Raw genomic sequence first — 110409 nt, 5'->3', positions numbered from 1 at the left:
AGGCTCCTCCGCTAGGAGCATGCTTCTTCCTCTCCCACTCCCCCTGCTTGTGTTCCCTCTCTCACTGGCTGTCTCTGTCAAATAAATCTTCAAAAAAAAAAAAAAAAAAAGAAGAGAAAAATCAGGGATAGAGGAGGAGGTGTAAGGTAATGTAAAGGATCTGGGGCAGCTGGGTGGCTCAGTCGGTTAAGCATCTTCCTTCAGCTCAGGTCATGATCCCATGGTCCTGGGGTGGAGCCCCACATAGGGCCCCCTGCTCAGTGGGGAGCCTGTTGTTCCCCCTGCTTGTGCCTATTTTTTTTTCTCTCTCTCTCAAATGAGTAACACCAAAAAAAAAAAAAAAAAAAAAAAGTAAAGGATCAAAATTTTTCTTTGGGCTGGAGATAGGGGAGATTTTTTAAAACAATTTTTATTATGTTAATCACCATACAGAACATCATTAGTTTTTGATGTAGTGTTCCGTGATTCATTGTTTGCGTATAACACCCACTGCTCCATGCAATACATGCCCTCCTTAATATCCATCGCTGGCCTATCCCAATCCCCCACCCCCCTCCCCTCTGAAACCCTCAGTTTGTTTCCCAGAGTCCATGGTCTCTCGTGGTTCATTCCCCCTTCTGTTTACCCCCCCTTCATTCTTCCCTGCCTTCTCCTACCGATCTCCCTGCTATTCCTTATGTTCCATAAATGAGTGAAACCATATGATAATTGTCTTTCTCTGCTTGACTTATTTCACTTAGCATAATCTCCTCCAGTCCCGTGCATGTTGCTGCAAATGTTGGGTAATCATTCTTTCTGATGGCTGAGTAATATTCCATTGTATATATGGACCACATCTTCTTTATCCATTCATCCGTTGAAGGGCATCTCAGCTGATAGGGGAGATTTTTACTATTAATTTCTTTCTACAGTTTATATATAGAGAGAGACCCTAAAGCTTGCCTAAAGGCCTATTAGTATGTCTTTCAGGAGTCTGAATACCTGCTCCTTGTTCTCTACAGCACTGACTGCAGAAATGTACTTGGTTTAAGCTCAGCCTGGGGAAGCTGAGAGCAAGAGCTGAGAAGTTTGTTCAGGCCAAATTGTAGGGGCTTATCTACCCTAGTAATCATACTGTGCATTTGAAACTTTGATTTATATGCACTGCTCTACCAGCCTCCTTTATATCAGTCTGGGTTTGAAAGGCAACAGCTGAGCTGGGAGGACCGATGTGATGCTTCTTCAGTTGTGACTTTTCCCAATTACATACCCTAATGGGGAGGATGTGGATACTAACACCTCTATCTCAGAGGATGACCTTGTGGCTTTCTCTGTGTTGACATCCTTCCTACAACTTTGAGATAGTAAACCTTGCTTAATTTACTCAAGAGGTGTCTGATTAAATGAAGAAGTAACCACTGACATTGGTCAAAATGGTGGTTCCAGACCTCAACAGATGAAACGAGCTTAAATCTACCATTACCATGCTATTTACTTTTTTTTTTTTTGGTAAGATTTTATTTATTTATTTGACAGACAGCGAGAGAGGGGACACAAGCAGGGGGAGTGGGAGAGGAAGAAGCAAGCTCCCAGTGGAGGAGCCGGATGTGGGTATCCATACCAGAACTCTGGGATCACGCCCTGAGCCAAAGGCAGACGCTCAACAACTGAGCCACCAAGGCGCCTCCATGTTATTTATTTTAATAAGTAACATAGAAACAAAAGACAAAATACAAAAGCAAAGCTTTCTATAAATAAATTGTGGCTTGAAAGCAGTGGTCTGTTTCTCCCCCCACAAAAAACCTACTAAGTATTTGTGCAATGTTGTTGGTAGGAAACAAAGCACACCCAGGGTAGTTCAGTATTCCTCCACACCTAGTTTAGGGTCACTGTGAAGCACTGTTGCAGAAACTTGCGAATATACTTATCGAAATCAAGAGAATAGAATGCCTTTCTCAGAAATCTCACTACTTTACCCAGAACCCACAGCTAAGGTCAAAATTGCTAACACGAAATTGCAACTCCTATGTGTGCAAGTTTCTCTCCTTGTTAAATTACACTATGCTTACGGGAAGGACCCCATTTCATACTTTTTTTTACGCCACTCGCAAAGTAGAGAATAGGGACCGCTGAAGGCAACGTTTGAACAACACAGGTATTAACAATGAATTTAGGAAGGCAGGTAGTATGTACAATGGTTATCGTGGGCTTTGGTTACAGATCTGTGTTCTAATTCCTAGTGGTCACTTTGTAGCTATGAGTCCTTGGTTAAATAATTTTCTTGTAGGATAATTTTTTTAAAAAGATTTTATTTATTTGAGAGAGAGTACGAGCGGGGGGAGGGGCAGAGGGAGAGGGAGAAGCGGACTCCCCACTGAGTAGGGAGCCAGACGGGGTTGGGAGGGGGGAGGGCGGATCCTAGGACCCTGGGATCCTGACTTGAGCCGAAGGCAGACCCTTAACTGACTCAGCTACCCAGGTGCCCCTCCTTTACGAGAATTTTTAAATCCATTCAAGGACTAAGGATATGTCAGGTACACAGGGGATCCACTGTGAACGAAGTAGGCAGCATTCCTGTCCAAGAAAAGGTTTTTCAACAGTCCAGAAGACAGAAAAGAAATTTGAAAAACCGTGGAAGATCTTATCTATAAAATAAAAATCGTATCTACTTCCCGGCAGATTAAATGAGATAAAGCGATTACTTAGTTCAATGGCTAGCATAATTAACAATAAGACTAGAGATGGTTTAGCAAAGCAAAGCCAAGTAAAGTTTGGGTTTCACTTCCTTATCACGTGAATCGCTCCTCTTACACGGGTGGGTTCCCCAGGCTTTTCCACTTCAGGGCCTAACAGGTGTCTACTTGTATGTGTGAGGGACGAGCCCTGGCTACGGAGGACTCGAAGCCAAGAGCAGCTAGTACCCGCCAGGATAGAGGTGGGAGGATGCCGTCTCTAGCCCCCAGCTACTCATTTTACCTCCTGGATCCAGGGCGCTAGCGCCAGCCGCCGCTGTCAGGCCGGATCTCCCATTGGCTAGTCTCCTTAGGAAACACACGCCTTTTCCCGCCTCCTCACGCAGCTAGTCCAATGCAAGCTTCCCCGTTCCGCTCCGCCCCGCCCCCACAACACCGCCTACCTGATGGATTCGCGCCATTGGTGGATCTCTGCGGCCGTGATGGCGGCGGTGCGCGTGCGCGCTCGCTCCGGGGCGCTCTTCCCTAGTGGAGCGAGCGGGCCGTACTGTAGCAGGCCGACTGTGCTCCGCCCGGGTGAAAGGGCGGCGGCGGCGCTGGGCGGGGCCGAGTTCCACCTCCTGCTGCCGGGCTGTGGTGGGTCCTGAGAGCAGCTCAGGCGGGGCGGGGCCGGCCGAGTGGAGTCCGCGCGCACCCGCTCTGAGCTGCCCGCTCCGGCGGCTGCGCTGCTCGCCTCCCGCGACGTCGCGCCGGGGTCTCCAAGCATGACCGAGCTGAGACAGAGGGCGGTCCGCGAGCCAGACGCGCCGCCCGAGGACAAGGTAGCGGCGGCGTCGGGGTAGGCGCGGCCGGGCAGCGGCGCCCCCCGGAGGTCCGCGAGGGCCGCGCGCAGAGGGGTCGTCTCGCTCTCTGACCCTTTGTCGCGGCCGACGGCGGCCCCGGGCAGCGCCGAGGGTCTTTGGGTGGGGGCCCCGGCGGAGCGCGCATGAGGGGGCCGTAGGTTGGAACCCCGGCTCTGGGGTCTGGTTGGGGGTGGCATCTCCCGGGAGCAGGAAGGAGCGCGCTGGAGGTTGCGCGGGGCCACCTGCCTCGCAGGGTTGGTTGGGGTCCCCTTCCAGTCTCCTACCTCCCCGACGCCTTCCTGGTGGGGAGACATCGGGACCCCGCAAAGCCTTTTTTGGCAGGAGACTCATCTGAGCCAGTCTAAGGCTCTCTGCTCCCCTTTAAAAGGTTATTTGGGCGAGGAGGCGGCTATCAAGACAAGGCCATGGGATTTGCCTCTTAGGAGATTTAAATTCTTGAAAGTGAAATCTATTGGCTTTAAATTAAAAAAAAAATTACACGTCGTCAGTAGGTGTTGGAAGGTATACTCCCAGTATAGGTTTCCTGCTTCAAGTGTGGGCACTGATGGGGTAGAGCAGGAGGGTAAAAAAGAGGCCATCTTGGCGGGGACGCAGCTGGTTGGGGGGTGAGCGATGAGAGGGGTAGACACTTTTCACTGAAGTGAAAGATTTGTGTAGGGGAGTTGAGGGAGGTGGAGAGTGGTTGGTTCTGTGGACGTTGAATGACAGCGTAAGGGCTGGGACTTGGCGGTAGTATTTCAAGCTTCAGGAGCAGAGTATTCGGTAAATGCATCTGGCAATGATGTGTAGAATGGACTGAGGGAGCCTGGGCCAGGATGGAAGACAATGGTTAACTTGGGGGTTGCCAACGGGTGCCTTGCACATATTTTCTTTGGTTCACATGCTATTTTAAAAACTGGAAGGTTTCTCCTCTAACAGTCTGAATTTCAGGCCTGTGTGGATAACTGGAAGATCTGCCATCATAGTCCCACCTGATAAACATGGGGCTGGAGCTGAGGAACAGCTGTTGCCACCAATCCCTGTTGTCCTACACCAGGCCTACAGCCCCCACTTATGTGTGTAGCCTGCAGGTTTTGATAACTGGAGGAAAGGGACTTTAGGGAAACACCAGGAAGGAAGCAAGCACAAAATCTGGGGACAGGGTGTCAACAGAGCAGTTATTCTAGGAGGCATGTTTGGGGTGAAAGATAATAGGGTGTTAAACACGTTTTTTCTTACTGCTATTGACAGTGGATCATTCAAGAAGAACTCTTCATATTTTTAAAATAAATTTTGGGGAAAATTTCGGGTTTCAGCGCATGTTTAGGAGTCACTTGCGGAGAAACGGTACTTTGAAATCTCTTACCTTCCTGTGAAATATCCTGGTTGGGCCTGAAAGAACTCTGCCCTGTCCTGCATATACTAGCTGATGAATATTTAGTTGTTTAGAGGTTGTGTAACCCTGCTCAAGATTTAATATTAATGGACTTTGTGGCCTAAAAGGTGTGAAGAAAGGGAGACAAAAGAAGGCACGATAGCCAGTGGGCGATATTTTTTGAAAAGCTATTTGTAATAGTTAGACATACTTACTGGTGAAAACAAACACATACACACACCCCCGCCGTGGGATTGTGAGGTGAAAGTTTTTACCCTCCCTGCTCAATTCCTTGGATCCATCTCCCAGAGAAAAAGTGCCAGTTGAGTCTTAATTACTTTCTCATTCCATGTTTTAGGTAGGGAGAACATGAGGAGCTGTCCAGCTAAAGGTACCTTAAATTTTTAACTGCACTTGAAGCACTTACAGTGACAGAATGCCTGGGGTGGTGAGCTCCACTAAGTGCTTGTTCCCTAAAACAGAGCAGCTACTGCATTCGGTTAAAAACTGATTGATGTAGTCCATTAGTCCAGAACGAGGCACTCAGCTCCTCCCCTGCCCCGTCACTGAGTATTTCTGAACAACCACGTGTGGTATTTTTAATAATAAAGATACATTTTAAGAACTGTGAAATGCTTTATGTACCTTTGATGAATTATAGAATCTTTAAAAATATTTATTCTGTTTCATAGTTTGAAAAACCTATTTCCATGATTCTGTCTTTGCTGATATTCTTGTGTTAAAACTTAAGAAAATTAGAATAAAACAAGGCTCTCTCTTTAAAGAAATAAGAAAGAGAACTTTCTTATTTCATAAAAGAATTCAGAAAATAATATCAGGTCAGTTCATTACAAGAACTGGAACAAATTTGAAAGATTCTTTTAACTCTTCCATTTGCTTAATGGTTGTGGCAAAATTGTTTTGTAAATAAGCAGACAATCATTAGTTTCAAAATAATCTGGAGAATGTGTTTATTAGGAGTCAGAAGGTATTTTGTTATATTTAGCATCCTCGAATGGAATTTTCAAAGCCAATTGCTAATAAAGGAAATGTTTTCCTCTGGGAACCGTGCTTATAATTTTAAAGTCCCAAAGCACAGTATTGTTGCCAAATTTAAGAAAGTTGGAATTTAAACTTTGAGAGTGATCCTCTTTCCGCCCAACCATGTTTTTCCAAAGGAGGTTAGGAAAGAAAAGGATGAAACATGGGCCAAAAGATTGGCATCTTAAAATTTATGTTTGGGTTGGCATTTCAGGAGACTTTGTTTTGGAGGTTAGAGTGAAGGCTCTGCTGTATTTAGGTGCAGGAGTGCTACTTAAATTAGAGCTTTACTTGTTTCAAGGCTTCCTTTGTAGATGGATGAAGCCAGCATGGGGAGGAAATAGTGACGTCATTTAGAAAGGGGAGTTTAAATTTTAACTGAAGACGGTCGTTAGGAGCAGGGACTGTGCCACTTACCAGCTGTGTAACTTTGAGCAGGGCGCTTGTAAAAGCCTCTGTTTGTCCATCCCTAAAATGGAGGTGATAAAGTAGCATGTGCCTCAGAGGATGTTCCTGTGGATGAAATGAATATTTGTGTTACATAGGTGGGGCAGGAATTGTCACACTGTGATAGTGTATTGGCTAAGGTTGTTTCTGGCTGAAACATAGTTTTATAGAAAAAAATAATATTCTCCTTCCACTCTTGTAAGATGATTAAATCATCAAGTTGTGAGTGTTTGGAGTAGTTTTTCCCTATTCATCACTTTTTAAGGAAAGGGTTAGAGACAGGGCTTGGCCTTCTGTGACCTATCTTTTCAATTCATTTTCTTGCTGAATTTTTCGGTGCTCAGAATCACAGGCAGGCTTTAGCTGTAGAAGCAGCATTGCTGTATGCAATTATCTGCTCTTCACTGCACCACCTATAATATATTTTAGGACAGTGGTGAGTAATTAAAAGTGTTTTTCTGATATTTAAGAGTGAATTACGAAAATAATGAAATCTTAAGAGCTATAAAACTACAGATGTAGGAGAAATGCTCTGTTTCAACTTCTTTTTTTAATTGAGAAATACTTTGGATATTGAAAAATCAGTAAACCTTGACTATGTTTTTTTTTTTTTTAAAGATTTTATTTATTTATTTGACAGAGAAACAGGCAGCGAGAGAGGGAACACAAGCAGGGGGGAGTGGGAGAGGAAGAAGCAGGCTCCTAGCGGAGGAGCCTGATGTGGGGCTCGATCCCAGAACGCCGGGATCACGCCCTGAGCTGAAGGCAGATGCTTAACGACTGCGCCACGCAGGCGCCCCTGACTGTTTTTTTGTTTAATTTTTATTTTATTTATTTTTGAGAGAGCAAGTGCATGAATGGGGGGGAGGGGTAGAGGGAGAAGCAGGCTCCCTGCTGAGCAGGGAGCCTGATGTAGGACTTGGTCCCAGCACCCTGGGATCATGACTTGAGCTGAAGCAGACGCTTAACCAACTGAGCCATCCAGACACCTTTTTTTTTTTAATTTTTATTTTATTTTATTTTTTTGATGTAAAGTTCAATGATTCATTAGTTGCGTATAACACCCAGTGCACCATGCAATATGTGTCCTCCTTACTACCCATCACCAGCCTATCCCATTCCCCCACCCCCCTCCCCTCTGAAGCCCTCAGTTTGTTTCTCAGAGTCCATAGTCTCTCATGCTTCATTCCCCCTTCTGATTATCCCCCCTTTCTTTATCCCTTTCTTCTCCTACCGATCTAGACACCCATCCAGACACCCTTGACTATGGTTCTTAAACAGGGAGAGAAGGTACAAGATTTGTCACATAACCCACCATTTTAAATTTCTTATTTATGTTGATCACAGTGTTTAAGTTTAAAAACTCAATTAGCTCCCATTTTGTGACTACTTAAAATTAGGTTTTTTTTTAAATTAGTTTTTTTCAAAAGCTAATTTTGGGGGTGCCTTGCTGGCTCAATTGGCAGAGCATACAACTCTTGATCTCAGCGTTGTAAGTTTGAGCCCCACGTTGTGTGTAGAGATTACTTAATTTTTTTTTTTTAAAGAGCTGATTTTGTTTGAAATGTTTTGTGTTTGCACACATTTGTGATATTTCATTATGAGAATTTATATCTTTTAAAAATGTTAAATTGTTCTCATTTTCTAGAACTAGAAAAATCTTAGAGGTCATTATTTGATAGAAGAAGATACCATATCCCAGAGAGTTTACTTGTTCAAGGTCACACAGCTTGTTAGAGGCAGAATGGGTCATAGTATGAAGGTTTTCTTATTTCTGTTTTTTTCTCATTATGTTGCATAATGCTGCCAGCAAGGGTACAGAATTAATTTACAGATTTTAAAAACATGCCCGAATAGCACCTATTTTTCTTATGTGGCTATAAAAATCAGAAAAATAAAAAATGAATCTTTCAAAATATATGTGTGTGTGTGTGTGTGTGTGTGTGTGTGTGTGTATATGTATATGCAAATTCTCAGTAAATGTGGAGATTCTGAGGGAAAAAAAATTGGCAGGAAAAGTTGATTAGGTCCAGTTTTCCCAGTTACTGGTGGTTTATATGTTTTGGAGTCATCCCTGGGAGCAGCCATTCGGGTATCTTTGAAAGGAACTCCCACTGTGGTGTGGGCTCCTCACACGGAGCTGCATATGAGGCTGCTTTCCGGATGATGACTTTTAGTATCAGAACTGTTTGTTCCAGCAATAATCAGTCACTCCGTATTCAACAGACCTTCTCCTTAGAACATTCACTGAATCCCGTGTCTGCTGTATACAGTCTCTGTTAGCTCCGAGGGAGGGCTGGTGTCTGTGTTCATGAAGAAAATGTTCAGGATTTTTGGCTCTAAATCTCCAAGTATTTCATTATTTCTCCATTGATATGAAGAAGTATAACTGAATGCACAAAAAGGAATCTTGTAACTAATTTCACAGTTGCAAAAGGATGCAAATAATCGTCCTTTAAACTGTTTGAAAGAATGTGAATGTCAATACAGTACCCCCCTCCCCCGCCCTTATCTGCAGGGGATATGTTCCAAGACTCCAGTGGATGCCTGCAACTGCACATTGTACCGAATCCTGTATCTACTGTGTTTTTGGCTATACATACGTACCTATGATAAAGCTTAATTTGCACATTAGCTCAGTGAGAGACCAAAATAGAGTACTTACAACCATATACTATAATAAAAGCTACGTGAATGTGTTCTTTCTCTCGGAATATTGTTCTGTACTCGCCCTTCTTGGCTGATGTGAGATGATGAAATGCCTATGTGATGAGATGAAGTGAGGTCAATGACGTAGGCACTGTGACTTAGAGGTTGGCTACTGTTGACCCTCTGACGATACCTCAGGAGGATCACCTGCTTCCAGACCCCTGTTGACTGCCAGTAACTGGGGCCTGGGAAGCCAAAACTGCAGTAAGGGGACTACTGTGTTTCTGATTTATGTGCTCTTCCATCTGCTCTAGGATCTACCCAGGTAGAGCAGATTGAACTCGTTGGTGTTTCCAGTAGGCTTGCAGAGTAACTCTCCTGCACACGTTTCATGTTCCCTGTGTCGTGATAGCCTCCCTGACTTTCGTGATCCGTGCTGGAGGCTGTTGGGTGTGAGACAGCACAGCCTTTCATGTGCTATACTGCCCTCTTGTTTGTGAAAGAGACATAGAGACCCTGACTCTTGATTAGTATTTTCGCCAGGGACGGCTTGGAAAAATACGAATTTGTTCCTGGCATTGGGCAGAGTTCTTGCCTTCCAAGCCTTGTGGCATGGTGTTGTGGTGCCAGCGATGGTAGGCTAGTTCCATTAGGCAGCTCACCCTGCCAGTTCCCAATCTTTGTTCTCATGCTGTTTGCCCCAACAATGGGGACAGCAGAACGCCCACAAAGTTGAGCGACCTTTTCAAGAAAGTTAAACTTTATTGTGTCATTTTGGCTGGGCAGTGCAGGGTTCAGAATTTGAAAGGTGCAAAGGGTGCCCTGTGAATTGCACCTTCCCTCCTCCCCCGTGCTCCGCAGAAGCAGCCTCTTGAGCCAAGTTGCAGTGCTCATGAGTGCCTGCTATTGGTGCAGAACCTGATATGTCCTTCCGAAGTCACATGTCCTTTTGTTACCTTTTGACAGCAAGTCCTTTGTATTAGGGTCACTGCAGGGCTAGGCTGGGGCTTCTCTGTAAAGACTCTGCTATGTTTTTGAAAGAGCTGTTGAGACATGGGATTTACTGGCAATACTCCCTCTCCTGGGTCCCTGGTGTTGAGAGGATTTCTGTCATTGACCCCAGATTCCTCAGTGGGCGATTCTCAGAGCCTCCTCTCCATAATCTGTGTCCTGCTAGTCCTGGTGGTTTCAGTGATATCCAGGACATTCCTTGGTGATATCCCTCAGTCAGTGACTATCTCAAATCTGACTTCTCTTGTTCTAGACATTGACCCTCTTTGTCTCCTCTGCAAGTAGAATCAGATCTCTTAAGTTGCTCTAGGTTAAGTCCACTGGTCTCTGTGTCTTCTCCCTCACCCCTTCCAGGTCATGGGTTCTAACCAGGTGTTACCTGGATTCCTTACTTATTGCTCTTGCATATTTCACATAGTTCAGCACTATTGAGAACCCTTCTAATTGAGCTCCATCCCTTCAGGATTTTGTACTCAGTCACTTCTAGTCCATCTGTCCTTTCTATCCTCTAACAGCTTTGAAACTACCCTATAAATTATAGGGGAAAAAAGAAGAAATTCTGGCTATAGGAGACTATAAAGTCTTCTCTCTTACCCAGTCGCTCCTCTTGCTTGGCCCCTGTGATATCAATCTTGGCTCTTGCTGTTTCCATCTCCTGAATTGTGCTCTTTGTCACCTCTCTCCCTACCTCTACCTATTTAAATCTTATTTTCTCAAAATCTATTTTAGCTCTTCTCCATGTCATTACTTCATCAGGCATATAGTTATTGTAGAAACCACAGAAATGTGTACCTATGAGAATGAAATCCACCTACCATCCCATCATGCAGAGAAGCAACCATTGTTCAAATGCATGTGGTTGCACATGGCTGTAATAGTAGTTACCATGTATGATCTGATAGCTTGCCTTTTTATGCTGTCAGAAGTATTTTCCCACATTGTTAAGTTTCGTTAAATTCTTTATAAGCAGTATTTCAAACTTTTTCTTATTATGAAAGAAACAGATGAAAATAAAAGATATTCATTGTAGGGGCACCAAAAAGAAAAAGAAATCACCTTAAGCCTGCCATTGAGAGAGAACCACTGTTGTTGCTGTTTTGGTGCGTAGCCTTTCTTTTTATATGCACTGCACGTTCCTGTACGATGTATACTACTGTTTTAGAACTCATTTTTTTTTTAACTAAAGAATATACCCTAAACACTGTTCAAGTCTGTAAACATTTAACCAGCATCATTTTTAATGTCTATATGTCATTTCATTGTGTTTCTCCACCTTACCTTATTGAACCAATCAGGCTTTTAAGTTACTTAAATTTTTTGCTATTATAAACAAGCTGCAGGAAATACCCTTGTTGAAATAAAACAAAACACAAAAAACCCTTTCTGCACATGCATATCCTTAGATAAGTTCTATGTTTAGAACTGCTGATTTAAAAAGGGATGTACATTGTCTAAGCTTTTGATACAATTAATATATTTCCTTCCTGCAGTAAATTTGTAGCCACCCTAACTTCATGAGAGTGTCTATCTTTGTGGTCTCTCCTCCCCGACAAAGACATACTGAGTATTCACTTGTTTCCTGATCTTAGAAGAGGTATTATAGCCTAGTGGTTACAAGCACAGACTTCTAGGTGGACTGCTTGGTTTATAACCTGGCTCCCCCAATAATTTGCCTCAGTTTTCTCCTCTGAATAATGGAGCTTAGAATGAGGTTGTTCTGAGGCATTATCATGCTTTTCCCAAAGGAACTGTACCTTAGAGTAACCAAATAGTTGATTAGAAGTTTCTCTTTATAGAATAAATGGAAAAAGAGTGATAGAATATTACTATATTCAGCTCCCCCACTGAATTGATAGAATGAGACCATAACCATCAATGCTGCTACCATCAGACAACCAGATATTGTGTATCTCCTGATGGAAGTACAAATTAGAGGAGGAATCTTGTCCAAAAGTCATATCTGAGCCTGATCAATACTTTAGTTCTAAGTCCTAGTTTACAGGAAATTCAAGGGACAGGAGAGCACATTGAAAAACACCACTGGACAAATGACGTGGTTACTTTAGAAAATACATGGCAAGGAGACATCTTGCCCCATTTTAAGAGAAAGGGGGAGCAATAGATATGATAAAACCTACACATTAAAAGACTTAAGGCATATTAATGATTTTTGGACCTCATTTGGGTCCTGATTGAATCAAACTGCAATGAAAAGAAAAAAAATTGAAAATTTTGGGTGAATTTGAATATTGGAAATTTAATATAAAGGAATTGTTAATTTTTATAAGTGTGATAATGGTATAGTGATATTTAAAAGCCCCTAATTAGAAAAAAAAACACTATAAAAGAAACAGTTGGTAAATAGAGCTACATTAAAATTAAGAACTAAATGAAAAGGAAGTCTACAGATGAAAAGGAGGTCTACAGACGAAAAGGAGGTCTACAGATGAGAAGATATAAAAAATATATTTGACACAAGACTCATATCCAGAATCTATGAAAAGAATTCCTACAAAATGAATATATAAAAAGACAACTCAGTTAAATGGGCTCCTCAGGTGGTCAATAAATATATGAAAATGTGCCCAACATCTTTAGTTTTTAGGGAAGTGCAAATTAAAACCCACAGTGAGATTCCACTGCACACCCATCAGCACGGCTAAGATTAAGAGGACTGAAAATACTAAGGGATGCAAGTATGTGGAGTTCATATACTGTTTGTGGGAGTATAAACTGGTACAACCACTCTGGAAAACTGTTTGGCAAATATTTACTGAAGCCTATGTATAGGGTCATCTGGGTGTCTCAGTCAGTTGGGTGTCTAACTCTTGGTTTCAGTTCAGGTCATGATCTCAGGGGCGTGAGATTGAGCCCCGTGTTAGGCTGGGTTCCATGCTAAGCTTGGAGTCTGCTTGAGATTCTTTCTCTCTCCGTCTGCTCTTCTCCACCCCACTCATGTGCGTGCTCTCTCTCTCTCTCAAATAAATAAAATCTTAAAAACATAAAACGTACATATACACAAAATCTTTTTTTTTTTTTTAAGATTTTATTTATTTATTTGACAGAGAGGGAGACACAGCCAGCGAGAGAGGGAACACAAGCAGGGGGAGTGGGAGAGGAAGAAGCAGGCTCCCAGCGAGGAGCCTGATGCGGGGCTCGATCCCAGAACGCCAGGATCACGCCCTGAGCTGAAGGCAGATGCTTAACCACTGAGCCACCCAGGCGCCCCATATACACAAATTCTGTGAACATACATAGATGATTACCTGATAGAAATCTGTACATAATGTTCATAATGTTCACTAAAAGACAAGTTTTAGAATATTGAAAGCAGTGTTCTCTGCAGTAGCCCCAACCTGCAAACAACCCAAATTGTGAACAAAGCTGCCCTGAACATGGGTGTACAAATATTTGTTGGGATCTCTGCTTTCAGTTATTTTGGGTGTAGACCCCAAAGTGGAATTGCTGGATCATATGGTAGTTCTGTGTTTAGTTTCTTGCAGAAATGCCACAATTGTGTATTCTTGTATTTTGGCAATTTCTATTTTAATATCTAATAATGGCAAGTATTGATCAACATACCTTAGATAGACAACTATTAAGGTCCTCAGTAATTAAGAGTGTAAAGAGGGGGATGCCTGGGTGGCTCAGCCGGTTAAGCATCTGCCGTTGGCTCAGGTCATGATCCCAGGGTCCTGGGATCGAGCCCGCATTGGGCTCCCTGCTCATTAGGGAGCCTGCTTCTCCCTTTCCTTCTCCCTGCTGCTCTGCCTGCTTGTGCGTGCGCGCTGTCTCTCTGTCAAATAAATAAATAAAATCTTTTTTTAAAAAAGTGTAAAGAAGTCTTGAGATTAAAAAAAAAGGCAAGAACTGCAGCTTTAATGAACTGTATTACTCGCCAAGGAAGAGAAGGGTTGAAGCAGTCTTTGCTAATGGGGGTGGATGAGGTGGGTGATACTCTCCTTTGCTCTGCAGTCTCCCAGTTTGGAGGATACCTTATACAGTCACCCTAATGATGGGATCCATTATCAGGTGGATCGTCAGACTGGGTAACCCAGTCACCTTTGCTTGGTGTTGTAGGAGAGCTTCCTGAACTGACAAGTTTTCATCTTCTTATAGACCATGCTTTAGAATGAAAAAACTACAGAATACGGCTTTATTACACCCCTGGTTGTTACATTTAACATCTCTTTGTATGGTATTCATAAGACATCAGGCCGTTTTTTTTTTCTTCTAAAAGAAGGCCTCTTATCATATATTCACAAAACATATGTTGCCAATGTGACTGCTCTCAAAATACCAGTAATTTTGAAGACCATACATTCCTTTTGAATTTTGACTAATGATTTGAAATCTGTCTAATGATTCTGACTTCCTTCCCCTGTTACTTGGAATATAACTAAAAAATTTCCCCATGTATTTTTTTGTTAAAAATGTCAAATGGGGGTGTCTGGGTGGTTCAGTCAGTTAAGTGTCTGACTCTTGGTTTTGGCTCAGGTCGTAATCGCAGGGTTGTGGGGTCCAGCCCCGTGTTGGGCTCCATGCTCAGTGGGGAGTCTCTTTGAGATTCTTCCTCTCCTTCTGCCCCTGCCCGCTGGCTCCCCCATGTTGTCTTTAACTCGCTCTCCCTAAAAATAAATAAGTCTGTAAAAAAAAAGGTCAAATGGATTTTTGAGACACAAATGTTTGTTTCCTGTATAAACGTTGACTGAAGACATCACGTTGAGGATCATGTGCATTGTACGCAGTTCGCATATTAACCATCTGTGCGTGTCTTCCCAGGAAAATGCTAACGGGGGAGGGCTTGCAGGGTGTGTTTGCTTGATGCAGCCTTTTCTTCTGGTCTGCAGAACACATCACTTCCTCCCAAGGCAGGCGGCACCAAGCCCATTCAGTTGCTAGTCCTTGGATGCAGCCTAGAGTTCTGTATCACAGTTTGATGTCCAGTAGTTTCACTGGGTCTGGCTACCATGCACTAAAGGTTGTCTTCCATCCCTCTCCCCTTCAAGGACAATTGTGGAAGAGGGTCAGAATGAAGGGGGCAGGATAACCCAAATAAGCGTTCCCATTTGGACAAGGAAAGAATGAGCGGCAATGTCTTGGCTCACCTTGCTCCTGACTGGGAATTTGTCTGAGACCCCTGTGTGCTTAGATGGGGCCTGTTGCTTGATAGGCTTCACTTTAGGTTGAACAGATGGGGAGCCAAAGCTCCTAAATCTGATCCACCGTCCCATATGTCAGATCTCAGCCCACAACTTCTCCAAGGTAGCACAGGGCAGAGGGCTTCTACTTTCTCTGGAGCCTTTCTGAAGTATATCCTCTTGGCTACACTTTCTGTTTCATTTCCTCCATCTTAGTCCTTCAGTCTGCTTTGTTATCCAGAAATTTGTTGAAATCTCATGTATGTGGTTGGTCCCTGTCCCTTACTATCTCTGCCTAAAAGGGCATGGTTTTATTCCTCACTGTGCTTATCGACATTCATTCAGTGGGATATTGAGGTCGAAAGGCCTGCGCTCTGTCTGCTTTCATCAACAGGAAGTTTTCAGTTTTGAGAGAATGAGCTGATCTTACATTAGAAGGAGCCTGTTGCAACACTTTTGTTGTTCTATGTTTGGGGTGAAGGATAAACATGGTTCCTCTTGATTGATGGCACCTGTGAATTCTGGGCTTCTGCTCTTGACATTAAGAAGGGCAAGAGCTGACAAGTGATCATGGGAAATGCCTGTGTTTGATTGGAGTTGGCTGATGGAGGAGAGGACACTGGGTAGGAGACCAGGGAAGAGAAGGAGAGGATGGTGTGCTACCAGATCCTGAAAGAACAAGTTTTTGAGAAGAAAGAAAAGCTGTGTCAAGTACCATGGAGAGGTCAAGTAGAATGAGGTGCAGACAAGGTTTTAACCTTGCCAACATTTCCCACAATGGTTCAAAAATCCTTTCATGGAAGATGGTATCCCAGAAGGTGATAGGACCTAAGTTTTTCTGAACAGTAAACCTTTATACATTTCCATTTTATGGATTTTGCTAAGTTCTTGTGAGATTTTATTTATTTGACAGAGAGCGCTTGAGTACAAGCAGGGGGAGCGGCAGGCAGAGGGAGAAGCAGGCTCATCTGGGACTCGATCCCAGGACCCCGGGGATCATGACCTGAGCCGATGGCAGACAACTTAACTGAGCCACCCAGGCGCCCCAGTCTTATGATATTTTTAAGCCTCCGTTACCTTATGAAATAGCTAGTACTGTGTGTGTTTATAACCTGTTTCTTTAAACATTACAAAGTCTCAGGCTTCTGTACCAAAAAGTAGTTGCTGTCCTGTTAAGCTGCAAGTGACTGAAAACCACAAATAATAGTGGCTTAAACAAGATAGAAATATAAATACACTTCTTCCTCACATGTCAAGGATTCAGGTTCCTTCTCTTGACTGTTCCACTATCCTGAGTGTATGACTTCCACCCCTAGCACAGGATGGCCGCTGGAATTCCAGCCATCATGTCCATATTTCAGAAAACAAGAAGAAGGGAAGAAGAGAGAAAAGGCCTCTTCCTTTCCTGTAAGGACTCTTACTAGAAAATGCACTGTTTTTGCATCTACCCCATTGGTCAGAACTCTGTCACATGTCCTTGCTTGGCTGCAAGGGAAGCTGGGAAATGCCCTGTCTAGGTGGCCATGTGCTTGACTAAGCCTTGGGGTTCCTATTATAATGGAAGAAAAGGAGAATAGAGGTTGGGACAAACAGAGAACTTTGAGCACTTCCAAAGGCCTGAAGATGCCTGTGAAAAATTGTCAGGCATTCTACAAAGCAGTGCAGAAGCAAAGCTGTGGGAAGACAAGGACAGAGAGTAAAAGTGTCCAACTGTGGTGGCCAAGGGTCTCTTGTGGTGGTAGGCAGCCGGGTCACTGACATCCAGATAAGGAGAAAAGGGACTGTTTTGCAGGTGTGAGGGTGGGAAAGAAGGGCAGGGGTCAAGTACAGGTAGCTGCCTGTGGCTTAGAGGGAGAACCCTCAAGGCACAGGCCTTGGGGATCTGTTGGTGAGTGGTCCATAAATATCTGGCAAATGAAGGAATAATATCTAGAAAACTCCCTGCATCTCAGTAGATCCCAAGACCCTGAGATCATGACCTGAGCCAAAACCAAGAGTCGGACGCTTAACTTACTGAGCCACCCAGGCACCCTCCCTTCCTTAAAGTCATCCTTACTCCCAACATGAGGCTTAAACTCACAACCCCGAGATCAGGAGTTGCATGCTCTACTGACTGAGCCAGCCTGACACCCCTAAAAATCTTAATTCTTATGAAATTGTATGGAAATGACCTGTTAAAGACAACCAGCAATGGTGCTGCTTTAACTAGATGACTTCAGATAAAAATGATCACACATGCAGTCTCTTTCCACTGTTGCAATAGAAATGTACATTCCCTAGATGTTGGACCAGTCACTTGCTGGCGGGGTTGCAGGTCCTAGCAGGGCTCTCCTGCTGCCTGGAGGGCCTAACAAGGATGCCATGGTTAGGTTCTCAGTGTGATGTGGCACTTCTTTTTGGAGAAATGAATCAGTTACTGATTAATTCAGTCTTCAAAATAATAATAGTCTTCTAAATAAGAGGTCATTGGTGGAAAAATAATCAGTTGAGAAATGGTCCCATTATGTCACATATGGAAGTAGGCTCAGGGGGACTGAACAGCCAGCCCTCATTCTGATTGCCTTTAGCCAGTTTTTCCAGGGGCTTCCCTCTGAAGGCATAAATCATAAATCTTCTGTATTCCCTTCAACTGTAGGTGGATAGTGTCCCATCCTACTTTTTGAGTATGAGGGTAGTTTGTAGAAGCCCAAAGACCTCCTTCACTGGCTACGTTAAATAGACTCTCCCACTGCAGTCCGGTCTGTGCTGTCTTGAGGCTGATGTCTGTCACCCCCTATAGTTTTGGGACAGCCAGGGCCACATGGGCTTTGTTTTTTCACAGGATGTCAGCCAGACTCTCAGTTTTCTCTTGAACAGTTGCCATTTCTATCTTCTATCTGCTTCACAGAATTCTCTGTACAGAGAATTTTCAATTTTCACATAGTGGTCTGTTGAAAACACGCTACCGAGAGTAGCTATTTTGAGCACTTTGAAAAAGAACCATTTCTTCCAGAGATATCAGCTTTTCCTAGAGGCTTTTTATCAGAAAAGTGACATCTCATCGTTCTAGAGGGTCCGGCTTGAGTCCTAGGAGCTGTGGTTAGACATCCTCTTTCCTAGACTCTGGAAGAATTATCTGGATTACAGGGTTTGGTGTTCTAACATACAACCCTTACATTTCTCATTGGTCTTAAAATATCCAAAATACGAGCTCTCTGTCTTCTGTGCACTGGGAGCAGCTCTCCTGCCTCAGCCCCTCATCCCCTGAAAATGTATGTCTGTGCGAAGTTTCTCTCCACCCCCTTGCTGGGCGGAGCACCTCTCAGCTGTTGAGCCGGATCAATGTCTACAGCGGTGCTAAAAGCAGCTGAGACGCTGACAGATGAGAGCCTCAGTAGCTTGGCAGCCCTGTGTCCCCTGACCTCACTTATTCCCAGCTGCAGCTGAACCAGAGCCATTTCAAGCGACATCGGCACAGTAGCCAAGTTCATTGGGGCTGGGGCTGCCATGGTAGGGTTGGCTGGCTCTGGGGCTAGAATTGGGACTCTTGAGGAATTTCATCATCAGTCATGTCAGGAACCTGTCTCTGAAGCAACAACTCTCCTACACCATTCTGGGCTCTGCCCTCTCAGAGGCCGTGGGGGCTCTTTTGCCTGATGGTGGCCTTTCTTTCCTCTTCACAATGTGAAGACACTATGTGTCCATCTTTCTCCCGTGTCTCACCTGCCTTGTATGTTCCTTTTCTTATACCTCCCCAGGCAGCGTGGGGCAAGTGGTTGGCTCAGGGTTTGACAGAGGGAAGACAAATAAATACTGTATTAGTAAGAGAAAAGAAAATCTAAAATATAAGAATGAGCCATGAAGTTGAAAAACCAAAGACTTTGAGTATCCAGGGGATCAAAAAGGGGATGGAAAACCAGGATGGTTTGAGATTTTTCAGGGCCCCTTTTTTTCCAGGGAATTTGGCCCAGGATTTCCATCTTCATTCATCACAAATGTCTCTTGGCTTTGACAAGTTCGGTATAGATAATGTGGCTGGGGAAGCTGACCTCAGGGGCTGCTTGTTTTGGTTACTTTGAAGAATCTCATGTCGCTTCTTATGGTTATCCATGTGGGACTAGGGCTTGCTCATCATTCTGACTTACTTAGCACTGCTTGGGGAGGGGGCAGAGGAGGGGCTTGTGGAGTGGCGACATTTGAGCTGAGGGAGCAGGAATGTGTCTGGAAAGATGGACCAAGAATAAGTCAGGGGTCCCAGTGGGAAGGCCTGAGAGCCAGGCCAGAAAGTTTAGGGGGAAGCCAGTAAAGGTGTCAGCACGGAGGAGTTGAGCGGCTTAGATATATCCATTTGGTACTTTTTAAAAGTATGGAAACAATACTTGTTTGGTGGAAAATGTGGAGGTGTTGGGAAATTATTTAAAAATTTAAATTACCTTTAATTTTACTACCTAGAATATAGCTGCTGTTAACATTTTTCTTTTTTTTTAAGATTTTATTTATTTATTCGACAAAGATAGAGACAGCCAGCGAGAGAGGGAACACAAGCAGGGGGAGTGGGAGAGGAAGAAGCAGGCTCATAGCGGAAGAGCCTGATGTGGGGCTCGATCCCATAACGCCGGGATCACGCCCTGAGCCGAAGGCAGACGCTTAACTGCTGTGCCACCCAGGCGCCCCTGCTGTTAACATTTTTATTGGGCCCTGCTAATCTTTTTTTCTGTGGCCGCTTGGTGCTTTTCCCTATCTTTGTTAAGTAGATCATATAAGTTGTTTCTTATAAGGGCATGATGGACATCCTCATGTAAATGCAGTATTTCTCTAGATACTCTCTTGGATATATTTCTCACCAAGGAATGACCAGATCAGAGGAGATGTGAACCATTTAAAGGTTCTTAATACATATTTCCAAATTGCCTTTCAGAAAGATGGTACTAATTTACATTTGCTTGAGTGCTCTATGAGTATACTGGTTTTCTCCAAGCCTGGTCCACTGTGAATGTTCTTTTTATCTATTCAGTCTGATGTGAGAAAATGGCTTCTATGGCCATTTTACTTTTGATGTCATTGATTATTAGTGAGGTTAAGTAAGTATACAGGTCATTTGTATTTGGCAAATTGTCTCTTGCTGACTTTTTCCTATTGGCATGGCCACATTTTATTGATTTGTAAGAGGTTTTTTGTTTTGTTTTTGTTTTTTTTAAAATAGTGAAGGAAGCTGAAAGATCTGATTTTTCACATAGACTTGCTACCTAGCGGGTGTTTGAGGGCCAGGGAGCGCTGTTCAGCAGGGCTGTGATATTACACATCCCGATCACGCATTGACCAGCTGGTGACTTGTATGTATATATATCTAGAGGCCGGCTTCCTGGATTATCAGAAGTATTGGCTCCTCTTTTACACGGATGAGCAAAAAGGCTAGAACTTCAAGTCAGAATTTGAACCCAGGTAGGCTGAATCTGAGTTCCATGCTCTTTGCTTTAGCCATTCTGCCCTTTCTGGCCTCCTGGTCTCCCTAGTCTTTTCCTTCCGTGGCTCGGCCAAAGAGCCCCTAACACAGGAGGATCTGTGAGCATCTCAGGGTTAGCCAACAGGACCGTGGGGGTGGGAGAGCACTTGCCTCACTCTGCACCTGTTTTGGAGAGAGGAGGTGGGCTAGTGGCCCCAGAGTTCTTTGGGTCCTGCATGCTGGAAGCAGGGGCCTCTCTGCACGGGCCCTGGAAGCTGCACCAATGTGAGGCCTTTGTGCATGGAGGCCTTACCCCCTGATGCTCACTTGAGCCCCAGCTTCTCCGTGGAACCCTCTCTGCTCCCGTACCCCATTTCTTCATCTTCCTTCTTTTTCCAGTCTTCTGTGGAAATTGACTGTTCAAGTTCTGGTTAGGTGCTGTCTCATCAGCAAATAAAGTCTCTGGAGTTGGGCTCCTTGTCTTAGAGTTCTGTAGCTCCCACGAGATTCAGTAAAGGATGCATGTTGATTTGTCATGATGGTTTCTGGCAGGGAGGCAAAACTGACTGTCGCTGGGAGAAGAAAGCTTGAAGGCACAGCCCTCCTGCGACTTGGTCATAAGCTCCTGGTTACTGTCAGACTTGGCTGTCCCTAGCACATATGGTTGTCAGAAGGTGGAGTGGTGCTAAGTCAGCTGTGAAGATTAGCAGCTGGCTGGGCAGTGAGAATGAGGCCTCTGGTTTCAGGAGGAATTTGTAGAGCTTAGTGACCAGAGTTGGAGAGCAAAAAGAAAATATTGGCATGTCAGTATTTATTTCTAGTACTGAAGTACCACATTATGTTAACATGATGTGTACCCCTTTCAGAAGTAGCCTGACTTCTGGCACCATATTTTATTTTATTTTTTGCTAGTGGTGATCCACTGAACTGATTTTAAGACCCGGTAGGTTTCAATCCACAGCTTGAAAAACACCAATACCCCTGAGATAGGAATTGTTTCTGTCTCTTAGATGAAAAAGCTAAGGCCCGGAAGGTGACACGATGTCTCCTAAGATCACACAGCTAGTACTGGTTCCCTCTTCCCCATTCTTCTGGGGTACTCATCTCCTTGAGATAGACTTGCTTCTTTGGAAAGTCGGTTGCATCCTTCTTCTTCTTCTTCTCCTCCTCCTCCTCCTCCTCCTTCTTCTTCTTCTTCTTCTTCTTTTTTGTCTAGTTTACCACTCCCTCTTACTCGTGTTTACGGGATTGATGTTCATTATTAATGTAGCTTTAGTGAATTCCAGTATTACAGTTCTTAAGTACCGAGAATGTTTTTGAGATTATGAATAGTATACATTTGCTCATTGTTTGGGAAGTTTTGTGATTTGGAGGCTTTCATGGCATTCTTCCTCTGTGTCCCCCAATAGAATGAAACTCTACAGGTACATAGATGGCATGCAGGTGTGACAGATGGATCGGACTAGGTGTAAACAGCTCCCCACTGTCACTGGCAGCAAAGCATGCTGACTCGAATTTCCTTCTCTGTGTGTAGAAGCCTATGGATAGATTTCTTCTCACCCGATGTCTCCTCAGGCTGCAGAATACCTACCTTCAGGGCCTAAGTATTCTGTCGGTCCTGTTAATCTCAAGCCTTTCTGGATGAGAGCTTATTGCTCACATCCAGGACCTCTTGGAATAAATGGCTCTGGAACAGCAGGGACTGATGTTTAACAGGGCATGCTTAGAAGCGCTTGATTGGGCACTGAGTCTGAGGACCCTCTCGGACTGCAAATTGCTCACTGGCTGTATCCATTCTTAGGTCAGGCCTGGTTCTAAGAGCCTGGGCCACCTGAGTTCCCCGTCCTTGATAGAGTTATCTGGGAGAGAGGCAGCTTGGAAACACTCTGAAGACAGGTCTGCAGATAGCCAGTGGCCTGAGAATGAGGGAGGAGGATCCTCTGGGATTCAGACTTGAGCACTGAAGCACTAAGTCTATGCTGTCGGGGCAGACAGCATCTTCATTCATTAGCGCCTGAGTCCTGCCCAGGCAGAGCAATAGAGATTCCAGGCTTTGAAAACAAGATAGCAGGCCCCAGATGGAGTCACTTATGCTAAGCTTTACATCACCAAACTGAAACTTAATTAGTTTCGGCTCTCCCAGAAATGGAATCTTTCAGAAGTCATCTGACAGCACCAGTTAGGTAATCTGCCTGATAGACCCCTATCATCCCCTAGAGGAAAATGACCTCACAGTAACCAGTCTGCTTTGGCCTACCATAACTTCCTTATTCCTACTCACTTCTGCCTATAAAAGCCTTTTATTTTGCACAGCTCCTCAGAGCGCCTTTCTGTCTGCTAGATGGGATGGTGTCCTATTCATGAATCATTGAATAAAGCCAATAAAATCTTTAAAATTTACTCAGCTAAATTTTGTTTTTTAACAAAGGAAACCTGGGATGATGTTGTTAAATAAGCGTCCTCATTGCAGAGGTGCATCATAATCTTTGCGTAGAAGATTTGCAACCCCGAACATCTATAAGCCATTTTTTTTTAATTGATGAAGTAGGTACATTTTGGTTATCTAGAAGTTTCACTGTGGATTAGTGGATTTTTCCTTAATACCGAGAACTGAGGTGTTAGAGTTTATTCTATTCACTAAACCTCAACTTCTCAGCTGAGATGGTGTTGGATGGGGACAACAGCCAGCCTGTCCACAGTGCGAAGACTGGAGTGGCCCCTATAGCTGTGGTTATTACGAAGATGGTGAGTAATTTTTTGGTTGATGTATCTGTCTGTCTTTGCATGGAGTGACAACCAATTTGGCAGTGGCTTAGCTTCTGGAAGCCCAAGCTGCAGGAAGCAGGTATTTCCCTTTTGCAAGATTGCTGGACAGAAAAGCAGTCAGCAGCTGCTGGAGATTATCTTCTCATTCTACTACCCATCTTTATTCTGGATGTTTGATGTCTCATCCTTACAACGTTCTTAAGAATTTCTCATTCCTTCCACTTAACGGAATTTGCAAATCTGGGTGCATGCTGTGAGCTGGTGCCACTTTGTGCAGAGTGGCTGGCTATGTGAGAAATCATGCTTGCCCTTCTACAGACTTGGGAGTGGAGAACTCCTTAGTTGTTCCTTAACCTGTCACCTTCTCTCTCTTCCTCCCTTTGTGAAGAACTCTGTACTGGGGACCTCGTATATATCAGTCAATGTTGTAGGCCTTGAGGATATAGCAGTGAATAACCAAAGTGCCTTTGACGTATACTTTGTGTTCCAGTGGGGGAAATAAATGTGTAATAATTTCAGATGGTAGTGATGTTATGAAGAACAAAGCAGGTATTTTTTTCTTTTTTTAAGATTTTATTTGTCTGTTTGTCAGAGAGAGAGATCGAGAGAGAGAGAGAGAGCACACAAGCAGGGGGAGCGGTAAGCAGAGGCAGAAGGAGAAGCAGACTCCCCACTGAGCAAGGAGCCAGATGTAGGACTCGATCCCAGGACCCTGGGATCATGTCCTGAGCTGAAGGCAGTTGCTTAACCGACTGAGCCACCCAGGCATCCCCAGCAGGTATTTTTTAATATGTGGGTAGCATTTTGAAGTGTTAGTGTTAGAAAGGCCCTTCCACTAATGAGTCTGATTGGCTCAAAGGACAGATGTGTTCTTACTCTTTCTGGAGCATTTTCCATTACTCAAGGGACATGTGCAGAGACGCATACCTTTTGTAGGGCAGAACTGAGCCATTTAGGGCTCTGAAAGGTTTTACTCTATTATTCCTGGCAACATTAGTTTTTGTCTGCAAATACAGCTCGTGGCTACTCTGGGTTTTATGGGTGCCCCTGGCAGTCTCCCTCAGCAGCCTCCCTGGCCCCAGTCATTTAACCCTTGGGAAAGGCTGAAAATGCAGCCCTTTTAGTCATCAGTCGGATTGGTATAGCTGTAGCTCTGGGATGGTCTTCCCCACACGAACGCTGACACACCATTATTCTAGGCTTTGTAGATAAAGGTTGATGAGTTTGATTAAAATTTAATGAATTTGGGGGCACCTGGGTGGCTCAGTCAGTTAAGTGTCTGACTCTTGATTTCAGCTCCGGTCATGATCTTGGGGTTGTGAGGTTGAGCCCCACCCGGTTGGGTTCCGCACTGGGTGTAGAGCCTGCTTAAGATTCTCTTTCCCTCCCTCTGCCCTTCCCCACTACTCCTGCATGCGCACTCACTCTCTCTCTCTCAAAAAACAAAAAACAAAAAACAAAACAAAAACATTAAAATTCAATGAGTTTTAAAAAGACATTTAGCTTTTACCAGATTCAAGGCAAGGAGCATTCAAGATAAAGATGAATAATGCAGTCCTCACTTTGAATGAGCTCAAAATCAAATCAGATTATGGAAAGTTCCCTCTTAACATAAGTACAAATGGGCAACAAATGGTGTGAGAGAGGTATAAGTAACATCCTGTGGGATCTTTATTTGTAGAACATAAAGCTGGTGGGAAGGATAGTCTGTTACCTGGGGCTGTTCTAACAAACTACCAGGAACTAGGTGGTTTGAAACAACAGAAATTTATTCTCTCACTTCTGGAGGCTGGAAGGCTGAAATGAAAGTGTTGGCAGGCCTGCATTCCTTTCAGAGTCTCTAGGGGAGAATCCATGCCTCGCCTCTTCCCGGCTTATGGTGACTATTGGCATTCCTTGGCTTTTGGCCACATCTCTGTCTATGCTATCTTCACATTGCCTCTCCTCTGTGTGTCCAGTTTTTCTCTGCCTCCCTCTTATAAGGATACAAGTGATTGAATTTAGGGACCAACTGAATAATCCGGATACGCCTCCTTTCAGGACCCTTAATTCAAACACATTGCCATATGAGGGAATATTTACTCTTTTGCCATGTAAGGTAATATTCACAGATTCCTACGTCAACTTATTTTGAGGGAGGAGCCGATTTTTACTCCTGTCTGCCACAGATGAGAATCAGGAAAGATCTTCCTTGAGTCTTGCTGGCTTCTAAGATGGGACTTGAAGGATACTCAGGGAGGAGAAAAGGCAAGGGGCAAAGGGGGAGAAGAAGGGAGGGTGGGATGTAAGCGGGGCTAACGGGTAGTTAGTTGTACTTGGAGCATGTAGTGTGTGCAGGGTGTGAAGGGCCTGGAATGGAGGTAGTTTGTCTTTAATTCACTAGGCAAAAATGAGTGCAGAATGGGTGTGATCAGAGCTGTACTTTATGAAGATTAATCTGGGAGTGTGTGCAGAATAAATTAGAGAAGGGAGGAATTGGTGGAGAACCAATTGGGAGGCCAGTGTAGTAGAGAAAGGTTGACATGCAGACGTCAACAAGGGTACCAGCAGTGGGAATGGGAGTAAGGAAAGACCCTGTAGTAAGAGGATCGCACAGTTTGAGAACTGATGAAGGGTTCGTGTGTGTGTGTGTGTGTGTGTGTGTGTGTGTTAACAATTGAACTAAGTAAATTTTAAAAGGATCTAATTGGCTTTTATTAAATGATCCATGAATTGGGCAGCATCCCATCTAGCAAGGAGAGAGGAGCTCTGAGGAGTTGTACAGAATGGAAGGTTTTTTGGGGGGCAGAGGGTGCAAGAAAGTTACTAGCAAAAGGCTTGTTCCAGGCTAGGGGAGAGAACCTGGCGGTCTTCTCATGCAGATTACCTTATCTTCCTTGGGGGGATAGAGAGGGTCCATGTGGCAGCCCTGCCAGCACTGATCAAAAATTCCTGACCAGCCAGTTAAGACTACATCTCTGGGGGGAGGTTGAAACTGCAATTAGATTTGGTGTTAAGCTTCGCTTTGGGAAGTTGGTGTAAGTGATGCCATTTGGGGCCTGTGGTTTTCAACAGGGGGTTGGAGACAGTGGTGAAGATCAGTATTCCCCATGGAGTGCGCCTCAGGTAAATTAAGGTCTTGAAGGAAAGCAGAAGGAAGAGCTTGTGTGCGTTGGAAAGGAGGTGATAAATTTGGACCTATCGAGTTTGAGGTGCTGGTTGGACACTGAAGTGTCTTATTGGCAGGTTGAAATGTAGTGCTGTAGCTTGGGAGAGAGGACATAGCTAGTGTTATGGAGGATGAGTCCATAGAAGAGACGCTGATGGATGGCAGTGGATCACTCACTGAGGATCTGTGTACAAACACAACCCGCATTTAGGAAGTGTGGAGAAGAAGAACAGAAAAGATGTGACTGGAAAGGAAAAAAACTAAGACTGTTTTAGTTATAAACACAGGAAGCTGCTCAAATTTTATGAAAAAGGAATTTAGTGGCTCATGTAACTTAAAGACCAAGGGAATTCCAGCTTCAGGCCTAATTTAATCTAGAGGCTCAAAAAAAAAATCTAGGGGCTCGAATGTCACCAAGCCTTGGTCACTCGCTTTCACATTGCTTTTGTTTTCAGGCTTCACATAGTTTTAAGATTTTCCAGCAGGTGAAAGTCCCATGGACAAGATCATGCCTTCTTCCTGGGGGCTCCAGAAGTACAGAGAATTGCTGTGATAAGTTTGTGTGTCCAGTGGAAACATACAAACCATGACCCAAATGTATTTATCAATATTATCAAAACATATTGGTTCTTGAATGCTATCTCATTCTGTCAGTAGACTAATGGCTTAAGGCATGTAGAGTTGTAAGTAATGGGGATTTTAGAATTTCTGGTAGGTCTGGATTGTTATGTTGTCCAAACCAGTGTTCTCTTTGTATTGAGCCAACAATGATTAGATTTCCTATTGGTTTTCCCTCTCTGGGGCCAATTATTGGGTATCTCTGGTCAGTTTTTCCAAATTATCATTTGGGAGAACATCCTTTTGGAACATGACAGAAGTTAGGCTGTTGGTTTCCTTGAGAATGGTGTTTTTGGCAGAAATTTCAGCAAGGTGTTCAATTTGGCCTCCAGGGAGTTGAGTCTGGGATGCCTAGAAACCTTAATAGTAGCCAGAGCAGCCAACGAAAGTATATCATCTAATACATTTTGGACATAGGAGCCATATTTAATTTTGTCCCCATTGGAGATAGGGACACCTGGTTGTTTCCGTAACATTCCAAATCATGAGTTACCCCAAAGGCATAGCAGCTATCAGTATAAATATTTACTGTTTCACCCTGGGCTAAGCTCAAGTAAGGGTTTATAAAACTCTGTCTTTTGGGCGGAAAGAGCTAAAGGTAAAGGTGCTGCCTCAGTGACTTCAAAAGGAGTCACGCTAGCATACCCAGCATGATATTTACCATTTCATCCTATAAATAAGAATAGTCAGCAAACCATGAAAAATTTGCATTGGTTATAGGAGTTTCCTGTAAATTTCATTGGGAGCCAAAAGGTAATCTGTCAGCATTAAGCAGTCATGAGGAGTTTTGTCTGGATGCAGAAGTAGTCCTTGTTTCCAGATCAGATGCCCTAAGTATGGAACCTGAGTTTGAGCAAACTGTGGGGGGGGGGGGATATTATGTATATATGATCTATATAAATATATATTTTTATATATGGGGAGAGAGGGAGACTTTAAGTCCCTTTAAGGCCAAAAGTGTTTTTTATTTTTTAAAGATTTTTAAGTAATCTCTACACCCAGTATAGGGCTCCAACTCACAGCCCCGAAATCAAGAGTCATATGCTCTACCCACTGAGCCAGTCAGGTGCCCCTTAAGGCCAAAGTTTTAACAGGTGAATGCTGTCTCCTGTGAAGAGGTTTGAGAAAGGGAGCAGAGAAGCAGATCATATACATATTGTAACCAACTAGAGCCTGCAGAAAACTATATCCTCCAAATCAGCTTTTAAGGTTTATAAAGAGTTAAGAAGGACGGCCTGTGTAACCTGGGGCATTACTGTCCTGGTTTATTATTGTTCTTCCCAAGTGAAAGCAAGAAGACCCTGACTGTCCTTATGAACTGGAGTAGTGAAAGTGCGCTATATACAACAATTATAGTGAAGCAAGATTTGCTTTCAGTGGGGACAGACGTCAGTGTATGGGGACAACACGGCGCCCAGGGATAATGTTATTTATTGCTCCGAGGTCCTGGACTAACCTCCATCCTTGGCCACTGGGTCTTCTCACAGGTAAAATAGGGCTCCCAGGGACTAGTGCAGGGGATGATAAGGCCCTGAGTCCTGTGGTCTCTTATTATGGGCTTGATGCCTTAAAGGGCTTCTTTATTTGGGGACATGTTGTGAGGGATCTGTTTGAATCTTGATGGGAGGCGTGCTGTGAATTCTACCAATATCAGTTGAGGAATCTGCCCATAAAGAGGGCGGTAGCTGACTTGATGGGGACAAATGAGCAGTGTCCCCAGACTCCCCTATCGTGCCATGAGAGATGGAACAAATAAAAGATGTTGAAGGGTCATTTAATCCACCTGGTTGGCAATTTTGATTCTAGAATTATTTCCATCTTTTGGGAGACATTCTGGCACGATACTTTTCTAAGAAATCTTGGCCGTTATGAATGGGACAGAGTGGACAGAGTGGACAGAGAGAGACACAGCAAGAGAGGGAACACCAGCAGGGGGAGTGGGAGAGGGAGAAGCATTGTGATGACTGGGATCCCATATCTTAGAGGTTTTTCTCTAGAGCAAGGAGAAAAATTCCTAAAAGCACAGTTTCAACAGGAAGAGACTGGTTCCAGAAGGAATCAGGCCGAAGGCCAGAACAGTTCCAATGGGAAGTCTGACTCTGAAAAGTAGTCAGACTGAAGCCCAAACGAGTACTCTCATAAGAAACAAGGCCTTAAGATAGATTTCAAATAAAGCCTGGAGAGCTTGGACACAAAGTGGAGCTTGACATCCAGGAAAAAACTTACCTTCGCACTCCAGGGTTAGCGAGAAAGCAGTGAGCCCATTTGGCTCTGTGGGTACCAGCACCTGTTTGCCCACCAGGCTTGGTGTTTTGGGGGATCTTTCCTGGATCCCACTTCTTATCACAAGTAATGTTAACATTAAAAGTAAAAGTCATTTTACTGGCAAAAATGGTTTTGCTTGGGAATAACAGAGAGTTGCAATCTGAGACAAGAAAGCTACTGGCCAAACCATAGGCAGTTCACAGAACAAAGAAGAATGGTCTTTTATAGAGGAGAATGGGGGAAGGTGGCAAGGCTGTTACAAACAAAAAGTCCATGGGAGTAAACTGGGAGTTTGAAGTATAGTGAGTGGCTTTTCATTGACTGAGTTGGGACTGTCTCTTGGCTTGGCTGTTGCTGGGGAAGAAAAAGAACCTTTCTTCCTCCTGCTGAGATAGTAAAGTAGTTGTGACTTGACCTACTGACTTGAAAGGTAGTCTCTTCCTGTTGGGTCTGCACTTGACTTCCCCTGCTGGCCTCCTGACTTCATTGTGAACAAGGTGTCCTTTCATTAATTTTCACAAACTGATGCACATTTTAGAAAGATCATTGGCTGTGAGGAGAGGGAGGGTGGAAGGAGCAATTAGGAATCCATTGTAGATGAGAGATGATGGGGCTGGGATGAGCCTAATCACTGCTGAGATAAAAAGGATAGATTTGAGATATATTTTGGCTGCGGAATCAACAGACTTGGATTTGCAAATAATGTGCACATTTAGTTGCAAATAATCATGAAATTCATTGGCTTAAACCATTCTCTGTCCTCGCTTCTCTGTGCCTTTCAGGTGTTGGTCATCCTCAGGCTCTCATGGAGGTGCAAGCCAGTGCCGGTAGCACCTGATTTCCTTTTCCCTCAGGCTAGTGAGGAAGAGAGAGCTCAAGTGTCTCTCCCCGTGGCCGTCTTACCAGATTCTAGAGCTGTATTTCGATTGTACCATCTTAGGCCAAGTGCCTACTCTAAAACAGTCATGGCTTCAGCTGGGTATAAAAATGCCTCTTCAGGAACCTGTCACTGTGAAAAAGGGGATGGAGTTAAAATAATCAGTTTGCATAGGCTACTCTGTGTGCCATCTAGGAATGGATTTTTGGACGGAGCCACCTGCAGTGTCCTGTACCTGGGGGAAGATGAGGAGAGAGGAATTAAGCATCACTCCCAAGTTTCTGGCTTATACAGGATACAGATTGTAGCGTCAAACTTGTCAGCAGGATGAGGCCTCAGGATCACCAGTTTCGTGGGCAGCATGTGTAGTTCTATTTAGATTGTTATGTTTGAGATGCCTATGAGAACTTTCTGGCAGAGATGTCATTAAACAGTAGCTGCGTCTGGCACTGGAGGAGAGATTGAGGTTGGTGGAATTGGTAATTAAAACCAAGGGGTTGGATGATAATACTTAGGGAGAGAGTGTAGGGGGTCTAGAATCTGACCGGAACTGGCCCAACATTTAGAGGTCATGGAGAGGGAAAATAGCACAGAGACTGAGACAGAATAGTCAGTCAGGAAGAATGAGAACCTAGAAAGTATGTATCGTGGAAGCTAAGAGAGGAATGTTTCAAGGAGGAAATGGTCAACCAGATCTAATATTGCCAAGAGGTACAAGATGAAGACTGGAAAGTCCATCCAGTTAGCACTGAGGCTGTTTTATTTACCTCATGGGTTAGAAATTTCACATTTGTTTTAGTTCCCAGAGCCTGAGGCATCACACTGAGGCCATGTTGGTCTTTCTGTGCTGAGGTAGTGGGTATCTCAAAGTCACATGCAGTTCAACAGACCAGGCAGCTGCCCTCTCCCCCCACTTTTTTTCACCTCCTAACCTTTTTATTAAAGGAACTTTTCAAGCACAAAAGAGAATAGTTTAATCAATTTCCTCACACCCATTGTGTGGTAAGGGCACGATAAACACTCTTTCCTTTTAATTACTGATTTGCAAAAGATAATCTGGTGTCCTAGCAACCTTCAAAGATGGGCAGTGATCATCATGAACTCACAGATTTTTATATACTTGAGTTTAAATCACATTTAGGGGCGCCTGGGTGGCACAGCGGTTAAGTGTCTGCCTTCACGCTCAGGGCGTGATCCCAGCGTTATGGGATCGAGCCCCACATCAGGCTCCTCTGCTATGAGCCTGCTTCTTCCTCTCCCACTCCCCCTGCTTGTGTTCCCTCTCTCGCTGGCTGTCTCTGTCACATAAATAAATAAAAATCTTAAAAAAAAAAATCACATTTAGTCTTTATTTTAACACTCAAATTATTCCATCTTTGGTGATCAGAAGTCTTTTATTTCTTAAATGGCTTTCTCGTTTTCCTATTTCATCTTTTCCCAGGCATCCTTAATGATTTATCAAAAAAGCCATTTTACATTGTTGCTTTCATAATTTTATCTATAGCCAATACAACAATTTTGGGATTGAGAACACCGTTAGATTTTTTTCCCAATGGAGAAATATTGGAATCTATTTGATTGGCACATATTTCCATGACTATTTGTTATGAATCAGGAATACCAAAAAAATGACAATATTCTAATACTATAAAACAGCTCAGGGTGTTTGCCCACTTACAGGGGCAGGGAAGGTTGGGGCACAAGACACTGGGGACATCAGCTCTCATGTCCACTTACCTTGTCACCTTTGTAGTAAGCACTCTTGGAGATGGGGGACACTGAAGCAGGTACTGGATGGCAATTTATGATTTAGGGGCTCCTCGGATACGGAACTCAGCAGCTGGTCCTGGTTCCACTTTCTGGCAGAGATCTAAGGAGCACACTTGAGCCCACTTTTGGGATTGCAAATGTATCTTTCTTTCTCATCTTACTAGATTTGGGGGTAATATTTGATAAATTCTCTCTGAAAGAGTCTTTTTCTAATAAAGAAGAAATTTAAAAAAAAATTGCTTTCTCCCTCAAGAAGGCTGAAGACTCGTTTTTCCTTAAATGTTAAATAAAGATCCGTGACTAGGGAACTGAAAGTAAGAGGACCTATCAGACTCCAGCAGGGCTTCTAGTATTTTGTGCTCTGACTCTATAAGACCATGGGAAAACAAGTGATCTCGTCAGGACAGAACCTTGAGCAGAGCCTCCTGGGAGACAGAGGCCATTTTTCCACCTTTGGTCGTCTCTGACCTGAATGAAATAACATCTTGTGATGATGGGTACTAGATTAGAGTTGTATGCTTGTTCTTTTAGTAAACAGGTGCATTTATTCCAGAGAGAGGTTTAGTGGGGAAGATGGGAGAGAGTGTTCGGAGAAAGAATTCTTGTTCATTCTCTGTCATCCAAACTCTTGGTTTAACATATGAGCTTGGCATTGTTGAGGAGGTTGGAACCCAGTTCTGTGGTGTGTGGATTTGAGAGCCTTGCATTCAGGCAGGCTTCCTCTTCTGTTACTGAACTGTTCTCAGAAACACCTCTGTTACAAATCCTGGGCTTTTTGAATCCCCCATAGCACTTAGGTTCCGTTTGGCCACAAATGACTGAAAACCCAGAATAACAGTGGCTTACCAAGATAGCAGTGCTCTTTCTCATGGAATAAGCAGTGTAGGCCCTTCTACTGTGTTTGACCTGCTGCACAGTTGTCCTCCATAGCTGTTTTGTCCTCATTGTCAACGCCTTCCATCTTGTTGCTTAGTCATTCGTAAGAGGTGGATTTCACCTCATAATCGGTTGCCGGAGCTCCAGCTAGCGAGTCTGCATTCTAGTCAGCATGAAGGAAGCATGGTAGGATTACACACAACATCTCTGCTAATCATTCATTGGCCAGAATTGGAAAACGTAGTCTTGGTTCTAAGCCCAGCTAAAAATCAGGGCTTCTGTGACAATGTCTAAGAAAGAAGAGAAGACGGACAGTGGGACCATGGGCTACAACCCTGTGATGCCTCTTGTAGTACTTGTTTTGTTTTGTTTTAAAGACTATGGACTCTGGGAAACAAACTGAGGGCTTCAGAGGGGAGGGGGGTGGGGGATTGGGATAGGCCCGGGATGGGTATTAAGGAGGGCACATATGGCATGGAGCACTGGGTGTTACATGCAAACAATGATTCATGGAACACTACATCAAAAACTAAGGACGTACTGTATGGTGACATAACATAACAAAAATTATTATTAAAAAAATAAAAAATAAAAAAATAAAGGTTTATTTGGGGCACTTGGGTGGCTCAGTTAAGCATCTGCCTTCAGCTCAGGTCTTGATCCCAGGGTTCTGGAATCAGCCTTAGGTCGGGCTCCCTGCTCATCAGGGGAGTCTGCTTCTCCCTTGCCCTCTGCCCCTCCCCTCACTGGTGCTCTTTCTCTCACTCACTCTCTCTCTTAAATAAATAAATAAAATCTTAAAAAAAATAAAGATTTACTTATTTGAGAGAGAGCACCTGGGCACTTGGGCACATGCACACTACTGGGGGGAGGGACAGAGAGAGAGAATCTTCAAGCAGATGCCCCGCTGAGCATGGAGCCCTACACGTGGCTCGGATCCCACAACCCTGAGATCACGACCCCAGCCAAAATCAAGAGTCAGACACTCAATTGACTGAGCCACCCAGCCGTCCCCCTCATATGTAGTACTTGTTAAGAGCACAGAAAATGAGTTGCTGAGTCACCCAGCTCTCTGCCAATTCAGCAAACCCTGGATCCTCTCTGAATGATTGGCTGTGGCACCTTAAGCAGATGTGGTAAGACCTACTTAACTTCTTCTCCGTTGTGGGCCCCATGCCCACAACAGCCCCATTGGGTGTACTGTGCTGAGGAAGTCAACAGCAGGAGACCATGCAGTGTGGTGTGTGCTCTTGAGAAATGTTAGGGGGGCCACTGGAGCACAGGGAGTTGGGAAAGGCTTGGAGAGAAAGAGATCTTTTTTTTTTTTTTTTTTAAAGATTTTATTCATTTGACAGAGAGACAGTGAGAGAGGGAACACAAGCAGGAGCAGAGGGAGAGGGAGAAGAAGCAGCCTTCCCGCTAAGCAGGGAGCCCGATATAGGGCTCGATCCCAGGCCCCTGGGATCATGACCTGAGCCGAAGGCAGATGCCTAACGACTGAGCCACCCAGGCACCCCGAGAAGGGGATCTCTTAGCCAAGATTCGAAGGGTAAATTAAAATTGACCAGTAAGAAGAGAGATGGGTGTCCGTAGAACTGATTTGCAAAGACTGTTCTAGGTAGGAACAAACAAAAGTCCTAAAGGTGAGAAAGGGCAGCCTGTCCTAGGAGCTGACTGTACTTCAGAGTGGCTGTGAGGAATGAAGCTGGATGGGTAAATAAGACCCTGATCTCAAAGTGGCTGGTACACCGTTTAAAGAAGTGTAGACCTATTCTGTAGTTGTCTATCCTTTAGATTACCAGTGGAAAATTGCCTCCGTTTAGCCTGGGGTGCTCCAGAAAGATTTCAGGACAGGGAGTGACATGATCAGATTTTCTTTCTGGAAAGGTCCCTCTTGGTGCAGTCTAAACAGTAGAGGGGAAGTAGGAGTGGACTTGAGACTGGAGGTGAGGTGGCCAGTTGGGCTGCTGCAGGTTCCCGGAGCAGAGATGGTGTTGGCTTGAATTAAGGGAGTTCCAGAGGTGACAGGAAGGAGTGGATGGAGTGGAAAGCTTTTTTGGAGCTTTTAATAGACTGCGGGATAGATAGTTTTAGGGGCTGAGGGAGGAGGCACCAAGGATGATGGTCACATTTCTCACTTGAGAATTCAGGGGAAAGCACATAATTTGGTTTTGGACACATGGAGGATTTTAGGTGTCTGAGGGACGTCTTAGGGGAGACATCTAGCACATTTGGATGAAGGGGTCTGAAGCCCAAGGAGAGACAGGTGGAGGCATCAGAGTGCATGAGATTACTTGGGGAGAGTGGGTAGTAAAGAGCAAGAGCCTCACAAGAGAGCCTGCGGAATCCCCAAATTAAGAGGCAGGAAGAGGAAGCTGCCAAGGAGAAGGCTAGCTAAAGAAGGCCCGGCCATAGAGGCCTCTGGGAACGATGTGCTGCCTGGAAGCGAAGGAAGGGTGTGTCTTTTGCATTGCCTGTGTGGAGGGAGGAGCGGAGGACAGAGAATGCTGTGGATTTAGTGATTAGGCCATTGGTGAGGGGAGAGTGGTCCAGCAGAGTGGCTGGCCAGGCAGGTGGCTCGCTGTGGTTGAGGAATGATGCAGTCAGAGGGGGACGGGGTGTCCACAGCTCTTGCCAAAGATCACCTGTGAAGTAAGGAAGAAAGTGCATTGGGTGGATGAGCTGTCAAAAGCTTTTTATTGTTGAGCCTGCTTACCTGGTTATAAGTCAGGGCCTGTGATGAGGGGGAGGGGAGCACCCAAGAGGGAGGGAGAAAGATCAATGGTGTGAGGTCTTAGAGAAGGTGATAGCAAAGGGGATGGTGCACGCTTGGGCATGTATATCCCCGTGCAGCTGTCCTGAGAATGACTGTCCTTCTGAGGGAGCCCTGTCTGGGCCTGTGGCCATCAGTGGTATGTTCTCTGCAAAAGCGTCTGTAGCCCCCTTGTAATAGTGTTGTCTGGAGGTGAACTGGTTCATAGCCAGAGTCAGGTTTTTAAAAGCTGAGTCTCCCATGCATGCATCTTTTCATGTCCTTCCTCTGGAGCCCTTTGGTGTGGCGTGCAGTCCCCTGTGGAGGTACTCCAGGTAAAGCAGTCCATCTGGAGTAGCTGAACACATTTTCTGTAGGTCATATTGATATGATGCTTTTAGAGGACAGGGTATGGCTGTATTGGGGGATGATTGTGAACTTTCAGAGTAGGACTCCTTTCTTACTTGATCTTTTGTTTAGACAAGTGAACTTGTCAAATGGGATTAACATAAGAAAAAGCTAGAAATATTTGCTATTCCTAACACTACATACACACACACACACACCACTACTTCGCTAGTAAGAGGGACATGTAGGTCCCTGATACTCTTATTAAGAATAAACCTGTTTCTGGCAATTTCTCTCCTGGGGAGTGTGTCTGTAAGTGGGGGAGTGGATTTAAGAAGATGGCAAGCCCAATATTTAGCAGAAAGGTTAGGCTCAGCCTGATGACTTTCTTCCAGGATAAGGTTTGTGATTTGGATCTAAAGCTTCACAAAATATCGTTTGTGTGAATTATGGAGTCATGGAGTAAATGAAACTTACAAATTTGAATGCGTTGCCAGTGGAAAGGACAGAGTTGTTGGAAGGAGAACCAGCCAGTGCCCTGAGCACTACCTTTTAATGAAATTTCCCTGAAAATGAAAAAGAGAAGAAAGAGCCTAGTGGATGGTACCACCTATTTTCTTTCCCTAGTTTTTTGCCCCTCATGGGCAAATGTCAACAGAATATTCATGTTTTCTTTAGCAAGGTACAAAACTGAGTTGGCATCTGGTAAAGAAATGGGGGTGGGGTGGGGTGAGTAGCCTCTGCCCGGAGTCTGATGGATACAATGCCAAGGGCTCCTGTGTAGCCTGGCCAGCCACACTTTGTTTGGTGAAGCTCTGACCACCAACCATGTGTGGGTGTCACTGTGGAGTCTTGAGAAACAACAAGGTCAGAGGGTATACCCCAACACCAACTGATGACCAAAAGGGAGCCTCAAAAAGATGCTGCCTCTTAAGCTTTTGTAAGCCCAAGGCAGTCCTTCAGGAAACACTGGGAATTAGGAAGGAGCGGGAAGAGGTAGGGTTTTCTATCCAGAGAATAACAGTGAAAATGAGTTCCATGAGTGCGGGTCCCTCCCCAGGCCAGGAAAAGCCAGGCCTCAACCACAGGGAGCTTCCCTTCCCACCCTGCTGTTCCCCCAGCCCTCCTGCACTGCCTTCTCTTGCTTCCATTGAAGGAAGGCTTCTGTGCTGTGCTGTTTTGAGCCTCAGGTCAGGGCTGGGGTTGGCTTCTGGGCAGTCATGGGGATAGAGGGGCCCTGGAAGGCTGGTAGGGGAAGCCTTTCTGAGCAAGAGTTTCTCCAAAAACGTCAACATGTCTTAGCTGAGCCCTTGGTACCCAGGACATTCCCTCTGTTCATCATCAGTCAGATTTTCTGCTTTCCTTTCAGGGTCTAAGTGAACCAGGAGGGCCTAGGAGGGAGCTTTTTTCTTTCCTTTTGAAATTTCTTTTGTTTCCTGTTTACACCAGCAGCACAGCCCCTTGGGGAATGGCTAAGGGACTGTGGAGGATGGCTGTTGATTGAGATAGAATCTCAGAGATAGGCTATGCACCACTTAGCCTCTGATCTGGGCCTTTGGGTTGAAAAGGGAGGGCTGCCTGGGAGCTGGGCTGAGACCATTTAAAGCAGCAAAGCAGCTGTTCCCTGCTGCCCTCCCAGTAGGGAGGGGTCCGGAGTGGGACTGGACTAGTCTGGTCCCGCTGTGAGGGCCACTGGGGAGGCAGGGGCGTGGGTCCTGGCATGCGAGCTGGAAATCACAGTGGATTCTGTCATTCTCTCAATGCAGTCTGATGTTTTGGTCTGTGGTAGGCCAAGTAGAATTCTCATTAGCTCACTAGGGCAACAGGTCTTTGGGTGCCTGCTCTGTTCCAGGCATTGCTCAGCACAGTAGGAAACAAGGAGCCCATGGCCACTGAGACACCGCCAAGTCTGATGCGGATGTGATGAGCCACGTGCCCCAGCTTGCACGGACTTACTGAGTCATACACGTGTACTGGAAGGCCCATTATAAAGCATGCACAGGAAAGAAAATACAAAGGAGATAAATAGCAGTTAGTTGTAATATTTCTTCCTACACTTCAGTGGATGGTGTCGCACACACCCCGCTTCAGAGAGCACTAGCGTGTGCTGCTGCCTTTGTGTGTCAGGCCTCCCCGTTCCACAGTAGTTTTGGGAAGCGGATCATTTTTGAGTTGGGAGGCTGCCTGTTGGATGAATGGAAGGCATGAAAGAGGAAGCAGGTCAGGCCGATGCTGAGCTCACATAATTGGGGAGCACACGGGCCCCAGGAGGGCCTGATGGCCACCATTCTTCCTGCTCTGCCCTCCTTCGGAAGGGTGCCCAGGTTGCCCGGGGTGGGGGTTTAAGGTTCTTGTGCTGTCCTGTGTGCCAGGGTCAGGATATTGAGGGGTGGGGGTGGCGGTGTTGCTCTTCAGCCCCTTTATAATTTTCACAGACTTTCATTGGTGTGGCATTTGATCATTTCAACAGCCGTCCAAGATAAGGGATCCTTTCTGCACTGGGAGCACCAGAGATCCGAGGCCCACGGGGAGTGTAGTGAGCATCAGAGCTGGGCCCCGGGCCCTGCTCTCCCTGACTGGCCGCTGCCTCCTCCTGCAGCAGGTCATCCTCTACATCTGCCAGTCTTGCCTGGAGGAGCAAACCAGTGTACCTCTCAGCACCCCTGACTCTTGGTCTGGCATGTGTCACTTTTCTTCTGGGCAAGAACTTGGGCTCCAGGTCCCTGGCTCCTCGGCATCCCTGCCCACGAGGGAAGCTGTCACTAGCATTTGGCTTCTTTTACTCAGACGTAAGCAGCTGAAAAGGAAGTCCTAGCGTTTCAAACGAAAGGCCTTTTCCCATGGGGTGGAAAGGAGTCAGAATACCGTAAGCCTCCAAGTTCTCTTCACTTCCTGTTCCCTGGGCCTGTTCTCTTGTGACATCTACACCTAGGAGTTGGAGAGGGACTGGGGGTCAGGAGCCCAGCGAGCTGGCTGTCTTGCCTGCTCCCCGTCCATGTTTTCTGGGCTCTGCCCCTGCCTCTTGCACAGGGATTTGCCCTTCCTCCTTGTTGGGTCCTACTGCAGCTTGTGAGGGAGTGGCTGTCCAGGTAGGGTGGGTGCTGGTCTCCTCAGAGGGTGCCTCCAGGTAAGGGCTCTGGGATGTGTATTCAGTGACCTGGGGTTACTTGCTTAAGAGGCAGGTGAAACCTAGAAAGTTAATCTCTTTCAAGGCTTGTTCCTTTAGGGTGTTTACTTCATTTCTTAGTTGTTCATCTCAAGCTCTGACATCTTGGTAATAATAGTTATAGGTTTTGTTGTTGTTGTTCTTGTTTAAGATTTGAGAGAGAAAGAGAGGCAGAGGGAGAGGAAGAGGGAGAAAAGCTGACTCCCCATTGAGTGTGGAGCCCAACACAGGGTTCGATTCCAGGACCTCGAGATCATGACCTGAGCCGAAATCAAGAGTTGGCCGCTTATCTGACTGCGCCACCCAAGCACCCCTTAGCATCTACAACTCTAGATAGTTCTCTCTCTCTCGTGCTACTTTCTGCCTCAGGATACCTCTCTTCCCCTCATCCCTTCTAGCGAGGAAGGACAGGAGTCAGATAGGGTGATACTGCAGGACACAGTGCTGGGGTAACGCTCATAAAAGGATGTGGAAGGTCCAGAGAGACTCAGCACTGAGCTGGAGCTCTCTGCCCCTCCCCTGCAGGCGCTCTGCCTGGGCTCCTTCCTGCCCTTCCTCGCCTAGGGAAACCAGCAGCCTTTGTGAGTCTCCTTGACAACAGGATGGATAAGTTAAAAATAACCTTGTGCTGGGGCATGCTTGTGTGCGTGCGTGTGCGTGTGTGCACATGTGCTTGTGGCTGGGTACATGCCCTCTCCCCTGCTGGGCTCCAGCTCAGTCCCTGTGGCTTCCGGATGCTCCTGGTGAGCATCCGTGGGAGGCCTTGGCGGGGCCCAGGTGCTCACATGCTGAAGCTCCTGGGGTTAGGGGTCAGATCTAGATGACCCTGCAGCGTCGTTACTTCATACTGCTGATGGTTGCCGCTGGGCTGTGGGTGTTAATGTTGACATGAAGAATGGAATGCTTTTCCAAATGCCCTGGTCTTCATTCACTCTAACTGGAGAGCGATCATCCCAGAGGCACTGCTGTGTTTCACAACCTGTCAGGGTGCTGGAACAGGACATCTCTTCAGGGAAGGAGGACTGTTTCTGGGCCCGTTTTATAAGTGGAGGACTCTACAGTACAGAGGTACTTGCGTAACTTGTCCACAGCCCCCTGGCTGAGCTGTGGCAATATAAGGAGCAGTGACCCTGTCATCAGAAGCTAAGGCTCTTGCCTCACATCCTACTCCTGAGGTCATCTGAATAGGTCCTTTACCAGAGCCAGCTGCCTCTTATTAGCAGTCTTGCACTAGTCAAACTCTGTTTTGTGATGTTATCACAACCGTAAGTTAGAGAGAGCTATTTCCCTGAGGGCAGGGGCTGGGTAGCTCTTTACCACACCTGAAATTAATTCCTGGCTTCCTCTCTCCATCATTTTTCCATCCATTAGTAAGTATTTTGCTCTGTACCAGGCATGGGGAGGTTTTTATCAAGGGAATAAAAAGGTGTGGTCCTTCTTTTTCGGGAACACCAGAGAATTAGAAAAATCTCCCCGTCAGTCTGCATTGTGGCCAGTGCCCAGAGGGAGAGGGTCAGGAGAAGGAATGACTGGGAGAGGGGTGGGGTTAGAGAAGCCTGGGAGAACGTATGAGTGACACAGTGTACTTAGGGCTGGAATGTATGAGAGGCTCCCACAAATCCAAAGGCAGGCAGCAAACTCGGTAGAAGAATGGTCAGTGAGCTGGTAGACACTTGACAAAAGAAGATATCCAAACAACCAATAAACATGAAATGGTGCTCGATTTCATATACTGCTTAGGGAAATTCAAATTATTCAACTTAAAGAAATGTGACTGTGTTTTGTGTTCGCGCACATAGGTAACGAAATCTTTGACGGTGTGGTGAAACGTCTTTTTGCCATTTCTAGTTTACTTCATTCTGAATTTCTTACCGAAAAGTAAAATGGGGTCCCCGGCCTGAGCTCCACACTCCTGGGTTCAAGGCTGAGGCCCTGCACGCCCCCACTTCAGGTCTGCCCGCTCTGCGTGCGCTGGCCAATGGGGAGCCTGGGAGCCTGGGTGCCCCGCGGCTCCTTGCAGGCTAAGGTGCCACTCATCGGGAAGGTGGCGTCGCTCCGAGGCACAGTGGTCTGGAGCTACACCCAGATGAATGTGCTGCAGCAGCTTCTCTTGCCAGTAGTTCAGGCATCGAGAGAATGCCGGGGACAAAGACATCCTGAATTCTCCCCAGTGCCTCTGACCCAGGGGCGGGTTCGATCCCACCTTCGTCCTTTTTGAGAAGTGCAAGGTGAAGGGTGCTCAGGTGCACCTCCTTTTTACCTTCTTGCTCTGCCTGCCCCCAGTGACTATGCCACTGCGCTCATGACCGATCCCAAGTTCATCACCTGGTCTCCAGTTCGCCGCATGCCTGGAACTTGCTGGCGGGCCCAGACAGTGTGCCCGTGCGCAGTCTAGCCCCCGTGCAGTCTAGCCCCCGTTTTCCAGCCATCGACATCCGGCCTGACTTCGAAGCCCTGCTGTCCCAGGGGCCCAGCTGTGCTAGGGTGCCCCTCCTCTCTCTGCTGCCTGGCAGTCACAGCGCTGCCCTCTGCGGATTTCATCCATGAGGTGTTTCCTCGAAATCTACACGGAGGAGCGCCTGAGGTCCAGGAAAATCCCCTGAGATGGGCGCTTCTTGTCTACCCCAGCCCCACCCCTTCTCCAAACCAGGGCTCCTCCCTAATAAAGTGTCAGGTGTCAGAAAACCAGTGGATTCCAAGATGCTCAAGTAAAAGGAAACCTAGTGGTATGAACATCACGAAGTCAGAAGACCTGAATTAATAGGAGATTTGGGGCCCACCATTGAACTTCTCAGAGCCTCTGTCTCTTCATTTGTACATAGAGATCTTCCTTTATCCTTTCCCTTCCTTGCAGAACTTCTCTGAGGTTCACAATAGGTATGGGAAACATTCTTACGGCTGTTGAGAGCTCTGCAAATACAAAGCAGTACTATTCAACTCTAATTAGCAACTCTAATTAGCAACTCTAATTCAAAGTGATTTGATTTGTCTTCCATCTCTTCCCAACAGCAGTGGTTCTAAATTCCTGTAAGAGATAAATGCTCTAAGTAGTAAGGTCCCTAGTTTTCAGAGCAGCCTGCCCTGGTATTTTGGATAGAGGGCCTGTTGCTGGCATGACTCTGGTCCCCTCGTAGGGGCTGGCAAGCAGGGTGAATTTTTTCTGACATGGCCGGAGCCTGGATGGCAATTCTGTGAGTGATATCGCAGGGTCTGCTGGTGCCCGGGGCTGCGTGGCAGGGAAATGACTGGCACACCGGTCTTGGTGAAGCCTTGACTCTAGTAAGCAGTACTGTGTGGCTCCCACACTGCCTGGGCTGGCCTCCTCATGGGCTGCTCTTGTGGAGTCTGGAAGTAACACTGTGGACTCTGGGAAGTCCAGTGGGGGGCAACAGCCTGCACACCCAGCTTTTCTCTGAGAGCCTGGCCAGAGCCACAGGCCGCTCTGGGGGCACTGAGAGTCCACAACATGTTGTGGCAGAGCAGGGACTTTGCTGCATGATTTAGGTGTTGGTGGAGAGGGGTTTTTGGAGGTGGATGTGACTTTCTGGCTGCCAGCAGCCAAACCCTTTGAGGCACTAAGCCTGGCAGCAAGGGCTGGGTCAGGAATGAGGTCTTGATGAAATTTAGGCTTGCCTCCCCTTTTGCTTTGGATACAGAAGAGCCCCTTTCTCCCTCCTCTGGGACATTGTCCCCTCCTCTGCCCCCGGGAAGACAAGGGGATCGAGCAGATTGTGGCTGTTCCTCATTCCCCCGTGGTACAGATGCAGGCCTCGCTTCCAGCAGAGAGTTGGCCATCTTGGCACATGTCAGAACAGTGTCGGGATCGCTGTGAGTCCCATCTGCTCTGTCACCTGACTGTACTAGGTCCTCAAGCCTTGTTGCAGGTCTTTTCCCACAGATCTCTTATGACAGGCATGTACTTCTTATTTTTGACCCTTTCCTCATCTGTTTTTGTGCCATGTAGGAATCGGAGTCAGAAGCAAAGGTAGATGGAGAGACTGCATCGGACAGTGAGAGCCGAGCGGAAACTGCTCCTCTATCAGCCTCCGCAGATGATACCCCAGAGGTCCTCAACAGGGCCCTTTCCAACTTGTCTTCAAGGTAACCTGGCTTCATGGTACAGATGCTTGCAGGGGCCTTGCTCCAGGTCCAAGTGCCATGGAAGACCCCGAGTCCTCAGACAGCCTGTGGTCCTGTGGCATGAGCCCATCACTATTACAGTGTACAGGGTGGGCCTGCCCAGCGGCAGTGGCCACAGTCGTCCTGCTTCTGCTCAGGGCTCCACTGAATGTCATCTAGTGCTTAATGGCAACTCTGAGCACAGCCTAGAAGGATCTGGCCCTTGAAGGGTGCTGTCGGCTGGGCTGAGAGGTACAGTAGTCCGAGGACGAGGGGAGTCTGGACACAGGGGTGGTGGTGGGCAGGTTGCCGACGCAGCATGTGAAGGAGTTTGTGACTGATAGACAAGCTGCTTTGCACACAGGAGCCCAAGTTTTCAGGTCAAAGTTTGGTTTTCCCTCTCGCACACACATCCATTGTGGACATTCCTTAAATTCTCCCAGAAGAATTGAGAAATCTCAACTTGGGTGAATGCAGGGTTAAAATATTAGTCCCTTGAGGGGCGCCTGGGTAGCGCAGTCGTTAACGCGTCTGCCTTCGGCTCAGGGCGTGATCCCGGCGTTCCGGGATCGAGCCCCACATCGGGCTCCTCCGCTGGGAGCCTGCTTCTTCCTCTCTCACTCCCCCTGCTGTGTTCCCTCTCTCGCTGGCTGTCTCTCTGTCACATAAATAAATAAAATCTTTTAAAAAAAAAAAAAATTAGTCCCTTGAGACTCTGGTCCTTCAACACTGGCTATGTGTGCAGATTAAAAACGCAAACTTTAAGACCCTAGAACATTATCTGAAGGTGTTTCTCTGTGTGTCTCGCACACATGTCTCTTTGAAAGGTGGTATTGTGTAGTGGTGAAGGGCGTGGGTTCTGGAGCCAGACTCCCAGGATTCAAATCTCAGTTTGACCACATCACAGCTGTGTGATTTATGCATTCATTTCCTCATCTGTGAAGGTTGGTAGTGTTGAGGCTTAAATGCATTAATATATGCAGAGTCCTTGTAAAAATGCCAGATGCATCTTTGTGATTGTTATTATCGTTGGTTAATGTTGTTCTCACCATAAAGATGCAGGGGCAGAATGATACAGGATTCTGCTGCCGGAAAAATGTGCTTTGTTTTTTCTTTGAATAGAGAGCCATAGAAGCCATCCAAGTAGATACAGAAGTAGGCACCACATTTCCCTCAGGACTTTTGCCTGATTCCTTTGTTAAGATATAAACTGGGTGGGGGCGCCTGGGTGGCTCAGTTGGTTAGGGGACTGCCTTCGGCTCAGGTCATAATCCCAGAGTCCTGGGATGGAGTCCTGGGCTCCCTGCTCAGTGGGGGGCCTGCTTCTCCCTCTCCCTCTCCTTCTGTCATTCCCCCTGCTTATGCTCGCTTGCTCTCTGTCAAATAAATAAATAAAATCTTAAAAAAAAAAAAAAAAGGATATAAGCTGGGTGTATTTTTTTGTAGGCTTGGCACGTCTGCTGAGTTTGGTGTGGGTGAGGTGATGGCTATGGCCCTGCTTCTGCCCGTATGTGGCTAGTACCTCCGTCAAGGTGAAGGAGATGCTTCTGGAAGGGATTGACCTCTCCTCCTAGGAGAGGCCTAGGAAAGAGCCATCCCCCTTGGGTTTGTGTTTGCTTCTTTCTGGGCTCCTAACATGTTTTCTTCTCCCCCTCTTCTCGTAGATGGAAGAACTGGTGGGTGAGAGGCATCCTGACTTTGGCCATGATTGCATTTTTCTTCATCATCATTTACCTGGGACCAATGGTTTTAATGATCATTGTAAGTGCCATTTGCATGCTGTTTCAGTTTTGCCTTCAGTTTTTCCCACAGGATCCATCATTTTAAGTGTAGGGCTTTGGGTTGGTTCTGGGAATCAGTGGGAGTCCTGGCTCCTCAGACCACATCTGCCTTAGAATATCTGTGACTTTTCCCTTTCCAGGAGCCAGCTGAAGGGGTGTTGGCACTGGCCTGTTGTGTGTGGTTAAAGATATCTCTTCATTTTAAAAGTTGATATTATTTCAGCTGTTTGATTAGCCTGTGACCCCAGCCACGACTCTGTGTGACTCTCTGTTTTGTTTCTTGTTTCCCTGGGGCCTCACTGTGGGGCTTAGGACTTTGATTTAAAAAATCCCAGTCCTCAGCACTGCTCCCTTAGTCTTCCTGCTGTCATGGCCAGGGTCAGATGACTAGCGGCTGACTGCTGAGCAAAGCAGTTGGGGCTTTTCAGGTATTTCTATTCAAAGTCAAAAGGGGAAGAGATTGATTGAGTCCAGGGAGGTACAACAATAAAAAGTCAATTGAAGCTTCAGGGGTGCATATTTCTTGGATCTACTCTGTGTGACAGAAAGGACTGCACTGCCAAGGGGGTGCGGAGTGAGTGAGAAAGGAGGAGGAGAGCAGAGTCACTGTAGGACCGACATTCTTTAAATATGATAGTTTTTTTTTCGAGGCCCATGACCCTTGCGTGGGTTTCTGTTTCCGAAGATGGTAAGAACTGGGGAATTAGCAAGTACTCTGATTCTTTTGTGTCTTGCAGGTGATGTGTGTTCAGATTAAGTGTTTCCATGAGATTATCACTATTGGCTACAACGTCTACCACTCCTATGACCTGCCCTGGTTCAGAACCCTCAGCTGGTAAGCCCTCTAGCCCCACAGGGGCCCTTACTGGATTTGGGTGAAAAGTGTTCCATGGTAGATATTTACAGTCATGGTGGGAAGGGGGGTAGTGATGGCCACTGACTCAGACAACACCTTTAAGACCCACGTATTTTATGTGGCTGGCCTGTGAGGCATGTTTAGTAGTTGCCTGGGGTCTGGAATCTCCCACACTGACTGCATCTGTGAGCACGTTAGCCTTGGTATTTGGATTCATCAGACTTTGCACAGTGGCCCCCACTTCTAGACCAACATATTTTTTATGCTCTGTTATCCCAGCATCCCATGAGAGTCATCTGTAGGTTGTCAGTGCTGGTGTTGCTGTCTCTGGACCTTGGTTTCCTCGTCCTTGAGACAGATGGTTGAGACCCAGTCAGTTGGCTTTGGAGCCCTCGTTCCTCAGATGGAGGCACCTTAGGGGGCCAGAGTGGGCAGGAGTGAGCCTGAATGCAGAGGATCTGGACTCGTCAGAGAAGCTCTGTTCCCTCTGTCCTGGGAAAGGGCTCAGCTGCCTTCAGGCAGAAACAAAATCAAAACCTGTAGCACAGGTGATGTCTGAGATCCCTTCCTGATTGGAAACTCTGCTTTACTGGCCGCACTGTGCTCCGGGGACACATGAGCAGAGCTCTGCGTGGTGCCAAGAGGACTTGGGGCAAATGTGGGCCCTTCTCACCTTCTGTGCTGGGACTCAGGGATGGTTCCATGACTTAGCAGCCTGAGAGGGGTGTTTCAGGCCCCAGCAACTTGGTCATGGCCGAGGGAGCCGACGTGCTCACACTCAGGCTGGACACAGCCTTCCCGGAGATGCTTCCCCACCAGCCAGCCATACAAGCTGCCTCGTGGTCTACACATGGGCCTGTGCTTGCTCGCAGGATTAAAGTGTAGGTCTGTCTTGTGGCTGTTCTGTAGCTGGCAAGCAGTATCTTAAATTTTGTTAGCACGCTCAGGATGTCTGATCTTTGATTGTGGTCACTGACCAAAGGGAATGTTTTTCATGTAACAGAAAACAAATCCAATATGAGAGTTCTTGAACTTCCACAATTAAAAAAAAAAAGAAGAAGAAGAAAGAAAATGGAAGAGAGAAGCTCTCATTCTCTTTCCTCCCTCAGGATCCTGGTTGAGTATCGGGAGTAGGCCTGCTTGCTCCCACACTCCGAAGCACCACTAAGGCTGCAAAGGTCCATGAGCCCTGGCTTCTCCCTTCCCAGAGCTCCAGTGCAGGAGGCAGGTTATCAACAAATGAAGACTTAATGCTGGTGGAAGGTTTATGTGTCAGAGGCAGACTTCGGAGAGGGAGATACTCTGAGACTGAGCGTGATTAATTGCTTAGTGAAATGACCCAGTGTTACATGCTATAGGAATAAGCACGGGGGAGAGGCAGATACCATGTTAGGTTGTGCAAGGTTTTATGAAGACAATGGTATTTGAGCAACGAGTGACAAAATGGGTAAGCGAAGAGGATGTCCCAGGCTGGGGGAGACAGGAGCGAAGCAGTTGGTGACAAAGCCAGAGAAAACCACTCAGTAGGTGTGCGGGGTTCCTGGAAGAGAGGAAATAGGATGGGGAGGAAGGATGAGCCACGCTCTGGAAGGTCATCTTACAGTTGGAATGTTCTTAGATTAGGCGTGGTAACTTTACAAAAGGAGCAAAAACTGAGTCCCAAGTTTGTGATAAACGGAGCGTGAGTGAAAGCTGTCACAGATTTCCAGATAAACTTCTCAGCCACAGGGCCCCCAGTGAGCAGGGAACCGTGGTTGGCTTGTTCCTAGCAAGCCGCCGCGGGGGGGCATGGGGTCAGGTGGGCGCTGCTCTGATCCTCAGAGCTTCCTGACCGCCTCACTGTTAAGGAGAGGCCGCATGTGCCCCCCATGGCAGTGACCTGTCTTTATTTACAGGTACTTTCTACTGTGTGTAAATTACTTCTTCTATGGTGAGACAGTGACGGATTACTTCTTCACTCTGGTTCAGAGAGAGGAGCCTTTGCGGATTCTCAGTAAATACCACCGGTTCATTTCCTTCACTCTCTATCTAATAGGTAGGCATTCAGCAGTTCACCACTTCTTGTGTTTGTCTTGTTTTGTATGTCTGCTGAGTAGAAGTTGGGGAACTTCTTGGTGAATGCACAGTTTTGATGATGGTAAGTCTGACTGTTCAGGGCAGCAGAGCTGAGGGCTCTGCCTTTAATGTGGGTCATAGCAGCTCTTGACTAAGAGATGGGCGCAAGGGTCTTGCCGTGAGGACTGCAGTCTGTGCCACCTGTCCTTGTGTCCCAGCCTCCGTGGGAGGACAGCACAGCACGGTCCAGTCCTGACTCTCTTGTTGGCAGAGATTCTGTGGTGTGATCAAAATACAAACCACCCAGGAACTTGGTATAAAAACCAGCAGCTATCTTTAGGGAAGTCACCTGAGGGGCCGTATGAGGGACAGTGCAGTGTGGTGGAAATTTTACCCACCTGGGTTTAAAAGGACTCTGTGACTTCAGAGGAGCTGGGTGCGTAATCTTTGGGTCTCTTTTGTAATCTGGAGCTAAAACAGCAGAGGTACTGTGAGGATTTAATCAGATACATTAAAAGTTGACAAACAGTAAGGGGCTATATCAGTCCAAACTCAGTCCTACCTGAGTGTTAAGTGTTAATGCTAGTGTTTTTCATAGTTGCCCTCGAAGCCAGTTTGAGGCACAGGAGAAGTTTGTTCTGACCTAGATTTCAGTCTGACCTATTTTTGATCAGCTTGATAGCAATACTTGGCTCTGTGAATGACATCTGGCCATTAAAATAGAAAATCCACTGCCAAGGGGTCTGTTGCTGTGGAGCATAGTCAGAGTGTGTGCCTCGGACCCTGAGAGTAGCCCCCCACAGAGTGAGGCCAGGGGTCTGGAATAGCCACATGCTGTCTTCTGGGCAGGGCTGTGTTTGAGGGGCCCAGCCACTCCTGTGGGTAAAAGTCTCTTTCCTTCATGGTGGATGGGGGGGCCTGCAGGTTTTTATTTTTATTTTTATTTTGCCATTATGTGGGTCAATGTGAGAGATGCAAGGTAGATTCCCCCCCTTAGCCAAACCTGTAATTTAGGACAGGGGTCAGCAAACTTTTCCTTAAAGGTCTAGATAATCTTTTCGGCTTTGGAGGCCATAGGCTCTTTGTTGCAGCTCTTCTGTTCTTCCCTTGAGCATGAAAGAACCCCAGATAACATGTAAACAAACAGACATGGCTGTGTTTCAATAAAACTTTATTTGTAAAAACAGGTGGTTGGCCTGACCTTTGTTGGTCGAACCCTGCTCTAGGATCAAATTGTTCCTGTCTGGTGAACAGAGTTCTAAATTGAGTGCCTTCCTTTGATTGTCTTGAAGGAGTCCATTTTTGCTTCTGACTCTTACTGGAATAACTAGGTTTGTTCCCCTGGGCTTTGGAATTGTGCACTGCTTAACTGCTGTAAGGAAATTGGCCAAAAGACCATTTTAACACATCTAAAGGAAACGATTAGCACAAAAATAGTGCAGAGTGTGATTCGTTTTGCCCTTTGTCCTCCTCAAACTAGGATTCTGCATGTTTGTACTGAGTCTGGTCAAGAAGCATTATCGACTGCAGTTCTATATGGTAAGCGAGATGTATGTGTGTGCGTCACAATTCTTGGCTAGTTCTGCAGAAACTCAACAGGCCTCTGTGCTTCCTGTGACAAACCAAAACGCTGGCATGCAGTCTGTTTTGTGTGCACAGAAGCTAGAGCACGAAGGGGTGTCCGCATTTAAGGTAGGCGGCTCTGCATCCACCTCGACCCAATCGCTGTTACTTAATTTACACCCAGGCGACCTCTCCACTGGGACCTGCAGGTGGCTTCCAAGTAAGGCTCACGGTGAAGCTTCAGGTGACGCCCACAGATATCCTACCTGCTACATCAGTCCCTCAACTTGAAAACAACCCCTCACTGAGTGTCCCAAGCACTCAACATTTTTAAAAACGATTTTATTTATTTACTTGAGAGAGAGAGAGAGAGAGAGAACAGAGGAAGAAGGAGAAGCAGACTCCCCACTGAACAGGGAGCCCGACGTGGGGCTCAATCCCAGGACCCTTGAAATCACGACCTGAGCCAAAGGCAGGCGCTTAACCGACTGAGCCACCCAGGCGCCCCAGCACTCAATTAACATTTATGGAGAAAATGAGATGTACCCAGGCCTTCAGAGCATAGAAGTACTTGCTCACTAATGGGCCCTGTGGGCCCTACTTTTGCTGGTAATTACAGCTGGAGGCAAAGTTAATCCCAAATGCCTGTTCTGTACTTTTTTACTTCCAATAAGACAGATACAGAAGCAGATGTCTTTTCTACCTGTTTTGTTTTTGTGTTTTAACAATTTTCTATTTGTTATTGGCTGTTATTTGAAGTTCCTTTCAAGGTAATAGGTAGGTCGAATGTATTCTTGATCTCTTTTGCAGTTTGGCTGGACCCATGTAACATTACTGATTGTTGTAACTCAGTCACATCTCGTCATCCACAACCTGTTCGAGGGAATGATCTGGTGAGTGAAGCGAGATTTCCCGAGTGAGGGAGATTTCCCTTTTATTTGGTGGGTTTTCTCGTGTCAGGTAGACCGAGAACTCCTGCTTCCCTTCTAAGCCGGAAGCTCTTACCTTGAGCTACGTCAGAACCCCCGCAGGGCCGGTTGCAGCACAGATCGCTGGGCCTCACTCATGAGTTTCTGCCTCAGTAGATTCATAATGAGAATTTGAATTTCTAGTACATTCCCAGACGATGCTGCTGCTGCTGGTCAGGACCTCTGCTTTGAGAACCAAAGTTCTAGACTAACAAGTCCGTGGATAAAGACAGTGCAACTATATAGCAACAGGTTTGAAGAACTAAAGGAAAATGTCATGATCTGATAAAACATGAACTACCAACAATCATGAAGAAGGAAACTTGAGAAGATCCCTAACTGTGGAAGAACTTGGAAAATTGCCTAGGAATCCACACCTGGGAAAGAACAACCAGTGATAATAGCAGAGTTTGATCTCCTCCTTCATACTAAAGCTAACAAGCTTAGGGAAGTAGAAAGAAGAATGTTAAACTGATTTCTTTAATGATTACAGATAAACCATTGTAAATAAATTATTAGCAGAGAGAATCCGGCAATGTGTCGAAAGAATCATGTACTCATTACTTAGTAGATTTTATTCCAGAAATGCAGTGGTTTCAGTAGGAAATCTGTCAGCATTTAGGAAGTCAGCAGGCCGACTGAGGAAGCTGGATGATCTTGGTGAAAGGTGAAGGCATATCCTGGTTTATATTAAGAGGTGCTGAAGTGTTGTGTTTAAGACCCCAGACTGTGCCTCTGTGTCCAGATTTCTGACTGAGGGTATAATAATACCCACTTCCTGAGGAATAAATTAGTAAATACACATAAAGTGCTTAGAACAGAGACTAGCTCATGTAAATGTTGGCCTTGGGCATTATTATGTTTAAAACAATGATAATAACGGTCTGGGGAGGCCCACAATCTTTCCCTTTCTTTCAGTTTTTGTTAGGTAATTCTAAGAAATGGCGCATGGTAGGTCCTTCATCTTTAGGACCAAACATGCCATTTGGTTCTACAGTGAATCGTATTAAAATCTCTGGTTATTGGTTTTCATGCTCAACCTACAGGAATTGTAGGTGTAGAAAATAGGAAGAGCAGAGAATATATGCTAGAAGCCTTGACCAAGTAAATAATGTTGGCCGACGGGAGGATACAGATGCCCCCTTAACAAACAGAAAATCTTGCCTCTAGTTGATGGGCCAGGAAGTCAGAGATTTATGCATAGTGTGTTAAATACAGAACTTTAAATAGAGGACATTTTTAAAAGGTAATGGTCAGAGAGTAGAGAGCGAGGAGAGCAGAAGGATACAAGTGTGGAAATGGCCTCCTTTTTCATGGTGGGGATCAGCAGGCAGGGCATGGGGGGTCAAGAAGATAGCTAGCTGTGTGGGTTGTGGTTCTGCGCTCAGCCTAAACCTAGGGAGAGAGAGTGCTCGCGAGAGCTAGTCGTAAACCATTCACCAAAAAAGGAGGTAAATTATGAACTAGACATGAAGTCAGGAATGAGTAAAAGTAGTTATTTTGGGGGAATGGAGATAGGGAGGGGGAAACAAGGAAAACTTTCTCTTCCTTACAGTTCAAATTTGTATTACCACGTGCATATGTTACTTTATAACAAAAAAAAAGAAAAAATGGCATTTCATAGAACACCACCTTCGTTTATTGAGGAGCAATTCAGTAAACATTTGAATGTCTGCTGTGTGCCAGGTACTAGGTATGGCTTGTCTGGTATTTTATTTCTTTCTAGCTTATTCCTTCGTGAATAACAAGTACTTACGGGTTATTTTGGTATGGAATTGATGAATGGCATTCTTTTGTAGACATCTGAGGAGAGCTGATTTTTACTTGGCTTATTCCCTAGGTTCATTGTCCCCATCTCTTGTGTGATCTGTAATGACATTATGGCCTATATGTTTGGTTTCTTCTTTGGTCGGACCCCACTCATTAAGGTAAATGGGTCACCCTAACATGAAATAGCACTGTGAGGGAAGGGTGGTACTTTCTCTACAAGTAGATCAGCTTGGGACAGAAGAAATCTAGCTTGTGTGAATGTCTTCATGTCATCCCAGAGAAAGTCTGGCAATAACTTAGTTTTAAGAGAAAAGCCAAAGGAAGACAACTATTCATAGAGAAAAAAAGAGCTAACAGAGAAAATATCTTTATAGACGATATAGGCACATTTTTGGGGCTTTGATCTGAATTTGAGTGTTTTCATTTAATTAGTATACTATTTTATAATATAATTAAACTATTTGAATGACTAATTGGAACAGAAAGGAAACTGAGGGGTTATCAGGCCAGGAACAAACAGACCAAGTATGGGGTTGTTTTAGAAGGGGAGGAGGCTAACAGAATGAGGTGGTGTTTTTTTTTGTTTTTTTTTTTTAATAGTAGGAAGGTTTTAAACAAGTAATCATTGTTCCCAAAGCCAGATGTCAAAATGCCCTTTGTTAAGAATTTGCTCTCCATCCATAGCTGTCCCCGAAGAAGACCTGGGAAGGCTTCATTGGGGGCTTCTTTGCTACTGTGGTGTTCGGTCTTCTGGTAGGTGGTGGTTCCCTGCTGGGTGGGGGAGTGGACAGAGACCTCACACCCCCCTTCAAAGCTCGTCCAGGGCTAGAGAGCTTGTTTCCCGAGGCCCAGGACTCTGTCTCACTGAATGGTAACCTTGCCCCCTGAGGGGCATGCGCATGGCATGCTCCATAACTGGCCCGGGTGGAGTCAGCTGTCCTTGATCTGCCGGTTTTCAAACAGGGTCTTGGCAGCTGAGGAGCAGGGCCCCTGTGCACCTGCACGCCCCACGTGCCGAGGCATGGCAGCGCTCAGCAGTAGCGTTCTTGACCGTGCATTTGGTATTTCAAGGTGGAGTGACTGGCAGCTGCGAGTAGGAGGTGAGGGGAGCTATGCCACTCTGGCCGAGATTCTTTCCCACATGTGCCCTGCGGGAGGAGGAAGATCTTCCTGCCCTTTCTGGAGCATTCCTTGCTTCTGACCATTAGGCCAGCCTCTCTCCTTTATCCGTGGTGCCAGCCATCCTCCAGTACTGATTCCCTTTCTTCACTGCTCTTCCACCGTCTTTCTCTGGGCTTGCTATCTCTCACTGTACCACTCCCTGACAAGTTGCCTCTAGTCCAAATTAAATTAAGAGGTCCTGAGAAAAAGGCACCATAGCTCCCCTAAATGGGGAGAATCTTCTTGTAGTTCTTTGACCAAATTCCTTCAGGTCTTTCCTGGATTTTGACCTGGGCGTTTGGGCAACTATGTGTAAAGCCTCAGTGGGCCATGAATCTCTTTTAAAATCCTTTTCCAAGTTCAGGCAAATACTCATGTCTGATTTAGCGCACAACTTGCAGTTAGCAGGGTGCTAGGCACTGGGAGGGACACAGCCAAACCCTGTGTGTGCCGCCCGGGCAGGATGGCTGGGCCTTGTCTCTTCTGCCTGACTCTGCTCTTCATCCTCAGCTGTCCTATGTGATGTCCGGGTACAGATGCTTTGTCTGCCCCGTGGAGTACAACAATGACACCAACAGCTTCACTGTGGACTGTGAGCCCTCGGACCTCTTTCGTCTGCAGGAGTACAACATTCCTGAGGTGATCCAGTCAGTCATTGGCGTGGTATGTGCCACTCACGTTGGGCAAGCTATCCCTGGCTAGGTAGTGACTACAGAGTCCACCGCCGCCACTCCTTCAGAAAACCCTAGCTTCCTCCCTCCACAATGCGCAGGCCCCAGGATAGAGGACACTTGTTCAAGTCAGGCAAGGGTGAGAGCAGAAGGAGACCTTTCATCTCACTTCACGTCGTTTAGATCGGTGGTTCTCAAACTGTGCTCTGGGGTTCCTTGGGGAACCCTGACGTCCTTTCAGGGGGCCTGTGAGGTCACAGTTACTTTCATAATAATACAATGACATTATTTGCCTTTTTTTACTTTGTCGACATTTGCTGTGAATGATGCAAAAGCAGTGGTGGGTGGGCTCGCTGATGCTGTAGCACGCGTGTGCGCAGTGGCCGCAAACTGGGACTGAGTCGTGGGATTCTTCATGCCACGCGCTTGCAGCAAGAACCAGCCAGCTCCTCGTAAGAGTGTCTTCGGTGAAACCGTAGCATGATTCATTTTGTTAAATCCTGACCCTCGAATACGTATCTGTCTATACTCGTATGCCCAAATGGAAAGTATGCCTAGAATGTTTCTGCTAAATATGGAAGTCCAGTGCTTACCTAAAGGAAAGTGGTGTGCACCTGTTTGAGTTATGAGCTGAACTAGCTGCTTTTTTATAGGGACATACCTTTTACTTGAAAAGAACTGACAAACTGTAGTTTTTCAGCCTTGTGTATTTGACAAACATTTTTCTTGAAAATGAACGAAGTGAACCTGTCACTTCAAGGAAGACACCTGACAGTGATTGTTACAGGTGATAGAATTTGGCTTCCAAGTGAAAATTAGTATTTTGGAAAGCGTCTACCTGCCGTCGGAGCTTGACAGCTTCCTAATACTTCAAAGCTTTGCGGATGAGAGCTGTGGTGATATTTGTGTGTGATGTTTTTATAGTGATTTTAACATATGATGTTTTGACATTGTGTATAGTAAACTGTGTCTGTACTTGTAAGATTTATATAACTTCGTGAACTGTCATTTTCTAAATGGCCAGTGCATGGTGTTACAACTGTCAGGTGTGGGTCAAAGATCCATTCAAAGTGCAAGATAGACCAACAGATTTTAATGTTAAGAGTACAAAAAGTTCATTTGTAGGATCTCAAGTTGCACACTGCACCAAATTTTTAAGAAGCTACCGCTTGTTAAGTTCTGATGTAGTATCAGAGAAAAATACCCATAATTATCTGAAAAAGAGAGTGCTAAAAAACTCATCCTTTTTTCAGCCACTTAATTTGTGTAAGGCTGGATTTTCTTCACATACTTCAACTAAAACGTCATATTGCAACAGACTGAATGCATGATACTGAATGTGCTCTATTAAGCTGAGCGTTAGAGATTTACAAACAATCCAGTTTTCTTACTAATTTTGTTTTTGGAGGGAAAATAGAGTTCATTGCATAAAGAGTTATTTATGTTACCAGGCATCTTGACTGATTGCATTTATTCTTCTCAGACAACAGTCTGGATGTACCCCTTCCAGATTCACAGCATCGCCCTCTCCACGTTTGCCTCACTCATCGGCCCCTTTGGAGGGTTCTTTGCAAGTGGATTCAAACGAGCCTTTAAAATCAAAGTAGGAAAACCCTCTTTTCTGTTCCTCTCATTGTCTTCCAGCCTGGTCTCCTCCTGTCCCGCCCCGTCAACCACCACCTCCTTCAAAATACCAAGCTTTAAATATCAAGCTATAAACCCTGACTATTAATAATGTGTGCTCTTCTTCACCCATGGGGGGATTTAAGCTGGTTAACTTAAAGTTTGTTTCCGGGGCACCTGGGTGGCTCAGTTGGTTCGGCATCCAACTCTTGATTTCAGCTTGGGTCATGATCACAGGGTCCTGAGATCAAGCCCCGAGTCAGTCTTGGCACTGGGCATGAAGCCTGCTTGATTCCCTCTCTCTCTGCTCCTCCTCGGAGCCACCGGCCCCCCATCCCACTCTCAGGCGCGCTCTCTTTGTCTCTAAAAAACAACAACAATAACAACATTGTTTCAGAGAAAATTCCGTATCGTTGACCCTTGAACAATGCGGGGATTAGAGGCACTGATCCCTCCCCACTGCCCCCGTCCTCCCATGTAGTAGAAAATTCACATATAACTGTTGATCGGAAGAATCACTGTTAACAGTTGATTAACACATACTTTGTATGTTATATGTATTATAGGCTGTATTCTTAAAATACAGTAAGCTAGAGGGAAAAAAATGTGATTAAGAAAATTAGAACGAAGAGAAAATACATTTACATCAGTGTACTGTATTTACTGAAAAAAATTCGCGTAGAGGTGGACCCGTGTAGTTCAAACCCCTGTTGTTCAAGGGTCAACTGTAATTGGATTTGCAGTTTATTTGTTCGTGTATCTTGCACCTTTCTTCAAAAGAAACATTTTATCATAAGATTGTGTCCTATTATACCCTCAGCATTTGAACCAATACTTCTTACTTTCTGCTGCCCTTAGCTTCTCAGGACAGTAGCTGGGCACTGAGGTGGGACTGTAGGACAGGGTTTGGGGTCGCCCTAGCCCAGGCTCACCAGTCCTGCCCCTGCCTCTAACAGGACTTTGCCAACACCATTCCTGGCCACGGAGGCATCATGGATCGCTTTGACTGCCAGTACCTGATGGCCACCTTTGTCAACGTGTACATTGCCAGTTTTATCAGGTATAGTGCCTTTCCATCTAAACCAAGTTGGTGAAATTTTGAATGTGGTCAAATTCTAGAAGGTTAGCTACAAATCACTGGGAGTGAAAAGCATCCCAAACGTGAATGCGGTTTGCAGTTGCTACTCTGTCTGGATTCTCTGAGGGTCACCCTGCCCTCCACGAGTAGGAACTCCAGAGGGAACAGCAGCCGTTTGGATAATCAGGCCCTAGAAGCTGCTGGACCCCCTCTCAGCGCTGCTTGCTCACATTCTCTTCCAGGGGCCCCAACCCAAGCAAGCTGATTCAGCAGTTCCTGACCTTGCGTCCAGATCAACAGCTGCACATCTTCAACACACTCAGATCTCACCTGGCAGACAAGGGGATGCTGACCGCCGCCACGGAGGATGAGTAGGGGCCCCGGGGCCGGGACAGCAGGAGCAAGCGGAGCGAGGGGCCGGGCTCCAAGGCAAAGCCCCACTGGTGTGACTCAGTCAATGACACGGCTTCAACTCACTTTTTTTTTTTTTTGTCGGTAGAGTGTTTTTTATTTGTGGGTTTTCAAAGCACTCTGTATATACAGTCTTCGTGCTTATGATTTGGGTCGTGGGTAAACTACAGCTTTGAGTTGGAAAGAAGTCATGAGGGTCAGACCATTTGGGTTTTTTAAACAAAAGTTTTAACTTGGAAGACAGTGTTGCCCAGCGGGGTGCGTCTGCTTGGTGCTGCTTGCTCCCAAGCCAGAGCTTCTGTTGGTGGGCTCAATCAGAGAGTGGATGTTCGTCCGTGGCTGACCAGTTCAGGGGCCGCCCTGGCCTGTCTTTGTGGCTGCCCCCCAGTGGGGAAGAGGTGCACAGCTTGGATGTCTTTGCTACTGGAGAGCTTTCACCTGGGCTTCTCGGGAATCCCTGCCCTGGAGCGATGGGACAGTTGCCTTCGTAGGCTGGAGCGACAAAGGCTGATTGATTAGATAAGCATTCTACCCGCAGAGTCCTGTGGAGCGTGAGCTCTGCTTTGTAATATGGGTTCACCTTACTTCATCACAGACTGAAAGAAGTCTTCGATATTTTTTTTCAGGAAGCACGAGTAATTATTTATAATAGTCGGAAACAATACACTGTAATATTTCAAGTGTATGCAGTAGAATGTTCTGTCACGAGCCCTTTCCCACAGGTTGTCGGCCCAAGTGGCTCCTCTCGGGCAGTCCAGCTAACTGTGTCTTTTCAGGGACGATACCGTTCACGTTTGTGCTGTAGACTTGTTGCTGCTGAATCCTTCCTGGGGGCTCTCCTGTTGGGCAGGGAGCAGGGGGCTTCCTGTTCACGCACCGTTTGCCTGACCGACCACCCTTGTAGCTGCTGTGTTGTGTATATACTAGTTGTAAGGCAAGTGTGTATCTGTGTGTGTGTTTTAAAAATCACTTACTTCTTATAGTGATTTCAATTGTACCATGACTTCTTCACTGAAACCACAAAATCCTGCTTACAGCTCTGGAAACCTAACCCGATTAGAGGTGTGACTATTCTGAAGAGTACATGCACATTTTTTTAATATGTATATATAATGTGACCCGTTTTAACGTAGTTTGTATTTTATTGAGGGACCTTTTTTTCTTTTAAACTGTGATTTTTTTTTTCCCCTTGCTTGATGATAGGAGTGAGGTTGAATTCGGAGAGACAAGTTCTTTGTCAGGACAACAAGCCAGGGAGGGTAAGAGAGAGAGCTTGGTGCCCAGATGCGTTCGGTTATTCTGTGCCATGGTGGTTCTCCTTGCCAAATGGGGGTGTGGTGACTTGCTTCAGCACCTTGGTCTGCTATTGGTTCATTCTGTTTCTGTTTAAATCAGCCATCCTGCTTCCCTGAAAGCTCACAGGCAGCTCGGCGCTCGACGTCGCAGCTCACGGTGACTGCGTGGCTCTCCCCACGTGGTCAGCACGGAAGCAGCTTTCCCCCTCGGAGCTTCTACTTCCGTTCCAGCACGTGGCTTTTCTGGCTCAGGGCTGAGGGCCCCTTAAAAACAAAATGTGTTTTTGCGTGGGATTTCCATTCTGGTCGTGTGACCCTGGTCAGGACACATCCCTCTCTGGGTCCTCGTTTTCTGAGAACTCTTCTAATTCCAGTATTCCGTGATTCTGACTGAGCATGTTCACGTCACCAGAGGCTACCTGTGGGTATCGAGTCGTGTCCTGGGCACCCGAACAGCAAAAGCTTTCAGGCCGTTTCTAAATGCTTGTCCTCGAGATGAGTCAGTACCTCACCAACAAGTCTTAAACAGCGGAGGTCATTAGCAGCAAATCTAGTTTTCACATTGGAGAACGGACTTGGTTCCTGAGACCAGACACAGAAGGGGTTGTCTCTGTCACCTTATTGTGGCCATATGGCAGGGCCTTGGTGGCTGGGACCCAGCAGCCCTTGAATAGGGCAGCCTTTGGGCATCAGCGTGCCTGGCACAATCCTTTGTGGAAGGAAGCGGTCGCTGGGGCTTCTGGGCTCCTGGGAGACTGAAGCTGGATGCTCACGAGAGCTCTTAGCAAGAAGCCCAGAGGGTCAGCTTGGGTTTGATCTTCTATTTTTCCCACATGCTTTCTGGTCAAGGAGGAGGATTTCGTAGCCTGGTAGCCGGGAAAGCAAAGCCACTGCGTGTCTCTGTCTACATACAGTGTTTTTCTTTCTCCCATGTATTGAGATATTTCACCGTACAGACAAGATGCAAGAGACTATTTTAGCATACCCCTGTGCAGATCTTCACGAGTGGCATGGCTTGCTTCAGATCCATTTTTTTGTGTGTGAGAAATAAAACGTGACTGAAACTGTATGCTCTCCTTTGTTGTGACTTCCGTTTCTCCCTTCCACACGTGGTTCTCTGTTTTTCCCACTTGTTTTTGCATCATAAATATCGTGCAGTCCTGATTTAGAGACTTTTGGTTTCTGCTCTGAAGCTGCTACTTTCTCACTGCGGCCTTCGGAGGCCCTCAGGCAGGAGTCCCGGGCCCCTCACCGGTGAGGACGCCCAGGGCCGGGGCAGCGAGCGCGCTTCCTCAGGGCCACGCGGCAGAGGCAAGCCTCACTCCAGCTCGCGCTCTGCTCACCAGGACAGGGATCATCCCCAGCCCCGCTGGCTTTTGTGGAAGTGGCGTTACGTGTGCCGGGAATTCTGCAGCAGCTGGTTGTCAGGCCAAGGAGGCCCGACCTGTGCAGCAGGTTGGAGCTTACAGAGGGAGCTGATGAGCAGGGCCTCACGGAAGCCAGGGAGCGTCTGGGGGGTGGCTGGGCCTCAGCACCCTCCCTGGTGAGCCCTACTGGTGACTGCTCACGGGACACCTGAGTCTCTTCCCCTTTCGAGCGCTTGCCACTACCTGACGGCCCTCAGCATTGAGAAAGTGCACATGTATGTTTTGCTTCAGAGAGCGAAGCGCCCTAAGGCAGCGTGGGTCTTGTTTGTGTTTATTATTTTTTGCCTGTTTTATATTCTGATCATATTAGTAGCTAAGTAGTAGTATATTTAAAATATATTTACTCTTAGTGTTTTCTGTATTCTGTATTTCCAATTCTATAATGTATGTCCGAAGTTAGCATCTCTTTCACTTTTAGAAGGGGTGAAATGTAACATTTCAGCTTACACAGGTGGACTTTGGAGCCATTTTCATGGTATTTATTTTTTTTCCCACTGGGCTTTTTCTCCTGTGACTTGACTTATATTTTTGGAATCTTCCTGCATACTCTATTTTAAAGGAGATTAAACAAACCCTGATGGGAGTCTAAGCTAGTTGCTGAGTTGGCTGGAGGCTAATCCGAGCGGGTCTTTGAGTTCAGGTCTTCAGAGTGTCCATACGTCCCAAGCAGGCTCGGAGGCACCCCTGACGTTGACGGAGGTGGGCAGGGGAGGATGTGAATGACTCGGGGCAAGGTGCGTCACTGCTCAGAAAACTCAGCAATGGCCTTGCTCTGTAAGGCGCCTGCCCTAGGTCAATTTCTAAGCAAGTAGCTGTCATTACTCTGCCGGTTGTGATCCATCATTGCTGGAACCTCTTCCTATGTCCATAATATCTTCGGCACTGTCGCGGTCTTTCAGAGTAACTCGTGCTACCTTCCTTTCCCGTTGTGATGAGTAGCAGGTGGACTGGGGAGGGGGTGGTTTCACTTGGACCCAGGGTTCCTGTTCCTGTTCTTAGGGAGGGGGGAAGGGCTACGAGGAGGATGTCCAGGTGGCTGTCTAGACATCACAAGACGGTAAACCGTGGGCAGACTCACTGTGCTTGTCTGCAGCAGGGGCTCTGAAGGAGCAGCTGGAACAAACCAACAGCTTCCTACAGAGAGGGGCTAATTCTTGGGCAGTCTCATTATTCTGTCCTTGTCTTGGTCAAAACGAACTCTTTCCCTTGATCAGTCTCCACACGGTTGCCCAGTTTCCAGTTTTTGAAGACATTTGCCACTCCCACTGCCTGACTTGGTTTCCCTTGTTGGGTGAGGACCTGATGGCCTGATCCGCAGAGGGTGCTGCTGTTTGGACTGAGTGACGATGAGTGAAAGGTCTCTTCTAGGCCCACCTCCTCTTGGCCCTGGACTCTGCTCACCCACATCCTTGCAGAAGGCGGCCCTCTTCTCAGTGAGGAATGGAGTTCCAGCTGCTGACTGCTCGTACCACCGGACAGTAGCCCTGTCTTTCCATGCCTCCTGGCTCTGCCCTGCCACCCTCCCCCTTTCAGGCCGACCAGCAGTGACTTTACTTACCTGGGCTCTCAGCTGGGTAGTGTCTCCTGACTGAGACTTTCACCTGTTTGTATGTGCACTGTTTTCAAGGGCGGAGAGATCGCAGCTGGGAGGGCGGTCTGGGAGGTGTACTTTGAGGTTTGGAGAACATGCGGGTGATTTATGAGCCTAGGGGGCAGACTCTGTGGCATCTAGGATCTTATGGCCAGTGGGTTTCAAATCTATTGGCCGTTTGAAGACCCTGTCCCATCTCTTCCCCCTCTCCACCAAATGCCTATCTGCTGAGGTTCCTTTCTATTCCTGAGCCAATAAGATACCAGTAGTGTGTTTATGAATAATAACTGCAATAATAGTCATAGTGCTTACTATGTGCCAGGGACAGTGCTAAGGGTTTACATACATTATCCCTTCTAATCCAGAAAACAACCTTTGACTGGCATTATTATCCCCATTTTATAGATAAGGAAACTGAGGCACCATGTCAGGCTGATCTCAGTGGTTAAGAAGAAAGACTTCGGGCTCAAAGAGCCGTAGGTTTGGGCCGGTTGCTAGATGTAACGCCAGCCTGGTGGGTCTGAGAGTAGCTCCCTCGCAGGCTTGTTGTGAGGGTTCTGTGGGATAGCGCCTGTAAACGTTTAGCACAGTGCCTGGCGCATAGTAAGCGCTCCATAAACGGTAGTTATTTTTGTCAGACTCCGCGAGTAATTTGAACCCAAGTTGGTGTGATGCCAGAGACTGGGTTCTTAGTCACCACACTGTCACCTGCCCTGCACGCAGCCTGGGTGTTCACAGTCCAGAAGATTTTGAGAGAAGCGATCCAACCTTAACACCCACCTACAGCATCGGGGTGCGTCATACTTCTCCTTCCTTTTGTCGGGCTGGCCTTCTAAATGGACAGGAAGATGGTCAGAAATTCTTCACTCTTAGTTGGAATGGTTTCCTTGAGGTCTTGCCTCGTTCCTGTTGCTCCTGGTCTGGGCTTTCCTTGGAGAAGGAGGCCCTTGCCTCTTGCCTGAGGGTGCCTCCACTCCATGGGAAGGGAGGGCTTGTGACTCACTCTGGGCCCCATTTTCCTCTGCCTGAGGACTGTGCCCTTTGCACACAGCTCAGGGGCCTGCAGCCGTTCCCTGTGTAGGTGGGCCTTTCCGTGGGGGAAACAGAAGCCTGTGTGGCAGATTGTAGTACTGACAGAAAGCCTGCAGGCTCTGCTCACACCCTCACAACACAGTCAGGGGCCTTGTGTTTCGTGCTTTCTTAAAAGTATTAATGGACTAGAAGCAGGTGACCTCTTGAGGATAGATGGTGCGGGGTGTTCTGTTGGAGTCTGGGTTAGCTAGAATCGAGGTGAGTTTAAAGGATCAAATGGGTGTATGATGAATGAAGGGAGAACAGGCACTGGATTGTGTGAAAAATCTTTCACTTAGTTTTCCAAATGGAGATGGAGATTTGGGGAGGGCATGGGTGTGAGGTGGAGGGCTCTTTGCTTTGGAGGAATCTTGTTGATAGAGAATCCACGAAATTCTCAAGCCAAGAGAATAATAATAACAGAACTCCCGATTGACCATGGACAGTTTCCCGGGTGTTGTTGGGGAATGAAGACCAGACTCACAGTCCCATTGTATTTAAAGAATGGTTTCTCCCCTTCAGTTAAATAACGAAGTACTGACTATGACAGAAATCAGGAGGAGGTCATGGAAGTGTTCAGTGAGCAGCTGCTGTGACAGGCTGATCCTAGGCTTGCCCTCGCCCTTCTGGACCCACGTTTGCCAGGCCTGGCACTTCTTCCCTTACTCTTGTGTCTGATGGACCCAGCCTGCTTTCGGTCTTTAGTGAGGTGGGCTCTCAACTGGGGACAAGGGCCCTCCGGTCATCGGGCTGCCGATGCCCTGTGTTGGTCTCCCAGGCATTGGGCAGGGCCTGGCTCCTTGCAGCCTTTACCTACATGTAGCCCTCAAGGGGTTTAGGTGGGCTCAGCCACCTGGCGATTCTGTTCCAAGTGGAATTGTGTCTGTGATATCATCCCTATCGCTGTTTTTGTCCTCGGCTCCTGGAACATGTCTGGTTCTCCCCTCCATTCCGTTCATGGCCTGGGCTTGCTGCCTGGGTGCCTAGAAACACCAGAACAGGAAGGGAGTTAAGAATATTTTCTAGTGGGTGGAATGTTTATACATGTCCTTCTAAGAGTGTCCTTAGCGTGCTGCTTCGTTTTCATACACAGAGCATTGTGTTGCTACCTTATGCCCCACTGGCTGGGTGTCTGGGAACTGGCTAGAAAGAGAAAGAGCTGAGCAGACATCAGGGCCAATGAAACCAAAGGACTTGGAGCCGAGAGAATGAGTCAGGACGGGACGGAGAGATGTGTTGTTTCCAGCCAGAGAACCGCCGGGGAGTCGTGGGGGCAAAGGAGAGGCCAGGAGTCCCGCAGCTGAGGACAGACGGACAGAGGCCAGCCCTGTGTTCTGTGGGTGCGGGGACCAGAAACAGGGCTCAGAAGCCTATCCAGAAAGATTCAAAACTCATGGATTATGGCCTATCTTCTGGGGCTGATGCTGATACCACATTTTAATTTTTATTGATGTTTAATACTTTCCAAAAGAGGAGGGGAAAACCAAAGTGGGCGAGGTAAGAGGCCCCTCTGTGGGAGCCCTGGGAGTTCTGTGTGGTTGGGTGAGTTGATCGCAGCTGTGGACCTGCTCAAGTCTGTGCTCTGAGGATCTGTTAAACGGAAAAGCTCCCCCACACAGACGTGGCCTCCCCGCCCCATTGGGGAGTGCCAGGAAGTCACCTGGAGCCCATCACTGCCTCTGTCTGCCACCCAGAGATTAGCCTGGATGTGCCCTGCCCCCCAAGGTCAGTTTCTCCGCCCCTCCCCTTGTGTGGTGCCATTCGGAAATCTCCCACGGATAAGCCGGGTACTGACCTTTGGTTTCCGGCCCTCAGACATGGGTGACCTTGGAGCAGCTCTTGGGTGTGTGTGGAGCCCACCGGACAGTCCCTAGGGCCTCCCCAGACAACTGTGTGTCCATGCGCTGCTGCTGTGCCCTTTAGCTGATGTGGGGGTTCACGGAGGCCACCTGTATTAGCCACAGCTGACCCTTCTCTGTGCGCTGTCTGATCTGTGTTGAACAGTACATGTAGATCCTTTCTCCGTGTAGTTCCAGAACATCATATATTGTACATTGGGAAATATTTACCTTATTTATATACCTGAATGTTCCTGTTACACAAATAAACATCTGCTAAATTCTGTATTGTTTGTGGTTTCTGCTGGGGGAGGGGTGCCTTTTGAAGGCCATGGGTGCATTCGGACTTGGCTAGAGATGGGGGGGTTGTGTGGAACCAGCGTCCTTTCCCAGAATGCTGCCAACCACTGCCTGCTTCTAGAGACACTGTGCCCTTGGCCTTCATGACCTGCTCTCTTGGCTTTCCTCCTGCTTCCCTAACTCTTCCTCCTCTGAGGAAGTACCTTTTTTTTTTTTTAAGATTTTATTTTTATTTATTCGACAGAGATAGAGACAGCCAGCAAGAGAGGGAACACAAGCAGGGGGAGTGGGAGAGGAAGAAGCAGGCTCATAGTGGAGGAGCCTGATGTGGGGCTCGATCCCAGAACGCAGGGATCATGCCCTGAGCCGAAGGCAGACGCTTAACCGCTGTACCACCCAGGCGCCCCGATGAAGTACCTTTTTGAGTACCTTCTCTGAGTATCTTCTTTCACGCGTCCGTCCCTCAGACCGTGACACTCTGCCCGAGGCTCCCCCCCGCCCCCCACTGAACTCTGTCCTATGTTCTGACCCACTCCCAGGGCTCCGATGACCACACTCACCCACACGATTCCCAAGTCCACATCCCTAACCTGCGTGGGCTGTGAGGTCTCTTCCTGTGGACTTTGCATGACCAAACCCAGACCCGGGCCCTTAACCCACACATGCCCCAGTCCAGTGTTCTGTTCCAGAGTTCTGTTCCGCGGCCAGTAGCTAGGAGCAATCTCATCAGTAAACACAGCCTGCCCGTTCTGCCTTCATCCTGCCTGCCTGCCAGCTCTCCGCAGCCTGGCTAGCCCCGCCAACCCAACCCTTCCACTCCAGCTGGGGCAAGCTTTCTCTGCTGGGGGTCTTCCTGAGGCCTGAGGGCCAAGTCGAGGCTTGTTCGTGAGTTCCCCAGTCCGTACCCTCTGACCCCACACCCGGGCCCTGTTCTCTCACAGCCGTGCTCCGTGCATGTCCCTGCTTTGTCCCAGGCACTCTCACCTCCTTGCCTCGGTGCCGTTTCCTCTGTCAGATTTCTCTTCCCCTCTCCCCCGGCTTCCCCCACCTGCCTAACTCCTGCTCACCTTACTGTCCCACCCCAAGACTCTGCCTTCCCAGCAAGACTGTGGGTCTAGCAGGAGGGTAGAGGACACCCTGTCTGCAGTCCTGGGATCCAGAGGGCCAGCCCCACCTGGGCTAGCATCTTGGGCCAGTGGGACCTTGAGTGTTTGCCTTTTGCAAGGGACCCTAAGGCAGGGGACTTCTGGAATGAATTGCTTCCCAATAGTCAAGGTGCAAAAAACGCTGCATATATTTCTCTTAATCCAACAAAATCTCCAAGCCATTGGTTTCCAAGGTTAATGAGAAACCCAACATTGGTGGTTTTCCCTGGCTGCCTGCCCCCCTGTTGTTGTACTGGGAGTTACAGGCTCGTGTGGTGCTGGAGAAATGGTGGGGGCCCCTGTCTCCTGTCCTTGTGCTGAAGGCTTTTGTCGTCCCAGCCTGTGAGGTCCATGTGCTCACTCTGCAGAGGCCCCAGTAGGTGGCATCAGAGCCCACCTCCTGTGGGCACCCCTGCAGTCACTGCTTCTGGCGTTCTTCCGCCCCAGAGCCCCTGTGCTCGGGTCTGGATGATCTCCACGCATTCAGCACATGCTCCTGGAGTGTCTGCTCTGTGCTTGGCTCGATGGACGCGGAGAAGGCGGCAACCAAGTCCCTGTGCTCATGGAGTTCATTGTAGGAGAGCATGGCAGACACGTGAAAAAGGTAGTATGTTAGTTAGCTGGAGAAAACGTAGCCAGGAGAGGGGAATGCCGGTTGGGAGCGATTGTTTTAAATAGGGTGATTGGGGAAGACCTTGCTACCAAGGTGATATTTGGGCAACTGGACACGCCGAAGGGCGTGGGGAGGGTGTTTGGGCAGGTGCACAGCAAAACGCAACATGTCCTCAAGGAGCTGCAGTGATTGGTGGAGTAGGGTGGAAGGGGAGGGGCGGTGGTAGGAAATGAGGTCCCAGAGAAAGGGGGTTATCATGCAGGGCAAGGCCATTGGTTTTTACTTTGTGCGAGAGGAGAGCTGTTGGAGAGTTTGGAGCCAAGGAGTGACTTGATCTGATGTTTGTTTTCAAAGTCACCCCTCTAAAATCTTTCTTCGCACAGCAGCTGAGTGACTTTGACCTCATTTCCTACATCATCAGTATTTGCTGAAGGATTCTCCGTGGCATGGGAGAGGAGTGAAGGATGGCTATGGCGCTGTTGGCCCAGGCAACTGGAAGAATGGTGTCACCATTTCTTTGGGCTGAAGAGGGCTGAGGGAGAACAGAATTGGGGTGGGGCGTAGAGCAGAGAGGGAAGATCAGGAGTTTGGTTATGGACCCTCGGTCTGATGTGCCTGTGAAATATCCATGTGGGATGTCCAGTCCAGGGGAGTGGCCAGGATGTGGATGTTATCCTGCACCAGGAGACTGGATGAGACCATTGATGGGGAAGAGTTCAGGTCCAAAGCCAAGCCCTCTGTTCATTGTTCTGGAGTTAGGGATCTGCTTCTTTTCAGGTAGGGCCCTTGCCTTCATCCCTTCAATGAGATGGTCTCCTTTCTCAGGGAGTCTCAGACAGTCCAGCTCTTGGGCCAGGACAAAGGTGTGGATGGGGTTTGTCTTCAGGTGGCCCCACTCCCACCTGACAGCAGAAGCGGCCTGGGGAAGGGGGCCGGAATTTTAGAGGCTTGGGTGCCCTTTTCTCGAGAAGGAGGGATGCCATGAACTTTTTGCTCTCTTGGGGGAAGGCGGCAGAGGGAAACAAAGCAAGAGTGACTTCTGTACTCGGATATTCAGCGGACAGGCTGTTGGGGTAGAAAGCCCCAGGGGACGGACTGATGGCCTGACCGTGACATCATTACAAGCCATTACCTCCCCATAAAAGACATTGCTAGTTCCAAAATCAATCAAAGCCCAGGCTGTCAAATGGAATAAAATCATGTCGCCATCCCCTTACTGCCTCTTCTCAATTTTAACAAGAAAGCTCAGCACGTTTTCAGGGTCAAATGTACGTCCATCTGAGACTACGTTCGGGGTTAATTCTGATTTCTGTTTGAGGTGATTGAAGCTGTTATTCCTAGAGCAAAGATGGGCCCTCTGATCTTGGTCCTGTGGTCCTGATTTCTCTGAGATTCGAAGAGCCTCGGAGGTAGTGCTTTCTAAGCCAGTGATTCCCGAGCTTGGCTGTACGTTAGATCACCTGAGGAACTTGGAAAAGAATCTCAGTGTCCCGGCAGCAGCTCAGACCGATGACCTCAGAATCCGGGTGTTTAAAAGAAATTCCCTGGGTGATTCCAGTGTGCGGCCAAGGTTGAGAGCCAGTGGTTGAAACTCCCTCCTGTGAGTATGTCCCCTCTCAGACACCCCCTCTCCCCCCGCAGGTGGTCAGCACCCTCTTGGGGGAGCATGTCCAGTGGAGAGCCCCAGGGCACCCTGAGGTGGGCCTTCTGGATTAATCACTGGAATGGTGTTGCACACCGCGGCCACAGTGTAGAAGGACGTGCCTCCCAGCACCTCCACCCAGAGCTCGTTCTGTCTTCTTGCGTCTCAGAGACTGGGTCTGCTTCTATTTTGCTTCACAAATACCCGTAGTATTTGCTGTGTGCCCCCAGGTAGCTCCCGTCCTTGCCCCCCAGCCTTGCCTTCCCAAGCTCCCCATCTCCTGCCCTTCTTTCTTCCGTATGAGAAATGCCTTCTGCCCCTTCAACTGCTGGCCAGTGTCTGGAGGCCCACAGGCTTATCCTTTCTGAGGGTCCCCTCTCGTTGCCTGCACTTGTCAATATGTGTGTGCATTGGTGGGCGACACATGGGGTCCAATGGGAACTGAAGGCCTCGAGTAGCTACCGGCCAAGAGGTAGCTTCTTCCTCCCCTCATAAGGGGCCCGTACTCCGTACCTGCCTAGTGGTTCTGATGATCGTCATGGAGAGGAGCCCGGGAGGGAGCCCTGGGGATCGTACGTTTGTGGTCTCCTACGGACCCCATCAGTTGCCAGATACCGTCTCAGGAGAGCTGTGGTTGGTGGCTTCCTGGAGGTACAGTTATTTAACTTTTTATTTGAAATGATTTCAACGTACAAAAAAGAATAGTGTAAAGAATTCCCTTCATACTTCATTCAAATTCCACAAATGTTAACATTTTACCAATTTAATTATTCCCTCTCTCTCTACACACACACACATTTGCAAATTGTTTGAAATTATAGACATGCTGCCCCTTTACTGTTATGTAACCTTATTCAAATTTCACCAAGTGTCCCAATAATGTTCTTCGTAGCAATATAATACATATAGTTTTGACTGATGCAATTTGCCATTGTCAGTGCCTCTGCCAGTGGCTTTGAGAATGAGAAATACCATTCCTGACCCCCCATTCCCCTCCCCCCACCCCACCACTGCCACCACTTCCTGGTCAGGTGGAATCACTGGGAGGTGTAGGTAACCCATGGTGCCCAGCTCAGCGGGGCAGTGCTGTCATGGGTCCAGCAGAGGGCAGCAGTGGGTCACAAGTGAGGCACAGGGCTTTGATGTAAGACACCTCTGGGTGGAATCCTGGTCCAGTGGCCACCAGCTTTGTGACTTGAAGGAAACGCTCAACCACTCAGCTTCCTCCTCTACAAAATGGAGATAGCTGAGCAAATCTGCAAGCACTTGTCCAGCACCTAGCCCCTACTACTCACCCATCAGAAACTTATTTGTGATGCTACCGCCTTGGTCTTAGCGTGAGTTTCTGGGGGATGCAGGGGAAGGAGCTGGCACCCGGACTCCAGCAAGGGCAGGAGCAGGGCCCGACACCGAGGCTGGTGCACAGAGCAGGCAGGAGGGTCTCGGGAAGGATGGCAGGGGGAACTGAAGTGATCACAGCAGCTGAATTACTGACCGTGGGCACCCCAAGGTCAGTTAGATCTGAAATTCTCCCTGGGGTGCTGGCTGAGCATATCAGGGCATCGCGTCGATTTCACGTGGTGCTGCAACCCCTCTCCAGGGGGGCCTTCACAAATGCACGAAGGAGGCATGGCTGGTCTTCTCCACTGTGGCTGGGAGGGTGACTGACTTTGTCTCCTGACTCCACCATTTCCTGGTGTGACCTGATGTGACTTAGGGGTTTCAGGCAAGTTCTTTAACCTTTCTGTGCTTGTTTCCTCATCTATGAAATGGGGGTAATGAGAGCCCCTGCCCCACGGTATTGTTGTGAGGGTGACATGAGACCTTCGACTAGCTTCTGGCACACAGTGCATTTTCATGAACATTAGCTATTATCATTTCAGGGTTTCCCTCCCTCTCTCTCTTCCTGATCTGTGTGCTTGGCCTTTTAGTATCACCCTGGAGATGGCCCCATGGGGGTGAAGGAGTTAGTGGGGTGGGGTTGGCCCTCCCGAGCTTGAACCTATCTGTTGTCCATAGCAGCTGCTAGCACTGAATTCCCCGTAGCTGCCAGTCAGCCTTGTGGGATTTTAAGCTGACCAAGGGCTCCCCACCTGCCCATTAGCTATTGCTGCAAACGTACCAGAGAGCAAGGGAGCTATAAAAAACAACGGGGCCAGAGCAAGAAGAAGAGGCTACCAAAGATGGGACACTCTGGACATCAATAAGAATAATAGGTGCGGTTGATTGAAACCTATCAATTATGTTTAAATACGTGACTTCAGGAGGGTACTTACACTCAGGGGATCACCACTGAAGATTCTCGTCAAGGAGATCTATTTCCAGAGCTTGTAAACCAAGGGGCAGAATCAAGCATTGATCCTGCCTTTTCTAACTAAACTGTACCAATGGAATCAGATACCTGCTGCATGTCGGTGAACCAGTTAGCAATCTAGGTCCTCATTTTGAAATTGGTAACTAAAGTGAAAGAATTAAAAGCAAGGAAATAGTGCAGTGGGGAAAGGACAGTCTTTCCCATCCTGTGGACCGGGTGCCACTGTTTCCTGCTTAGCACAGGACAGAGGTGGCTATGAGAGGGGGAGAGACCCGAGGAAGTGGGCACATAACTGGGTAAAGGGTGTGAGGGAGGTTTCGGAGGAGAAACACCGAGACATCTCCCGCTTCCCCTCTCCTCACGTGGCAGATCGGAACTTCTCGTAGTGAAGTCGCGCTCCTCTGGGAGCTGAGAGCACCAGCCAGGGCTGACTGCTTGGGCGCGTTTGTTCCTGTTATCTCTGTTGTGACAGCCTCTCTCTTTCTGGCATTCGGTGGGCGGCAGCATAATTAGCTTTGCAGAAATAACAGTGCTGCTTATTCTGCCCACTGAGTGCGATTGATTGGACTGTCGTTTCGTAAGTTCAATTCCTCTGTGAAAACGGCTCCCCGTCTACACTGGAGCCTGAAGAGCCAGAAGGGCTGAGGGGAGAACCAACGTGGCCAGCCCTTTAAGCAGCTGCTTTAGCTTGGGCTTCTCCAGGAGCAGACCCCGAGATGGGGCGGTTACTGGGAAGTGCGTTCTGGGCAAACCTGCAGCGGTGTGGGAAGCGGACAGCGGAGGGCGGATTAACGACCAGGTCCTGCCAGGGGGGCGGCTGGGGCTCGATCCCGCTGCAGGAACTCACCAGATGGCAAACAGCACCTTCCTCAGAGCTGGCACCACCAAGAGGGGAGGAAGTTCCTCCAACCTGCTTTGCCACTGGTTGAGGACAGCTTCTCGGGCCATCGAACCCTCCAGCACACCGTACCTCCTGCACAGTGCGCTAAGAACATTTCCGCAGCCGGAGGAAGCTCGCAGGCCATGAGTTGCCAGGTCTTGCATAGGAAGCCATTGCATGCTGGGAAAGGCGAGGGCCCAGGGGATAGGGATGGGACCCTGGTGTCCTCCGCTACAACAGCTTTCAGGGAAGACCTGAGCTGCTGGACCTCGGGCCGTGGCTCAGACAGCAGTCAAGACAGTCTTTCCAGGCATGACCCAAAGGGTGCCATTGTTGCCTGTGGCAGCTTCGTGGTTTGGGATCCTCACAACCGATTATAAGCAATAGCAAAATAATTTCCATGACAGTTCCATCTCAAAATATCTCACTCATTTTTGATATTTCATTCAACTCTTTTGTTCTTTAAAATAGCAGCTTGGATGGAGCCCTTGCAACTCTTGCAGAAAGTACGGGCTGGGTGTGGCAGATCTTTTCCAGGAATTCATGCATGCAATATCGAGATAATTCGCTGGCTTTAATTTATTGATACCTGACTCCCGTGGGCTGGGTCTCCCGGATACTTGAGAGCAGACCACATGTCGCACAAGGATGCTGGGGGATGGGGGTCGAAAGGCAGAACAGCTACACTCACCTAGTCTCCACCATCCACAAGGAGTTGCTTCCAGTCTGGACACATCTGGACACCAGGAATCTACAACCTGTCTGGAGGATGTATCTCTTTCTAATTTGTCCCAAGTTACCATATGAGTTAGTGGAAGCACTATATAGGAGAAGTGAGTTTAGAAAAGAATGATTTATATCCACAGTATGTCATTAAGTCAACTGTTGGGCATCACGAAGGCACTGTCCTGGTTGGTGTTCAGTGTGGACCTGAAGATGGGTCCTAACTGGTCCTGGGAGCTGCCATGTTTCTTCCCACATCAGTCCAAACGACCCTGATTCTTCTGAGGACACTTAACCACTAACTTGAGAAGGAATGGAAAGGAGTGGAAAGTCACACCAGCTGTCTTTAAGAACACCTGTTACTTCAAAACAATAATAATAACAAATACCAAATAACCACCCACCCCCACTTTACAAAGAAGGGCAAGAGAGACACAGGAGCCTACCAGTGTGGGCCTCTGAGAATCCACAGTCTTAACCAGCTTCAGGAGGGGTGTGGAAGTCACAAGTCCATGCTGACGTCAGAGTCCCCTGCAATTGAAGATCCAGTGACAAGGGTGAGTTCGTTGCCTTACATAATGTAACGGGAAAGTTGCAGTCTGAACTCCCACTTTGGGCAAAGTATGGAATGGACCTTCCATGGGGAAACTAGTGAAAGTTCAGAAAGGGTCTTTGCCATGAGGAAAGGAACGAGGAGGAAGGCGGGAGGCACTAGCCGAATGAATGGACAGCACCCCTCACCTCTCTGAGCCCACAGCTCACACAGGCAGGGTCCACATCTGCCTCTCTTCTAGCCATGTAGGTTTTTACGGCCTGGGCAGCTACGACATCACTTCTGGCACAAATGCATATTTTACTTATACTTTCTCTTAAAAATGTTGTACTTTGCATCCATTCTCTTCTTGCCCCTTGCTATAACCTTGGAATGAGCCACCCTCCTAACTGATCTCCCTTTCTCTGTCTCTTTCTTCACTCTAGTATCAAAGCAGCTGCTAGAGTGACCCAGTCCACTCAGATCCTGTCCCTCCTCTGCCCAGAACCCTACACGAGCTTTCTTCTCACCCAGTAAAAGCCAGAGTCCTTACAATGCCTGTGTGATCTGGCTTCATTTCCTCCTTGTGTCCCCTGTAGTTACTCTCTACCAGTCATACTGGAATAGCATGCCCCGCCTCAGGGCCTTTGCACTTGCCGTTTCCTCTGTCAGATTGCCCTTACCCCAGATGTCCACATGGCTCCTTCAGATCTTTATGCCAATGTCTCCTCCTTACTGGGCTTCATCAGGCCACCCGTCTAGCAGCACACACACCTACACCCCAGATCACCCCTGTCCTCTTGCCTAATTTATTTTTTTTCCATAGTGCTTGTCACAACCTAACATACTACATATTTTACTTAGTTGTTTATTATCTCTCTCTCCCTCTCGAGGATGAGATTCCTGAGGGCAAAGATTTTGCCTGCTTTGTTCACTGTCCTGTCCTAATCTCCTGGAACAGTGCTGGGCCATAGGCAGTGCCCTGCAAAAGAGATGGGATGTGAACAATGGGAACCTAGTGGTGTTCATTCTGAGAACTTAGCAGCAGCCATCCCAACTGGCCCCTGGGATCACTGCCCTCCTGGATTCCCAGGTGTGTGAAAGGTTAGATGTTTTGGCCTCTCCTTCCTAATCCCATTTCTATCTGGCTGTATGGACTAGAGATGCCATGAAATCCTCTGGGGTATGGTTTCCTATAAAATAATGGGTTTGAACTGGACAATCGTGGGGCTCCTAAATCCTAAATTTAGTCTCCTAATTCTTAGACTTTTTTTTTTTTTCCATTTCTACCTTCATGGGGCCAACCTTCAACAAAGCGTACTATCAGGGTAATTCATGATTCCTTCTGGTGAGTCCCAGTCTTGGCTGCCTACAGTAGACCCCACCAGTGACCGGCCCAACTCTTGGCACTCACCATTCCAGGACACACTGACTGCGTTCCACTGCGAGCCCCTGCACCTTTCTGCATAAGGCTTTTGTTTCCACTTGAGGAGGCTGGAAGTTCTGGGGAGTAAGCGTCCCCTGGAGTGACCGCCACCTGATGATGTATAAGAGTTGGGAGATCAACGATCCAGCCCCTTTGCCCTGCTGGTGGGCTAACTCTGAGGCGTGTCTTGTGCAGTCTCCCAGAGCTGCCCAATTCTGAGCCCCAGTTGCCCAGAGGGGTGTCCTGCTTGTTGCCACTTCCTATATCTCTAAGTCTCTATATCTCTCACCCTACTCCCCTTACCAGCGTTTCAGGGGATCACCTCCCCAATCATCTACTTGCACTTAAATCCTATCTCAGGTCAGCTTCTGGGGAACCCCCTAAGATACTGCTCCCTGACTTCTGCTCAGTCACTCAATGTGCCTGCTGCCTCCATGGGTCCTCCTTTCTCTGGGATTGATGGCGGCACTGGCCTCATCATCCCATCTATGGTCCCTTCCTTCCACCATATACTAGGCCTCCCCTGGTCCCACTTCCCTGCCACAGTCTCCACCCTTTTTTCCAGGCCTCAGCAAGCAAATCCCAAATTATTATGCGGTGATCTAACTGTTTTTTATCTGTATCTCTCTCACCTAAGCTATGCCCACAGGGATCTTTACTTCTCTACCAACCCTACCTATCAAGATGCTTGGCTAAGCAAAACAGGAAGTCTCACCCAGCACTTTTTGCTTACTTCTCTGAGCGTTAGCTGTTGCTCACACTGCAAACAGTTTAAAAACTATATTTTCCTCATTCCATCTGGCACCGTGAGAAAAAGTGAGCTCAAGGTACACCAAGGAGACTTAAAGCCACAGCTGGAAAGTTCTGTTTGTTCACAGTGTTCAGGGTAAGACATACTCTCTGTTGGTCACATGAATGTCAAGCAGAGATACAAATTGTACAAGAAGATAATGTTCCTTCTTCCTGGAATCTCTCTAAAAGAGGAATGATGAGGACTCTGGGTATTATTTTTTGAAAAATTGGCATATAGCCTCAAATTGCCAATCACCCTCAAGCATACACTTGAGCCTATAACTTTTCCTGAATGTCTAGCATACAAACATTAGCCTCCATGTCCTTAACTAGACTAGCAGCGTGGACATGGGAGAAATACTGAATTGCCTGCCTGGAGGCGAGGTGGACTTGAAAATAAATAATGCATTCCACAGTCCCACGCAACATCATGCTCCGAGGAGCCTTAGAGATGTAATGTGCTACCACCACTCTGTGCTCCCCCAAGCATTTCTAATTAACTCAAGGACCGTGGGCCCCTGCGTGGGATTGTGGGAGAAGGAGGCGTGGGGAGAGATCACAGACCAGAGAGCTTTTTGCCTTCCTTCTCATCCTTAGCTCCATTTGGCCACCCTCGATCAAGGTGTGACCATATGTCATACCCCTTACAGTCATGGTGTAGAGAATATTGATATACATGCGTAAACGCTCACAATAGATCGCAAGCTGCAAGACAGGATGTACAGGAAGTCTTCATTTTGATAAATATACAGGCGAATAAAAATTATAGAGATATTTGTAAATTACTCCCATACGCATGATACATATTTATATTACATATGTAAATTACTTACACATGTAAATTACATATACAAAAACACGGGGACAGTGGCTAAGACCATATTCATAATGGGTACATTGGAGGGAGGGGTGATTTGGAATTTTGGGGAAGATACTATTGGTGTGTTTTCACAGGGTTTGAAATTGACCATATCCTTTTTGTAAATAGAAAAATACATCAAGAAAAAGAATATTGTCTTTACTTCTGTTGACGCAGATAGTTTGAGCAAAACCACTCCTTCTCCTAGTTGCCTCTCTTTCGTCCCCAGATGTGGCTCTGTCATCCGTACTAACATAGTTTATGTAGGCTGGGGTGCCGGTCAAGGTCTGCAGACCTGAGAGCAGGCTCCTCACCCATGGGGCCTCTATTCCCATGAAGAAACAGCAGTGTGCCCTCTAAGACTTGTCAGAACACATCACTGGCCGTGGTTATATGGTCTTCATTGTTCTGCGTTGTCAGCTTCGACAGCAGGGAAATTGCTTTTCGTGCAGAGATGACCCCAGCTAACTACAGAGATGGAACCACCTACTGCTTCAACAAGGTCTCTGCCTGTTTATAATGACCCTGTTACATTGAGGTAACACTTGCCTTGGCACCAGAAAAATCTGGATTTAACTCCTAGGTTAGGGTTTCCACCCTATGTGCTGTGTGACTTGGGGGAAGTTGCTTAACTTCTCTGAGCTTCACTTTACCATCCGTAAAATAGGATCCATGCGAGGACTGTTGTGAGGATTAAGAAAGTCCACAGCCCAGTGCCTGACCGCTGGTGGCCAGTCAACACACGATGCACATTATTATGGTCTGCTTCTGTCACTTACTACCTTTTGATCTTAGGCTAGAACTCTGTCTTTCTGAGACTCAAGGTTTGCATTTATAAAGTAAAAACAGAAACAACAAAACCCAGGGGCGCCTGGGTGGCACAGCGGTTGGTTAAGCGTCTGCCTTCAGCTCAGGGCGTGATCCTGGCGTTATGGGATGGAGCCCCACATCAGGCTCCTCCGCTATGAGCCTGCTTCTTCCTCTCCCACTCCCCCTGCTTGTGTTCCCTCTCTCGCTGGCTGTCTCTATCTCTGTCAAATAAATAAATAAAATCTTAAAAAAAAAAAAAAAAGAAAGAAACAACAAAACCCAAACTTGCTTGGCCAACCCACATGGGATTGGAAGGTGAAAGTAAGGTGAAAATGAGAAATGGTTCTTAACCAAAACCAATGGGAAGAATTCAATATTTGGTCGCGGAGAGGAACCAGAACAAAAGATTAACGAGTCACTATCCTTATTGCAAAATAGCTCCACTTCTTCCTCTCCTTGTTATTTACGCCCCTTGGCAACGTGGCTTTATAGCTCCTCCCACCAAGAGGCGGAGTTTATTTCTTACTCCAGGTTATGGAACTGGGCCACGTGACTTGCACTGCGTTGCAAACCGAGGCTTCAAAAGCCCTTGCACGATGGAGCTTGCCTTTTCAGGGTGCTCTTGGGAACCCTACTGCCACTGCTGTGTGAATGAGCCCACTGCCGGATGAGCAACACATGCTCTGATAAACAGACTTTTATCGCCCCTGCCGACAGTCAGACACCCGGCAGACCGCAGACGTGCGAGTGAGCTCATCGACCCAGAGCTGACTGCGGTGCGCGTGGGAGTCCGGCCAGCACCTCGGGAAGCAGCCGTCCCACTGGCCAGCCCGTCTATCACACACAGCCTTCCTCCAAATCTACAAGTGAAATCACTCCCTGTATTATTGCCCTTATGAGTTACCAAGCTGCAGTTTAAAACTTTATCCTGCTCGTTTCACGTGTTTGAAAGCAAGTGGTACAGTTGCAGGCTTAGACAAGGCACATGCTGAGTGTTTATAGAGCGACTGAGAGCTACATAGATGGATGGTGTAGGTCACGGCGGGGTACAAGGCTGGAGCCGGGGGTTCCCGTGAAGAGTAGTTAGAGCAGGGTTTCTCAGACCTAGCACTGTCGACATTTTGGTCCAGATCATTCTTTGGGGTGTGTGTGTGTGTGTGTGTGTGTGCACGTGTATTGGGGGGGCTGTCCTGTGCATCCCCCCCATCCCCACAGAGGTCGGGGAGAAGATTCTGAGCAGCCATTGGGGTTACATCTGGGTAGTGGCGAGCCACTGTCTCAGATCAAAGGCTTCATCCAAGGATCCGTGAGCAGCACTGAGCGCTCAGGAGGGCTGGCTGGGGCTTCTGGGGCTAAATGCCAGAGTCCTTGAGCCACTGGCCGTTATGGAGCTCTGAAGCTCAGGTCTAGGGTTAAATGAGAATTGAAATTGCACGATCCAGTCTGTGATACACATCGCTCTCTCCTGCCTGCTCGAGCCTGCCACCTTACCTCTTCGTTGGTATTTCTACCGGTCAGCGGCCAGAGGAAATAAAGACTGAAGAAACTCTAGGGAGCCAACATTGTTGTTTGCTTTAAGGCTGTGGGGAAGGGAGAGGAAAGGAACCCAGATTGCCTTTGTGGGAATTTCAGTTTCCTTGGCCTTCATCCCCATTATGGAAAAGGTAATTAAGAAGTAGCTTTAGGGGCGCCTGGGTGGCTCAGTCAGTTAAGCGTCTGACTCTTGGTTTCCGCTCAGGTCATGATCTCCAGGTCGTGCCTGCGTTGGGCTTCACACACAGTGGGGGAGTCTGCTTGGGATTCTCTCTCTCCCTCTGCCCCTCCCCCACCCCATGTTCCCTCCCTCCCTCCCCCCTCTCTAAAATAAATGTCTTTTTTTTTTTTAAGATTTTTTATTTATTTATTTCACAGAGAGAGAGACAGCCAGCTGAGAGAGGGGACACAAGCAGGGGGAGTGGGAGAGGAAGAAGCAGGCTCCCAGCGGAGGAGCCTGATGTGGGGCTTGATCCCAGGACTCCAGGATCATGCCCTGAGCCAAAGGCAGACGCTTAACGACTGAGCCACCCAGGCACCCCTAAAATAAATAAGTCTTTAAAAAAAAGCTTTATTTCCAAATAGTGACATAGGTCCAAACTGACAACAATCCTCACCAAAAAGCAACTGATTGGCCATTGTTCAGGAGAAGACGGTAAAAATCACAGCACTAAATGTTTTTCCCCAGGCAGCACAGCAGAGATCAACAGCTACTTGAGTACTTCTCCATCGTAATCCAGCCACCCACAAAGCTCTGGTTAGATGGTGTTGTTACAAAGCCCTTGTCCACCGATGATGTTTTAATATCCCCTAACACCATTACAGAGCAAAGCTGTCCTATAAACAGCAGACAGCAAGCACGCCTGGGCTAATAGCCTTTCTCTCCCTGTTACTCAAACCGCCCTAATGCAGAAGCTTTCTCGTTTGTAATTCTCAGCAAAACAAAGCCTGCTTCCCGTCGCTACCAGCCGCCGGTATGGGTGTGCGAAAACACACGGGCAAGATGCCTGATGTACGTGTGTCTCCACAGAGCAGAGAGTTAGATGAATTTGTTTTCTTTCGTGGCCCCTGGGCACTGGGGATAACGAAACACTATGGTCAGGGGTTTTCTAGCAGGATGGGACACGAGATTTCCAAGTGAGCCAAACACCCTGGCCTTGCGAGAGCTCAGGAATATCAGCGACTTCTTGCCACATTAGACGATTAGTTTGCCATAACAAAGTACCACAGGCTGGGTGGCTTAACCACCAGAAATTTATTTTTTTCACAGTTCTGGAGGCTAGAAGTCCAAGATCAAAATGTCGGCGGAGTTTCTTCTGAGGCCTCTGTCCCCGACTTGCAGACGGCCGTCTTCTCCCTGTGTTTTCACATGGCCTTCCCTCTGTGTGTGTCTGTGTCCAAATTCCTCTTATAAGAGGATTAAGGCCTACCCAGTCACCTCATTTAACCTTAATTACCTTTTTATTTATTTATTTTTGTTTTTTTTTTAAAAGATTTATTTATTTGAGAGAGAGAGAGCACAGCAGGAGGGGCAGGGAGAGGGAGAGAGAATCCCAAGCAGACTCCATGCTGAGCACGGAGCCTGACGTGAGACTCGATCTCATGACCTTGAGATCATGACCTGAGCCAAAACCGAGAGTCTGATGCTTAGCTGACTGTGCCACCCAGGTGCCCCTTAATTACCTTTGTATTTATTTTTATTTTTTGAAAAAGATTTTTATTTACTTATTTGACAGAGAGAGGTGGGAAGAGAGGGAGAGAGAGCACAGGCAGGGGGAGTGGCAGGCAGAGGGAGAGGGACCCTGGGATCATGACCTTAGCTGGAGTCAGACACTTAACCAACTGTGCCACCAGGGGCCCCTCAATTACCTTTTGAAAGCCCCTATCTCCAAAATACAGTTACATTCTGAGGTGCTGGAGCCTAGAACCTCAACATACAAATTTGGTGGTGGTGATGGTGGAAACACAGCTCAGCCCACAACAGTGACTGCAGCCAGGCACACATCCTCTCTCTTCCCAATCCACGTGGCACCAAGTGCACAGAAGTGCCAGGCCCCCTCTACCAGCCAGCGTACCCAGCTCTCCCTTGCTGTGACTGTCGGCAGCGAGGGGCTCACAGTTGCCTCTCTCTGTGAAGAAGATTCCCTGTCCAGGAACTTCCTCGGGAGAAGCTCTGCCCCCTCTCTGGTGGCCCACAGCTAATGATGACTGGTATGGGGGGACAAAGGGCCAGCCTCCTTGCCTTAAGGTGGGACTGACCGTGGGGTGCAGTTCACACTCTCCAGCTCCCTGTGGACCAGCCTGACGCTAGACTCCAGCCGAGACCACATCCCCGCTCAGCTCCTTCTCCTGCCCCCTCCCACTTCTCTCACTCCCCTTCTCCAGGGAGCCCCCTCATCGATAAATTGTGCACCTGAATCCTGTCTCAGTCTCCCCCCTCCTTTTTAAAGATTTAATTTATGTATTTGAGACAGACAGAGAGAGAGAGCATCAGCAGGAGAAGAGCAGAGGGAGAGAGCGAAGCAAACTCCCCACTGAGCAGGGAGCTGGACTCGATCCCAGGACCCTGAGACCATGACCTGAGCCCAAGACAGACTCTTCACTGACTGAGCCACTCAGGCGCCCCATCAGCCTCTGCTTTTAAGGGACTTACCTTGAGACTGGATCTCAAAGAAAGCACTCAAATGCATTTAACAGGAACATTCTTCAGAAGACAATGTAGTTGTTCTTGGATGATTCAGAAGAGAGTCCCTGACGTGCAGTGTCACTGGGCCCTTATTAAGAACATCAGTTATTTCTACAGGTGGGAGGAAACAGCCCCACACAGAGCACTGCTCCGGCTAGAGGGCGCCATGACACATTTTGATTTAACAGCAGCCAGGACCCAGTCCCCCTAGCTCCAAATAAAGCTAAATCTGACAGCAGAGCCAGAGATCAGAAGGATATCCCTGGCTGACCTCGTCTGCACCAACCGTCACAAAGCCCAGCCATGGTGATCTCCCCTGTGTCGCTCCTCGCTCGGACAACACTTCCCATTGTTCATTTCTTTTCTAGATACGCAGGACATTAGTGTGGGGAGGGTCTGCTGTCCTTCCTCTAACAACTATTTAGAGCTCTGTGATGGGTTGGATGGTGTCCCCCCAAAGATATGTTGAAGTCATACCCCTGGAACCTCAGAAGATGGCCTTACTCGGAAATAGGGTCGTTGCAGATGTAATTAGGATGAAGTAACACTGGAGTAGAGGGGACCCTCATCCCAAACGCTCTACTTTTTCATTGTTTTGTTTTTTGAAATCATGGGAAACGGGATTCAGAACTTGACAGAATTCTATGAAACTTCTTGGCAAATAGCCTCTTGTAATATTTCCTATTTAAGAGTTTAAACATGGAAGCCTCCATGGCATTGTATAAAACGTCTCATCCTCCTGGAATAAAAACGATTGAAAGAATATATGAAAACAGTCTGGTAGCAAAATTAAAATGCAGTCCTTGGTCAGAAAATATGTAGAGGACTCCTGGAGATTTGGAAAAGGTTAAATGACCCAGGTGGGACGTTTGTAGTGCGTTCGACGTACAGAGAGCTGTGGCTTATGTGTCCCAGGGTATCGCGCTTGTTGGATGCAGTCAGCGATAACATGCAAAAGGTGCTTTTTGAATGAGGCATGAAAGGAAAGGTGAACTAGACAAATGTCTCGGCAGTAATGACTTTTCAAATTAAACCAGCGTTGGATGAAAAGGAAAGCCCCCAAACCCGTAGCCACCCAGGACCATCTACTTTGATGGGAGGAGGGGAAGAGAAAGCGTCTCGGTGTGAGGGTCCCGGACATCCCATAAAAGATGCATCCCCCGTTGTTTCAGAGGCCGGGTGTTGCAGTGGGAGGTGGAAATCAGACGTGCTTCGTGGATGTCGCTTGCCGAATAAGGCCTGTTTGAGAGGGTGAGCGTGAAAAGCACTTGACAACCTGAGAATTCATGAGGTTCCTGGTGGCAAAGTTTGTTAAAGAGACTCTCACTTAAAGATAAAGTACACAGTTTTCCTTGAAAACAAGACAAGTGTTTCAAATTTGGGAGCCTATTCCGGGAGGACACGTAACTATCAACAGAATTGACAAATGACCTGGGAGGGCTCAGCCTGGCCAAAAGCCAGGAAACCCTCACGGACGGGTAAATCGGCAAGGCTCGCTCATCACACGCTGGGGAACAGAGTCGTATGGTCAGAATTCACTGCAAAGAGATCAGGAACATTAACTGAGCCACACGGAGGTGAACACTTGTGCACTAAATCTCCCAGAGCTACATAAGGTCTGATGACAAAATCCGATCAAGTAAGGATTCCAACAGACCTTCTGGAAGCCTGTCTCTTTGGCTCCAGACTTACACAGTAAATTTTGCACCGGAGCCAGAAGCACTTCATCACTCTTGGAGTTTATGATATGAAATATTATTATAGGTCCCAGTACCCTCAGCCACGAACACAGCCTTCTGTGTCCCTTTGCCTCCCCAGGCTAACCGCCTTGTCCAGACACCTTCCCGAACTCACTGCTGTCCCGTTGTCTTTGGATTAAGAAGGACTTGAGAGGCCGACCAACCAAATGCAATGTGTGGTCCTTGTGTGGATCTTGGCTGAGATGAACCAACTGCAAAAGAGGTTAGGGCGACAATTGGAGAAATCTGAATATGGATTGGGTACCAGGTGACATAAAAGAATTATTCATATTCTTAGGTATGGTAATATAGGTTTATGTAGGAAAGTCCTTAGTTTTAGAGATGCCTATATGAGAATTATGAGGGGAAATGTCACAGTCGGTAGTTTATTACCAATACTTTGGCAAAAATTATGCAAATCTGGCAAAATGTTAACAATGGTTAAGCTTAGGTACTGCATATATAGAAGTTCATTACACTGTTTTTTCCTATTTTTGCATATGGCTGAAAATGTTTTTAATGAACAATTTATAATAAACAAAATTAATTTAAAAAAACAAACAATCTGTACCATCAAGGTGAAAATGATGGTTCGGCATTGAGAAAGAAAGCAAATATTTTTTTGGAATAAAATATATGGAGAGGGGGCGCCTGGGTGGCACAGCGGTTAAGCGTCTGCCTTCGGCTCAGGGCGTGATCCCGGCGTTATGGGATCGAGCCCCACATCAGGCTCCTCCGCTGGGAGCCTGCTTCTTCCTCTCCCACTCCCCCTGCTTGTGTTCCCTCTCTCGCTGGCTGTTTCTATCTCTGTTGAATAAATAAATAAAATCTTTAAAATATATATACATATATATATATATATATGGAGAGGACATTTTGGAAGTTTATATTTTATTGATAAAAGAAAAACAAGTGGGTGACCAACCTCCTGCCTTACTTTAAAAAATTTTGGGAAAAACAATGAACAACCCAAAAAGGAAATTAAGAAAATAATTTCATTTATAGTAGTAATAAAAAGAGAAAATACTTAAGAATCAACTTAACCAAGGAGGTGAAAGATTCCTGTCCTGAAAACTACAAAACATTATTACAAAACTACAAAGAAATTAAAGGAGACAAATAAATGGAAAGAGATCTTGTATCACAGATAAGAAGACTTAATAGTGTTTGGATATCAATTCTAGGGGCGCCTGAGTGGCACAGTTGCTTAAGCTTATGACTCTTGGTTGCGGCTCAGGTCGTGATCTCACAATTGTGAGTTCAAGCCCTGTGTTGGCCTCTGAGCTCAGCACAGAGTCTGCTTGGGATTCTCTCTCCCTCTCCCTCTGCCACTCCTGCTTGTGTTGTCTCTCGCTCTAAAAGTGAATAAATATGGGGCACCTGGGTGGCGCAGTCGTTAAGCGTCTGCCTTCGGCTCAGGGCGTGATCCCGGCATTCTGGAATCGAGCCCCACATCAGGCTCCTCCGCTAGGAGCCTGCTTCTTCCTCTCCTACTCCCCCTGCTTGTGTTCCCTCTCTCGCTGGCTGTCTCTGTCAAATAAATAAATAAAATCTTTAAAAAAAAATAAAAGTGAATAAATAAATCTTAAAAAAAGATATCGATTCTACCCAAAGCAATCTACAAATTCAGGGCACTCCCTATCAAAATCCAAAGACATTTTTCATAGAAATAGAAAAATATATTCTAAATTCATATAGAACCTTAAGGAACCCTCACTAGCCAAAACAATTTTGGAAAAGAATACAGTTGGAGGGCTCACACTTCTTGATATGAAAATATATTACAAAGCCACAATAATCAAAATAGTATGGCATTGGCATAAACACAAATAAAACAATGGAATAGGCTAGAAAGCCCAGAAACAAACCTTTGTATATATGGTCAAATGATGTTTGACACAGATGCTAAGACTCCTCGATGAGGACAGGACAATCTTCTGAACAAATAGGGCTGGAAAAACTGGATATCCACATGCAAAAGAATGAAGCTGGACCTTTATCTTACATCAGATATGAAAATTAACTCAAAATTGATTAAAGATCTAAACTTAAGACTTAAAACTGTAAAAATCCTAGAAGAAAACTTAGAGGAAAAGCTCATGACATTGGCAATGATTTCTTGGGTATGACACCAAAAGCAGGGACACCAAAAGCAAACATAGACAAATGGGACTACATCAAACTTAAAAACTTGTACATCAAGGGACACAATCAACAGAGTGAAAAGGTGAGCTACGGAATGGGAGAAAATATCTGCAAATCATATATCCAATAAGGGGGATATATCCAGAATATATAAACACACCTTCTAACTCAACAACAAAAATTCAAATAACCCAATTTAAAAGTGGGCAAAGAACTTGAATAGATATGTCTCTAAAGATGATGCAGAGATGGCCAGCAGATATGCTAAAAGACACTCAACATCATGACTCATCAGAGAAATGTGAATCGAAACCACGAGGAAGGGGCACCTGGGTGGCTCATTCCGTTGAGCATCTGTCTGACTCTTGGTTTCAGCTCAGGTCATGATCTCAGGGGTTGTGGGATGGAGCCCCATGTTGGGCTCCACACTCAGTGGGGAGTCTGCTTGAGATTCTCGCCCTCTGCCCCTCCCCCCACTTGCACGCACATGCTTTCTCTCTCAAACAAATAAATCTTTAAAAAAAACCCATAATGAAATATCGCCTCACACTCATTAGAATGGCTACTATGGAAAACAACAACAGTAGAAAACAGTAAGTGTTGGTGAGGATGTGGAAGAATTAGAACCCTAGTGCACGGTTGGTGGGATTGTAAACTGGTGCAATTGCTCTGGAAAACAATATGGATGTTCCTCCAAAAATTAAAAACAGAACTAACATATGATGCAGCAATCCCATTTCTGAGTGTGGATCTAAAATAATTGAAGTCGGAATCTTGAAGAGGTATTTGTACAATCGTGTTCACCGCAGCACCGTTCACAATAGCCAAGAGACGTAAGCAACCCAAGCAACGAACAGTTGAATGCAAAAACAACACACATTATTCACACACACACATTATTCAGCCTTCAAAAGGAAAGAAATCCTATCACAAGCTACGACATGAATGAACCTTGAGGACTTTATTCTAGGTGAAACCAGCAAGCCCCACGTAGACAAGTATTCATGATTTCACTTACATGGGGCATCTAAAGTAGTCAAATTCAGAGACAGAGAGTAGAAAGGTGGTGCCTGAGAGCAGGAGAGAGGGAAAAGGGGAGTTAATGGCGATAGAATTATTTACAAGATAAAAAAATTCTGGAGATCCATTTGCAACAATGTGAATATACTTAACACTACTGAACTGTACACTTCATATGGTTAAGATGGTAAATTTTATGTTATTTTTTTTTACACAATAAAAAGTGGGGGGTGGAAACTTGGGAACAGAATGGTTGAGCTGTTTAAAAACTTCCAAATGAAGTACTTTGGTAGGTTTTTTTTTTTTTAAGATTTTATTTATTTATTTATCAGAGACAGAGAGAGCACAGCAGGGGGAGCAGCAGACAGGGGGAGAAGCAGGCTCCCCGATGAGCAAGGAGCCCAATGCGGGGCTCGATCCCAGGACTCTGGGATCATGACCTGAGCCGAAGGCAGACGCTTAACGGACTGAGCCACGCAGGCGCCCTTTCAGTAGGTTTTGAACTGAAACAGTTCGTTAATATATAAGAACATGGTACCCTCTCATTAGTCCGCAAGAACCTCAGGGAACAGGGTGATTTACTTGCCACGTGAGTAAGAGTTTTCGCATAATTGGTGGTGGAAGACAGAAAAATGAGCATCGCAATTTAGGAGAGCACATCCGATGATGTCCTTTCCACACTCACTTCTAGCGAGGACACTTTTTCGGTTACAACAGATACCAAAGGCAAGTGTTCAAAGAAACAGACCTCCCTTCAAATTATAGCACACAATATGTTAAGTCAACATTTAAAAAAAATGAAGGTGAATTGAGTTATGTTCAATTCAAAATACTAATAATAAACATATTTTAATGAGAACATTGGCCTATTAATGCATCTCTAAAAGTATTTATTATTTATTTCCTGTTTAGTTCATTCTTTTAAAATTTCTTTTGGTTACAGCTCCAGTATTTTCATTGACATATAACAACTTTGGGGTCATTGCTGGAAAGTTTATTCACACTCACAAACCCTAGAGAATCCTGTCCAATCTCTTCCAGGAATTCTGAACCTGATGCAAGAGGAAGCTGTGGGAGAAAAGGAGGGAGGGAGGGAGGAGGAGAGGAGTCTGGGAGGAGAGAGAAAGACTTTTATTTTAACTTGCTTTTCAAATTCTTCCAATTACCAAGAACAGCTATACCGCAGAGCTTTCTGTGATGAAAAGAATGTTCTGTATCTGTGCTGTCTGATACAATAGCCACTGGTCACATGGGGCTACTGAGCACTTAAAATGTTGCTATTGTGACCGAGGAATTGCACTTTCAAGTTTGTTTAATTTAAATTAATGAAAATTTAAGTAGTCACATGTGGCTAATGGCTACTGTATGGGACATTGCAGTGCTAGAAAGAATCTGCAGCCAAACACGCCGAAAGTGTTTAGGGACCGAAGGGAAATGAGAAATGTGTGAGCCTGTCGGTGGAGAGCTGCACATGGCTCAGCCTGGAGAAGTAAGCTGGGGCGGGGATGTAGAGATGGGATAATCCGAATGATGTAGGTGGCTGGGTTATGCCAAGGTGCTCTTACATTTTCTCTTTCACCTTGCGGAAAGATTTCTAATTTCTGCGCTGTTACAGAACGGAAACATAACTTAGGTGTCACAACTTACCACCTACAAAAGTTGTATGTAATAAGCTTTTTGTCAGTTTAATCATATTTCGTAGTTTCAAATGATTTTTCCTTTGTGAAGTGGCAGGCAGGGGGATACGCACCCCCCCTTTTTTAATCTCATACTCCAGGCTTATCATTTCATTGCTGCAAGCAGGGCAACTTCAGTCTTTTTCTCTTCAGGGCTGTATATGGCCTGTAGATTTCAAATTCTCTCTTTCCCTTTGTTAAACCCCTTCCTCCAAAAAATGTCTCCTTACATGCTGACATGAAATTCCTTTAACAGGGGCGCCTGGGTGGCTCCGTCGGTTAAGCGTCTGACTTCAGCTCAGGTCATGATCTTGGGGTCCTGGGATTCAGCCCCACGTGGGGCTCCCTGCTCAGCGGGGACTCTGTCCCTCTGCCCCTCCCCCGTTTGTGTTTTTCCTTTCTCTCTCTCTCTGTTTCTTTCTCAAATAAATAAGTAAAATCTAAAAAAAAATTCCTTTAATAGGAATGAAGTCTTTTTTTTTTTAAAAAGATTTTATTTATTTATTTGACAGAGATAGAGACAGCCAGCGAGAGAGGGAACACAAGCAGGGGGAGTGGGAGAGGAGGAAGCAGGCTCATAGCGGAGGAGCCTGATGTGGGGCTCGATCCCATAACGCTGGGATCACGCCCTAAGCCGAAGGCAGACGCTTAACCACTGTGCCACCCAGGCGCCCCGTGAATGAAGTCTTTTGTTCCCCAATTAGAGATAGAGGTTTATGATAGAAATATTACCTGACATCATACAAGAAAGACACACGCTAAGAAAAAACTTCAGTCAGTGAATTAAGAAGGCCGTCGGCTCCTGCTCTATGAAGAGGAGGTAGTTTGAAAAGGGAAGCCAGTGGTTCCATTTTTTTTTTTATGTATTATTGTGGGGATAGAGAACCGTATTTTCAGGCATCATCATCACTTTGTCTTCGGCCAAATGGGGAGCACAAACTGAAATCAGTGTTTGGGATGCTTGAAGCTCTGGGCTGTGGAGTTTCGAACAACTCAGAGGTGACTTGTCTCTATAGGGACATTGTAAATTCTGGGAGGACAGGGACCAACTACAATACATTTCCCACCTGTGTCCTGGTTGCTTCCAACGTGGTGCCACGCACAGGGAGGATAAGTGTCTGCTGGAAAAGTGAAAGGATATAACTTTTGAAAACCTATTTAAATCCTGGAGCAGTACCTAAGCACTGTCCCCCTTGAACAAGTGGATGAGAAAATGAACTAACTGAAAGCCTCCTGGGGAGGCCGTTCCCTCCCAGCCTCTGCTTCTCACTGATGAGAACTCCGACTGAAGAGCTCTTCTCGAACTTCTTCAGCAGTGCCAATTTACTGATGAAAATCAGTGTTAACTATACGAGCATTTTGGAAATTAAGACAAGGAGGCTTTCCGTATAAACTCCGATTTTTCATTTGTCAAAGCAAGATTTATTATGGGAAAGATGATAAGATTTTATTGAAAGATGTTACGGAATATTTAAACAATTGCATAGAAATGCCGTGTTTGTGACTAGGGAGATGCGATGCCATTTGTGTGTCAATTTCCCCAGAACTGAGCTATAAACACAACGTAATTAAAAAAAAAGAAACAGATTTGAAAATCTACATAGAGGAGTAAAGAGCCAAGAATAGTCAAGACAGTCTAGACGGAGGAGCACAAGGTCCTGCTCTACTACGTATCGAGACTTGCTGAAAGTTCAGAGTTCAGTGTGATGTTGTCACAGGAGGGACAACTGGCGTGATGAAACCTAATAGAAGAGCCAGGCACAGAAACACAGGTCCGTGGAAACTGAAGCTGTGTCACCGGGGGCCGCTGCAAAAGGAGGAAGGGAGGGATTGATTGATACAAGGCTCCATGGCCCCATGGAAGACTTGCTGCTCTATGATTTCACTTACACTCGTAAAACAGCCTCCAACCCATCTTGCGGGTTAACTTGCCTCGAGCGAATGCTCTCCCTGCTTGTTGACCTAAGTCCCTTGATCTGTAGCAGAACTAACTTACTTTGAGATTTACAAACCAGTGGCCTTGAGGAGGGAAGGACCAGACTTTCCCAGAAGATAAGGCCTGACCACGTTCGAAAACAGCTGCCCCGGCGGCCAGCAACCTGCTCAGGGTCATGTCAACACAGGACTAACTGCCAGGCTCCTGCTTCTCTTGCACGTAGCTCCTCTCCCGTTCCCCACGCCTTCCCCTTTAAAACCCTCCGGCTCCCCCTGAGTGAGGAAGATGGTCTTTGAGATCTTCGTCCACCGCCTTCCCTGGTTGCTGGCTTCATGAATAAAGCAGCCTTTCCTTGCCCACTATCACTTGTTTCTCAAGTGTTGATTTTCAAGCTGCGAACAGGTGAACCTTTGTTTGGGACAGGTTCTCTGTCTGGTAACACACTCATCCATCACTCTGGTTGATCATTGCTTTGTTCTCTCTCTCTCTTTTAAGATTTATTCATTTTAGAGAGAGGGAGGGAAGGAGAGGCAGAGAGAATCCCAAGCTGACTCTGCGCTGAATCTGGAGCCTGACTTGGGGCTCGATCTCATGACCCTGAGGTCATGACCGGAGCTGAAACGAAGAGTCAGATGCCTAACTGACTGCACCACCCAGGCGCCCCACTGCTTTGTTCCCTTACTGTCTCTTCCACAAACTTGTCAACACTGAGAGCGTCTTAGGCCCCCTCTTTGCATCACCTAACGCAATGTCCAGCACATAGAAGAATCTCCCCAAGATTCGGTTCTATCTTTTATGAAAATTTGGCGTTTACTCCGTGGGATCACTGTGAGAATCAAGAAGTAATTTAAGGAAATCTTCAAGAGCCATGCTTTGCATAAAGTAAGCAGCCTAAAATGGTCGTCCTCATAATGGTTAACTTTTATTGAGTCCTACTATGTGCCATGCACTGTGCTAAACTCTTCATAAGAATCATCCGAGTTTACCCCTTGCAACAATCCCATGAGCCACGGGGAAATGGAGACACGGACAAGTTAAGTACTTTGTCCAATAGGCTAGAAGGTGGGAACTGAGGCTTTAAGCAGCCTGGCTTCCTCTGGCCTTCCAGCGTAATCTTAACCCTTTCATTAGACTATGCTCTATATTTGTGCCTTAGTTTTGTATAAAAGACCACAAAAAATATTTGTGGCATGAATGAGCACATGAGTGATCCCGAGTCCTCAATAAGATGTTTAGAGGCAGGGAAATGTGTAACACGTCTTTGGGATTTCCATTTTATTTAATCTTGAAGGAGCACTCTTGTGAGCTGGAAGCATAATAAGTGTGACCCACGTCATCTCCAAGTATGCAGGAGAAGGAAGGTGTTGAAGAATGACAACACTCCCCATCCCGCCCAGAGTCCCCAGGAGAGACAGGACAGGCACCTGTAATTCCTGGCCACAGGGCTGTATAGAGCAGAGCGTGTCTCTGGCCTGAGCGGGGGACTCTGTGTGAGTGCTGGGCTGCGTGGGGAGGCTGGCTGCGTGATGGAGACTTGTGAGCCCATGACAGCCTGGGCTCCCTAGTCCCACATGATGCCTAAACCACAGCGAGATACCACTACACACCTATTAGAATACCTCAATTGTGATAGCACAAAATACTAGTGAGAATTCAGAAAGCTTAGGTCATTCAGACACTGTGGCTGGCAGTGTAAAATGGTGTGGCCATTCTGGAAAACAGTTTGGCAGTTTCTTAAAATGCAAAGATGCGGGGCGCCCGGGTGGCTCAGTCTGTTAAGAGTCCGACTCTTGATCTCAGTTCAGGTCTTGATCTCAGGGGTGTGAGTTCAAGTCCCATGTTGGACTCCACACTGGGCATGGGTAGAGCTTACTTAAAAAAGAGAAGGGAAAAAATGTAAATATGCAATTACTGTCTGACCCAGCAATTGCACTCCTGGGTATTTATCTCAGAGAAACGAAAACGTGTTCACACAAGAGTCTGCACACAAATGTTCCCGGCAGCTGTTTTTGTAATACTCTGAAAATGGAACAACCCAGATGTCCTTCAAAGGTTGAGTGGAGCTTGGTGCATCCGAAACATAGACTCCTCCTCAGCACCAAAAAGGGGGTGCTAGGCAATGCAGACAGCAAGCTGGATGGGTGTCCCAGAATCACGCCAAGTGAAAAAAGCCAATCTAAAGTGTTACACGCTATATTCTTGAAAGGATGAAATTATAGAAATGGAAAGGAGGTTAGTGGTTGCCAGGCACCGAAGAAGGGGTAAGGATGGGAGGGAAGTGGGTGTGACTCTAAAAGGTTAACATCCTGTGGTGATGAGAATGTTCTGTGTCTTGACTGTATCAATGTCAATATCCTGGTTGTGATATTTTACTATAGTTTTGCAAAATGTTATTACCGGGGTAAACAGGATAAAGGGTGTATTGAATCTCTGTCTAGTTTCTTGCATCTGCATGTGAACCTACAATGATCTCAGATAAAAAGCTGAAGCAGCCTCATTATATCTTTTAAACATATTTTTACCTTTCTATTTAATTTCTTTGAACTTATACATAATTTTATATAAATGCACAGGGTTTATTTCAAAAGCAGTCTTTTCTTGTTTTCCTTTTTACTTGTCCCTTCCCTCTTCCTTCTCATGTCTTTATCTACTACCCCACCCCCACCCCTTAACTGTTGTTAACAGGCTTCTACGGAAAAAAAGGATCATAGAGAATGTTAGTAGATAAATGATAGATTGGGAAAAAATATCAATAATGCAGATGACACAGTTAAAATCATTAATATTCAAAGAGGCTTTACAAATTCACAAGAATAAGATCAAACACCCAAGAGAAAAAAAAATGATTGAAAGAGATGTTCACGAAACAGCAAATTCAAATGGCCAGCTTACACTTGACAAGATGCTGAAACTCACCAGCAGCCAGGGAAATACAAATTAAGGTAACAAGTATCACTCTGTACCCATCAGTCTGGAAAAAACTTCGGGAGGGATGTGAGGGCCAAAGGCACTTTCCCTCATTGCTGTGGCCATGTGAATTATAAACAGCAATCTGGCAACATCTATTACAATTTAAAATATTTATCCTTTAAAAATTCATGGAGTCATGCACTCAAGAACTGTGCACTTTACTGAAATACATCTACTTTTGCCCAGGAACACTCTCCTAGAAGTCTACCCCGTGAACCGAAACCACCAGTCCATACAAAACAGAGCTGTGTATCACAACATTGTCCGTTGTGCGAAAAGAAACTGGGAATAAAGAAAATGGGCACACATGGACACGTGCTTGAATATGGTGTAGTCGTGCTGGGGAGTATCGTGCCGTCCTTAAAAGGAGTCTATCAGCGTTACGCAGATGGCTTGGAAGTGCTTTCCCAAGGTGCTGTCGAATGAGAAAAACTAGGTGTAGGAAAGCATGTATAAGGTGATCCCGTTTTAATAAAGTAAATGCCAAGGATCCTTGTATACATGCACGTGTGTCTGTTTGTGTATGCATATCCTTGTATATGTTCTTGAGTTTCCTTTCCCACACTTAGTATTTTTACAATTGAGAGGGTTACCAAGTTGCAAATGTGCCCAACCTCGCTCCCATTCGCTAGACTGGGCATCCAGCCCCACTGACCTGCCAGGGAGCTCTCTAGGCTTTCCGGATCGCAAAGCAGGGAGACGTCCTTGGCAGAGCATGAATGGCATTAACACTACCCACTTCGCGGTGGATCAAATGCGGCAGTTTCACTGACTTGATGTCACCCACAGCAGCAGAGGACGCTGGAATGGAATCATGTTGCTAAATTGTCTACCTGGCACTTTCTCCCTATGGCATCTGTTTTCACTGCCTCTTTATGGAGCTGCTTAAACTACATTGAGTTTCTATTTAAAGATGTTTCCAAATGTTTTGGAAAGTTCTGGGATAATAATATAATCGTGATACTGAACATCTGTTGAGTCTGGTGTAGGGCAACTGTTCTATAAATGTCAGCCTCTGGGTGGCAGCCGGAGGAGGAGGGAAGGGCAGAAGGGGGGGGTGAGGCCAAGAGGTGGAACCTGTTGCCCTGCGGGGAGGGGACGCCTCCTGCCCTCACCCGGAACCCCTCAAGCTTACGGTGCCCTTCTTATGTTTAATTCTTTCGTGGAGGACAGAAGCCAGCTTTGTCCCTCACTTACGGGGGTGATGTTGAATGTCAAGAGACATTTAAACATTTTAAAATTACAGTCACAATTAAATTTAAAATTACTATAAAATTAACTGAAATGCAATGGCACGACTATTAGAATGGCCCAAATCCAGAACGCCGGCCGCAGGAAATGCTGGCAAGGTGTGGAGCGACAAGAACTCTCGTTTCTTTGCCGGCGGAAATGTAAAATGGTACGGCCACTTTGGAAGACAGCGTGGCATTTTCCTACAAAACCAAACATACGCTTCCCATACAATCCAGCCATCGTGCTTCTTGGCATTTCCCCAAAGATGCTGAGAACTGGCGTCCATGCAAAAATCCCCACGTGGATGTTCGCGGCAGCTTTATTCACGTATTCATCGCCAAAACTCGGAAGCAACCAAGGCATCCTTTAGTAGGTGAGAGGTTTAACTGTGGTCCACCCAGACAACGGGATCTTACTGAAAGGAGCTGTCAAGCCAGGAAAAGTCATGGTGGGGGGGAGACACTAAATGCGTATTATGAGGTGAAAGAAGCCAATCTGAAAAGATCACAGTTTGTAGGATTCCAACTACAGGACCTCCTGGAAAAGGCGAAACTCTGGAGACTGTAAAGGATCAGTAGCTGCCAGGGATTGGGGGGAGGGAGAGATGAGTAAACAGAGCACAGAGGCTTTTTAGGGCAGTGGAACTATCCTGTGGTGGTGGGTCCATGTCATGAAACATTTGTCTAAACCCACAGAATACGCGTCAAGAGTGAACCCTAATATAAACTGTGCGCTTCGGATGGCGATGATGTGTCAAGATGGGTTCATCAGCTATCTCCAATGTCCCAGTCTGGTGAGGGATTGATCATGGGGGAGGCTGTTCACATGGGGTGGGGGGGACGGGAGGTGTATGGGGACTTGGTACTTTCTGCTGATATGAACCTGAAACTAGATCCAAGGCCACGGAACTCGGGAGTAGTGCAAAATTGAAATTTTCTTTGTTTTCTAATGATGAACTCAGTCATCTTGAGCCTCTGTAGCAGATGCTGTTGATGGCCCCCCATGTCACCTCGCATTCATTGTTCCAGTGCCAGCTAACCCTGTGGCTTCCTGCTGCCCCTCCTCCCCTGGGGATGTTCTCTGGCTACTCCTGTCGGACAGCGCGGGCTGGAAGAACCAAGGAGCTGGCCTGGGGGCCAGACTTAACCACTGACTCGCCCACCTTCCTCATTCCCATTGACGACGGGCAACAACTCCAAGGGGAGCTCTACGCAGGCTCCAGATGTCTCCTGGCTTGAGCCCCAGGGGTCCACAGCAGTAATCTGCTCACCAACACAGTCTTTGTGGGCCCCCTTCTCTTCGCTGTCTCACTTCCCCACTCCCCTACGGGTAGTCTTCTGGCACCATCCCCTGAATAAGCCACTTGCACTTCAATCCTTCACCCCGGGGTCTGCTGCTAGAGTAGGCCGAACCAAGACGGTCTCACTTTCCGCCTGAATACATAAAACTCGATCCAGTCATTTTCACGTAGATATAGTTACTTGAACATTTTGGGTCATTTCAGATTTTCAGTCAGTTCAGGATTCCCTCCCTCACCCCTACGAGCCGCCTCATGTTTCTCCTACTGTGTACATCTGGGTTCCTGGGGCTGGCAGGGGTGAGGATGAGGCCGAGGCGTCACAGCACTGTCCCGGGCCAGCCACAGACCACAAGTACCATGGAGGGAAAGGGGCAGGCGGAATTACCGTCCCGCCATATGCCTACAGAAGGAATGGCTGTCTTTCCGCATCTGAAGGCCATGCCAGGGCCCTGAACACAGCGTGAAAGACCCGGGAGAAATAAATACCCCAAGAGTGGAATTCTGCATGAAACCCCTGGCTCGTGTTTGGGAACAGAGCTGAACTCTGCCATGTGAAGGTGCCAGGTGCTCCTTTAACCAGCTGGCTTCAAGCGCTGGCCTCTCTAGGCTCTTCCCGTTTGTGGCCGGAGGGGCTAAGTCCCGGACATTGGTGGTGAGAGAGTTCCCAAAGCCACATCGGGTAGAAACACAAGTGCGGAGTCAGACCCGGAAAGTTACACTTCTTCCAGGCGGAGGAACTCACCGGGGAGTGGCGTAGGTGAAATGTATGTCCCTTTGTGACTTACTTCTTTTAGTCAGTGTTGATTCTGAGATCTGCCCAGTGATCCTACACATAGCTGAGCTCCAATTCTCTTCCTGCTGTGTATCTCAAAACATAAATTCAACAAAAAAATGTAAGATCCTTGCCCTATAGTATTCCATTTGATGAATATAACCACAATTGATTGATCCATTCTCCTGCCAATGGACGCTCAGATTGTATCTAGCCTCTCCCCTTCGTAAAATTAGAAATAATTTTGCTTTAAATATTCTATTTACACCCCCTAAGGCACATGTATAGGAGGAATGGAATTGCCATAGACATTTTATTTTATATATGTATATATATATATATATAATATTATATATTTAATTTATACTGCACATTGATATAAATAATATATTTTAATATACAATATATTTATATACATTATATATATATGTGTGTGTGTGTATACATATATATCCCCTCTTGGTCACTTCTTCTAATTATTATTTCTGTCTCTGTCCATGGCTTTCCTCAGATATTGGGTTGTCTGCTCACCTTGAAAGTACATGTCGCTAAGAATGATGAGAGTCTGTGCTCGTGGGTGACACTTGTTGACCTTTGTGTCTCCCCGTAGAGTGATGTGGCTGGGCCATCTGGTTAGGGAAATTCCATGTCGATATCTTTAGGTGTTTCCTCTTTGGGCTGGCTGGGCCGATTTCCAGAGAAGAAAATGTCTCTGCCCACTTCCAGGGATGTGACCCTGGTTGCCAGAATTCAGGGGATAAATGGAGGAAGAGGGTTAGGGTGTAAAGTCAGTGTGTAAACGTATTTTTGCCAGTGTTCCCGTTTCCAATATGGTACTTGTTGCCCTCTGCTGTGCCTGGTGTTTCCACTTTGTTCTCTCCGGGAGAGGGTGGGGGCAGGATCCTCTCGTCTTTGAATGGTACCAAGGAGGAGAATCTGGATGTCTTTTTGCTTTGCCATTAGACTCTCAACCTCATCCTGTTTCTAGCATTGCCCTTAACCCTGCCCCCCATAACGCCTGAAACTTCTGAGGGTTCTGCGGAGCAAAGCGAGTTGCTTCTTGGATTTTCCCACTGTTGACTTTCAATTCTCAGTTCTACTAACTCAGTTGCCACACATCCTACTGCTGCCTGGCTTCCAAAACGTGGTGCCTGTCATTTCCTCTCCTCCTGCCTTTACTTTTGTGGTTGAAGCCTTTTTTTTTTTTTTTTAAGATTTCATTTATTTATTTGACAGAGACAGCCAGCGAGAGAGAGGAAACACAAGCAGGGGGAGTGGGAGACGAAGAAGCAGGCTCCCAGTGGAGCAGGGAGCCCGATGTGGGGCTCGATCCCAGGACTCTGGGATCACTCCCTGAGCCGAAGGCAGATGCTTAACGACTGAGCCACCCAGGCGCCCCTGTGGTTGAAGCCTTTTAAAAAGCATTTTTGTTGTTTTTCAGGGAGGAGTTAAGGAGGATTAGGAGATCATTTGTATGATCAGTTCCTTTTTTTAAATTTAATTTTTTAACTTTTTTTAAAAAGTCAGCTCCACACCCAACATGGGGCTTGAACTCGTGACCCGGAGATCAAGAGTCACATGCTCTATCGACTGAGCCAGCCAGGCACCCTAGTCCCCTATTTTAAGTTAGAACACCCCAACTTACTTCTCACCAAATATTTCGTAGAACTGTCCCAGCTGGGAGTCGGCAACGGCCGTGGTGTGGCCCCCAGCCCGCGGAGCGCTTGCTCTCCGTCCTGACTGGCCCTTCCGAGTCACCTGTGGAGCTCACGGAAACACACGAACCCCCAGGCTTCACTCCAGAGGCCCTGATTTCTGGCCTGGAAGGGGGCCCAGGAATCTGTATCTTAACATGGTCTACAAACGCCGTCCGAAGCCCATTGCGGTAGAGAAAGTCCCTGGCAGACGGTGCAGCGGGTCATAGTTTACACCCTCACCGGCACACTGGGCAAATGATCAAGGGACTGAATATTAGAAAGTGACTTAATATACACAACTTAACCCTGCGTCCCGGGGAATCTTCTGTCATTGTTTGCAGTTCGACTCTTTGAGGCTGCTGCCCCCGTGCCTGGTTACTTTGCCAATATTGCAGACACCTACTGTTTTCACGTGTCCCTTTGGCCTCCTCTTTTCTTGGGCGAACTCCCCTACCCCTTCTTCACCATCCCGTGCAGCCGCGTCTGCAACCAACTCTAGTTTGTCAACATCCTTCAAGGAAATGTGGTGATCCGAAGGGAACCTAGTACTGAGTGTGTGAGTGCAGGGGGCAGGCTGGTTGTTATGACTCCACATATGTTATCGTGGCCACTGATTACACTGTTTTGCTTCATTTTGCTTTTAAAGCCCATTCTTACTGATGGTTTGCTGGGGTCTTGGAACCACATGGCTTCTCCCAGTGAGATCTTCCATCTGGATTCCTTCTGTCGGGTTTCCCTCTGCCACCCCCAAACCTGGACTCTAACAACATGTTGAATTAAAATAGATGAAGGAGGGGCGCCTGGGTGCCACAGCGGTTAAGCGTCTGCCTTCGGCTCAGGGCGTGATCCCGGCGTTATGGGATCGAGCCCCACATCAGGCTCTTCCGCTATGAGCCTGCTTCTTCCTCTCCCGCTCCCCCTGCTTGTGTTCCCTCTCTTGCTGGCTGTCTCTGTTTCTGTCGAATAAATAAATAAAATCTTTAAAAAAAAATAGATGAAGGAGCGAATGAATAAATGGACTTCCACAGGAAGTTGAAAGGGCTTTTCCTGATATTATGGAATTTGGGTGAATCCTGGTAGGTGAGCATAGTAGGTGAAAGTTACCTTCACTTCCCAAAGAGAGGTACTAGAATGAACGATGTAAGATGTATTTACCTGCATTCCAAGAGAGGCACTAGACATAAATATTAGAATAAGCTCAATGGCCATCAACTCCTTCCTACCTCTAGTCTTTATGAGAAAACTCTCTATTTGAGATTTATGTGAAGCATATTGGAGTCCATGACTTAGCAGGTTATGCTAAAGGTGGAATGTTCGTTGGCCCTGATTGATGGCAGGGCTAGGAGAAAAGGCATCAATAGGCAGATAGCACTCTTCATCTCGAGAAGCAAGGATAGGTGAATGGATACTATGGACGGTCACCAGGCTTAAGCAGTCTTGATGGGAGCCTGCCCAAGAGGTGAGGGGATTCCAGCAGGAAGAAATTATAGGATGAAGTGGTTGGGCAAGAATCGGCAAAGAGGAGGCATGTGGGTTATGCAGAGGGTACACTGCCCACATCAGAGAACTATAGAGTGTCGAGGCTCGTGCACAGATACTTCCAAAGGACTCCGCAGTGTACCCCATCAGGAGCAGGGTTGAGGGCCTTCCACATACAGAAGATCTTTACAGTCAAAGCACAGCCACAAACAGCGCTGGCTAAGTACATTGATGCTTCCCTATTTTCACTAATCCCTCCTTCTCCTGCTTTGTCCCACTGGAGGGAGGAAGTGGAGGAAAGCAAGGACAGCTGACAGCGCCCTTCCTCATTACACGGCCTTGAGCCACAGTTTAGGAATGAGCTACAAGGAAACTTGATGCTTGGAATTGTACACGAGACTGGAGTTTTGATTTGCAATGGACTGGACTTGGCTTTCAATAGCTAAACAGTGAGTCAGTATCAAAATGAGCCTGTTCTTATTGTTGAAAATGGTCAATTAGCCTGAGATATTTTCTAAGAGTGGGAGCTGAGCAATTTTGAAGGAAAATGGATAAATGAAGCTATTTCCTGTTTAGACCTCAACAAGCTCAGCGTATTTAGTATTGAATGAGTGGATTCAGGGTTGGTGATAATGGACTCCCACTGTTGTGTACTCCAAATCCTAGAGAGTTACTAGTATCTTGGACTCTTGAGGTCCTTGTGGTCAGATTTGCCATTCATTCATTCATTCATTCATTCATTCAACATTTAATTGGCTTCATGCTTTATGCCTAACATTGAGATAGGCCCTTGGGGTCTTGGGTGAGTGAGCCAGACCCCTGACATCCAGGAGCTCCTTAGAAGAAGGAGCTCTTAGAGAAGGGGGGGATTCCACTGAGCCCTGAAAGATAGCTCAGGCCTGGGTTCATTCGTTCATTCATTCATTCATTCATTCAAGAAATATGTGGGGGAGCATCTGCTTAATTTCAGGGTCATCTGCTCAGCCTCTTTCTTAGAGTGGCGTTATATGTCTGTTCTTCACTCTCTGAGAAACTCGGAAAAGCAAAGAGGTAGCGTCGGTTAAATGTTTTAGAATCTGTATTTTCTGACTTTCCCAGTTAACACTCTGACGTTTCCAGGTGCTTCCAAGTGCTCTGTTGACTTGACCAGAACCAAAGCTAGACAGGGCAGATCCGATGTGCTGTAGTCAGAGCGCTGAGGGTCTCAGGGAGAAGAGGAAGGGCGTGTGGCAGTTGTGGTGTTCCTGCCCCTCCATCCGAACCTTGGGAATAGGGTTGCCAGGTAGAGTTGCAATATGTGAACACACTTATTCCAAAACATCATTCGTGTCTTATCTGAAATTCCAATTTACCCCGACGTCCTGTATTTTAATTTGTGAATCTGGCAGCCCAACCTGGGAAGGGCCCTCTCTGCCCTGAGAAAGATCGCGAGACTCATTCCTCACTTTTCAAGAGCCTCTTTGCCTACAAACCTTCCCCCCACGCCAGCGGGCTGGCCCAGCTGGAGGCTGCTGTGAACTCTCACAACGAGTCCTCATGCAAGGAAGGGAGTAGGGATGAGCCAATGAGAACACCCTAGACTTGGGACCAGACCTGTGGTCTAGATCGTGGTCTGCCCCCGACAGGTTCTGTGACTTTGCAGAGGACAGTTTGCCCTTCTGGACCTGATTTCCCTCTTAAGAAGGTGAGAGGGCTGGGGGTCCTATGGGCCAATTGGGCATCACACACAAGCTTCCGAGGACGAGCCGGACAGGCACCTGTGGTCATTTGTGCCCCCTGCACCCAGCCAGGGCTCTGTGTGTGTGCGTGCGTGTGTGTGCACGTGTGTGTGCTGAGGGATGAATGAGAGATCCCAACCTGGCCTAGATAATGCAGGAAATGGCTTGTTAAGTGCTAACAGCCATGCTTTTTCAATTTCGTGCTGTAGCTGCGAGTCCTGTGCTGACAGATGGTGGGTGGTGAGCCGTTAGAGGTCCTGCCCCATTTCTGTCTTAATTTACTCTCTCAGAATGACCTCACCTCCATCCCTCCAAACTCCCTGAAGAAAAAAAAGTTCCTTTTCCTGTGCCTGGAACAAAAGGGAACAAAGACACAATGGCAGACTATTGAGTTGAGCTTGGAAAGGCCCAACCACAGGAGCCCAGTTCCCCCCAGAGCTACCTAGGGCTCGGGTCGCCCCATCTGGGAGGCTGCCTCTGACAGCCCTGGCTCTTCATTCAATCAGTCCTGCTCTGAAACCTAAGGTAGGGACGAGGAGTGGATGTGCACAGCACCTGTGGGGAAGCCAGAAAAACAGCCGCGGTAAGAGGAGAGAAAGGAGCCTCCCTTCAAAATGCTGCTTTAATCCGTCATCCTTGGATCACGGACATTCGGCGACACAGAGAACTAACTGAGTGGGGTTGGACAAAGCTCACGCTAAGGCTGGAAATTCGACCAGTGCGTCCTCAGAACAGCCTGGACAACAGAGCGATGGTGGCAGGAGGGCGGAGCTGCCTGTCACCCTGGAGGAGGACAGTACTGGCTCTCGGTTTTAGGAGAGGAGCTGGTGTGTGTCGTGGACACTGTTGCTGTCCAGCCCGGATCCCCTGAGGTCCCTCTGCCCAGCTCTTCACATGCGTCCCCAGCGGCCATGGGCTTTGCTATGAATGCTGGTCCCTGTGGCTTTGGGAAGACCAGCTTGGGCAGTGACAAGAGCTAGAGGGGCCTGAGGGTTCCACGACCTTCCCCCCCTCCCGCCCCCAAATCCTCCCTTCCTAGCCAAGGACAAGTGTAGAGGTACAGAGCTCAGCTCCCCAGGGTAGACAAAGTCCAAGGTAATATATGTTCCAGACCTCCCCATGGGAGCAGGCTGAGCCTGGGGCCCCACCAGAAATGCTCCCCTCCGGGGCTTCCTCCCCTTCCATATCCTGCTTCCCCCACTCTCTTACTGGGTTCTCCTTAATTCATTAATTATCTGACTCCTTAAGGAACTTATTTTGTCATTGACCACTCACGCCTGAACTCCAGTCTCAGGGTCAGATTCTGATCTGATCACAATGTGGGGGATGGGCAACCCGTGTTTGAACCCCAGGAGGACATGTTCGTTAACACTCCAGGTTCTCAGGAAGGAAGAGAGCCAGGGGAGCGTTAGCTTTAGCCAGCCTTGGGCCAGAAGCAGAATTCTCATTTAGAAAAGCTCCTGGGAGGGCAGGGGCAGGTGCTAGGAGCAGGCGCTCCTGGAGGAGGGCGTCAAAATCTCTCTCATGTTTGTGTCTTCACTTCAGGGTCCTTGGAATGATTACTAGAGGAGACTTAATTTACTGGTTCAGAGTGTGTGTTTTAAAGCCGGACAGATCTGGGTTCCTGTCCCCCTTCTGGCACTCACTGGCAGCATGACCTGGGGCAAGCTGCTCAACCTCTCTGGGCCTTAGTTTTCTCATCTATACAATGGGAGTGATACCGGTTTGTACCTAACAGGGTAGTCGAAGGGTTAAATGAGCTAGTGTGTGTGTGCGCCTGCCAGCGGTGAATGTGTTGGTTCTCCCTCCTCAATCTCAATGTTAACATAAAATAGAAGCCCACACCCTCTGTTTTGCCAGGATGTCGTTCGAGGTGGGACATGCCGACTGCTAAATAATGCAGCCAGCCCGTGATTTTTGCAAGTGTTGTTATGGCAACCATATTTTTTAAAGTCACTAAAAGTTGGCAAAGAACGTGGAACTGGGACTAGGTGACAACACAAAGTGATGGGATGACATAAATAAATCTAGAAAGAAGGGAGAGGAAGGAGCTAGGAGTACGAGATGCAGGTAGGAAAATGTGCACTAAGTCAGAGCAGACAACGGGGTCCGAGTGGGGGCTGGGAACTTGTGCCTGGTCTGGACAGAACAAAGGGCGGGAACTTGGAAAGGGCACTGCTGCATGGTCCGTAGCCCTCCCGATCAGGGCTGCCTGAGCCATTCTGCCCCTTGTTGGGCACCCCCTGGCAGGAGAGAAGGGACCGTCTCCCTTGAGTGTGCCAAGCGATTGGACCAAAGGGTCCTGGCTTGAACTTTGCAGTTCTGTGGTCTTCCTCCCTTTTGCTTCTGTCCCACCTGCTGCCTTTCCACTGGGAGCTCCCTGGTGGGAGCTACACCCTCCCTGTCCTCTCTCTGGAAGTTCACAGTCACTCCTGGCATAGGAGAAGTACCTGAGACCCTCCACCCCCAGGAGTGGGAGGAAGTCAGAGTCATGGTCTCACTCATAGCTGAGGAGCTGGACTAACATCATGGGAGCCATAATGCCTTGGCCACGGCCAGGTGGACACCTCTCGAAGGACTTAAGAGAAGCCCCCTTCTCTAGAGGCCAGGAGAGCCCACGTGGTAGAGCGGAAGCTCTCATGGTTGCAGGAGAAATGAAGGACCTACCATAAGAGGTAGGATGCTTGTGCTGTTTGACTACTCCAGACTCATTTTCCGCCCTTCTCTGCTCTGCTCTGTGCTTGGAGACCGACCCTAGGGTGCATTTTGGGGGCTCACATGCCAGCTGGATTCTTGCTGGGTTTGACCAATGGGAGGCATCTGAGTCCGGAAGGCAGCAGGAGAGAGAGCTCGGAGTGTATTATCCCTGCCCCTGCTTTGACGCTGGCTCTGAACCTCCAGGAACGGCCCCTCAACAGCCTGCAGCTCTCTCCCGGCTCCTGTGTCCCCATTTCCTTCCCTTGCTCTCCAGTCCTAAAGGCAGTAAAGCTGCCCTCTGCTGCTGGAGTCTGGGAGCCCCATCACCTCTTGTTGGTTCCCTTAGCCCCGCCCACACTTCTGTAAATAGTCCCTCCATTGAAGTCTTCTCATTTGAACGCTCTGACTGGCGCATGGAGAAAGAGTAAAGGCTCCAAGGGTCCCAGTCTGTGTGGGACTGATTTTCTGAGGCAGCAGCGGTGCGTGTTAGGGGGAGAAGGAGGTAGAATAAACGTGGGGGGTATGGAGCAGGGTCCAGGAATTGTTACAGGTCTGTGCTGGAGCTGACACGGGGGAGGCATTCTCTGTGAGGGCCAGCAGCAGGGGTCTTGGGCAGTGGAGATTCACTTGGGGACGCAGTTTGCTCTGGGAAATCCTTCTGCGTCTAAAACGGCTCTGTCCCGATGGGGTGGGGAGCCTAGACCTGAGCATGATGCAGCCAACAGTCGGAGAGTCACGAGAAAGAGCCAGGTCCACCAGAGAAACTGGAGTAGGTAGGATGAAGGCAGGGAGGCTGAGGGTTATCGTCGTGGTGTTAGAGGAGTCTGAGCAGGGATGAGACCAGGGGCAGGCAGGAAAGGACACATGAAACAGAAGCCCACACCCTCTGGTTTACATGGTGATACATGTATGGTGGCAGAATCATAGCTCTTGATGATGCAGCTTTGGCTTACTCTTATTGACAGTAGGCGGAAAGAAAGGGGTATTATAAAAATGGGCAAAGACACTGGAACACTGTCTCTGGCACATGAAGGAAGATTACAGGATGTTTAGGAAGGGAGTTGCTGGTGTGTTACCCATAATAGAGGAATTTGGTTGGTGATATATGATAGTGACCGGGCTTGGGTGGAGTCATCCAGGGACCAGCCTCCCGGCCTCATGTCAGGGGAGTTTCTCTTCAGTCCTGCATGAGGTTGTCTACCGGGCAGTAGCCAGGGCATCATGGCTCCATCTCCACCACTGCTCACTTTGCTGCTAGTGACCCAACAATACCTGACATACGCCCCCCATGATCCAATTGCCTCTATCCAGGCATTCACACAGGGCTGAAGGGGGCAGACTGCATTTCCCTTTCCTCTCCGGTCCCCTTATCCCTTTCAGCGCCTCCACAATAGAGTATGAGAGGAGGCTGGACGTGTAAATTCTTGGTAAAAAAAAAGTCAAGTGTGTAAAAGTCTCACTTTATGTCTCTGTAACAGATTAAATTAGTTCTTGAGTCTTGCCTTGCACATTTTGAAGAAAATTTGATTTTTTTTTTGCCAATCCCATATATAAATGCATCTGTATCTGTCTCTGGGGCATTATATTCTATTTCCTTGGCCTATTTAATGACTACAGCTTCATAATAAATATTGGTCTCTGGTAGAATAAGTCTCTTCTTCAAAAAGGTGACTTGGCTTGAATTTTGGAATAAGCTTGTCAAGTTCACTACTGGTTTTTGTTTCCAGATCTTATAGCCAACTATCTTGTTGTACTTTTTTATTAGTTCTATTAGTCTTTAGTAGATTCTTTTGGTTTTTCTATGTAGAAAATTATATTATCTGCAAATAAGGGCAATGGCCTTTTATAATTCTTACATATTTTTTCTTATCTTATTATGTTGACTTCAACTACAGGTTGAATGGAAGGGATGAAAACAGACACTTTTTTAAATCTTGTTCTTGCTTTAAAAGGGAGCACCGACTTCTCTTTCATTCTTTTTTTTTTTTAAGGTTTTATTTTATTCTTAAAAAATTTTGAGAGCGTGTGTGCTCACACACACACACATGAGTTGGAGAGGGGGGCAGAGGGAGAGCGAGAGAGTGAATCTTAAGCAGGCTCCACACCCAGCCCAGTGCAGAGCCTGACATGGGAGTCCATCGCAGGACCCTGAATCATGACCTGAGCCAAAATCAAGAGTCCACACTTAACCGACTGAGCCACCCAGGTGCCCCCTCTTTCATTCTTATCATGGGACTCCCACTCACTTTGTTAGAAACTCCATGTCTACACAGAGGATTTGCCTCACCAGGATCCATCCCTCTCCCCTTGGCAGGACTTTCTCTGATGCTGAGAAACTCCATCTATGAGAATGCCTTGGGGGCTCCTGAAGGCAGTTCAAGGCTTTTGACATTCCAGGTCCCACAGAGGAGGACCTCTTCCAGAAGTCCCCATCTGCCAATTTTGTAAGCATACCTCTTTGCCCTTCACATGTTCCAGCGAGCTGCTGTTTAATCAGGTGGAAAGCCATGTGACTATGTGTTCTCTCTCTTGGTTTCTCCCTCCCTCCTTCTCTTTCTTTCTCCAAGGAGAGTGAACATTTTTTCTTAAAGATTTTTATTTATTTATTTGAGAGAGAGAGAGAGAGCATGCATGAGTGGAGGGAGGGGCAGAGGGAGAAGGAAAAGCAGATTCCCCACTGAGCAGGGAGCCTGATGTGGGGCTCGACCCCAGGACCCAGAGATCACCACCTAAGCAGAAGTCAGCCGCTTAGTGACTGAGGCACCCAGGCGTCCTGAGATAACTTATTTTTTGAACTATGCCTGGATGAGGTTAGGTGCCTTGTTCTCCCAACAGCTATTCACAAGGGAGCCCTGGTAACAACTCACATTTCACTTTGCCCACTGATCTCACTCCTACATCAAGGACTTCCAGGTGGGGTGGGGGTGGGGGGATTTAACCATCTTTAAATGATGAAGTGAGATGACATAGAGGCTTAAACATGCTACCACATGTCAAGAGAATCTCACAGAACCTGGCAACCAAGATGGCGGCCCGTTCCACTGCTGGTTCACAATCTCTCTGGGTCATAGGCAGGATTCTTCTTAGAGGCTCTTGAGGAAGAGTGAGCTTGGGGAAGCATTCCATTAGTGCCTCTCTACTTCTTGACCCTAAGCTTCCCTATAACATAGATGCTTCTATTGCATTCCCGCCTCCACCACCTAGATTTAGGCTTTAAAGGAGAAAGCAAGGACAAATACCTCTGGTGTTCAATTAATATTTTTTCTTTCTTTCCTAATCTCATAGGGACTGGAGGAGTTGTCTTTGTTTTTGTCTTCCTCTATAGAAAGGACTTCCCCGACATCATAGTCTCCTTCCTGAAGGTCATTATTAAACTTCCTGGCTTGGGCTTAACAGTGGAAGGGCATCCTCACACTACGGAAAAAAATCCTGTGGTTTGAGCTGGCCTGGTATGGTTGGGAGTCCAAGATGACTAGAGACTCGAAAGCACAGAAAATAAAAACACTCTGGTTTGATAACCTCAAAATATTATATCCATTATACATGACACAATGTTCTGGATTCATCTAGAAGAAATTCTGTTCCTACAATTAATCATTCTAAAAATAATAGATAATATCTATTGACTGCTTGATGTACTAGGCATTTTTCTAAGATATATATTTGTCCATGTATCATCCTATGATGGAGGTACTTTTATTACCCCCATTTAATACACAAGGAACGAAGGCCTGGATAAGGGGTCAGGTATCTTCCAAATGCACACAGTTAAGCAGGAANGCTTGAAGCTGATTCTGTATGATTGTGCAGCCCAGGCTCTTTCAGGCCATCCCCACCCCCTAGCCTCTTTCTCCATCCTGCTCTTCAGCTTGCTGCCCAAGTCTGTTCTCCCCTTAAACACTCTGCATTCTTTGTGCCAACCAAACAATTCATCGTTCCATGTGTATCCCATCTCATTTCCCCTCTTCTACATCTTTGTTCATTCTGACCGTTTTGCCTGGGATGCCCTCCCCCAACTGTTCACTATGGTCCAGGGCTCTGCCTAACTACCCTGCCACCCCAACCTTTTCTGATCCCCATGGCCGGAGGGAAACTGTCTTCTGAATTCCTTCCATTTCTGTGTTTACAGTATCTCCATTTCAACACAGAATTAGCTACATATATTTTTTAAGATTTTATTTAATTATTTGGGAGGGAGAGAGAGAGAGAGAGAGAGCATGAGCAGGGGGAGGGGCAGAAGGAGAGGGAGAAGCAAGCTCCTTGTTGAGCAGGGAGCCTGACGTGGGGCTCGGTGACCTGAGCCGAAGGCAGACGCGTAACCGACTGAGCCACCCAGGCGTCCCCAAGCCACATATTATTTCAAGAGTCAGCTCAGGCTTCAGGCTTGCGTCTCCATCACCGCCGTCCCTCCCCAGCAGTCAGCGCAGACACTGGAGGAGTGGGTGGAAGACCCTTTTTTGCACACAGTGGGCCGTCCCTAAAGCAGAGTTCAGCCAAAGGACTGTGTTGGATCCGGAGCTGGGATTAACGTGATTAAACAAGATTAAACAAGATTCTGGGAACTACCACTTACTTTCCTATCAGCCTGTGACTCATCTGTGGAAATTCAGTATAAGAGTCAGTAAAAGGAAAAAGAAAAGAAGAGTCAGTAAAAGGATGCAAGGGCCTGTGTCCACGTGGCCTTCTGTTCCAAGCGCTGACCTTCCTGCTTCTGGGAGACAAACCTCCCACCTATTGCCCTGTCCAGCGAGGACTTATTCTTTCTAAGTTCCAATGAACCCTCGCCTGTCACCAGTGTTCAGTCGGAAGAGAGCGCCAACAACATTTTTTCTCGTATCATATTTGGAGCTCTTTGAACGTCGGTACTGGAGGAGGTGGTGCGAGCGACTCCAGGAGGTAATGTGTCCGATGGACGTACCTCAGGAGGTTGGCCCCCCTGGTGACTGGAAGGCATCTGGTTCTTGGCAAGCATGAAGAATGACCCCTGCTCGGGGCCAGCTGCTAGTGACTCGGGCAAAGATTGCACGCTCTGTCTTGGGTGGCCCCAAACTCGCTTTGTCTTTGGATATGAACCCTTTCTCCCGTTATCTGCTCTTCCCCGGGTCAGGGTCACCTCTCATCACGACCAGCTTTCCCTCGTGCTCTAGCATTATTTCCAAATAGCTCCATATACCTTCAAATCAATGTGTTCAGACCTTCATCTCTCATGGGGAAAAGAAACACAGGAGCACTAGAGAGGCCCTGGTACAATTCTCTTTGGTTTCTCTGGAATCTTGGAGTCGGGGTTATGAAGGCACATGGATATACTCTTTGCTTGCTAGAGGGAGGGTAGCTATCTTTCGAGGGATGTAAGATTCTCCCAGGAAGTTGGAAACCAGTTTCAATGGCCCTTTAAACGTTCTGAGAGAAGGTCATCCTCCTTTGGGCTCTGGAATACAGTGACTGAGTGCAGGTCACACGACCAGAGTTAGACCTTGGGGCAATGTTTTGCTCCAACAGGCGTTCTGCTGTGTGTCCTTAAGCAAATCTTTTCATCATTTGGAATTTAGATCTCCTCACCTAAGCAAGGAGTAAGTTGAATCATAGACCCTTAAAAGGCCATTTCCTGCTTTGGTGTGTGTGTGTGTGTGTGTGTGTGTGTGTGTGTCTTCTTGAGCCCGAGGGAGAATAATGGTTAAATTGAAGAGATACATTTCAAAGCCATCATTTCCCCCTAGAAACAGAACTTTTTAAAGTTTTCTAATCACCTCCCACATGTCACATTCTCCCTCTTAAGTCTGGAATTGGTTTTTATGTCTGAGAACCCAAAGCCATCTTTCAATTTCTTTAGTTTGAGAATCAACTTATCTGGATATCAGATGTTGAAAGAAACACCTCTAACAGCCTCATCACAGGCCATCTTTTCTCTTATTCTGGCCAAAGAGATGGACCTGGTTGCCAAATGAGATTAAATTTTCAACATATGACAGTATGTACAAATGCGGACACAGCTGAAGTCATTAAAAGTATCTTAAACTTATCATCAACTAGTCTTGAGAAGAACAGAGTAAACACAAATGCAATTAACTTACTATTTATTACTTGAACACCAGTTAGGTGAATGGACAGTCTCCATGCAAACAGCAGTATTCATTACACAAACGAGACGATTTTAGAACGAAGGGGTAACACAAGCACAGGGTAGTTTTTGCATGCATGTAACCGACAGGCTGGGCGCTGGCGTGAGCTGCCACTGTTCTGAATACGCCTTCGACAAGTTTCCTCTCTGTTTCAGGGTTGAACTGTTTAGGTTTATATCTAAACACACTGTTTATATCTAAATATACTAACATAGATAAAAGATCAGTGGGGAAAACATTTGAACACTGTGGTTAACATTCCATATGTTAATTATGTAATTGGATAACAATATAACACTTACTCACTGGAAAATCACAAATACGCACCGATATTTACAAAAGCTGTTTCAGGTGAATTTAAATTAAAGGAGGGTGGTCCATTTTAGGATAAAAAGGAAAAAGGGTCTGAATTCTTTTGTCAGACACAATTGGTGTCCAGTCTACTCTTAAAGAATCTTCTAATTAGGAGAAGAGTCAGGATGGGGGTAATAAATAAAAGCACAGTTATATTTGTAAAAAAGCAGGTAATCCCGAATACTTAGTTGCTTGGCTTTAAAAAATGCATTGTGTCATTTTCGTAAACACAGAACTTACCAACCATTTGGCTTAAGCTAATATTAAAGTGAGTTTGCACTTTCTGAGGTACAGTGATTGGGCTGAAGGTGAGTGTGCTGGGTGGTGACAGAAGAAAATGTTGGTTGAAGCTTCCCTGTTGGGTAAACAAACCAACAATTAATTAAAAAACAAACAAGCAAACAACCCCATAACCCTTTTTCTAGAGAAAAGCAGGAGTTATCCCAATGTGGGTGGGTCAGTCCCAACCCAGGTACCATTTGTAGTCTCTTGCTTCAAAAGGAACAAGGGAGAAAGAAGACATATGCATAATCACCCAGATGTGTAATACAAACATTATGCAGCCCTGGGCTGTGCTGCTTGTCAACATGCAGGGAAGATTGTCAACACTTCTGAAGACGTTGGGGGCGGAGAGGGGGCAAGTGTCACTGAAATTCTGAGGTTAAATCTTCCTCATTATAACCCAGGACAGGGGTTCCTTTCTTGTCTGGGGGATAGGCTGCATTTTGAAGAGTTCAGGGGTCTCTGGTCCAAAAAACAGGAATGAAAAAGTGGGAGTGTTTCTTCACATTAAGTTACAGTGGATGGGGTTTCCCTTATCCAAACTGTTCAATAT

At 46.9% G+C, this 110409-nt stretch overlaps 2 protein-coding genes and 2 pseudogenes across 3 annotated transcripts in view; 3 read left to right on the top strand and 1 right to left on the bottom strand.

Moving 5' to 3' along the window:
• Window positions 1-3369: 3369 nt before the first annotated feature.
• On the top strand, window positions 3370-64750 carry CDS2 (CDP-diacylglycerol synthase 2). 2 transcript variants are annotated; one of them, XM_040637998.1, is made up of 13 exons: window positions 3370-3493; window positions 43151-43287; window positions 44970-45066; window positions 45824-45921; window positions 47838-47977; window positions 49478-49536; window positions 50371-50453; window positions 52369-52456; window positions 52983-53051; window positions 53970-54098; window positions 55614-55733; window positions 56710-56813; window positions 57074-64750. In XM_040637998.1, the coding sequence occupies exons 1-13, from the start codon at window positions 3437-3439 to the stop codon at window positions 57204-57206; spliced, it is 1314 nt and encodes a 437-aa protein (XP_040493932.1). In that variant the 5' UTR covers window positions 3370-3436; the 3' UTR covers window positions 57207-64750. The 2 variants fall into 2 exon arrangements, with proteins under 2 accessions (XP_040493932.1, XP_040493931.1); XM_040637997.1 differs by having other exon boundaries at window positions 53970-54122.
• LOC103674537 lies at window positions 17764-21035 on the top strand (annotated as a pseudogene).
• On the top strand, window positions 39477-41733 carry LOC121104640 (annotated as a pseudogene).
• A 44410-nt stretch (window positions 64751-109160) lies between the features above and the next one.
• PROKR2 (prokineticin receptor 2) overlaps window positions 109161-110409 on the bottom strand; it is an 11576-nt gene continuing 10327 nt past the window's right edge. Inside the window, exon 4 of the mRNA XM_040637996.1 lies at window positions 109161-110409. This exon is cut by the window's right edge and continues 1795 nt beyond it. The gene's annotated coding sequence lies outside the window, so the exon portion shown is untranslated.

The sequence above is a fragment of the Ursus maritimus genome, unplaced genomic scaffold, assembly GCF_017311325.1.
Source record: "Ursus maritimus isolate PB19 unplaced genomic scaffold, ASM1731132v1 scaffold_22, whole genome shotgun sequence".
Classification (NCBI taxonomy): Eukaryota; Metazoa; Chordata; class Mammalia; order Carnivora; family Ursidae; genus Ursus; species Ursus maritimus.
Note: the sequence above shows the minus strand (reverse complement) of the source record. Positions and strands in the feature narration are given on the sequence as shown.

Coding starts and splice junctions, on each gene's coding strand:
- CDS2 (XM_040637997.1), top strand. CDS start 3,437: ATGACCGAGCTGAGACAGAGGGCGGTCCGCGAGCCAGACGCGCCGCCC. Junction 45,922..47,837: donor TGGTTCAGAACCCTCAGCTG/GTAAGCCCTCTA, acceptor CTTTATTTACAG/GTACTTTCTACTGTGTGTAA. Junction 55,734..56,709: donor AACGAGCCTTTAAAATCAAA/GTAGGAAAACCC, acceptor TGCCTCTAACAG/GACTTTGCCAACACCATTCC.